Below are 144,179 nucleotides of genomic sequence, written 5' to 3' on the forward strand. Positions count from 1 at the left end.
TCAGAGAACGGTTGCATTACAGAAAAACCACTGAAATGTACACTACAATGGGAAAAGTACAAGATTGCTTTTCCCATGTATGTGTGTGCGTGTCCATAGTTCAGCTGAGACAGTGTCCTTCACCCTATCAGGCTAAGTAAACAGTCTGCTAGCCAACCCAGGTGGCCTTGCATGGGATGGGAAGAATAGTCATCACACAGTCCTTATCAGGGAGTTTTTGTTCGGCTCCAGCCTTGGGCCCGTGCAGCTGGTGCCGTGGTGTCCGCATGTTGATGTTGTTGATTTTTCTTTTATGTGAGCAGCTCAGGAGAATTTCAAAGCTGTTCTTTAACACTCCGACACTGGTCTCTCAATTTCCCATTGGAGAACCGCGAGCCTCCCCATGATGGTATCAAACTTCTGGTCCGTGGTGTTGTCATTCTTGTGATTCTGAGACCCCACAACTGCAGTGAGCCGTTCTGCGATGTGATCCAACTTTCGCTCAAGGGTCTCATTTTGAGCAGGCCTCTCTTTGATGTATCCCAGTATACGCTCAATGGTGTTATTTTGAGTCTTCATGGCAGCTGTAAGCGCTTCAATTCCAGCGGGCAGCCTTGGGGGGGTTTGAACAGCCGGTTCCGCTCTCTTAATTCTCCGATAAGCCAGGGCCAAGCCAACTCCGATCAGCAAGAACCCTGTTATCATGGTTCCGAATAGGTAGATATCTTCAGCGTCCTCGATCGACAGTCCCGCCAGGCACATGATCCTCCAGTTCTGCCACCCGTCCATCGTGTATCCGGCAGGGAAAGTCCCTCCAGGGCACTCGGGCTCTCCCGAACCCAGACTTCTCGTTGAAAAAAGGGTGTCAATAGCATTCAGAGACCAGTTGATCAAATCCATAATTCTCTTTCAGGTTTTAGAGAACGACAGTGAGAGACTGGTGTTAGCTGGTGTAAGCCATAATTCTAGATGCACCCCTCCATACTCCTCTCAAACCCAATGTTCAAATGTTCTTACAATGTGTTGTGTCATGCGTTTGTTGTGTGGTTTGGTTTTTCCCAGTTTGGGGTCATCACCCTCCTCACTGACCCGCACAGCATATACTGTGTTGTTAAGCTTGTATTAGGGTGCTTTATCCTTCAGATAAACCATATTTTTCCGAGGGTATCGCTCGGTCTGAAGTACAGTGGGATATTATGCTTGCTCTTGGAGTTTCCCTAGAAATCTTGAAGATAACTTTAGAGCTTCTGGGCTTTTTCTTATTATGTCTTCAAGGTCAGTTTTAGTTCTTGTACTTTTGCATTTTGTCTTTTTTAGTTGTTGATTCCTTGAGTTTCACTTTATCCGTGTGTTCCCTGAGTTTCCTGTTAAGCCTTCTCTCCGTGGTAGTTACTTCCTGTTTTATTTTGATAGTCTCTTATCTTGTGTGCCTTGTACTGAGTTAAATTTCCTTTGTTTCATTATCCCTGATTTATTCCTGCTGAGATTTTCAGCTGTTTTCCCAGAAATGGAGCTAGGATAATGGGGAGGTATTTAGCAACATTGCAGATTGCTGAGTTTATACTGCTGTCATAGTGGGACTCCTCTGTCAGTCTATGTAAGTCTATATATGCAGGGTGTATCATCTCCAGGGTACAGGCTCACTGACTGAGGATTTATTACTGAGTAGCATTTTCATATGAGAGGATGACAGGCAAGCATACAAATGTTAATGAGTTATTCAAGTATTTTTGGACCTGATTTCAGAATATTTGTATCACTCTTTTTAATTGTTGTACACGGTTACAAGGATATCGCTGTGTATTATCTCAAGCTCTCGACTTCCCTGATCTGGAGGCCTGAGAACCTATACAGCCATTATTACAGGACCTTCAAATACCTTTAACATACATAGATGTGAGAATATCATCCAACAGCCACAACAGTGAATGAATAGAATCAGGATATTTTAATAGTAAAGAGCATCATTTTATTATTGGCGTTGGACATTTTTATTGGGCACATCTGGCTAAAACCAGTGTTCTGTTTTAGTTGTGAATGTCTCAAGGAAGTGTTGATCTAATTTATCATTTTAGAGGCTGCAGTTTATATTGCAGTACCTAGAGAGATGTATTTTGTTGAACATGAATATAAATAGAGTGGGCTAAATAACAAACAGCATTCAGTATAACACTGTGGGACCCTCCTGCGACCACAAAATAAATAAAAAGAAGGAAATGGATGAATTTTGGAATTATTTATTATTCTGTTTTTCTGTCTTCTTGTTCCTCTCATCCCCCAACCAGTCGTGGAATATAACTGCCGTTACCTCAGTCTGGTTGTGTCAGAGATCTTTCTGTGGAAAAGGAGTTTTTCCTCCCCACTGTCACCAAGTTCACGGGAGCATCTGGGTTCACTGGGGTTTTCTCTGGGACAGTGTTGTTACTGTTATTTAATAATGCACATGAGCTTTTTTTGCACAAGAGCTGAAAACATCATCAAAGCAATGGTGTACTTCTTGACACTGTTAATTTCTCAAATGGAAAAATGACGTCAACATATCCCATTTTCTACAGATTCTTTTCAGTGTCTTGTGGATAGACAGGTGCTCTTTGAATGACTCATCACACTCATTGTTTTCCTCTTCAGCGGCACCAGTATGGACTGATGGTCCCACCAGCTGTTTATAGAGTTGTGCAACTGTTCATTAATTTCATTTACGGGGTAACGCTTAACAAGGTAAGTCATTAAAGTACTCAGGTTACTGTTTTGTTGTCATGGATAACACAATGTATTAAATTTGCTGCTCAATAATATTTAGTTACCTTTTCAAATAGTCATCATCAACATTTAGATTTTTTTAATGCAAGGTTACTCCAGGTTAATGCTGTAGTACTTTGAAATACTCTTAAATGGCATGATGGCTACCTGCAACATGTTATATAAAATGTTAATTTTGATGGTCATCATCAGACACTCAGTTTGGTTAAAATTTGTGTCCTATTTGGACTGAAGTGTGAGTTATGTAGGTCAGAATTTCAATGTAAAGCTCAGGGGGTCAGCTCGGTGACTGAGGATTAATAATGGAGTAGTATTTTTTGCAGTATCTCTTCATCTTTTTTCATATGAGGGGAAGGCAAGCAGTTACAGCACTTTTCTGGTGAGCATTCATAAACATTTTAATTTTTACATTTAAGGAAAAGTCTATTGGGCCCATGGTTCTGTAATACTAACTGTGTTCTCACAGTCCAGCACAGTTCCTGGGAGTTTGGCAACAACATGCAAGTCAAGTGACACAGGCACAGCATGGCATCCTTGGGATATTTTTGGTGACCTTGCTAATTGTACTAACAATATTCACACTACCAAGAATAACCGCCCAGCTGTGATTGTCACATCACATTTAGATTTTTCTCCCAGCTACATTTGCATTTGCACATGAATTCCATTCCATTTATCATCTGCACATATAGCACGGATCACATGCTGTTACCGGGTGCGGCCAGGGTCATTACATGAGGCAGATTTCATGGCTAGATTGCTGCGTTAAGCAGTCTAGCCATGAAGATGCAGTTTAGCATTAAACTTTAATTATAACCCTGTTTCAGCTGGTTCTTAACATGACTTATTTTACTTGTCAAGATCAAATATGATCTTCAGTCTAAGACACTGCAACTCGTCTGAATAAACGTTATCACTTTTGGGACAAGCAGAAAATTTTTCACTTTTGCCTCTGAATTATAAATGGAGGAACGTGCTGCAGATTTTATCTACATGTGAGGCATCCAAGTGTTAATTAATTAAACAGCCCTGTCTCTTTACTCGGCTCCTTAATTACAAGTGAATTAAACAATGCCCAATGTGAATTATGTCTAATCAGAGGAATAGATTTCACCAATTAAAGTGCCCTCCAGACTCGAGGTGAGAGTAAAAATATGTCGCAGACTTGCTCATAAATCCAAGTATTGATTTGAGTCAGAGTGATGCAATTATTATACAGCGGCCCTCCATCTCCATTGCAATGTCAATTTCCATACACAGAAAAAGACAATGATTGGGAATCGTTAAGCTGACCCTTATATAAATTGCTTTACAAGTCAAAGGATCTACTGTGTTTTGTGTGTGTGTCCTAGAGAGCCAGATTTGTGATGGGAGTCCTTGGAAAGCGTCCATACGTTTTGATTTCTTGCACAGGCTACACTGTGATATTGTTTTATTAGGAAAACTGTTTTTTTTTTCCAGAATACAATCCTCCTTTTTTTCCATTGTCTTTGGTCAGAAACTCAGCCAAAGTCAGAACAGTAATGAACCATGGAGGTAATTTATCACTCTCATTTCTTGTTTAATGATGTGGACATACTGAAAACCTGTTGAGACTATCTTTGTAATTAAAGGTTACAAGGGAAAAGAATATTATCTTTAAATTGTGTTTCAGCGCACTCTGTTTAAATAACCTTCAGTATGTGCAGAATTTACATGTGACTTCATTGTAAGTCATTTTTACAGTGATTTCATCTTTCTTAAACAGGCATACAGTGGGGGACATAATAATTTGATCCCCTGCCAAATTTGCAGGTTTGCTCACTTCCAAAGAAATTAAGTCTCTAATTGTAATGAACAGATATCAACACAAAAAACACATAAAATGTATAAATTGATTTGCATTTATTGAGTGAAATCCCCTCTCTGAATTGCTACCTTATTGTGATGGAGAGGTTTGTATATATTGGGGGGGGTGCCCCTGGTATGGTCTCCCCTGGTCCTGGGTGAGGGACCAGACAGAGAGCAATTCAAAAACCCATATGAGTACAGTTCACCTTGCCCGGGATAGGGCTGCCAAGGCCCCCCCTCTTCCAAGAGATTCTGTCCAAGGTCAGGGACGAGTATCTTCCTCAAGTGGAAGAGTATTTCGGGGTGTTGTTCGCGAGTGAGGGTGGAAGGGAGCGACAGGTCGCCAGACGGATTTGCGCTACGGCTGCAGTGATGCGGACGCTGTACTGGTCTGTCATGGTGAAGAAAGAGCTGAGCGTAAAAGCGAAGCTCTCGATTAACCAGTTGATCTATGTCACTATGCTTATCTATGGTCATGAGCTTTGGGTAGGTGTTCCGGGCATGCCCCACCAGGTGGAGGCCTCGGGGCAGATCCAGGACATGCTGGAGAGATTATATCTCTCAGCTGACAGCATACAATCAATCATTCACTCTGTCGATCACAGATACTCCTGATCTCACCTCATCATGTGTATAAAGCGCACCTGTCCACAGAATCAGTTTCTTTCATTCCAACCTCTTCACTATCATCAGCAAGACCAAAGAGCTGTCAAAGGACGTCAGGAACAAGACTGTATACCTGTTGAGTCTAGAATGGGCTACAAGACAGTCAGAAAGAAGCTTGGTGCTGTTGGTGCGATTATTTGGAAATGAGAGAAGGATAAATCACTCTCAGTCAGGAGCACCATAAAAAATCTTGCCTCAGGGGGTGAGAATTATCAATGGAAAGGTGATGGATCAGCTTAAAAATGAAAGGAGGAGCTTGTAATTGATCTGATGGCAGTCGGAAGTATCGTTACCAAGAACAGCATTGACACTGAGATTGGAATTCTGCCTGGTCTTCTTTGTCATATTTTGTATTTCATCAAATTCAGATGTTTTCGGTTGGAGAAAGGTCTGGACTGCAAAAAGACCAGTTCAGCACTTCTACCATAAAGCTATGCATATGTAACTGATGCAGGCATTTGGATGTGAGCGTATGTTGCTGTATAACCTATATATTCCTATCACCACAGTCTTTTCAGATGTGCAAGCTTCCAACTCCATAGGCATCAGAGCCGCAGATGTTTAAACTGAGCCCGATAACAAGCAGAATGGTCTCTCCCCTCTTTGGTCTGGAGAACACAGTAACCATGTTTTCCAGAAAGAATTAAAATTATAAATTGGTCTGGGCCCAGAACAGTTTCTAACTTTGCCTCAGTCCATTTCAAATGAGCTTTAGCCCATGGAAAATGGCATTTCTGGATCCTGTTCACACTTAGCTGCTTCTTTTTTCATGACAGAGCTTTAACCTGCATTTGAGGAAGGACATGGTGAGCGGTGTCCACAAACAGTACGTCCCTTTGTTCCTGAGAACATGCAACGATTTCCACGACAGAGCCATGTCTATTTTTGCATAGTGCTACATTAGGACCAAACCTAGATGATGAGATATTCAAAGTCTTCAGAATTTTACATGAGAAATCTGAATTTGCAATGATTCTGAATTTCACAAGTCAGTGACAGACTCTGCCTCTCGAAGATGGTCTTTTTATACCCAGTGACTTATTGTCTATTAAGCTAATTAGCTCTAAAATTAGCTCTCTTTTTAGTACCACTTACTTTTCCAGCCTTTTGTTAAACCTGTCCCAATTTTTTGAGATCTGTTGATGTCATCAAATTCAATCAATTAATTGTCTAAATTTACACCTTTGTGCCTTCTACTGTGAACATATAAAATATGTGTTTATAAGATTTCCAATATGGACAAATTTTTAAGTATTGACATACACGATCCAGCAAGATGCGGTTGAGCCGTACATTTCAGTTATCACAGTTATCCTGTGATAAGGTTTTAACTAAATACTTTATTTTATAAATTTATATTTCATATCTCTTTCAACAAAAGATTGACAGCATTTTGATTCAATGCTAATACAGATGCTTGCAAATAGCCACAGCTATGCATAATAGGAGTTTATAATGAGATCTGAAATAAGCCACATCAACACCTAAGTGAAAAACTGGAATGATGCACGTCTCATTCCCACAATGATTGAGATTTATAAAAATGCAGCCAAACATACCCATATCGTTATCTTTCTAAAGCTCATAAAAGAAAAGTGCCTGTGCTTATTTATCTCTTTGTGTAAACACAAATGTATTATGCATCTGCCTCCAGCAGTGTGCTGTCTGAGAATATCATTGCCCAAAAGTAGGTAAAATCACTGAGATATGGCGAGCTGCCAGTCAAATGTACAATGCATTTTAATACTTCAAAGTCCAGTCAAAGTGCAGTGAAGTAAGATTAAAATGGGGCTTCTCTTATCTTTGTGTGTATTTGTAGATGTTTAGCGAGGTAAAATGGTCAAGATGGACTACAGTCTAATTATTCAGGGAGTCCATAACAATGAAATCATTCTCTCTCAAAACAGCCTTTATACACACAAACAAAACCACTGTAATTAAAACAGTCTCTCTCTCTTTCTTCTCTCTCTCACTAGAAATGAGCACACAAGTCTCTTGGAGCAATGAATGCCTCTAATACAAAGCGCTGGAAACCATTTTTCTCCCATATTCACTGTTGCCGAAAGGGAGTTTTCAAAGCTAGGCTATCCTGTGATGTTATGATTATAAGCTCTGGACTAAACTAAAGACATCTTAGAAACGTGGACAGCAAAGGCTGAAAAATGACGACATGCCGATGCCTTCAAGAGGCAAGTGATGACCATCCAACCTTTTCATATCACTCACAGGGGTGAGTCTGAGAGCTGTCCCGTGTAATGAATCGAACGGCACTTTAAAGGTGGCAAAAGCAGCATAAGTACAGATATCGTCTTAATGGTCTGTGGACAGTCTGGGAGATTGAACAATGATTTCTTTTCTGTTTTCAAAGGGAGTAAGTACTTTTTCTATGTAAGACATCTAGCATGAAGTTTGTCAGTCCAGGTCTGAAGCATTTTAATGCTGAACTATACTGGTTACTTTTCCATTGTAGTCCAGGACTCAAAATGGGAACATCAATGATGTAAAACGCACATCTTTTCTTCATATCTAGTCTTGGCTGAAAAATATTTCCAAAATAAAAGTTGCACTGATTTTGGATGCATAACTTCAACATCTGTTGCCTGGATGTCCTTGTTGGACTTGGAACATACCATCATTGTTTTAGATTGAAATGAAATAAAGAAAACAGAATCATGATGAGTAAGAAAGGGAAGAAAAAAATCGATTTTTGATTTCTCAATCTGTATGCCATTTCTTATTTTACTGATCCATACACCGATTCAACTGCATCATTTGGTACCAAGAGGTTGTGTTTTTGGCATGCGTGCATGTCATCATTCTGTTTGCAATCACAGAATGATGCAACCATGCATCATGCAACCAATTATACGGATTTTATGCACGGCCGTTGTTTAAATAAAAACATGTATTGTACATGATAGTCGGATTGGACCACTGTCTGTACATCTACAGCGCGATTGCAATATCCCAACCAGTTTTAAGTGGTTTGAGCCATGTCTAAATGATACAAGGATGCCTTCAGCCATCTCCCTTGTTACACCAGGAAATTACAACTCTTTAAATTAATAATTTTGTTTGCTGGCCAAGGTAGGCAGCAACTCAATTAGCAATAGTTACACATCCTTATAACAAACCCACAAATTCACATTTTCAAGAAAACAAAAAGACAACATGTTTGTTTGAGTGGAGAGCGGTGTCAGTACACACTGCTTCTTCTTTCATACCATGTGACCTAAAGTAAGTGTGGAGTATATATCGGGAAAATAGCTGACCCAAGAATGGACCCATGGAGGAAACCACAGAGCTGACCTGAACTCTTCAACTGCATCAGATAAAGTTCTGTGCGGCAGATGGAAAGCAGCCTAAAGCAGTGGCACTGATGCACTGGCCCAGAGAGTAGGAGTGAATGATCGTCTGTGTCAAAACCTGCACCAAGATCTAGGGGAACTAAAACAGGATTTTCCACCTTAGTTACTAAAAGCAAGTCATTCATCACCTTGAGCGGAACTGCCTCGCTGCTATGAGGTACGAGGAAGGCAGATTGAAATTCCTATAGAGACTATTATTGCCAAAAGGGTAACTAATCAGTTGCTTTTTCCCCCAAGAACCTTGTTCAGAAATGGAGTAGGGAGCAGTCATGAATACTTAATTGGAGTGAGTGGATTCTAAAAATGAATGTAAAAATGTGTAGATTAAGTTTCAAGATTTATTTATTTTTGGGTGGGGCAGTTTGAGTTCTGCTTGTTAGGGCGGTCGACATATATTAAGCCATATATTAAGCCATATATAGTTTATTAGTTAAACTATTGCACATCTAAGCAGTGTAGCTGGAGCTTCTTGTACCTCAAAGAGCCAAATGCACCCATACACAGCACTACGCAGTATTTTAGGTTCTAACTTTGAAATATAAGGGATTATATAAGCTACACTACTCTAATTTAGTGCCAAGCGGTAGATAAAAGGTAAAAAAGATTTGCTTTTCTTCTCTCTGCTCTTTTACAGGGTTGTCAAGCTCCATTACAGCAGGAGACAACCTTCCAGCCTCACCTCTCGGAGCACTCGTGCTGCTCTACAGCACACCAGTCACCAGCCATGCTTTTGCTATCTAATGCATAATTTGGTGCCTAATTTGACAGTCTTCACTTCAGCCTGTTTTGCCTGTAGCTCCTCAGTCAGCAGAACAAGCGCCGGCTGTACCGCGTGCTATTTTTATCTGAGTGCACATCTCTTGTTGATAGGTAATTGTTGAAAACCCTTGTCTCATCAGAGTCTGGGAGCCTGGCATTGTGCGGTAAAATAAAACAAGGTCACAGCAATGGGCTTTATTTACTGTATTATGAGTTTGACTGTGGTAGGGAATGGTGTTTCAAGACATGGAGAAAATTGAAACAGAAGCGAGGCCGCACATCAAACCGTTACTCCCCATACTGGATTTCTGCACGTTATTTGGGAAGCCAGTCCAATTACTACACCCGAGGCCTTCACCAGCAACTCTTGCAGAAGTCATCCGATTATCCTTTTATAGTTATGAACCCAAATCCCCACCTCCAACCCCCCCTCCCTAAAATCCTATTTGTTGATAACCCTGGCTGTGCCGGCTTAAGAAATCTGAAATGAAACCTGGGGAATACTATCCAGTGAAGTTGCCGTTCTCTCAAGTAAACACAATGCCATTATATCTGCCTGTAATGAAATCGACCAGCACAGGCCACTCGGTCTCATCTGCAGTCATTGCTGGCACTCTGGAGATGGACTCCCTGTATGCATTCACTGTGTTGAGTGTTTTATCAGCAAACAATGATTCAATGCTTTGTGGTCTACCACAAGCTGTGCTTCTCACACATCAAGTGGAGTGCTATTAGGGAATACTTGGGGTGAGGTGCGGTGGGGGCTGGTGTCTAAGGACGAGGTCTCTTTGCACTGCAGGAATAATGCTGACTGAGCCATTCTGATAGACAGGCCACGTCTGTATGCAGAGCTCAGTGAGGTTCGGGAGTCCTGTGCGACAATAGCAGTATTTGCCAAAAGGGGGGAAAGCCATGACAAAATAAATGCTGATTGACTTTTGGGGAAAAGTCTGTTTCGGTTCAGTTTGCCAAAGTCCTCAGCTCGGTCTCAAAAAAACTGTAGATATGCTTTTTGGAAATGTATTGTTGTAAAGTAAACCTTATTTGGAATGTCTGCAGGCACAATTATTGACTTTTGACACTCCTAACATATAGGAGAAAACTAAGTGGTACCAAATCACTCAGACGGCAGTACAATATAGTTTGGAACAATCTTTTGTGTCTATTTTGCTTGACCTTTGAATTTCTTCAGTGAAAAAGGCAATTGATCAGCGAGTGTAAGAACACAAACTGTACCGCAGCTCAGTTCCCAATACTGACCTGCTGATGAACTGTTTACTTTCTCAGCAAGACGCTTCCACATTATGTTGTACTTTTTTAATAGTTACAAAAAAAATTGCATATGCCAGGAAGCAAGTTTCACACAGTGTTGTGCATGCTCTCTGTGGGGGTTTTATCAACTAACAGTTCAAAGAGAAAGGTAAGACTCTCATCCAGCATGAATATTATACAATACAAGTTTCTGCAACGTTTTCATGCTGAGATATTCAGAGTTCCTGTTGCGTTGAGCAAAGAAATGTGGCGATGATACTGCTGATTTTACCAGCACTTACTATGCAGATAAAAATCTGTTTGGCTTACACACTTTGAGAAGAAAAAATGCATTGGGGTTTTAGAATATTTTGGATAGCATTCAGATGCATACAGTACAGTGCAAATGTCTTGAGTCACCCCTCATTTCTTAATATTTTGCTGGGAAAATGGGAAATGGATGAATCGATTTCTAGAAATGTTGAAATATACGTGGAAATACAGTGTATAGATTAAAAGCAGAGCTTAACAGTCAATATGTGGTTTGACCCCCTTTATTCCTCAGCACCGCTTAAAGAAATTACAAGTTCAGAGTTGAATTCAGGCTTCTTCAGGATTATTTCGCAAGGCTTCTTAAAGGATATTCCAAAGCTCTTCTTTGGATGTTGGCTGCCCTTTGTTCTGTTCTCTGCCAACATGATCCCACACTGCTTCAATAATGTTGATGTCTGAGCTCTGGGGAGGCCGATCCATGACTGATAGTGTTCCACTGTGCGTTTTTCTATCCATGTGATCTTTTTCTGCAAAGCAGTACATTTGGGATCATTGCCACTCTGAAACATGAAGCCAGTGCCAATTAGATGCTTCCCAGATGGTATTGCACGGTGGAAAAAATGGGTATGCAACTTTCTTTGTTCATAACTCCATCAGTTTTGACAAAATCCTCAACACAGCTGCCTGAAATGCAGCCCCAAACCATTACAGAACCTCAGACACTTTTTTTTTTGCAGATTGTCATTGCTTGTGCTGATCATATTTATGACAATTTTAACTAAAAGTTTCATATTTGCATTCATTTCATCAGGCCTGATGTCACTGATTTTCAGTCCAGTTCACATGTTAACAAATCGCAGCCTTTTCTCCTCCCTGATGAGGCTTCAATGAACAGTAGTTGGATGAGCTGAAGGGCCACATGCATCTCTTTTTGCCATTTCTTAAGGATATGACTGTCACCTACACTTCATCTCCTATGGATTAGTTTTAAAGCCTGCTGCTTCTTCTTCTGTTCACCTCTTGTTGAGTGTCCTCATTTTTTAGGACACATTACACACTAAGTTTTTGGCGTGTAATGCGTTGCAGTTTTATGTCTGTCAAATTGTGTTATCTTTAGCTTTTTACATAGAGCCAGCTAAAGAAATTGGAACAAGTTATGTGTTTTTGTGTCAGGCTGCTAATACACTGATGTCAGACACCGTAATCCTGGCTCACAGTCTACGGACTAAATCATCCCAAAGGCGTGCAAGCAGGTTGAGGTCAGGACTCTGTGCAGGCCAGTCAAGTTCTTCCTCAGTAAACTCACCCATCCATGTCTTTATGGACCTTGCTTTGTGAACTGGTGCACAGTCATGTTGTAACAGGAAGGAGCCATCTCCAAACTGTTCCCACAAAGTTGGGAGGACGAAATTGTTCAAAGGCTTGGATGCAGCTGCTCACCCATGAAACCCATTCCCTGAAGATCTCTACGCACTGTTCTTAAATTAATCTGAAGGCCACAAGAGGTTTGGAAGCCTTCAACGACTGACTGCAGAAAGTTGGAAACCTCTGCACACTATGTGACTCATCATCTGCTGATCCCGCTCTGTGATTTTACATGGCCTAGCACTAACAGCCGACTGTGAAATACTTAGTAGTGAGGAAATTTCATGTCTGGTCACACAGGTGGCATCCTATCACGGTACCACTGAGCTCCTGAGGGCGACCCATTCTTTCACAAATGTTTGTAGAAGCAGTCTGCATGCCTAGGTGCAAGAAAGCTCCTTGGAAGCAAATATAAAGAAATGAGGGATGCTGCAAGACTTTTGCACAGTACTGTACACTGGTTTTAGGTGTTTACACTGCAAGCTTTGCATCATCATGGCATGTACTAGTAATGCTGTTTGATCGTATTTGCCTTCTAGGTGAAAATGTGCTTGGAAAAAATACTCAGCGGGACAGAATGTGAGGTAAAAGTTTTATTCTCTTGGGTTCATCATCAAACATATTCTGGCAATTCCTTTTTCTTTTTTTTTACTTACTGTACCAAAGCACACCAAAGCACTCACTGTTAAGCATCTTCTTTTTTTTTAAGGGTGAGCTTGGTTGAAAATTCACCGAGTTATGTTGTGAACAGACCTCCTGCCTCCTTAAATATGCATTCCAAGACACGGCCACCCCGTAACAATATGGCAGCTGCACTGAAGCACAAGATTCAGCAGCGAGGTAATGGAGCTAACAAAATGCAGTCTGGTTACAATCGTAAATATGTTTTGTTCTTTTGTGTGGTTGAAGTAAAGAACAATGTATCGCACATTATTTGTTTTAAGTTTGCAAAGTAAAAAAGTTGGGATGGTAGAAAGTGAGGCAAAAAGAAATATGGTTTAGCGTCTGTAATTTGCATGTAAGCTTCTGGTGGATGTTGAGATTTGTCATTTTATGGCTATATTTGCAATGATGCGTTGAGGAGGACAACACTTTTTTGTCTCTGGAAAAAAAAGGCGATATCTGGACCTCTTTGTCTTTGGTCTTCACTTGATTACACAGCTTCCATTTGGGGCACCAGAGAGAGGCAACTGCACTGCATTTGGCCCTCACTTGAATTAATTTGGGCACAACATTTAAATGTGTCAGCATTAACATTCACACACCTTGCCATGTTTTCAGTGTGGAATCGTGACATTGAGGAGTGAGGAGTGCTGTCTTTCACACTAGGAAAGTTACTTGCTACCTAAATGCTAATCAAGTCCCTAAGAACGGAGCTAGAATATGAAATGATTTTAGTGTAGTGGCTGTTGGGTGCTTTGGAACTTCCTTGCTCATCATGTGACTCACAGTGGACCATGCCAGAGCTGCCTGATTAAATTATTTTATCCCATTCATGGCCATGCAAAAGCCAGCAGGAGGTCAGCCAGCTAAAAGCCAGCTGGAGTGTGATTAATGATCTGCGTGCCCCAAAATGCAAAAGTGTGAGGAAGATTTTTGAGCATCCAACGAGCAACTTTCATCTCAGTGAATAGAAAGCAGTTTTCGGGCGCATTATCCAATTTTTCTGATACATTCATTGGCTGCTAAACACAACTTGAGACCCAGTCTGCTGATGTAGCTACAGCTGCCTTTCTCCATAAAATTATCTTGCATCCATACTGAATGAAAACATATAAACTGCAAAGCTTTTTAACACTTTTACACACTTCCTTCTTCCTGCCTTTCCTTTAGTTGGTGGAAATCTCAGCTTAAGTAATATAATTTATGATGACTAATTTTCAGTCTCAATCAGTCACCAGTGAATATTTTCGTGTCATATTTTGCTGCTTTTTGATGGTAATAAATGAACTTAAACAGCTTTTATGTTCTCCTTAGAGTTTCTTGCATATTCCCTAATAAAGACTGAAGTTTGGAAACACCTGCATCACAATTTTCTTACTACCACGAGTACCGTTCAAGTTGGTCATTAAGAATGCTGGTTATAAAGAGATATATGTGTACAAGTTTAGCTAAAACCGTACTCAGCATGCCTAGGAGATGTAGAGCTAGTCTACATTTAGCTCATGGTTCTAAAGTTTGCATATGCAGCTTTGACTGCATGAAGATAAAAATCCCTATAAGATCTATGCTTTATCATGGTAGTATTGTTAAATATATGTTTTATTGCATTGCATAATTAAGTCAGTATTTGTACCAGTGAGTCTCTATGGCACAAAACCCCCACAGAGGTTTAAAGTGTTCTGCACACTCAGCTTCATTCATTCTCTTTCTACTGTTGGATCTGTGTGATCTCAGTGATGGGATCTTCCTAAAATGTATAAGGGATCTTCCTGAGATGGTAGTCCCATGCACACAGATCTTTTTGTAAGCTCTCCTCCTCAACCACCAGAGCTGATCACACGCATTTAAGGAAATGCTGGCAATTCCAACAAATCCATTACAGCCCTTTTAGAAGTGCACCTGAAGAAGCTCTCTGCCCCATGTCACTTAATACAGCATCAGTCCTGTTTCCTATAGAAGCCGTCAAGCTCCGCATGGCTGGTAAGAAAGGCAGGAAGTCAAACATCAGAGTGAATCAGTCTACAGGGAGTGTAGACCCTCTGCAGACTACTCCCTCTGCCTCTGAACTGCTCCTGGTTTTGGTTTAACTTGAAGATATGAGAAGGATGGAACAAAACAACATCATAGGGTCACTCACCTGCTGTTTGAACCTGCTTACACTGAGCAGCCAATCAGAAGAAAGTTGGCTTAAGGGGAAAGAGGTCATAAAATGGAGGGAGCTAATTTGATGTAAAGTACATGAACCGATGGGCTGCACAAATCCCAGTGTGAGAATGACAAATCAGCAGAGCCCATATGTAAAAGCATGGAGCTGGAAAGGATTATACTGGGTTGGGTTTTCTTGTGCACCACAGAAAGTATTAAATGCATGTTTCAAATTGTCTTTTATTTGCCCTATTCTGTGGGTGCGAAATAAGCCATTTATATGTAGTTTACACACAGTTTTTAAATGCCAGGGCTCAAGGGACACCTGTGTTGTTGCTCCTCTGTCAAACCAAACTAGCTCACTAGCCAGACCTGTTGTGACAGCACATTGCTTGTATCCCCCCTCTGCTTTTGCTAAAGTCTTAATAATTCATCCGAGTTACATGTTTAAGGCTGGTGGGTGGCATCTGTGAGACTACTGCACAGATCACCCCGGAGCAAGAGAATCCTGTGTCGGTGTATCAGGAGCCGCAGCAATCACACTCTTCCTCGCTCACAGGGAAATCCACCTGAGATTCTGAGCACTCCCTCTGAATCGTGTGACCCTGTGCTGTAGTGGCAGTATATTTATAAGGCAGCGGACGGACTGACAGCAATTGAATACTCGGCAGTATTTATGAGTCGGGTGGAGGACCTCCAAGTAGTGGTGGATAATGAAAAATGATGCTGATGTTGTGTGAAAACACTGAGTGGAAGATATGTGAGTGATATTAAAGTAATGAAATTTTGTTGGAATCAAATGCATATAATGGTGTATAAAAGTAGGAAGTTTGGCTGGAAGTGATGCAGAGCTGTCAATTCAATAACGTGTCCATCCTGGTGCAGAAACTTATTCGATTGAGCAGAGGTTAAACCCGATGATATGACTACACAATTCTCCTGCAGGAAATTTATTGTGCCCGACACTAAGCAAATACTGCCTCGGAACAACACACAACAAAACAATGAGAGGATGATTGGAAAAAAGGAGATATGCATATTTGTAATGTTTGGGGGGGTTAAAAAGCTTCACTCCAACTTTTAAACTAACATGTAGCCAGTGTGAAAGCCAGCGTAAGAAAATCCACAGACTTTACAAATTCCAGTCAGCTTGCAATTGTTCACATAAAATTGTTGTTGCTCTGATTAGTGCAACAATATCCATTTTAATGCTGGAACATCCTGATCTGACATCTTGGAAAACACAGCATGCCCGGAATATAAAATCAATGGCAGCCTTCATTAGAGTCGAGCAAAGATCTCTATCGACACGTACAAATGTACTGAAAGTGAAATGGATATATTCAACAGTAACACATTCTGTGTGTGCTCCGAGGAGGAGGAGGAGGAGGATGAAGAAGAGGAGGGAGGGGGTAACCTTAGACAACATGCCAACAGTGGAGACTGCTCTTTCTAAGTAATAAGATTAGCCGCCAGCATGTGTGCAACAGGATAGTCTCAGTTGCAGCGCTGGTCAGATTTACTGTTGCAAGCTGCTTAAGGGTTCCCAGTATTGTAATACAGCATCCATTAACTTTCACATTATCTTTCAATTAACTTTCATTTCAATATATACAGTGGATCTATTTTATATCCGATAAGAGCAAACATCATCTTGGCCACAATTACTCACCGCCTCACTCAGCAGTTCCCGAGTGCAAGATGCTTCCTATAAGGTTTGTTTGTTTTCTATATGTTCTTACCAATACCTCCCAGCATCGAAATCTATCATATAACAGTTATTTGCAATGGTGGGTGGGTTGTGAGGGCCGGGGGCGGGGGAAGGGATGCAGTTGGCAACAGAGAGTGTGTGTGTGTGTGTGTGTGTGTGTGTGTGTGTGTGTGTGTGTGGGTATGTGAACTTGGCAGAGACATGAGATGAGAAAACACACTCACCAGTTCCATTGTCTCCTGGAGATTGTACATCACGGTTCAGCCTGGGTGGTGTTTTTCTAAGCTCTATGGTGCATTTACAGTCCAAAGGGAGGATTAGCACTGAACACGCAACAGGATTTGAGCTTTTCTCTCAAATGGCTCAATTTTCATATCTCCTTCAACAGAGGCTCAATTTAGGGTTCTGGGAATGGACAGAACCACGAGACTGCTGCTTTAATGGATTTTGAAATAAACTGAAACACATGATGTACACTGTTAAATAAGACTAGGCTACAGATACTGTACCATCAATTTCTGTGGTGAGTTTGTGAGATTGATGTTAAAATCTGGTGGAAGGAGCTGGGCTTCTCAACATCCACCAGGTCACCAGTGAAACATCTAAGAGTGGCATTAGTGTGGAGTTAGTATCCACCCCAACAGCCAAATAGAAAAGCGTTAAAACAAAATGCCAGGAAGAGTGTGTAGGCCTTCATTTGAAAGGCAATATGTTTTAGTTTCTGACAGTTTTCCATTTCAGCATGTGTCTTAAAGAAAACGCTGATGTGAGAGTTTGAGAGTTGCTCCAAGTATCAATAAGCTTCAAGTATGAAGACTTTAAGAAAAGTCACTGGGTTTAATTCCACTGTAAAAGAAAAGCTAACTCAAAATATGAGTTCGACCCACTTCTTAAATCCACGAACATGTGTAGATTGATTCATGTTTCCTCATTTTTTTCGATCTCGTCATTTGTGTTGAGTGCCCGGAAGCGTAACATGCTGACGATTTGTCACCTAGCGCAGCAGTCCCCAACCCCCGGGCCTCGGACCGGTACGGGTCCGTGAGTCGTTTGGTACCGGGCCGCGAGAGTTGAGGCTCAGGTGTGAAATGTATAGTTTTCAGGGTTTTTATTGGTTTTCAGCGTTATTTTGTTATCGTTTTTATTGTTAACTCGGTTTTCCTGGGTCTTTTCACGTGTGTTATGAATAAATCTTCTTTTTTTCGGTACCGGTACTGGTTTTATTTTGTTGTATTTATCCGCGACACCTTAAAGGCCAGTCCGTGAAAATATTGCCGGGCATAAACCGGTCCATGGCGCAACAAAGGTTGGGGATGGCTGACCTAGCGTACGCCTCGAGAGTGAGAACGTGTTGCGTTACAGTACTTGAGTCGCTCCTTATTTCTTTATGTTTTGCTAAGAAAATGGGAAAAAGGAGCAGATTTATTGAAACATGAAACAAGCAAAAACACAATTGTAATGAGCATTGAGGCAACTGTTGTTGTGATTTAGTGTTATATAAATTAAGCTGAATATGAGCAACTTGAATTGCCTTAACTGAAGCTCAATTATGACTATGATTGGGGATACTAGTCATCTGCTGTACTGGTTTTTAGGCCTGCCACATATTTTATGCTCCACTTGTTCAGTTTCCTCAGATTTTTTAAGGACACACTGCACACCATGCTAACATTTGCTGTGATTTCAGCCTGTAGCTCTTTGGGAATTAGCTGATTGGTTAAAAAAAAAAGCTAATTTTTGCTAGGCAAACTGTGTTATGTTGGCTTTTTTCATACATCCAATTAATTTATAAAAACAAATAAAATAATGAATAATAATAATAAATATGTGTTATACCTGATGAAGTTCAGTTAGAGAAAACACGGTGACTGAGTAAAATAGGATTAAGCAAGAAGTTACAAAGTGTGTGGAGACTTCACATTTTCTTCTTCTTTCTCATATGTACCTGTCATTCATTCAGGTGTGCAGAGATTTTGAACCAATGGATACAACTAATAAAATTATGCAAGTTTTGCAACAGGCTGCAAAAGCAACTAAATATGCAGTTTGAAACAGCTTCTTTGTCAATTTATATGTTTGATTTTTGAGTCAGGTGAAGTTATGAAATGTTATGAAACATTCGTGTACGTAGCTAAAAAACAACAACATTTTTCTGAAAATGCTCAGGTGCAAGGACAGAAGTGAAAATGAGTGAAAAAGCAGCCAACGTCCAAAGAAGAACTTTGAAAGGTTTTCAGAAAACCTGGATAATTGTTGCTCTAGACCACTTTAAAATTGTAAACATTTTTGGCTCCTTGGAAGCAAAACATCTAGAAGTACATGGTGGCTCAAGACTTCTGCACAGTACTCTTTATAGATTCCTGTTAGAAAATGGCCCTCAGCTCTGCTGGGTTGTGACCTGAGCAAACCATTCATGGTCTTAGTCAATAGTTTCAGTCTTACTGAATACAATATGATGGTAATTCTGGTAAGTCTAGTCTCATGATTCAGTCAGAAAGACCCATTTATATACTTACGTTGACAGGACAGTAGCATACAGTATGAGCTACTGTGCCACTGATTTTCTCAGTCAGGTCTGCCTTGTCACATCCAGCTTCAAAACTACAAGACGCCGATGGTGAAAACGTTCAGTTCGAGGCTTCAGTAGCACTTCACTAACGAGTGGATTACATCTTTTATATGTAGTCCATGATTGCCTGCTTACATATTTCTATTGCAAATAAGACATAAATAAACATAAATAAAAACATAGAATCTATTAAAAAATGCATAGGAGGTGGTGTTGGCGGGGGGGATTTAAAATGCACTCGTACCTATTGTGTATGTGTGTGTGCGATATTTCTGGGGTCTCTGCAGCGAAACCTTTGGGAGAAGGATTAATAGGAGTGGGGGTCTGCTGATGCATGCTCTTGCTCCTTTGGGTCTCCATAATTCACATTGTCAGCTGAAGAGCCGGTGCAAAGCACCAACCGGAGCTGTCTCTCATCATCACACACAGTCAAGAGCCTGTCAGAACAGATGAAGCCACCGGCTCAGCACTGTCGAGGAACATTGAGCCGTAATTCACATTCTCCTGCCCCGACAGGCCTCACTAAATCCAGGTCCTGCCACGAAGCACTCGCATCTGATCAAGGAAGCCCCGCAGAGGAGCCCCCTTGTGATGAACTAGATTAGCTATGATCGACTCACCCTTGCCTCCCCGTCGCATGATATCGGCACCAATAATTGGTATGTTGCTTTCCACAGCGGCTCAGTATGTGCCTGCGCATGAATTCTCACAATGTGCAAAAGAAAATTAAGACATATCTTTTCAGTTCATGCTTTATTTAGGATGCATTAGATGTGTGGGACACATATAATAACCTCTTTTCTTCTTCTTCTTTTTTTTTTTTTTTTGCACAAATTATATTTCAGCTGGGGATTAGATTAGTGTAATGATACGCAACATCACACTGCGGCGTCCTTTTGCCACAACCTAGAGACGTGAGAGATCATCAGACCCGGTGTAGCTGAATCTCACAATTATCAGCTGCAGCAGCCTTCTATTTGTTCTGATATACACGTTTTGGCAGATGCATACAAAAGGGACAAAGCCGCCGTGTCCCTCTTACAGCGAAATAATTCCTCTGAGTATATTTAACAGAGCATTTTCACAGCATCAGCCCACAGAGCCCACATCTGTGTTTGAGTGTCTTAATTAAGCTGTAATGAAGAAGTGTGTATGAGCTACACGGAGCTCAGGCATTTTTGGTGCCCAGTGTCAGACCTCATTTATACCATCAGGCTCTGTGATTGACATCCCGCTCTTTAGCAAACCAGAGGGCAGTATGAACGCCGGAAACACACTGAAGATATTATCTGCAACACCACTCCAAGTTATAGACAAAATCATGAGACACTGGAGACTGAGATCCAGTGACCTAAAACAAGACTATTGCACTAAGACGTGGGAGTTTCCCTGGAAGATATTTATTATCATGATCATTCAAGAGTATCTAAATGAAGCTGATTCAACATAACACTAGTTTAGGAATGGTAATCCCCACACCATCCATTGCTTTAGCGTTCCGCAGATACAAATGTATAATTCAAATAATTCAAATACATATTTAATTTGCTCCGGGCTTGTGTGCAAGAGAACAAATGACAAAGCAGAAAAACAACTGACATATTAACATATGTCATCTGCCAAATTCTGCTTTTATGCTAGCTGCTCAATTAAATGCCTTTTCACATTTTCCGTGCGCATTTCTGAGAGCTGACATCCACATACGTTATACAGTAACAGGCTGTGCAAAGGGCTTCCTATGATGCATGCAGCATCATAGCGCCACACTGTATGTGCTGCATAAATTCATGAACACGCATGAACACGTGTTGCGCTGACTCATAATTCATATTCCCGCATATTTGCCGAGCTGATCCATCAGCAGTGAATATGAGTCATTAGTGACAGGAGAGCATTCTGAACTATTTTTCTTCAACATGTTTTATTATTATTATCATTATTATTTTTCAATGAGGACATCACTCACTTCATCACAGAGAGCAATGCTCTAATGTCAGACATCACTTCTCGGTGATGTTGCGGTCTTGCTGTTCCAATGCCTGAATCCAGATACAGTGATAGTGAAGTGTGTCTGTTTGGCTTATTGTCACAGTGACATGATGGAGATGCAGGTTTATTTGTTTATTTATTTCGATTTTACGAGGGTTTGGATGATAAGTGATCTGCAAATACAGAAGTTACCGATGTTGAGGATCAGTTATTTTAAAGCACACCCGGAGCACTGAAAATTCAGTCAGTGCATCAGAATATGTATAAATATAAATAAACAAGTCACATTTCTTATTAATGAATCAACGTTCTTGTTTTTGTCTTGTGTACATTGTGAGGCATTTAATAGTGCCGCAAACTAGCATGTACTCACTGTAATCTGCTGTTTTACTGCAGCTCCTCAAGAATGTAATAGCATGTGAAGACTGCTCTCTACAACGTTAGCAGTGATAACAGACAGTGACAGAAGAAGAAAGGCATTGTTAATCTAATCATGTACACATGATCACTTCAGCTGTCAGTTATTGCCATTCGCTCACAGTTCCACAGCGTGTACGAATATTACAGCTGTAACCACTGTGTAAATGTTTGACTCTCATGATCTACATCAGATCTATGTAGATACAGGTCACATTTCAGTGTCTTTTAGCTTCTTGGTTTTTGTTTAGCTTCTTTACTTTCCTTCGCTTTTACATAATTGATGATTCTCATTGCTTTTCTTTGATTTTTGATTTCTTTAAATGTAGCTGAGGCTGTAAATGTGGCCACAGGCACCAAATGTTATATCCTTCTGGAGTTATTAATTGGACAAATTGTGCAGCCAAATTTTGACCATTTCAGTTATTATTATTATTATTTTCTAGTTTGACCACCATCTTTATCTTTTTATTAAAAAATTTAAATCCCAGGATACGTTTAAGAGGTTTTACTTTAGTCTTAAATACTTTTGGTCATTCATTTATAACAAAAAACCTCAAAACAACTGCATCGAAACATAGTGTGTGTTTCATGTGCACCAAAGGCCTGATGACAATTCCAGCTGAATAGTGGTTGAGAGACTATCCTTTTACAGCACTATGATACATATACCAAGGTTCAAACATGTAACATTCATGCACAGTCATATTTCTTCCAGTTCAATTAAATTAATTTCAGGTGCTTGGTGTATTTAATGAATTTGATGCAATGATTACTCTCTCAGATTCACCACTCTGTTATTTGTTAAACTTGTTAACTGAGTTTGTAAAGTTAGTTAGCGTTCTCTGTGTTCCGCCCTCTCTCAGTTCAGTGCAATGAGAAACAGACTCTAATTTACATAGCACCTCTTTTATTCTTGCCTAGCACTGATAGTACTTCTTATCCGGCAAGCTGCATCCACAGATATATTTTTAAAAATGTATGCACATTTGCAAATTCCAGATGGGAGCATCAGGGGTATTTGTGGTTCAGTATCTTGCTAAGAAGACTTCAGCATAGGAACGCAAGTGCTGGGGATGAAACCACTTCTGAATAATAGGCATGCTATTCTAAGATTGTATTGTTGTATTATATATATATATAAAAAGATTCTTCATTCTCAGTAAGCACAAAGCAATAATTTTGAATAAAATGCAGCTGAAATATATGAGATTGCCAAAAGTATTCACTCATCCATCCAAATCTTTGATTTCAGGTGTTCCAGTCACTTCCACACTCGCAGATGTATAAAATCAAACAGCTGGGCATGTAGACTTCTACAAACATTTGTGAAAGAATGGATCGCTCTCAGGAGGTCGGTGAATTTCAGCCTAGTATGGTGGTAAGATGCCACCTGTGCAACAAGTCCAGGTGTTAAATTTACTCACTACTAAATATTCCACTGTTAGCTGTTAGTGGTATTATAACAACTGAAAGTGATTCTGGACAACAGAAACTCAGATGTGGCCTTCAGATTACAGAGCTTCATAGAATTGGTTTCCATGGCCAACCAGCTGCATCGAAGCCTTATATCACCAAGTGCAACGCAAAGTGTCAACGCTGTAAAGCACACTACCTCTCGACTCTAGAGCAGTGGAGATGTGCTCTCTGGCAACCCGATGGATGAGTCTGGTTTGATGGTTGCCAGGAGAACAGCACTTTTCTAACTGCAGTTTGCAAAGTTTAAAGTTTGGTGGAGAGGGGCTTATGTATGGGGTTGTTTTTGAGGAGTTCAACCCCTTAGTTCCAGTGCGAGAAACTATTAATGCTTCAGCATTTTGCGGGAACAGTTTGGGAATGTCCTCTCCTGTTCTAACATGACTACACACCAGTGCAAAACAAAGTCGATAAAGACATGGTTGAGCGAGTTTGATGTGAAAGAACTTACACTACCCTGCACAGAATTGTGACCTCAACCTTAGAACACCTTTGGGATTTCATGGGTTTTTTGAGTGTAAGGAATCCATAGAAGAGACGTGACTAAAGCAAAATGTAGATATTTTTTAAATGACATGTTTTCCTGCACCCCACAACCCCCCTTTGCAAATTATTAAACAAAATGAAAAAAAAAAAAGTACTTTCAGACTGAACGTGTATTATTTAACACTAAGATCATTCAGCATGGTAACTACTACTTCATCTTTACTCTATGTGAAGAAACTCTATTTTGTTGCCTTTGTCTACAGCCATGTGAAAATGGCTACCACCTTGAGTTTTCAAATGACTAATGGGCTTCATCAGAAAAGTCATTATAGAAAGGTATTTGTGCCAATTTTATACTTGTATCCACCTGTAAATGAGATATAACAGTTACAGTACATTTCCAACAGTAAGCAGATTGAAAGCTCAAAAGCAGATCAAAGCTTTTAGACTAATTATACATTTCCAAGCACTAAGCAGCAGACAAGGACTGTCACCTGCCACCTTACCTAATTTATAATTCTAGATGAGGTGTTACTGTTATTATCACTTGCAAAAGAAAAAAGGAAGCTAAACCTAGAGGATGTGGCTTTGCAAGTTTTCTTCAAATAAAACACCAGTAATCCCTTTAGGACAGACATGACGAAAGTGAAAAGTTGCTTATAACGTTTTCTGCTGAAGATTGTGCAGAGGAGCTGCTATTCCAACATATTCTAATACATCACAATACATCAATTTAAAAATGATTGTGAAAAGTACTTTCTTTGTAAAAGGGTAGGGCAGTAATGTAGGATGGATGTTATATTCAAGTGGAAAAGAGAAATTTGTATACATTTGTCCTGCTTTCGTGTAATAAACTTACATGTTTGCTTTGGAAATTCCACTTAAATATACAGAAAAAAGCATAACGTGTCTTCTGTATGTCAAGTCTATTTGTAATTTAGTTTCAGGATCCAGAGGAAGATCTCTAATTAAGGTTTATTATTTGAACTTTGACATAGTCCTTTCTTTAAAAGCTGTTTTAGCAGGAAATAATTCACGCTACCGGAAAAAAATTATAAAGCATGAAAAAAAATCATCTATCACTGTCTTGATCACCAAGGTGTGCGCACTGGTAATAATTTGTTGCCATGCAGTGCGCTGCAATAAAGCCGGCAGTGGAAACAATAATGAAAAAAGATTTACCAAGATGTCATTAAACAAGTTCAGAAATAAAAGCCGTGGGTATATATTTAATAAATATCCAATACTTTAGTTCAAACCTTTCCTTTTTTCAGATGCACACATTTACTTCTACACTGATATTATGTTCAAAAGACTGAAGTTTCCCACAGAAGAGCAAAAAGTGTTTTCCCACTAACCTATAACATATAATCTGAGAGAATCCAGGCATATGGCTGCTTGTTACATATTAAATATCATGTTTAATTAAGCTGTTTGAACAGTCATTAATGACAGCTGCCTCTGTTCATCCACTGCAGGCTAATGATGAATCCAGGCTCAACACATACGGCAGCTATGGCTGATTACTTATAAGTTTCCTCAGGTAGCTACTGATTGGAAATACTTGGAAACAATGAACTCTGATGAAACACATTAAATTACAGACAGGCCCAGTGTATATCCTGGATATTATTTGTGATATTTATTTCACAGATAGTGTTTGGTTTTCACGTTATATCCCAAATTGCAGATTTACCTCTTAAGCGCCAATGCAAAAGACGGCGTCCCCATCCATGGATGCCCAGTCACAGGAAACACCTTTAAACAGCAAAAGATAAAAAGGAGCAAGAGAAGGCTGGTCTATGTACAGACAGAGACAAATGACACAAAGGAGAACCAATGTAATAAACTAAGAAATAATGCATATTAACAACATGAAACAGATATGTCTTAGTTACACACACGCTTCCTCAAAGCAAACCTGAAAATCCAACAGACTGCAAATGAAAGGAAAGACTTGACACCATCGCAGCGAGAAAGGACAAGGATGCCATTCAAACAGACGCAGAGGAGACAAGAGATGAAGAGATGTTCGCTCAGGATGAAGCAGGTAATTGCAGACAAGTCGTGATGTGAGAACAGTTTCGAACAAAGGCAGGACAAGGACTGTTTACATTTCCTGACAAGGATCTCTTGTGGGTGTGCAAGTAGCGTGAAGCTGTTATAGACTGCAAAAGCTCTGAAAGAAGAGGCTGGAGAGTGATTAGGTTGAATTCTTGGGCCTTAAAGACCACAGTTTGCATCATGTCTCACACTGTGCAAAACTCTTCTAATTTAAATCTTTCTATATTTCTGAGTCAAGTTCAAAAAAAGAAAAAGGTTTGTGAACCCTTTAGAATTACCAGAATATCTCATACACTGTTGCTGAGCTTCATCTTAGTCATTACAAACACAATCTGACTAAGAAAACAGAACCGTTGTACTTGACTACGCATGAGCAAGCTGAGCAATCAGACTACAAAAAGCCCACCATGTTAACTCTTCCCCAGAAGTTAAAATTAGGGAAATGAGACTGCAAGTGTGGTTTGTAGAGGTGCCCTCTGTAAGTAAAGGCATACAAAGTGTGTGGTTAGTGTTAAAGTTTGCTTTTCTCCCAAAGACTGATTGGGGGTGAACCCATACCTCACAACAACTTTCGTAGGACCTTGAGGAGAAGGACTTTAGAGATGCATGAAGCTGGTAATGGCAACAGAAGCATTTCCAAAGGTATTTATTGATTCTCTCATTTGTTTTGTTGACAGAATGTCCACAAGCTGATCAAACTCAGAACTACTGCTGCTTGCCCTAGGAGTGGGTGTCCTGCAGAAATCGCACAAAAAAGCACACCTCAGTCGGAAAGAGAAAGAAGAACCCAAGGGTAACTCCCTGGACTTTGATTATATCTGTCCACACTACTAGCAGAAAACTGATGGTGTTAATGGAACAAAACAACAAATTACACCATTGCTCTCCTAAAAAAGAGAATGAACACCTGGATGTTCTGCAGAAAAAAATTAATTAATTAGAAAAACAAACAAACCTCCACAAGTAATGCAAAACTCTATCCAAACCTCAGGAGGTGAGTTATTATCCACTCCATAATCTGAACTGGATAAAGTCTGGCTAAACCAAACTGATGTAAACTGAAAGGCACATCTTAAAAATATAAAAATTGTGTTGGGTCGACACATAACAGATAGAAAATGTATGTTTGGGTGCTTTCCAGCTAGGAGCCTGCCACAAATACACATCATTGCTCCCATTTCTTTGGCTGAATCTACTAAAGACACGTGAACAAATTTCTCTAGCTAAAAGATAACAGTTTGATAAAATAGTATTTTATATCAATAAGGTAATTCCCAAACAACTAAACTGCATATCCCTGCATGGTGTACAGCATGTCTTTGAAACTTTTGAGGAAACTGGACAAGTGCAGTGAGATGAAACAATGGCCTTTCTGCATCTGGCAGAAAAGGTTTCAATAGAAGGTCTTCTATCAAACTGTTCTTATAGGAGCACACCAAGAAGAAAAGGCCGAGGTGTGCTAAATTATAGATGTTTTTTAAATGGACTGAAAATCAGTGGCAACAGGTCTGATCAGGTGATGTTTTCAAATTTAAAATGTAATCCAACAATTTAAAATGTTTGTTTCAAATTGTTGTCAGTATGTATAGAGGAGGTAAGAAAAGAGGTACAACAGTCACAGGTCGGCCTTCCCAGAGTCTGGACCTCAACATTAATGAAACAGTCTAAGATCTTGACTGCACAGAACAAAAGACAGTGAAAGTCTAACTGTTAGACTAATTAAACAAAATGACAAGAAAGCTTTCCCAGGACAGCACAGGCTGTGTTAAAGAACAAAGGTGGCCATACCAGACACTGACTGTCCAGCTCCTTAGAACTGTACAAACTCTGATTTGGCCTTATATGCTCTTTCCTTTTATATTTGCACATTTCAGTAAGTTGCTGCACCTTTCCCCCCCATTTTCCTTTTTGCACCAAATTGCCCAACATTTCTCCCCATTGCAATTCAATTCAATTCTATTCAAGTCTTATTTATACAGCGCATTATCACAACAGCAGTCGCCTCAAGGCGCTTTATATTGTAAGGTAGACCCTACAATAATACATACACGAATGATCTTCACTAATACAAGAAGAAAGTGCTAGAAACTTCTTTGAATCAAATCGTTTCCACTTTGCACTGCAAGTGGTTATTGAATGAGACATGCAATTTTTTAAAGGTTGAAGTTTTTCACTTTACAAAACGAGTCAGGACATGTTGCACTACTTTATTATCTTTGCATGAAAATATGTTTTTTTAAGACCCACAAGTCCCAATGATTTAAAATGTACGATCGGCACATTTCATTTCGATAAAGCTGTTGGACAACTTCACTTGAAGTAAACTGTTGACAACTGTATGGTTAGATTGCCATTGTTGACTACTATTTCCAGCTCAAGTATCAGCTTTTCTCTCACAAGACCTGCTTCACAAAAAGTTGAATTATGCTCTAAAATGAAAGTAGAGGTTAAATGTCAGATTCTCTATCTGATTTTGAATTCTCTTGATATTGCTATTCCTTTAGAAATTCATTATAGAAGATTAAAGGGACTGTTTTTTTTTTTTCATCTTTTGAAAGTCCAAGTCCTTGCTCAGTCCCATTTTGAGCTTATAAAAACCCATCTAGGGTGATCTAGGTCACCCTTTGAAAACAGAACGTGGTTAGCATTCAGAGGCATCTGCTAACCTTGTTTTCTAATTTGTTGTACCTTATCTATGGAGAGAGGCTACATGCCCACTCATTCGACAGCTTTCACAGCTGGGAGCAGCCCGGCATAGTCACAGTCCTCTGCTGTTGGCCACAGGGCTGCATCACAGGGACAAACTGGGGTTAAGTGTCTATGTAAAGGCCAGTTTGAGGGTAGTCACTGGGGGAGGGAGGAAAAACATCCACTTTCCCTGCTAAGATTGTTCCTGTTGGTCAGGGGTTTGGAATGGAAGCCTTCCAGCTAGAAATCTGCTTGTCCAATCTGACCTTGAAAAATCAGAAATACCAGTGTTGGCCCGTTCCACAGCTCAACTATAAAATATAAAAATGTTTTTTAAAAAAAGATTTGTCACAGTTTTTGCTACACAGCCCTAAGATTAGTGCTGTAAAACCTTCGTGCTAACATAATAACCAGTGACCTATTTGGCCCTGTGAGCATCATGCAGGACTTGCCAGTGCTGATGACTGTATCCACAGACACCTCCAAAACACAACCACTGTCTCCTGGTTTTGCTGGCTGCTTCCTGGAAGGAGGCTTGACTTTATCCTCTGAGTAAAATCTGGGAGCTGGTCAAGGCGGTTTGGCTGAAGCCCACTCTGAGTCATCGTTCCCATGTTGGGTTCGCTTGACCTCACTGGAAGGGGACTGTGTTCCACTTTTTCCTTTTCCCCCCTATTTGGAACATTTTCCATTACTAGTAATCTGCAGCTAAGCTGCTTTTAAGAACTTAAATACAATCCAAAACTTTAAATTTGCATTTATACCATCTTTCTTCCCTAATGGCTTTATTTTTTTTAAAGTGGTCACACTGGTTTTAGTGCTGTCACCGTCCTTCTATCCTTTCTGAATTGTGGAATTACACACTGAGCTAATTCAGTGGCTTTTAAATCCCAGGAGGATAATCAAACTTACCAAAATGCTGATGTTGACCAATAATAATTAGAGTGGGAATTTACAGTTGGCACACATGCCTGACTGGGATGAATTTAAGTGTAATTCTAAATCATCGTGCATCACCTATAAAAATCCACAACAACTGGGACTTATGTTTAAGTCACATTATACTGCAGTGTGCAGAAAAACCATGTATCGTGAAGGATACTCATAGAATGCTTTCTTGCTCTAACTGAGTACTCAAAACACTCTACAAGCATCATTCACCCATTCACACACGTATAAGCACTCTTTCTATACCTTCGTGTAAGGTTTGCTTGTACTCTGATGGATGCATCAAAGGCAACTCAGGGTTCAGTATCAACGGCCCAAGGATATTTTGAAATGCTGACTGGAGAAGCTTGGGAACAAATCACTGACATGCTGATTTGTAGACAGCCCACTCTACCGCTTGAGCAACAGTCCCCCTGACAGTAGCAAAATTTCTATTGCCCATCCCTTCAATTGTTTCTTTCTCTAAATTGCAGTAATTTACACAACCTTCTCTTAGAAAAACACCTGAAAATAAAGTGCAGTGCTATTGGAAAGAGCTACAAACAATGAAATAGAAGTGAGATCTGTGCACGCACCTTTAGCTGAAACTTTTTACCTTGTTAAACAAAAGCAGGCGGAACAGATCCATATAGCAAAACAAATGTCAGGCACCTTCATCATTTTCCAGTATGTTTATAAATTCAACAGATAACTGAATAATAACCCTGCTGAAAACCTTCCATTGGGTGTTCCTGTCATGGTCCTGGGCCATGTGGGCCCAGTATTCTTAGTTTTCATGTATTTTTGTATTTTGTTCTTTATTTAGGCCATGCTTCCTGGGTTGATCTGTTACGTTGTTCCTTATGTGTTTTCCCTTCGTGACTCTGACCCCCTGTGTGCCCCTCTGTGTATTTATGAGCCCTCGTCTCTCTTTGTGTTTTATTCTATGTTTTCCCCAGCCCGTTATGTCTGCGTTCTCCCCGTGCTCTCTCTCCTCCTGTTTGAACCTCTGTGTACTTCCTGTTTTACTTTGCCCATCTCCCATCAGTGTTACGTTCACTCCTGCCGTGTCTTGTTATGATTATCAGTGTCACCTGTGTTCCCCGTGTGCATCCACTTCCCCTGATCATCCCTCATGTGTATTTAGTCTCTGTGTTTCATACAGTCTGTGTCGCGTCGTCTGTGTTCCCACCCCCTGTGTTCCGTATTTCCAGCCATAGCCTTTCCTTAGTTTGTCCAGTTTAGGTTTCTGTTGAGCTACTACTCATATGCTGCCTTCACTCTGTTTTGTTCCTTTCATCAGCCATAATAAAAGGCTCGCTTTTGTTTAAATCCACTCCTGCATCCTCGCTTGTGTTCGCACCTGGGTCCACCATACACATTCCCGCACGGCAGACCGTGACAGTTCCTGGTCGATCGGTGAATCTCTCCTTAATTTGCTAGTCGAAGTAAAGCAGCGCCATCAAATTTGTAGGAAGCGGTGATGAAAAGCCGGAGCTTTCAAACAGAAACAATAGCAAATGTTAATATTGGATCAGGTCCAGCTAATATGCTATTTCAGTTAATGATTTTCCTTTCTTCACTTGTGCCCGCATTAAAGATTGCCTCTGAAAGCCTCTGAAAGCTTTACTCTGCTGGTGGCTTCCACGCACTTCCCAGAGTGATGGATGGAGCTAGCCTCTGATCGCTCCTTTTCATATTGTTCTTGGGCCACACAGGGCCGATACCCCCTCATTAATAAACCTCAATGATTAATTTCCAAACCTCCCTCTTGTGTCCCTTCCCTTGTCGTCTGTAAAGAAAGGCGCCCTCCTAATTAGTGAACACTGATGGAGCGTCTATAATGACCAGGGACAAAGCAGTGCTGGTGCTAAAAAGAAATCCATAAATACTCACTGTGGCTGAAGTCTTTATCTGCAAATGCATGGGATCATTTTAGAATCTTTTATGCTAATAGCCATTTAGCCTTAACAATGTCCGCTGTGTTAATTGCCATAAGAAAAACATATATATGATTAGCACTTCCCTCAAAAACCTGTTTGATGAATATGTGATCAAGTTGACATTTCGCTTTGTTTAATTAATAAGATACCCATTGGCACTCACAGCCTTGAATACGTGGCAGGTATGGATGGATAGATCTATCTGTCTGTCTCTCTATGAAACGAATCTCATTTAGCAACTTTTGTCTCCTGTCAAAAAAAGGACGCCTGAGACTCTTTGCAGCTTGCGTCAAAGCGCAGTTGTTTTATTTTTATTTTTAACCAATCAGTCGCTCTGATTCTTTGAAATAAAGCAGAGGTCACGTGGGAGGAAGGTCGGACTCATTTTTGGGGAAGAGAAGAGATAACATACCACTGAAAATTGCTGTCTTTCTGTCACTTGAAAGCACAGTTATATTGAATTTTGTAATCATTTGCCATGAATAACACATGAGTGATTCTGTGTGAAAGACCAGAGCACTTTAATTATAAAATCCCGATGCACACACACTGAATCGGGGATAGATTTGAAAGTATGAAGTGACCTTAAGTTATTCATAAACATCTCAGCTCGAATAAATGCGTTCTGCCAAAACTAACAATGCTTATAGTGCAATGGTGTTACTGCTGGGGCTAATTTAGGAAAAAAGTTAAGCGAACTTTAATTTTGTTTTAAAAACCCTTTGCTTTAATAATATTTTTTATGAATCTGAAACAGCCCTCTGGTTGATGCTGTGTCACGTGTACAAAAAACAGAAAGAAAGAAATTTGGAGGAAATAGTAAAGGGAGCCATGAGAGCGCGAGCGGTGTTGCTCTAAAGAAGCATTCATATATATCTCATTACAACTGGATTTTCAGTGGCGATCATTTATATGCATAATAATTTGCAGTTCCTCATAAATAGTGTAAAACTCAAACATGGAGGTCAACAAAGGGTGAAAGCAAATGAGGCACCTTTTCTGAAGAAAAAGCACGAGTTCAAATCCCACAGCTTGTCTATTACTTAGAGACAACCCCAGGTCAAAAATAAAGGAACTTCTATTCTTCACAGATACTGTGCCTGTGCCGGGCTAATGATGGGGAAAATGCACAGCGGAGAAGGCAGTGCAAAGCTGGGCTTTGATGAATCGGGTGATTATGTTCTGAAACACTCCTTTGCTCTACAAACTGCTGTAGCACAAAGTAATCCTGTTTAGATCTCACTGACTAAAAAGACCTGCTTGCCAGCGATGTGTGAATCCCAAAAGTAGAAGCTCTCTCCTCGTCTTGCTTTGGATTATGTAAGGAGTTTTTTTTAGTTTAATCAAGCACTACTATGATGTTGCCATTTATGTAAAGTTAAAACGCCTTATTACTCGTTACATTGTGCTTGATATTTTCAAAGTCCCTCTGTGAATTATCAACAGCAGCATCTATGTGTTTTTTTGTGCTACAAATGTAGGGCCTGGGATTAAAACTGGGTCATAAAATTTTATTTTATGACTAGAAAGATTCCTAATGTGTAACTCTCTTTAATTTCCTTGCATTTAATAACATATCTTTAGTTTTAGAGTAAATTTAGTTGGAGTTCTTGTGTTTTAGAAAGTGAACCATTTTTTCATTGTATTTCCAAATGTCTGTTTTGCATGGCACTAAATCATTAGCCTTTTAGCTGAAATGCTGTTATCAAGGATTCATTTGCCATATTGTGATAAGTATTGATTAGGGCCGACCCCTGTAAGTCAAAGTCTTGACGCCTCAATCGAACGCCTCGGATTCTTCATGGCGAGCTTGTCGCTTTGTCTCGACAAGTCTTCAACTAAGTGATCATATTAGCCATTCAGTCTGAACTGACCCATGGAAGAGTTCCTGAAACAACTTATACGAGTCTGACGCCAGAGATGCACTCCATCACACGACAGTGAGAAGTCGATTAACTTCAGAATGTGACTGTAGCTCATAATAACAGCTTTGACCTATGGGAGAGTGCAGGCTTGTTTATGGATATCACAACTGATGATTGAAGAGTAAAGCTCAAATGTGGTTTGTTCTGACAGCCTGTTCTTGTTATCAGCTGACCCTTTCCCCCTAAGGAACCTGCGTGATGTAGGTCCAGTGTTGTAGCAACCTGAGCATATAAGAACATTACAAGCAGCTGAAGGCAATGTGAAGTGCACGGTGATAGCAATGATCAAGCTACTTTAATCAGCTATAAAGCATCTGGACACAATTTAGTTTCAGTGTAACAGGTGTCCAAACGTGTACGGTTTGCTGGAAGGAAAAAAAAGAAAAACTTTACCACACACCACTTATCAGTACGCACTTGGGCTGAACAGTAAAACTTACCATCGGCAAAATAAATGCTTTAGCAACCAAAAAGAAATATAACTACAAACTGTCAGCACAAACTACAGAATGTTTTACAAACAGCAAATATCGCTATAACATTAGAAACTGCCAAGTCTCGCTCAGATGAGGTGCGAGTTATTTCATAACTGCTGTAAATTTAATCTTTTTCTTTAATATGCACACACTGTTTAAAGTGAAGCTAAATGAGTTTGATTTGAACAGCCAACGGCAACACACGTGCTCCCTGGCTCATTAATCCAACAAAGCTTTACGGCAGCCTGACATTATATGTGGCCTCCTTCAATTCTACTGACAAAATCCCAATTCTGTGGGGAGGCCTATTTTTGATATAGAAAAATATCCCTTTTTCCACAGTTAAAAGGATTTCTTACATATCATTTAACCTAGCTGGATTAACCTGGTAGGATGCTTGGGGCAAATATTTGCACAGTGGTCCCCGTTGACCCCCTTCTGCGCTTCCTTTTTTTGCAGTGTTTACAGCACCCTGTTGTGCAAAATTCCACATTGCACATAGTGACAACTGCAACTGCATAATTTGCCCTGAGATTCAGAAACTAAGCAATATCCCAGCTGGAATAAACACATCCCGGCTCCATGCAGGTTTTATTGGTGTTAGTCAGTTTGTGGTAATTCTGTTAAAACTTAATTTAGCTGAGAACAATTTAAACAACAATAATAACACTCAGGAATAGCTCAGCTAATAACATAGACCTTTTAGTTGTTATTGTACTTTGTTGTAGCAAATTCTCATACAAATATGCAATCAATCAAATTACCAAACATTCACTAGCACTTTAGGGCTCGGGGGCCCCCTGGGGTCCTTGTTTTGGATTCCAAATTAAAGAAAGCTCCTTGTATGTTAGTAACTGGCTAAAAGCAAGAGAAAACACCAGCAGCTGGAATAAACATTTTTATTAACTTATAGTTTTAGAAAAAAACTCAACACAAATTCACAAACAATGATTAACATGCACAATTTTAGTATACAAGACAGTACAGTTACTTTTCAATATGAAAATGCCATTCTACATGTCAGTATCTCACAGAGATCAATGATTAATACACCAGTATTAAGGTCAGAGAACACACTATAGAAAAGCAGTAAGGTTGTCTTTGATGGCCATATTTAAAAAAGAAATATATGCAAGCTATATACACTGGACCTGGTGCACTTCTAGCAACAACCACATAAAACCAAACTGACTGAAATGACTGAATGGATATAAATAGATACGTTGTTGCTCTGTGTTCAATACATTTCAGCCACTCCAATAATCCCTTTATTTCTTCAGATTGTACTTTGTAGTATTTTTTATAGCACAAGGTCAGAAACAATACTTTAATTTTCTTATGTGAACATGAGCAGACGTTACACATTAGGCTCAACTACGTCTATGTAAATAAAAGGCAGTTTGAGAAACTGCCACATAATTACGTACTGTAAATTAATAACCTTTTAGCCTGCAATCTGGCGATGAGGTTACCTTATTTGGATATTAATGGAAATATTAACACCACTCAGAAACACGCAAGCTGCTTTGAGGCCCGGTCACACCAGAAAACTGCACACCAAATTCATAAAACAGGCATCACAGCTTGACTGGCCAGTTTGTGAATTACTGGACATACTGTGGAGTTAGGACCACGCTCGAGCTAGGGCTCTTAAATCCTTCTGCTTTCTGTCTACTGGGTTATTTATTCCACGCTGTTATCTTGTTCCGAGGATTCACTCAGTGAAGACTTACCAAATGGTAGAAAAGGTTTGGCACTAGATTGGCTCCAGAGGGAGACATATATGATTAAAGACTTGCCTGACAATCAAAGCAGACTAGTGAAGAGCTATGAAAAAAAAGGTCAGCACCTCAAAAGTAAAAATCATGTGATATACATGTAAAGTTTATGCAGCAAAATGCATAATATGCAAAAACACGAAATGTGCAAAGGAAAATGCCACGACTCTCACTTTCTTCTTGTACGTGAACTATAATTTCAGATACTTTGGTCCAACTCATTTTCATAGGAGAATATTTTAAATTTTACTTTAGTACATAGCTGCAAACTGTCCATCATATTTAAGTATTGGAATACAGATAGATGTATCTGTATACTGTACAGCACTTATAGATTAAACAGTATAGATTAAACAGGCATGTGCACCCACCTTGCCTTGGTGGGTGCACATGCCTGCTGAATCCATTTATGCTTTAAATCAGATAAAATCACAAACGTATTTAGCTGGCTCATCCAATTTAGCTCCAACCCGGGGAAAAAAATAGCTAGCTAGATTGCAAACTGCCAGGTCATTAGTACTGTCATAATGGGACATTAAGGACACACAGTTTATGCAAGAGAGAGGATTCGCACCACTGAAGCTCACAGAAACAGATCTTTTGTTGAGCAGGATACACTTAAACATACTGCAGTTAAATAAAAGTTGATAGTGCAGCAGAGTAAATTAGCCAGGCTAGCTCCCCCTATTTGGATTCTTATGCTGTAAGCAATGTCAGCGCCACCAAAAATTCACCCGTGTTTAACTCAGGGCAAGAAAAGTGACTGCACTGATCAAAGCAAGCCTGAACTGCTCTGGAACTGAAATTTCACCGTTTTAAATGCTGGTGTGACCGGGCCTTTCTGCTCTTGGAAAGAAAGATACAGTAGTACTGCTGCTGGAGCACGACAGGGTTTGTTTTGATGTGCAACTCAAAAGAATAAACCAGCTAATCAATTTCAGGTCACTGCTCCAATTCAAAGTCACAATCTACAAGTACACTACAAGCGGAGCAAATACAGTGATTTCTAGTCAAACCAAAAACACAACAACAACAGAAAATAAAAAGAATGTCTTTGAAGTCTTCCGATAGGGAGAAAAGTAGTGGAGGACATCTGAAACATCACTGACTGTAACACAACAAGTGTAATAAGAACACGGCCATCAGTCAATCAAGCAGCTGAATTGTGACAGCTGTAATAATGGGGCAGGAAAATCAATATCCCATTGACTGGTCTGCAGCAGTCTAATCAACAAGCGCGGCGCTTTATGAAACCAGTCAAGGAGCGGATAGGACAGCCTGATTATGTCGGACTTTTTTTACGAGGCCGCTGGGGTCCGCACACCTGCTCAGACATTTAAGTGAGGACATCCAGTCACCTTGCATCAATTCCTTGTGCTTTCATTCGACTTTGAGGTGGGGACTTTAGGGAGGGAGGGGGAGTAAAGAGTGCAAAATGCAGACGATGACAGTCTCTAGCTAATAACCGTACGCAGCCCCGTGTTCGGCAAAGGCACAGTAATGTGTAGCAGTTGGGTTGACTGTATCCTTCCACGTGAACATTGTCAGGACCCCAGCAATCACACCTCTGCTTTTACTTGGGTGGCTTTTGACAGACTCATCCACATGATAAAAAGGCGTGAAAAGTAGCTCCCTCAGCAGAGCAGCAATGTTCCTTTGTTAATGTTCAGCTTGGTATGTGTCCAACTGACAGCGATGAGGTGGGGGTAAAATGACAGCCATGCCTTTTGCTCCATTTCCAGTCAGGGCTCTTTCACCACGGTATTCGCATCAATTATTCTGATACCTTAATAGCCCATAAATTATGCTACGGATGGAGTCATACATTTATTATACCACAGACCATAAATACTGAGACCAGAATTTCCGTCATATATCTCAATCCATTGCGGCTTTCCTAAAGCTTCCAATCCCCTTTTGTCGTAGGTGCTCCGGTGTGTCAATGAAAATTTAATCAACATACCATTTCCGATAATGGGTTCTTCTACATGCCGAGGTTCCTATCCTTTCTAACTAATTTCTGCAGAAAAGAAAAGCAAACAATACCTCTGCTGCAACACGAATCTCTCTTCTAAGCTCGCTCTCTGAAGAGGAAAGAAAGAGGAAAAAAAAATTAATATACCTCTACCGAAGGCACTGTTATCCCAAAGTCCACTGTGCACCGGGCCAGCTGGTCATCTGGGGTGTAGATGGTACATGTTCTCGATACGATGAACTGATCTAGTATACAGGTCGTCTAAATGTAGAGGAGGAACAGTACACATGGGATCTGCTCGACATTGAAATACCAAACGTTTCTATTCTCTGGAATCTGGGCTTTTTTTTTCTGCTAGGCTGAAAATGTGGATAGGTATTTATTATTTAGAGGAGCATGAAACACAGCAAAATGCCACGATCTATCAGAGTACTGGGAGGGGGAACTTAGCTCAGGAGCCTATGGCTCTTGAACAGTCTTAAGTTTATTTGAGTGCACAGGTTAAGTGGGATTTGGACACAGTTGATCAGTTGGCTATTCATCTTTCACACATTTGACAAAACCTTGTAGAACTTTAAGCCTGCAATGGATGTTTTTGTTCGAAAAGGCTGCACAAATACTGGATAAGTGTGGTTTTAATGACTTGTGAGATGATCAAGTATGGATGCAATCTATCGTTATATTATATCAATTTGCTGAGACAATAACTTATTTTTTTCTTATAGGGTAAAACAAGCAGCCTCTGTTACCTACTTTGGTATGGACTATATATGTAAAGTCGGTTTTAAGGCATTAGTATCTCCAAAGATACTAAGATAAGTCATGTAGACATCAGAACTTCTAAAATGAAACCTAAAGCACGGTGGCACTTATGACACTGGAAAAAATACCAAAAGATTTCATGCACGCAAATCATCACATCTCTATCTGATGGTCCTTTAAGAAGAAGTGGCACGGTCTCTTTAAGAGTTTGGCGCAGTCCGGTCTTTTCCAGCCTTCCCCAGTCCAGCCGCTGAAACCCGGGCCTTGTGCCAGTCCAGTGGAGGGTTAACATAGGACAGGCTGACTGAAGGGATGGAGGGGGAGAGAGGGAGAGCACTCCATCGGCTGTGATTAAAGATCACCAGATGGAGCAGAGCAACGATGAGGACTGCAGAGTGACACAGCGGGCTGAGGTGACTCGCGCCCGAGCCCCGCGCTCCCATACCTGCAACCAAAAACCCACAGAGCAGCTCGTTAAGAACCAGAACTACCTCTCAACTCAAAGGAAGAAAACCCGCACTCTGCTGTGCTATCCTCTAAATTTCTGACAAGTCATCGTAAATCAAAAACCGAGCGTGACACTTTCCTATATCTACATTATTAGTGCCTTTCAACAGGAGAGGCTATCTAAGTATCCCGAGAAGATAAAATTGGTATCATATCAAAAGAGGAGAGCGCCAAATCGAGCTGCCTCACAATTTTGCACAGCAGCGGGATGGGAGCACAGAACTGCTTTATATGCTGCTGCGCTGAGCAGCCAGTCAACAAGGAATAATAACCCAATGGCAGAGATGGATGACACCGTGCACGCATTTCTAAAAAGGTCGCTTTTCTCGCACTGTCTATTACACCTGGTTGGAAAAGGATGCAATGAAGAAAAATTTAATGCTCTCTCTAAATTATGAATTCACCTGTAAGATTTATCAGTGGTTAAAAAAAGGAAAAAACAAGAAACTCACTTAATTTATGGATGTGGATAGGCTCACTTCCCACACCTTCGCCGCCCTCGCTCACGGCTTTGATCTGGATGAGATAGTTGTCGTTGGCTGAGAGGCTGAGCTCAGCAGTGGTTCGGTTGGTCAACACAGTAAGGATGTCATTGTAGCGATGTCTCTTCAGCATCACCTGAGGCAAGGGGGAGTGACTCCGGAAAATGAGCTAATGCAAACACCAACATTATTGTTTCTGGAGATAAATCACAGCTTTGCAAAATAGTGGGACTTACCAAATACCCAGTGACCTTTGACTCTGTCTCCATGGCTACTACAGGGTTCCAGTGCAGTGTAAGTGTGGAGCCAATCATGTTCCATTGTATGTTGAGCGGAGGCCGATCTGGAGCTACAAAAGAAATCAGAAGTAAGTATACAGAGGATATGCTGGTTGCCTTTTTTTTAAAAGCATCTTTCTGGAGAAACATTCAAATTCTTGGTTTTTGTTGAATTTCCAACAAAGTCAATAAACTGCACTGTAGACAACACTTAGTGATAATATGAGAAAACTGTTGGTGTCCCAAAACTAATGCTAGTGGAAGGCCAGACTGTACCTATCTCAGAGGCAGTGAGTCATTGAGCTGGAGTCAGGTTAGCCCTAACAAAGGAGAAAATGTTGTTGGAAACTCCTACTGGCAAGCTCTACCTCATCCTGACTGTTCATCCCGTTTTATTTTATCTTTTTCTTTTTTCTTTTTTTTTCTCAGACACTCTGGGGATTCCTCACATGAGACACAAGGACCGTGTCACAAACTTAACAGAGATTTCGCTGGGTTTAAGTTTAATGCCATTATTTCAAATATTTCTTGGTGCTCAACAGCTTAGCTAGCTGGCTAATAACCCGAGCCATGCAGTAGCAGGACCCTGAGAGAAGTGAGCGTTGTCATAATGTGATATGGCACAGTCGTATCAGGGGCCCAAAGATAAAGTAAAAAGAATATTGGACACACTGCACTTCTTTTACTGACATAAATGTTCCTTATATATTACATTTATCTTTATATTTGAACTGACTTTTCAATTGACTATGAATCGCTGACTCGGGATCCAAGTTTGAATACCACGAGTTAGTTTCATATCCATGGTAGTGGCTAACAATCCTCTCGACTTGCTTGAGGGTAAAAAGAATAAAACAAAATTGCCCAACCCATCAGAAAGTGATTCTTAAAGGAAATCTGCTTGATTTTTTCAAATTTGATGTCCTAATGCAAACTGGAAAACTACTCTTTTGTATACTGCTCATCTGATGAGGAGAATACAAATTTCTTTTCTGTTATTTTTATCCCCATGTTATCGATATTTGTGTACTGAATAGAGTTTTTCCTGCTCTTTCCATTCTGAGATTTCCAAAATACATTCACATATTTTTATATATATTGTTATAATGCCAGTTCATCTCAGAGGAGCTTATTTATAATAGAAGAGAACCCCAAAGATCAGACAAAGATCTCCTATAAGCAAGCTCTTGGCGAGAGTGGGGACTCCCTACTGTCCACAAGCAGAGACCACCAGCAGAGCCAAGCTCAGAGGGGGACAGCTTTTGGCTATGACCAGTTTCAGAGGTGTAAGGAAAAAACATAAGAGCATACAAAGATAGGAAAAAATAAGCACAAATGTGGTCTAAACCTGCAGGGGCTGTTTAAACAGATTTGCCAAACTAAAGACGACTTCCTGGATTTGTTGCAGGCGTGACGCAGTTAGGGCTACTTCTGTTTGGAAAAAGGAACAGCCTGAGCACTAACAGTAAAGCTGAACAAATGCAACACCCAGCATGGTGAGGACAGTCCAATGCCAAACTGAAGGTTACCATGTAAAGATACTTTCAATGTGCGTCTGGGGATGGACTCACGTGGTTTCTTTGTGGTGCTGTTGATGGGCACGGACTGTGGCCCAGGGCCAGCCGTATTGAAAGCAGCCACAGACAGGTAGTACGCCGTATTTGCTTTCAGCCCTGTGATATTAACCAGCGTGTAGTTTCCAGATAAGCGCACTTTGCCAATAGTGTCAGGCTTGGTGTCATCTTCCCAGTACATGACCTGGTAGGAGAAGAAGGGTAAAAAAAATGTCAGGCTCCCAGGTGCAAAGATTCAAGTGGTGCATTTCATTGCATTATTAAAATTCATAATCCATCGTGAAATCTGAAATGCTGTTTGTATTACAGAAAGGGAGGGGGAGGAGGTGGTGAATAATACATTTTTCACTAGTTGAGTCTCAGCCGCCCTACTTATATACAGAGGGCACTAGAGAGCCATATGATCACTGACCCAGGATCAAAAATTCTGCCTTAAGTCTTTCTAAGTCTAAGGAAAGTGGATCTTAAAGAAAAGAGGTTATGGATAAATCTTGAGAATATTGTTTTTAAAAGAATACTTTAGTTTAGCAAAGCATCAGGTCTGTAAAACTAGATGCTGAGCTAACTTTCCCTCAGGCTTTTAGCCAACACTTAGAGGTGCAGGTGACGCGATATTTGATAAAGCAAACTTGCCGCTTGCTGTGGGTCATCTTTAATGACCCTCATTTAATTGAAATGTGAAGCCTGTCCTACGGGATACCCCTGTTTTTCAATTGCCCATAAATTGTTGTATTTCCAATTTGTTTAATAAAGATCAGAAATCAAATCTTTTCAGCAGGATTATTAAATCTGAACGTCGACTGAATTTACAAGCCCAACAACATCTCCTTAAAAGCTGAGTGCCTCACACGTGTAGTCCTTGCTTTCCATACTGTTGGTGGCCTATTGAGATTCAGCAGCCCAAATCCACTTCAGAACCACATTTGGAGAATTGAGCTCTGTTCTGAAAGCACAATGTGGCCAGCACTATGGCAACTGCAGAGCTTTGTGCAAGGGGCCAGAGGTGACAGATACTGAAAGAGCACAGGAGGAGGGAGACTAAAAACAGCAAAGCCTTCTTTGCATTCTTGAAGCGATGAGGGATTTTTATTTTCCTCTCATGGGTTCAGTGTTGGGGTGCCAAAGTATTGCGATCACTTTGTGATGGTAACGCATTAAACAAAATCTCTTCTGAGATATATGCAAAGATACCGGAGAATATCATAAGCTAAAGAGAGAGACTCATTTAAAAAAAAAAAACAAATAATGGATAAGACGGATAAACAAGGCACCGGGAAAGACCCACTTATCATGTTATTTGAAAGGGAAATAAAAAAAGAGAGAAAAGAATATGATTTTGTAGCAGTTCGTACCTCATATCCAAGCACTCTTTCAGGGATGGTGGGAAGAGCTTCCCAGCTCACTTCAATTTGTGCTGCAGACACACTTCTAGCCCTAACCCTCTTAGGAGCCACACTGGGGACTGCAGAAATAGAGCAGAAATGTGGTAAGAATCCCACAGACTCATCCAACACCATCACACACACTAATAGCAATAAGAGGTAAGGCACAATATAGACCTGTAGTTTCACTGAAAAGCTATTTCCCCCGCTCTCTTTTAATGGGATCTGTGACTGACATAAGGGAAGACTATCTGCCCGGCAAATTCAATTAACAGGATACCTCCCTGACAGTGCGGTGTGGTAAGAGTCTGCTAGGATTTCCTGTAATCTACCAGCACGATAACTAATATCAAGTTGGCATTCCCAGCTTGAGAGTGGAAGGAAATAACAGCACTGGAAAAAAAGCAGCTCATTTCATGATTACTATTCAAGGTCATGGTTATAAGGAGGGAGATTATAGCTTATTTAAGCGTCACTCTCTGCCGCCAGGCTGAGAAGTCTGTACCCTACCTTCCTCTGCCGAGTACACGACGGCGATCGAGCTGAAGGGCCCCTCGCCTCGGTTGTTGTATGCCCCCACTTTGACGTCAAAAGGCGAGAAGGGTGGGATGGTGTCATTTCGGAAGACGTAACGCGCCGCGGGTGTGGAGATAACCGCTCGCGTCCACGTGACCGTGCCCACAGGCCTGAAGGCGATGATGTAGCCGAAGCCCTCTCCGTTCTGCAGTTCCTCGGGCACAGGCTGGGAGCAAAACACAAAACTATAGTGATATTAAAACGCATACAGACAAAAAAACAGACAGGCCCGTCTCTGCACTGTGCCTCGACTAAGGGATATTGTGAACAGACACAGCCCCTTTCTCAGCTGCCACCACCTAGAAGCCTCCACAAATGCCTTTTACCTTATCTTTTCTTTTCATATGTGATTGTGGCTAAAGAGCACAGTTCTTTCTAAAGAAAGTGTCCCCATCCCTGCTTTTGGAGGAATAAATGGCACTTGGGGGCTGAGCCAGATGAATGGTGTCTCCTTCTAATGGGGGTCATAAAATTGCTCCTTTCAATTCTGCACAATTAAGCAAAACCATTACCCGGCAATGGAGAGAACAGTAAAATGTGACAGATGACTTACCTCCCATGTTATCACTAATTCAGACTTTGTGCCGCCTCCACCTCCAACATCAGTGGGAGCTGTATCGGGAACTGAGAGGTAAAGCCCAAAGGGGAGCAATTAGAACACAGTTTACAAAGCTCAACGACAAGCCTCGACTTGTAACCTTATGACGAGTATGCCAGCTGCAGATACTTCGCCTTCCATTTTACACCCCACAAATCCCCCACTTTGTGCAAACACAAGCATTGCAGAGAATAGTGACTTACAGACTTTGCCCAAATGTCAGCGTGCATACACCACAAGCCAAGATTTGTAATATTTTGCAAATGACATTTGACTCAACCCACTCCTTTTCAATTCCCACTAGGCTGTTTGTGCACTGCAGCGTGCTGGAAAAAACGACAGTGTAGGTGGAGGAGCACTCAAGCACGTCCTCATAGTATCCTTTCGTAAGTGGAGCCCTGATTTAGTAAGCAGCGTTTGTGTTTGAAGCCCAGGAGTGGTTGAATGCTTGGAATTGAGATTCCTTTTTTTTCCTACCCAGACTTGATATCCTTCTTTTTTTTGCCATACCTACAACTTTAACTACAATAAAACAATCATTATATATAAACAAAGTTATATGAAAAATATAACTGAAAAATATAAAATGTTATGATTTAGAAAATATTTGAGAGTTTCTGTAACACTTTAAGGCTTTGCATGCTGCTCTACTGAAGCAGAAGATGCATGTTTTAAGCTACGTACGCCAGGTCTGCAAAGGGGCTAAAAAGGGGCTATTTTCAAGAGACGGGGCAACATAGGATAGAGTAAAATGACAGGCTCATCAAAGAAGCCTTAAAATTGTTAAAGCGTACCCGTTATGCTTATTTGATGCTCTATATTCTTTGACTCTACTAGAGTAGCTTTCCATGATTCCCAGTTCAGACTAGTCCTCCGTTCTTGGTGCCTCAGTTCATCCTCTGTCTGAAATAAGCTGTTTTAGTTCCTTCTACAAAGTGAACTTCTAAAGCGAGTGATTTAGCCTACACTGTAAAACCCAATAAGTTAATTTTACTCAAAACTTTTGGTGAAACTGATTACATAAAATATTTTAAGTAACTAAAACTTAAAAATAAAAGTTAAATAAACACACTTTATTTACTAGCGTTAGATAAATATTTTTAAGTACCATTGATAAATGTTTTTATGTTATATCCACATTTTTGGTTTAGTACTCTCTACTTGATATTTTGAGTTTCAAGTACAAATCTAGCTCAAGTAACTTTAAGGAATTAATTTTTAGTTTCAAAATGTTAACCATTTTAAGCTAATACAACTCAAAATTTTTAAATACAAATGCTTGTAATATCCAAATCTACTGTGTTTTGAATTTGATATAAAAAAAAAAAGTGCCCAAAATAATTACACTTGTAAAAACATAAGACAGAAAATATAAATTCAAGTTACAAATTTATTGAGTTACTTTGACACATAGCCTTTCTAACAAAAAGCCCAAAGACATAAATCCACCACATTTTATAGGGAATAATGTCAGAAATTTTGGCACAAGGTTACAATATTAGAAATAAAGAATTTCACAACATGTTTTAAGACTATTCAAATTTGATTAACACATGAGTATGGCCTTTTTTGTCACGGATTGCCGGGGCAAGCCGTGTGGAATGTAGGAAGGACCCAAAAGGCAGCAGCTCTGGTGCAGGTGAGTGTTTATTAACAGGGGTGGGTAAGTACAAACAGCGGTGGCGACAAAACATGAAACTGGAAACCTAAACTGGGTAAACTAATAAGACAAACCAGAACGAGGATGCAGGGAGGTCCGGAGAAATACATATGGGAAGACGCAGGGAGACCAAGGGGAAACAACACAGATGAACCAGCAATTACTAAGACAGAAAATACAACTTAAATACACTCAGAGAACACAGGGAGATTACACACAGGTGGGAAACACAGCTGGGAGTGATTAACATAACGAGACTAGGGAGGCAAACTGAAAACACTCACATAAGACGCAGACCTTCACAATAAAACAGGAACACACGGGCAGAACAGAGTAAACACTAAACAAAGGAAGAACAGAACCAAAATCGAAGAGAAAACACAAAATGCTGGGTCAAAAGGACCCAGGATCATGACATTTTTATTAAAAAACAAACAAAAGGAAAATAAAATCCTTCATTATTAGGTGGGAAAACCGAATGAAAGTAATAGTATAGTATAGTGCAGCTAATACACTGAAATATAATTGGTAACCTTTTTAATATGCCAATACTGCAGTTATGCAAAATGCACATTTGTAGAGTGCAATCACAGTCTCAACAACAAAGCAATAAAACTTTAAATAGAAAAATACTTCTTTAGAGACATAAACAAAGTGTTATAAACCTCCTTAGCGCCTTATGTCAGTTATGAGTAGTTCAGGAGGAACGTTCCTTAAGTCAAGATCCCACCTAAAAGCCAGAAATGTAGTGAGATTGTCCTTCATTTTCTCTATAGATTTACAGTTATCTGACTAAAAACACAATCAAAATCAACTAAAACACAAGTGATGATGGGGGAAAAAAATTAATAAATAAAATAAAATCACCCCTTTTACTTTGGATGTGGCTTTTAGATAATGAAGTATGAAACAGAGTCTGCAAAGATTTCTTTATTCTATTCTCTCTTTTTATAAAAAACTTATCCAGACTTGGAAACATGATAAACTGAATTACTTGCTTTAACAGGCACTTGAGGGCTGTGTAGGAATCCTGGACATTATTCTGCTGCCAAAAGATCATTTTTAAGACTCAGCACTTTGGGCTTCAACTTCCCACCCTCCAGACCCATCAAAACTTTCTGAATAAAGTCAAAAATGTTGGCCAAACATTTTGGGTAGCTTAGGTGCAGGATGTCGGTCAGTCCAAATATTACTAGAAATGCATCAGCCAGGGTGGTGAAAACAATGATCATGTTACCCTCGACCAAAACTGCAGTCTTCTCAGGGCAGAAGAATGTTGCATCGCTGGAATTGGCTCTGATCAGGAGGAGTCCAAGTGGCACTTCACTAATATCTGGTCTATCAGAATGCATCATCTACAGAAAACAAAATTACTACATGTTAGTGCATTCCTATTTCTCTTAGTTTCATCTATACAAGTCACATTTCTGGATTATTACTAGCTCAGAAATCAATTGTTTGAACAACAAAAAAGCCACAACACACCAAAGATTTGAGAAAACAAACTGACAAAAATAGTACTTTTAGTAAAGCAAAGTCATACCTCTTCGTAGCAATAACAACAGAAAGTCAATAGGAGTTATATATTTTTTTCATTTGTACAGTGATGTATGGTTGGGCTAGGAACATTATGGAAGGTCTACACACATTAAAAACATGTAGTGTTTCCATTATGTGACATGGACACTGTTGTAGACAGATCCAAGCATGGAGATGCTTCTCAAACTCTCAAAGTGTCATAATGTTTTGAGAAATCTAAACAAGGATGCTACTAAGATATTGTTCACAACTTTGTCCAAAACTTACATCCCATGTTTTGATGAAGGTAGAGGTGTCTTCGTACAAATAGGCAGAGAGGGCATGAAGCACACCAGCACTTTGGGCATGGATATCAGCTTGTTCCTACATCACAAGAAAATTTTTATTTAAAATTATTGGCTAACCTAGTCAAGAATGGTAATTAAAATTGAAAAATTGATCAAATTAATTAAAGCTCAAAAAACAAGACAAAAACCCACTAACCTGGAGATTATAGCTTCTGAAGAGCTGAGACAGGACATCAGACACGTTCCCTGTGCAAACAGCTTTCTTTCTGAATAAGCTCTGGAGCCGGGGAGCATGTTGGTCCAACAGCATAAAAGTGGTTCTTCAGGTGGACGTTTGTAATCCTGTGGAATTCTGCACAGATCTGAACACACAGGATACATTTGTGTTTACAAGTTTCAATTAGTCTATAAATCTTTGCAAAATACATCAAAATCCTTACACTCCAAAGGCATAATTTGTTCAGACAGGCCAGATAACAGGAGTTGATATAAAATACATCTTGTTAGATCCATCTATATACATTCTTACCTGGGACTGGGATTTCAGAGTAGGCCAGCAATCCAGGATCTGACCTACTGGTAGGTCATCATTGATGATCTCTTTGCATTGCAAGGCCAAAGTTGTGTGCATCAGCTTTGTAATCAGGATTCTTTTCACTTTTCTCGACTTCATCTACAATCTGTAGTCTTAGCTGGTCAAGGTAAACAGCATCTTCACCCCTGAAAATTTACTTCTGCCCTGGCATGGACATAACAGTAAAACACAGAAGACAAGACAGACTACACAGAGAACAGAAAAGACACACAACCAAGGAGACACAGATGAAACATAACTAGCCCAGAACTCAACTAAACCTTAACTAATAATAACAACAATACAAGAACTTCACCTCATTTCAATATAACATAAAGCAAAAATACAAAATAAACTCAAAATGCTGGGTCACAGACCCAGCCCCTGACAGAAAAAAAACAAACTAAGTCTTTCACTAATGAACACTGGGCATCAGAATAAAATAAAACGAAAAAATAACTGTTTGGTAAATATATTATTGATGGATTCACCCTTAAGCTAACCTAAAATAGACCAGGCACAACAATTTTACAGTTCAGAAGATTCTACGTTTTAATATGTACAACTCCAGAGAACTAAACGTAAGTTTCAAGTTCCACCAGTTAGCAAATGGGCTAGCCAATATCAATATCCACGTATGCGCCAAGTGTGAAGCAGCGCAGCAGTGCATATTGATTCAACAATTTAACCACAAGGCAGTTTATAATCTGCAAATCCAGAAATGCCTTCTAAAGACTTCTTTTAAAATAGTAAGAGATTAGAAAAGTTATTAACACATTATTAGTCCCAGCCTCTGCTCGGACTAATGTATTATACTAAATATGAGCTTATTAGCATAATTCATGCAAAACACTTTGGGGCCAAGCCGACATGGATAAAACGACGCATGCATGTAATTCTTAAATGCCTGCTAGAGTTGTACATTTATGACGATAAAAACCCATATTACAACGGAGAACTATAGTTTCAGAAAAAATAAAACTTACCACAAAAGCGCTCCTGAAGATGCTGCAAAGGCGGTAAATGCAGCTAGCCAAGTGCAGAGCGTTAGCTGTTCCAGTTCAAAAGTCCGTAACATACCATAGCATGCCCTCCTTTATCCAGCGTCAAAGGCAATGCCGCAAAAAACCCTTGACAAATGTTTTTATTTCTGTTCGGATATTAACGTTCCACAAGTTTATTTCGGAGTAATGAGCGGGCATTCGCACTCGAAGCGAGGAATCCAAGATGGTTGCCAGCACTTCATAAAGAAACAGGTGGCGCACGTAGGTACGTACGTAGGCACGTAAGTGACGTCAGTGTTAAAACTCAAATTATTTGAGGGCAATGCCAGAAACTAATCAATATATTCAAGTACTGATAACTTGAAAAAACAAACTTGTTCAATCTACTCAAAAAAATAAAGGTGTATGAACTTATAACAGGTTTTTAAGTAGTTGGAACTCATTTCATTTATCAAACTATTACTATTCGGTCTTACAGTGTATAAATGCTTCATTTTTAGTAAAGTGACAGAGCAAGAGTGTGAAGGATCCGTTTCCAGTTGACACAAAATCTAAGGTCCATAGCCAGATAGTTCTTCTCTATTCTGACCAGGGGCAAACACACAGGACAAGGTCAGACTTTACTCCAATCAGTAGCAAAAATGCAAAATAATATTTAGAAAAAGTATAAACCTTACAGTTTACCCCATAATAACGAAGTGATAATGTGCTTGAAATTCTTGCAATTTTTTTTAAAATAAAAGCCCAAACTATAACATGTACATAAGTATTCACAGCCTTTAACACATAAAACTGAGCTCAAGAATTGTCTGCAGACCTCCAAGACAGGACTGCACTGAGGCACAGAAACAGTTCTGCAGCACTTTAGGTCCCAATGAGCACAGTGGTCTCCATCATCTGTAAACAGAAAAAGTTTTGAACTAACAGGAGTCTTCCCTGAGTTATCAGGGAGAATGGCCTCAGTCAGGGAGATGACCAAGAACCTGATAAAGTTCCAGCGTTGTACTGTGGAGAGAAGAGAAGCTTCCAGAAGGCCACCTATTTCTGCAGCATTCCACCGATCAGGCCTGTATGGTAGAGTTGCCAGATAGAAGCAACTCCTCGGCAAAGGGCACATCACAGCCTGCCTGGAGTTTGCCAAAAAGCACCTGAAGGACAAAATCCTCTGGTCTGATGAAATGAAGATTGAACTGCTGGTCTGAATGTCAAGCCTCCATGTCTGGGGAAACCAGGGACTGCTCATCACCAGGCCAATGCCAACCCTACAGTGAAGCATGGTGGTGGCAGCATTACTGTGGTCATGTTTTTTTATTATGGGGTATTTTGTGTGGATTTAACCAGTGTTGGAATAAGGCGATAACACAACAAAATGTGGAACCACTATAAATACTTGTAAATCGCAAACCTTATGTTCATTTTTACTTGTGTATCTCTCTAAATTTCAAAACATTTCAAATGGAAACACCATGGAGTTTCTTGGTTTTTCAAGCTACTTCATTATTTACACCCTGCTAGTACTGGTTTGGAACCCTTTCTGCCTTCAGAACTGCCTTAAGTCTTTGCCTTAATTCATTTGTCAGAGATTTTGGTTCATGTTGACACGATAGCATCACATAGTTGCTCCGGATTTGCTGGCAGCACATTCATGAATGTGAATCTCCTGTTTCACCACATCCCAAAGTATTGGATTGAGATCTGATGACATTTGAGTACTGTGAACTTCCTGTCATGTTCAAGAAATCAGTTTGAGGTAAACAAGGACATGGTCAACAAAAAAACTGATGCTGAAACGATGCTCAGTTGTTACTAGATCAGGATCTGCCAGAACAACTGTCCCACACCCTATTTTACCAACATCGCCTACACCATTGATGCAAGGAGGGCTGGCTGTTATTTACACCAAACTGACCATACCACTGGAATGCTGCAGCTGAAACTCGGACTCCTCAGACCAGGTAACGCGTTTCCAAACTCCTGTCCAGTTTGGTGGGCCGACAAATTTACAGACGAGCGAATACTATTGGTAGTATTACCTATTTGCTTATCTGTTGGTATCATCATTCGCAATAAATTCCCACAAATGAAAATGTAAAAAGTAAAGAAGAGGGGGGTTGAAACACAGTTCATTCTTACTACATACTTTGTCCACTAGAGGGCATTCTGCAACGTCCCTGTTGGCAACACAGCTTTGAAGTGCCACAAAAACATTAACCAGCTGATCCGAGCACTGCAGGGTAATGAGTAAATATATGACTAACCATAACCAATTAGAGCAGGGCGATATGACCAAAAATATTTATCACGATATACATTTGAAAATTTGCGATAACGATATAACTGACGATATAATTGATACTAGACAAAATACTTTAAAACTCCACAACTTTATTAGTGCAAAAAAAAAAAACATCAATGTATTTTCACTTAAACAAGCAGCTGTTTTTTATGTGCATTAAAGTTATATAAAAATGTAACAGTGCAAATGCAAATTCCTTGCTGACAGTTTAACCAAAAGTGTTTAAGTGTGCCGTATTTTCCAAAAAACACGGTAATAACAACGGCCCGCTAGCATGCTCTACCAAAAATAGTGCTTTGTTGTGTATCTGACGGACGAAAGCTAAACCAGTTCCACACCACTGAAGTTGCAGCATTTTTACAAACCAATTCTGGCACATCCGTTTCATTCAACGATCCGCTTTCACCCTTCTCATTCTCCGTCACCGACATGCTTTTTCCGCCATGTCTGTATGAAAACAAAGGCACTGCGCATATTCTATCGCGATATTTCATTTTCTTATCGTTGCCCAACCTTAACGGTATGATATGACCCAGCCCTATAACCAATGCTGGTGAAATCTGTTATATATCGAATATATTGGAATATCAGATTTTTTAAATGACCAAATATCGGTATTGATATCCTAAAAAAAAACAAAACCCTATATTGGTTGGGATCTACTACAGATGGATGTGTGGGGAAACCCAGCAGATCAGCAGTTTCACCTTTCTTCTCCATCCTGATACTTGGGTTAATCTTCAGCAGGTAATCTTTACCATATCTAAAATGCTATAATGCACTGAGTTGCTACTATGTGATTGGGTGATTTGAAGTTTAATTATCAAGCAATTTATCGTTTCTACCTAATGAAGTATGTGGTATTCATTCCTGTGAAATCATCTGTAGCATAGCAGTCACTTTCTTGGACATATTAACTTTAGCTCACTATCACACCATTGCAAGTGTTTTTGTAAAAAAAAAAAAAGCGCTCCGCCGTCAAGCAAACTGGCAATAACATCAAAAACCGCCAACACAAATAAAATAAGCGTCACTTTTAGAATTGATTTTCCACAGTTCTGTGGTTGTGCTATAATCTCAACTCATTTTTTGCCAAGGAAGACATAGAGTCCCAGAAAGTGAACATTTTAAAGTAAAGCTGATCCATCGGTGCTTATATCTGTTAATGTGTGTAGCTTTAATTTTTTTGATGTACATACTTGCATCCTCCGTCCTGGTCTTGGCTGAGGCTGGGCTAGGCTCGCCAAGCCCTACAGCATTGCGTGCCACCACCCTGAACTCGTGCTCCACCCACGCATTCAGACCCACCACCGTGGCTGTCAGCATGTTACCATTGACCACCTCTGGCACTGCAAAGTGGAAATTCAGTTCTTTAATAGAAAAATAATTGAACGCTAAACAACTGGACTCCAACTGAATGATGAGCAAATAAATATCCAGGCAAAATAAATACTACAGAAGCCTCTTTTCAGCGTACCTGTGTCTACAGCCTGCCAGCCCACGGTAAAAGGAGTTCGAGCCTGGATGATGTAGCCGGTGATGGGGCTGCCGTTGTCCCTTCCGGGAGTCCAGGATAACTGTGCTGTACTGTCTGTGATTTCCTCCACTGATACCTTGTCCGGAGGACCTGGGGGACCTGCATCAATCAGGCAGTGACGAGGGTGAACCCAAGGTGAGCACCCATTTAAAAAAGCCTCCTCTCATCAAGCTCATAAAGACTTGTACACATTGTTACATATCAAGGCCATCACACTCGCTTTAATTAAGGGCTGCGCCCTTGGTGTGTACACGCTTTATGTGTGTGTATGTGTGCGAGTGTGGGATTCTTAAGTGATGAGTTCACCGGCTGTGGAAAGATAAAGTGAATGGGATCGTTTATTAGAAAAGGAAATAGGTGCTTCATGAGGAGGAGACATCAGTAAGTAGAAAAAGGAAAGAATAGAAAAGCGAGTGTTTGCGACTACAACATGCTCAGTCTTTACCATGTTATAGCCGTTTGCTTTGCTGCTCCATTATTCAAATGCTTTCCATGATATTTTGCTGGTGTGTAAATGAGCCAATTACAGTCATTTTCTGTGATAAACATTGCCTTCTCAAAGCACCTGGGACAGCTATTAGAGTTTGTTTAGGGCAGGAATACCAATGTAAATCACCAGAGATATGCTTGTACACGGAGCCAGATACACCAGGCACATATCAACAAAGCTACTTCAGCTACCTCAGAGCGAGCGTGTACACCATTACTGCATTTCAGTAACAAGTGCAGTATATATTGTAAACAGGAGCTGACGTTACAGACTGAGACAGACATTTTTGCTTCCCCATCGTGCATCTTTAGCGAGAGCCTCGGGGACGTTTCGCACCCTTCTGTCAAACTTTTTTTGCTTTGAATACTTTTACACACGCTCTGTGGTAGCCGTGCTACGGCGCTCACACAAAAGCAACCGAAATCTGGCCCTTCTCTTACCTTTGACGACCAAAATGGCAGAGGTGGACAGGTTTTCCACATCAGTGTCAATAACACAGACATATTTCCCACCGTGGTTCAGCTGGATGTTACGAATCATCAGATCCCCTGATATGCTCTGAAAGAGAGAAATAAGGTTAAGTAAGAGATGTAGCGTTAATTAATCTTCCAGCCTGTGGCTCTGGGATGCTTTTACATTTCATAACATCCAATACAATCACAGCGACTCCGGGCCGCTGATTTTTGCATCTTTCAAACACAAACAACTGACATGGCAGATGTACTCAGAGCAAATAACCCTATTGGCCGTCCTTCAGGCACTATCTAACCAACCGGCCTCCAAACCCCCTGTAAACAACTACCCGCTACACACAGGACACACAAAACAAACACAGTCGAGCTAATTGGCAAAGCAATCCTAATTATTCTCTAATTACACAAGCTCAAGCAAGATATGAGTCTAACTCCCAGTGTAAAGAGTAAATATTATTTTACATGGGCTGCATGCATGTGATGGCCGTGAGGAACATGCAGCGAAACACAGCAGCAAATGTTAATTTTCTTATCTGGAAAAGGGGAGTTACTGTGTGTGGCTACATAAAGCAGAATTACCTTAAAAATGAGGTTGTAATTCTGCATTTTTCTTTGTTTTCAAAAAGAATGAAAATCATTCTTTATTCCTAACATCTTCTAGTGCTTTCGACTACAAAGACACCTCTCCTAAAAACAGCTAGCAAGTACGGTGCATAGCTCATTTCTCTGTACTGACAGAATATGTTAGCGATCAGAATAGTTTTTTTTCCAGCATCCGTGAAAGTATTTGTTCATTTTAAAATTCATGTGGGAAAACGCGGCACAAAATTACTCATCAGTCGTACGCGGCGAATCTAAACTGTGCAGCTGATTTAGCTCTTCATAGCTCGCTTAAATATTCTTTCAGTGCATTCCAATTAGCCGAGCATTCATCACATCGCAATGAAACAACCTAACCTAAAAGCTATCATGCTACACTTCAGCATGTCTGCGTCATTCAATCATCTTGTAAAGCGAGATTATTAGAGCCCTCTTGCACAGCGTGACACGCACTTGCTACTGTACGGCATCAGATGGGTCTTTGGGGGGGATCAACTGATTGATTGTTTGGGGGTTTTCTGATGGGTGCTCAAAGGCAATAAGAAAAGTATTGAAAGTCAGCAGACTTAATACGCTTTATCCAGGCAACATTACTGCGCTCTCATTTGGACTGCCGATGGGAGTCGGGCCTTTTGAAAGTCACCTCTTGAAGTGGCCTGTCACAAAGCATGTCAGCCAGAGAAAAAGAGTGTGCTGCTTTAGAAACTAGTCACCTGGGGGAGAGCCAGGTAAGACTCACTGCAGTCACAGTAGATCTCATCACCTCCAAAGGCTAGTGATCATAGTTCCACTGTGCCGCGACTGGGCATGAACACCCATGGATCTTCACCTCTCTAAGGCAACTGACAAAGCAGAGCTGAGCCGAATGGCACTTCTATGCGCCCAAGGGATAAAGTGACTATCTTTCTTGCTCTTTTTTTCTCTTTTACCCTTCCTTTCATCTTCTCTCCTCTTCCCTGACAGTTTTGAAGCGCCATGCCTGATTCTCCTTCCAATGTCAGCCGCCACCTGGCCGACCCGAGAGCTTGCGATGCGTCGCGGGCTTCCTGCCTTGGCAGGAAGGAAGTGATGAGGCAGATTTGCTTTAATTATGTTAATTAATTCATCAGAAGCTGTTGAGCAGGGGGTTGGTAATCTCTCTGGACAGGGGAAACAGACTCTGTGAAAACTATCTCTCATTAAATGCCTATGCACAGTTCAATGTCATTAGTAATTGCCATTTGCTTTCATGAAGAAACGAGTGCGCTGTGTCCACAAAACCGTGAGCGTATTGAGATACGATGTCAACTATTACCACATGAATGGCAGTGATCAGACTCTAAAACCTCGGATGATAAGCGGCGGTATGTGAAGCAAAAAGAGTGTGCATAGCAATTTGAAACTGACAAGCTTTGAACAATTAACTTTGCCCTTCATCAAAAGGAACAAATATTCAACAAAAAAAATAATAAAAAGGCGTCACTTATCAATATTTCAAGGCATATGGATTTCAAATGAACATTTACTGGTGCCAGGCCTGCCCTTGGTGAATGCCAGCCAGCTCATTACTTAATTATTTCGGGACTCTAGATTCATAAATAGGTATGCAAATTCAATTACAGCGCAGGGAGATGATAAGAAAATGTTCTCCCTTGAGGTACAGGAATTAGAAGTTGAAGGGATGAAAAGTATAAAGACTTTATTAACGAGGGCCCTCTGTAAGACTAAAATGGCATTTCACTGATATATTTTTAGAGGTGTAACACATGGCAGCTCGCACAGGCAATTCAAAAGGTAAGGATCCCAATTACAGAGCTGATACCGCCATTCAGGTATCTGTAACTGATATCGCTACCTTTTTGAAATTCTGTCCACAACTGACCACAGAGAAACCTTCAAATCTTCGCCTAAATCTCTTCGTTTGAGTATTATTAGGGTTTATGAAGCCCTCAGCCGGGCTGTGGAGCATACCCTTGCGTGTTACACACTGTGTCCCAATTAATCCCAAAGTAGCCAGAAAGTATCTGAGTTTAATGCTCGACATGACTCACCCCACCCACTCTTTCAAAATGATCGCTGTCTCGCTGGAAGTCGATGAGCTGGCCGTTGAATGCCCACGAGAAAGAGACATCCAGAGCTGGATCGGAGGCAATCTGGCAGGGTAACACGATGCTCTCGCCAACAATAATCTCCATGTTAGTAGGCCTCATGGTGATTCTGGTGGGCTCTGGCCAGACAACAGATGACAGCACAAGCATGATAATATCTCTGCCACTGAAACCTCTAACACCACCATGACCCCTGCAACTGCCATTTCACTCCAATTCGCAGCTAAACCGAGCAACAGTCATTAAATTACCCATGAATGTGGCTTTTTTTCTGATTTTAATAAGCACTTATATTCCAAGCTTGTCCATTAGTAACATTTAATGACTTTGCGGGTTCACATTTTATCTCCCTAGATCAATTTGGACGAAAAAAAAAAAGTTGTTTGAAACAGGATTACTGAGATGGGAGCACATTCTTACTGGTGACTGTGGTGGATTGGGGGCCTCAGAATATGTTGACAAAAGGTCAGAGTAATTAAATTTCATGACATTAAATGGTTCAGCTGTCAGCGTATGAGAAGAATAGAAAGTAATGAGAAAAAAAAAGTTGCACACACAACAGATTAAAAATAGGGGACTACATGAACGTTTTATGTCATTGCACTCATAAATAATGACCTTTAACTAAATCAATGATAAGCATTTGTTGCTTACTTAACTGTTATTTTAGCTGCTATTTACCAGGCCCATTAATTTTACAATATCCTTGCTTGATAACACACGCAATAAGCTGAAAGAAACAAATACATAAAAATAAGGACAAGAAAAAGCTGACTTTTATTTTGGAAATACTTCAAGGAAAGTCTTATCAACTATACGCTATTTGAAGTTACTTTAACATAAACAATCAAATCAAATTTAGCATATAAGAGCAGAAAACTCGCCATAGTACAGGATAACATCAGCCCTGGATTCTGCCCTGCCTGGTTTTGTTGTGGTCTTACCAAACTCACTGATTCACCATTCAGTCCTTCTCTGAATAGAAATCTTGACAATGCCTGCTGCCTTAAAAATATTAATGAGTGCATATTTCATAGAATTTCAGTTAGAAGAGCTGAAAGACGAGACTGATCGTCACAACTTCTGCCAGCAGTTACAGGATTTTTTGGCTCAGCACTTCATGGCATGTGTTTGAGTACACGTGTGTGGCAAGATCATGACCCATCAAAATCCAACAGTTAAAGTTTTTAGCCATGTTCTTGGTCCAAACAAGTGTCCAGATGGTTGCTGTAACTCAATCTTTCCTAGCACAATGCTGCAATGCAGCATTGTTGTGGCTGGTAAAGGACAACTGTATTTGTCATCTAATTTTGGATGTTTGCAGCGATTTAAACATGGCCACCAGCATGCTCAATAACCACCATAATCATATTCAGCACTTGTTAAAGTGAAACAGCATGAGCTTTATTATTAGTGTACACACATATGACTGATAATAGCCTCTTATCTTATTTAACTCTCACCAAGAAAGCTTGTATTTCCTAAGGTTTCAGAGTTTGTCTTGTTCCTTTATTCCATTTAAAAACCGAGAGTTAATTTTCCGAGTTAAAATCTTTAACAGGAATGAATGAAATGCTGTTTTTTTACGGGGTTTTTTTGGTTTCTTTTCTTCTCTTTGAAATCAAGAACCCATTTTTTGCAAAAATTAGCACAAGCCTTGAGAGGCAAATCAAAGTTCTTGAATGGGAAGCGTGTCAGGTGTGATGACAAAGAAGGGATGGAGCAGACAGTGAAAAGGTTAATTAACTGAGAGCGATTCGACTTTTAGGCCAGACTTACCAGTGACAATCAGTCTTCCTGTTGTGCTTGCCGTCCCAAACCGATTCTTAGCGATACACGTGTAGCTAGCTGCATCCCGTTTGGTTACATTGGCAATCTTTAATGTTCCATCTGGAAGCAAAGCAATCCTGAGAAGAGAGCGGCTTTTTACTGTATTTGGTAAGATAGCGATTGTAAAGTAGGACTACAGTGTTCAGCTCTGTTTTGGATTTGTATATAGTAATGACGTTTCCATCTATCGCCATGTATATAATAAAATTCTCAAAGATTTGTCAAATAACTCAGATTTAAAGACTTTAAATCGATGAGGTCAGTGTGAAACCCCTATCATGCTGAAAGGTCACCGACTGGCTAGATATTAAAAAAATAACATGCAAAGCCCCCCACTTTAAACAGTTTTATTATATTATTTCCACTAGCTGGGTCATTAGAAATCTGTAGTTATTTAGAAGATGTCTATCTCCAAACATGTATAAATCAAGGCATGAGCTAAACATAAGCTTATATAGAAATCAGATGGTTGTAACAATTTTTCAACTGATGTGGTATTCAGTGAGAAAATGTGTGCAAAATTCATTTTCTAAACACTGCTCCAATTTACAGCGTGACTGCATATGTGAGTAAACATTTCCCTTCCAGTGTCTGCATACATCCAGTCTTGAAAGAGTACGTGGGCTTCACATATGCTAAATGTCAGTCAGCTTGGGAATTCTACCAATTTTCCGCCGCTATAGATGCAGCTTCCCATCTGGAGCCGACTAAAGAGGCTCTGTGCTGTTTTGACAAGACGCCTTGCTCGTATTGTTCTTTTTCAGACCTCCTCTTCAATAGGCAGCATGGGAGCGATTCAAACGGCATTTCTTTCCTGTACTGGGATGCCTGCGTTTGACTTTGTATTGAGTTTGTATTCAGTCTGTCTGTTGTGTGTGAGCGTGTGTTCCAAAGTCTTGATGTACGTACGATAACTTACAGGAGGTTTTAGAAACTATCTGAGCTTTTTGATTCTTTTGCCTATCGAGATGACAAAAAGCCTGAAACGTGACATGCTTTTGGAATTCTCTACCTTTAAATGCTTCTTTATTGTGAAACGTTCCGGTTTATCCAATAAAAAATCCAACAGAGAAGGGCACCAAACTAAATGAAGCACCACTTTATACCACTGAAAGCGACACTTGATGTTGGCTCATTGTCTTTGTGCCTGTGTTCTGAGTTATTTCTTGTCTATTGAGACTGCTCTCCGATCTGCATCAAAGCTTTCGTCTCTGCTGTTTGGTGATTGCATCAATCAAGCCCTTGTAACTCTTTGTCTGTCATGATAAAACAGATAATTACAGGTGCAGTAGCTTCATTCTTACTTTAGAGTTCCTTCCTCAGTTTACAAGATGAGCGGGAACTCCATTTACTACTCTTTTATCTTCTTAAATATTTAACACAGTGTTGATATGACCACCTAGCATCTTCAGTCTTCACACCGAGCTATTTGCACACAAGGGGGCACGCAGTATATGAGCTATCTGCAATTTTCCTGGTGGGTGCCCTCTCGTTCTTCTCATTAGCCTTTCCTTCTATGCATCTCCGCAAATGCCAAATGCACTATTGAAACAAGTCAGCTTGCAGTGAATGCGAATGAAAGCTGCCAGTAATATACACTTGGATTTTTATCCTACCTTTCAGTTCTCTGCAGGATTTCATTCCCTTTCTTCCACAAGCTAATTGCTGGGGGTGAGGCCTGAGGCTTGCATTCAAGAGTGACTTCGCTGCCTGAGCGAGCTTTTAGCAAGGCCCTTAGCGGACTTTTGGAGAAAGTAGGAGGTGAAGCTGCATGTAGGGGAACAGAGAAAGGTGTGAGATTAAAAAATATATATATGGGCAACCTGAACCTTTGCAGATCAACCGTGCTGTACTGAGATAAACTCTCCTTCAGCTTTCAGAGAAAGCAGCCTGAAATCTCAGCACAAAAGCCTACTGGTCTCAAAGCTCGCCATAGTCATCCCACCCTTCAGCTGCACATCCTTGAATACACCATTCACCTCAAGCATGTCATAAACTATTGTCTGCACTCATCAGTTTTTTGTTAGCCATTGTTAGGACACTCAAGTGTCATCACATGTATCAAGAGAGTTGAATTTCTTATTGAGCCAGTCAGATGGAAGTCATCAAAGCTTTGCAAATAAATCAATACCCTGTCTACATGAGAAGGCATGCACAATGCCACAAAACAATGCATTTGTAGTATCCAAATCAATACGTGAAATGACTGAAAGTAAAACGAGACACTCTATCAGATTCACATTTTTGCTGGCAAAGCCCATGGTGACATCAAATGCGTGCACAGACTGATTGCAGAGGTACGTTATAGCAGGCTGCTGGTTTTTATCTTAGGAGATGATCAAACGCATAGACAGATAAGCAGGATAAAAGCAGGAGGAGGGAGGCGATCTTACCTAACACCATTAGCTGGGCACTGGAATAAATAATTCCATGTTTGTTTTCAGCCACACACTGATACATCCCAGAATCGGAACGGTTTAACGAAGATATAGAAAGGGCCCCGTTTTCAATTTGTCCACGGCCCTGTGGAGGAAAGAGAAAGAGTCCTGCATATCCATCGCAAGGCCAGCCTATTATATCCAAAGGCACAACAGCAATTACTGCAACTCTGCATTTTATTAATCCTTTATTTATCCAGGTAAAAAATCTCATTGAGATTAAAAATATCATTTCCAAGAGAGACCTGGCACCTGCATATGGTAAGCTTGACATAGATGAGGAAGTGCAGTGGTGAAAACTATTTATCTGCTTCTTAAACACACCGAACAGAAAAATTGTTAACATAACTTATATTTCATGACCTTTCAGGATGATCATGATGATGATGACAGATCACATCATTTTTAACAGATAAAGTTGTCTCGGTGCTGCGTGGGGAGGGGATCGATGCTTTCTAAAGCATAGTCTGGCTTTAGAATAGCTAACGTCTGCATTAGCATACATTAGCTAACGTACCCATTAGCATACATTACTTATATACACACAGCATATTAACATTATTGCATTTACAATTTCTGGTACAGACCAGCTCAATTTTTTGTTATTAATTGGAAACTATTTAGAAACTAAGAAATTTTAGCCAGAAAGGAAAGAAATGTAACATATCTCCATACATCAGCCATCACTTGCTCCCCATTCTTCAGCCAGCTGTAGGATGGTTTAGGCTTTCCATTGGCCTTACATTCCCAGAAGAGGTTTCCCTCTATGGAAAGAGCTGTGTCCGCCATCGTCTGGAGCCAGTGAGGTTTAGCTTGGAATAAATGAAAAGGTTACCTATTCAAACATGCGTTTTAATTATAGAAGCACTGGATTAGTAAAGAATTGCATCAGGAATCATACAACCATAAAAGCAGCCTGGCATTAAAGCGTAAATTTAAATCAAATTTTAAACTTTACAAGTGGATTACCAGCATAATGAGAAACACGGGATGGTAAACAGATCTGAATATTAACTGGAAATGAATTTAAAGCCCCTGGAATAATAGCCATTTGTCATTTCTACCCTTAGCTTGTTCTGAAATTTCAACAACATTAAGCCTCAAACGTCCGCAGAAAAAGGTTTTATGTCGAGCAAATGGGATTCAAGCTGCTGGCCATCTGCATGTTTTCTGGACAACTGTGGATATATATGTTCCATTTGTCCCTCCACCTCACTGTCATTCGATTTGAAACGGCTCACTTACCGTGGAATGAAATACGGCCCCGTGCAGCATTTTTGCCTCTGCGATTCTCCGCCATGCACTCGTACGTCCCCGCATCCTCCTGCTGGAAATTAGGGATTTCCAGGACGGCATTTGAATTCTTCATTTTGACTTTGCTGGGGAAAGGGACGCCGCTCGTTCTCCTCCAGCTTATTTCTGGGACGGGGCTGTAAAAGAGAAACAAGAAGTTCCCAGGATTGTAACTGTCACTCGCTCTGATCAAAGTGTGATTAAGGACAGAAGGAAAAGTAGTTGTTAGAAAAAGTAAAAGCTTTGTGAATTCTCGTTCCCTGCAAATCAATCCGTGATTGCCAAGCTGTCGGATGCTCTTAAAAGAACTCTTACTTCTGCTCCCTTGTCTTTTTCATACGTTCATACGTATGGATTGATGAATCTGAGGATGAGTAATGCTAACGCTTGTGCATTCTTAAATCGTCTTGAGTAGCTGTAATTCATGCATGAATGTGTGTACCGTTTGTGTCCCAGGCATACAGTGACTTACTTTCCCAAAGCGAAGCATTCCAGTTTCACCGCTGATTCTTTCGCTGCTGGAACTGAATCGGGAAAATGGACTTCTATTTTGGGTTCATATTCACCCATTACTCCTACAAAAGGGAGACAATAGATGACAAGCTTTTTACATCAGTGATTAACAGCAGACTCACACGCACCGTGAATCAGGCAGAGAGAGAGCAATAACACAGCGGGGCAGCTAATGCAAAAGTTATGCATATGAATACAAAGTGACCAGTGAAGGCATTGTAAAAGAGGGGGGAGGGGGGGGGATTAAGAGGGGGGCTATAAAAGGACTTATTTAGCAGAGATTGATAACATTTGGCTATGTGACTTCATTCAGGAGTTTATTTACATTCACATCACCGGGACAGGTCAGTGACTTCCTTGCAGAGAGAGTAGCCTGCCCTTTATTATTAGCAATCACAACCTGGCAGTCTCTAAGTAAAAGCTGATTTGGGGTCCTCTTCATGTTTTCAGATTAAAAGTCAGAAAAGACTGTGATAAAGCTGACACACTCTCAGGAAAACATGCAAAATACGCAACTGCATCTTCCTCTGTACTTAGAATATATTTGTGGCATTTTGATAATAACACAACCTAAGAAGCCAGCTCATAAAAGCTTTGTGCTGCAGCTGGAATACAAAATGAAATTAGTGGCTTTTATGTAACTCTGTGCCACATTGTAAAAAGACAAGCTTTGGAATTCGTGTCTTTACTAATGGTTAACAACTCATCTGTTGCTGTCTTACGGCTCAGTTTTAGGCTGGTAATAATCCCGTTTGCTGTCCTTTCGATTTTTCTTGTTTGTAATAATGCACTTGTAATTGTTTGACAGTCACAGCTTTCTCATTTTATGTCATCAAAGCTTGTAAACAAATATTAATAGCATTAATAATTCATAAATGTTCCACATTCTTCAGCTGGAGGAGGATAAACACCAGCCAAATGGACTTTTCACAACCCAGCTATTATCTGTTGAGTGCGAAGCAGGTCCTACCACCTTGCTGGAGTACGATCAATTACCTGCTTTTATAATGAAATTAAAATGTGGAACTTAAATTATAACCTAGATCTTAACGAGCTGAAATCATGATGAATCCGGGAATGCAGCCTACAGGCAGAGAAGTCTGACAACAGATTAAAGCTGCATGGCATATGAGCATAAAGATGAAAGCCTGATTTTAGTGTTTACCATCGCTTCTGAGGACCAGTGGTGTGGGAGAGCTGAGGATCTTCTCCCTTGTGACAGTGTTGTTAACCACACAGGTGTAGTTGCCCACATCTGAGCGCTCCACTTTGGCGATGTACAGGCTTCCTGTCTCTTGAGAGATGAATCTCCGACTGTCTTGTTGGACAAAGTGAGGGTATTCATTGAAGATCCACGCAAATGTCAGCTCTAGAAGAGAAAGGAAGACAGTTGAACTATGCAGCAGCGGTCCACTTTCACACCTCGGCTGATTTCACACGTGTTAGTCGCATTGGCCCCCGCTGGAACAGCTGTATCAAAAGAACTCGGCTACGGCCTTAAAATGTGAGCGTATCATGTCATTTTCCTTCACTTATCTCAGTTTCCTTGGGAGGAGATACCAAGACTGGGTGACTGTAGCAGCTATCAGTGCAGAAAAAAAAAAGGAGAGCTAAGGAAAGGGAGCGAAACAAAATGGATTACAGCGCGTCAGTGACCCTCCCCTGGCACATGGCCTCCATTCCCTGGGTCCCTGAGCGCCTTAGTTCAGGGGTGGCACAGGCAAGTCAATGGTTGGATTGAGGGATGGATGGATTGGCACAAATATATGTTGTCATGCCCCTTTTCAAATGGTAGGTCTACCATAAGAAAGGAGAGACTTTCTGTGATGAATTACTGTGGCATTTTCTCAAAGAAAACACTGCAAAGACTTTCAAGAGTTAGGAGATGCTCTGTGTAATCAGCCACTTCAAAGGTAGTGGGCTCAGAGTCAAAAGGTGTACACAATGACTGTCAATCGCCCTGAGGGGGGAGCCCATAGATGGGATTGAGCGTCCGAGCTGGGTGCAGCGATGCAGATACAAAGCTGCCTCTGATTAGGCAAAAGCGGCAGCATAGTCAGCATAACCTGGAGCTGAACTATGTGTCTATAACGGGCAGTAATATCATTTTGCCAAGCAATTCTTTGTTAAGCGACAAAGAAAATACAACACAAGTGGTTTTACAGTACATGGAAGATAAAAGTGCCAAAAAAAAGCCCTTGGAGTAAACAAATGTCTAAGGTGGAGTACAATAACATCTGCTTGCAATGGTACTGTATTTAATTTTTCATAAATGGGTGTTGGGATAATGCATACGGAGGGGGAGGAAAAAGCTTGTGCAGAATTCAAAGCCAATGAAGTGTAATGAAAACTAAAGGGAATGCCTCTTACTGTAGGCATCAGATAAAGTTCAAGGTTATGTGGCACATCATCGCTTTCAAATTTTAAAAAGGAAAAGAGGGTGGAGAGAGGGGACAGCAGCGAGAGAGGGAGCCAGGAAGAGAGCAAAAGGGGAAAGAGGTAAGGAAGAAAAACAGGGACAACAGCCTTGCGCAGCTTTACTTTCATTCACTTCGGAAAATGCAGGAAAACACAGCTGTGATACGGTTACAACAGCCAACTGCATATAAACCTGTGTCAAAGAGAAAAGCTGTCAAACTGTATTTCACAGAGTACTTTGACCCATTATCCCAAAGACCAGCTGTACAATGCTGTGCTACAAACTGCTCGCTTGTGAAGGAAATTGGTTGTTCCACTGTGCAAGCTATTGTATCAAGAGGGTGACAAGCTAGGCAGCAGCCATTGTGTTTTGTTTTTTTTTAGTTTTCCGCAGACACTCAGAGCAGTCGGGCTGAGCAGCCCGTGTCTTTATCTCGTCTATTTGTAGCCTCTGCTTTATCAAATGCAATTTTAGACTCTCACTTGAACAATTAAAGCATCTTTTTTCTTGAATGTGTGGAGGTGCTTGAATATAAGGCTAACAGCCAACAGTGCTATGTTCGTTATTTTAGCCTAAATACTGTAAATAGTGTGAAGACAGAAGCCTGGCTCTGTGCGAAAACAAAACAAAGCAAACACCTCTTAGCTCCTCTGAAGCTCGCTAATTAGCATATTTATTTCTGTAAAGCTCAAGTGCAAAAAAAAAAAAAAAGAGAAATTGTGGTTTTATGAAGGTTATCATTCTGGCACCCTACCTCCTTTATAACCACAACATTTTATACAGACTAAGCAAATCATTATACTGTGGTAATGAGCTGCTTCAGAGGTGCCGTGGCCCAAATATTGTCATTTTTAGCCATCACCAAGCTAATTTCTTTCCTGTTTCCAGCTTTGTTTGAAGCTAGGCTAGCTAATTGCTGGCTTTAGCCTCACACAAGCAAGAAAAAGTATATTTATTTCCTAATTTAACTCTCAATGAAAGTAAATAAATATCTTTCTAATTTGAGAAACATGGCTTTAATTAAAAAAAAGAATCTGAATGAAGTGGAAAGAAAAGCACCCAAGTGCGGATGGCTTATAGGTGTTCTCAATAAACAACATTAAGATGATTACTAAGAGCATGTGCACACATTAATGGGTGTAAAACTGGATTACGTTTAAGAAAAGGCAGTAATTATTCATCAATGTTTGCAGTTTGCACTCAGTGGAGGTAATTCTTATGAGCTGTGTTTAAATAACAACAACATAGCAAACTTACCTCCAGAATGTGGCGGTGGTCCACATAAAAGAACCACTCCTTGGCCTTCACGCACATTGACAGCACTCCTCACTGATTGAGTTTTGAAGTTATCCAGGTCTGATGAGACAGAAAACATTGAAACAGAAGTGGGTGGCGGTTTAAAAGAATACGACTGACAGTCAGATTGACCAAAAAGTGTGATTCAAAGATTTTCTATATCCATGAGGGTTACTTTTAAAGAGATAGTTTTGAAAACGGGGGGCATAATTCTCCCCAAACTCCCTTCACAGAATCACTGAGCCATGTTTTTGATGCTACATTTTGAAGATTGGGACTTTATAGGGCATCATTGATTGCCCTGGGACACCTCATGACAGCCTCCAATACTTTCAAAGGCATCTGGTGTGCTGATGAAATAGACGGACCTGACTCTGTGACGTTTACCCTGCAACGCTGCACTTTAGGAAGAGATTAGGCTGAAATAAGATAAAACGAGCAGGGGAAAGAAGAAAATACTGTGCACAGACTGAACAAACACTGGTGAGCGCGCATGACAAATGACAGTTTGCAGTGCCAGCAGCAATAAGTAACATCATTATTAAATGTGGTGTAATCTTGCACTTAAAAGCATTAGCTTCCCCATCAATACTCTCAGCACAATCTATCCCCTTGCAAATGAATGAGCAGTTGCTGGCAGACAAAAACTAAACCTGGGATGATAAACCACCCCTGGCTTCATGACTGATGGAGGGAAGCTGCTGCAGTCCGCTCTGTACTCTGTCTGCACCCTCTGGCTAACAGCCTGGAGTAAGCCTTCCAAACACAAACAAAAGAAAGTCAGTGTGACCGATAAGGGAAATTAGGAGAAGGAAGATTATGGAGAGAAGTGGGACAGAGTGTTGGTAAGATTAATGAGCGGCTCTCTGATGACCGCAGTGAAATCAAACAGAGCCAAGTCACGGCAGGACACTTAGAAGGCCACAGGAGGAGATGGCTGACTTGAAATACAGACAGAGGCATCCTGATCTCACTAGGTTGTCTTTAGAAGAAATGTCAATAAGAGAGTCGATCTTCAAATGACATTTAGGATTCTCAGGAACCGTGTTGGAGCAAGAAACGTACAGTGGTACGTACTGATCAAATCTTTGGTAGATGTGCACTAAAACATTTATATAATGAATACGGACCTAGACTGTTTAATTCAACAAACGCATGGATTTTTTTTTCCCACAGTTGTGGCCAATTTCTGGATTATTTCTTCACAAATTAAGCAGGTAAAAGGACTAGAGCTGATTCCGAATGTGGCAATTACATTTGGAAGCTTTTTCTGTGAAACCGCATGTGGTCAAAGGAGCATGCAATTGGAAAAAAAAGGACCATCCTCAGGCTTTACAAACAAAGTGAATACATCAGAGAGATAGTGGGAACATTAGGGGGAGGCCAAATTAACAGTTTGGGACATTCCGAGAGAAAAGAATGAGTTCATCAACATAAAAAGGCCTGGATGTCTGCTGAAAACAACCGCAGGATCCTTTCCATGGCGAAAAGCCCCTTCACTATTCAGCTCAGGAGGTTGGTGTTTCTCTTCCAATTCAATCATAAAACCAAGACTTTGTGAGAGAAAACACAAAAGTGATGAGTAAAATACTGATCGGTCTCAAAAATAGAAAGGCCTGATTGGATCTTACCAAATCAGCTGAAACTAAGATCAGCCTTTATCAAAATAAGGTAGGTAAAAACTGTGAAGACCATCCCGAGCACACAACATCCTGTGTAAAACACAGCGAGGGCAGTGTGATGCAAAGACACTGTTCTCACTGACAGAAGACAGAAGCAGCTGGATTCATTCTGAAGTGAACAGTTCTGCTCTTACGGCTCAGATTCACATAAATGCAGCAAAATATTTAGAGACTCAAAACCAACTCAGGAGTGTCTGAAGCCAAATAAGTGCAGTTATGCAATGTCTGAGCCAATCACCTGTCCCCAGTCTTATTGAGTTGCTTATCACTTGCTGAAGATGAAATTTTAAGTTAGACCCACAAAGTAGCATCTGAAGATGTGTGAAAAAAGTGAAAAGCATTAATCAGAAATTCATTCTTCCTTAGCTACTGGTGAGAGGCACGTACCCTGCCTCTTACCAGTAGCAAAGTATTACAAATGAGCATCAACTACAACTACATTAGACACCTGAAAATATGCACATATTGGAAAGTGCAACTGTAACCACTAAACAAAAAGAACAAAAATTGTGGCAAGGTTCAGACATTTATGGATGCAACTGCTCAACAAGCCTGGCAACAGCTGTTTATAATAATAATGGCAGGACCTTTAGAAGCAGGGGAAGGTGAATCAGAGGTTTACTAATAATTACTTAGTGAAAGAGAAACAGATGGCGCCTCTTCTTAAAAAACTGCACAGAGACGGGTGAAGATGAAGCTGGACTCGGTGCTGGAGGGGATGTGCTTCTTTCTTTGCTGGGAAAAAGAATAATGGGCTTCACTGGAGTGAACTGACCACACACTGTAACTCTGAAAGCTAAAGGCCAAACTCACTGTAGCTTCAGTGATTCCTTTGTAAGCAGAATCAGTCTTTGCCATACGAGAATGGCTTGCCTAGAGATTACAGAGTGACCATTACAGCTCGACGATGATTGGTCTGGGCAACGGCGGCGCCATAGAGACATTCCCTGTTATATATTGTGTCCTACTGAGCTCTTGAGTAAGCTCCTTTACCTGCTACTCAGGCACTACAGCACTGGTCTCTAAGCATATGACGTACTATTTTTCCAAAGCTTCTGGTAAAATTGTACCCAGTGACACAATTTCTATCTCTGTCTGCACCAGCATTGCTTTAAAAAACGTCTGACAAGGAAAGAAACATGACAATGTGACAAGTTGTAAAGAAGCCAGCAGTTTATTCTGACTGTTTAAATAATAGGAACAGCTGTGTCACATTCTGACTGTCAGGAGAGAATCAAGCAATGGTCAGTGAGTCTTGTATGCCAATTTTCACAGCGTGACTCTTTCTTAGCCCCTGTGAATGTATGTAATGCGTAAAAAATCAACTCTGCAGAAAAATAAAATCTATCCTATCATCAAACGTAAGGAGCTTGTATTATTTTTTAAGCCACAGCTCTTCCAAAGACTGAAACAGGAAAATAACTGCTGCAGATCCCCTTCTGCTAATATGTAATTCATGAAATACAGATATAAAGAGACAATGGTAATTCAAACCACTGGGTTTGAGACCTGTGTGATCATATAAGTGGCCTTTTTTTTCTGAATTCCCAGATCTCATAAATGAGTTTGACCTTGGTTGTATGAAAGCAGACTTTTTAAATCACAGTATTTTAAATTAATTTGGAACATTTTTTTACATTGTAAAAATGAGCTGTGGGAGGATATGCTTACAGTGGTTGCAGCTGAATTGTGAAGGCTAAGCAAAGCAAAAGAAAGCACGACATTTCTATCTTAGGGCAGTAGCCTCATTACATGGAAAAACTGAATATCAGCCTTGCTGATCTTCTAGACCTCCCTCACTGTGCATTAGGCAAGACAATAAATGTCAAGCAGTTCTCCTCTTCACCCAGTCCCCACGAGTGAGATTCATTACTGAGCTGTAGGGATAATGGCAGTCCATCTCCTGAGAGGAAGTGAAAGGCTCTCTATCCTTGGGACATGATCAATAGTCAGGAGGCCTGATCAAGAGAGGAGAGGTGCCTCTACACTGCCTGTCTGGAAGGTGGGACCACAACCAACAGCATCACTTCTCAGCCCCTTTTGTCTTCGCAGGCTGCTATAGCAGCAGTCCTGCTACTGTCTGATCCACTTACAGTCTTCTGCGCATATTACACATAAAGAAGTAGCTGGTGATTGCATAGACACAAAGACCTCTTAAGCGTTAGTTGTGTTTGTCCGCTTTAAAGTCTGTATCACAGAGGCTTGCACTTGGTGAAATATGAGGCAGTTTGGATGGAGCATAGATGCTGTCAGAGCTGGAACCGCTAATGAGAATCAATGGAGTTCAGAAGCAGTCAGAAGCTTCCTCACCCACTGTGTTTGTTGTATCTGACATTTCATTCGATTACCATTTCCCCTCTTGAAAATCTATTCCCAGGCAATCTAAATGAGAAATCGTAATAGTAAATGAAAAAAAAAGAAGGAAGGCCTGGGCTGCAAGCATATTACCCTCATGTCAGGCTGTCAGACAGCAGATACAAAGAGATGCTAGAATGTCATAAGTGTGTCAGAACCATGCCAGGAATGTGTTAGCAATTGTAGGATCACTTACATGCAAATTGAAGGCTGGCTCTGCGGCTGAGTATGGACCCCCACGTGTTGAAAGCTGTGCACTGGTACACCCCGGTGTCTTGGTCCTTGTCCAGGTTGCTAATGATCAGGCTGCCCCCAGACATGTGACGCCGGTAGTCATTCCCAAGATCAATGAGTGTTCCGTTTAGTGACCATCTGGAAAAACGCAAACACAATCAGTAGCTGAGCCCCCTGGAGATGAACACTCGCAGCGTTTATCGATTTGATCAGTCCGCCCACATCATGCTGCGAGGATAAAAGGTGAGCAATAAGACCAGGGCCCTGTATTATTAATGCAGAAATGCGAACAGCTTTTGCAGCGAGTTAGGAACAAAGAAAGCATTTCTTGTCACTTTAGACTTCAGTAGACTTCAGTTTGACTTCATTTAAGGATTCTGTTTTGCTGTTAATTTAGGCAAATTTCCAAAACCCAGCAAATCATCTGTGGTGAATATTGATTTTCTCCTAGTTGCATGAAGAAGTGGATTTTATTTCATCTCATTTTTAATTACCTCCACAGAGGAGGATTGGTACGCTTTAAAAGTCTGCGAGCCAGATGTCTGGAAAGAAAAAAGGTTTGCTTTTCTGATGTTTGCTTAAAATCTTATCTGGACATGTGAAAAAGGTGAACAAAACAAAAACAAACATACTGACGTCCTCACCTTGGCATGCAGTATAAAGTACTGGTCATGTGATATTTGGTCAAATCAGATTACCCTGACAAAGCACTGACATAAATACCTGCACTTAGACTGCGTTCCTTGTTTAAGATTTAGTTTCCATAATTTAAAGATGCAATGAAACATTATCAAGTAATCAATGGCAAAGTAACTGTAAAATAATATAATTAAATACTTTTCTCACATGTCATCTGGATTTACAGCTACTTTTTATGGTATTAAATGATCCTGATTACAGGTAAGTCATACCTTTCCCACTGTGAAGATATCTATGTATCTATACTGCTATATTTACTTCTGTTCAAAGTATATGCACAACTTCATAAAGCAGCCATCGTGGCTGTAGACATTGGAGTTTTTGTAGCGTAGATGTAAATGAAAAAGAAATACTATGACTGTATGCCTACAATGTGTGCAATCTGATGCAAATTGAAATATAAATGGAAAATAAAATGTGTAAACATTTTGTGGTTGGAGAATTACAAATGTAAAGGTCTGTGCGGCTCTGGCAGATTTATGCATTCTTTGAGTGCTTTCTAATTAGTTTTCTGTTTGTGCTTTTGTGTTTCTGACTTATTGCTTTCTGACACTTTCATATTGCATTGTCTACAGACCATTTCCTTCAAAGAAAGGTCACGAGACACTCTGTCATGCAAACAGAATTCAGGAAGTGACAGCTATTAATCACAGCTACCATCAGAGAGGAAACACTGAATAATGTTCACGCTGAATAATAAAAACACTTCATATGTATTTCACTGGATTTCAAGGAGATGCAAAACTCCTATACGGTACAGAGCATCACAGAGCGTTAACACTGATAAAAAAATCAGAGTTCCTCAAACTATTTTAGAAGTAAAGAAATATTTTAATGCCATGTGTAATGCTGCCTTTGCAACAGGACTGTAAAATGACAATTCCAGTGACATGGGGGGAAAAAAAATCAATATACATCTGTTCCTTCCTAGGCAAACTAGCAGGCAGTTAGGATGATGCCTCATATATTCCTAAAGCCATTCGTGGTTCTCCCCAGTTTCCTCCCTGACAGATTACAAAAGACGAAGCTGTCTTTCATCTCGTAGCCTGTATTATCATCTAACAGTCTGTGCCCGTCACTTAATCTGACTGATTTTGTCACTGTTCCAACAATATTACTTTTAAATGTCCTGAACTTGAAAAAGCTCAGGTTTCCAAGAATATATCTGACAGCACAGGCGTTCAAAATAAAACACTACCATTTCACTATTTGCTCATGATGTCCCTTTATGCCTCCATTTGAATTCTCCACTGTCCAATTCTTCCTCTGTTTGTGCCAAAGGGAGGATTATTGTATGTGCGAGAGGAGGTTAAATGGCAAAGGATGAGAAGCTAGTCAGACTTGCAGCAACCCAGCATGATTGAACTTAATGGGAAAGGAAGGTGGGTAGCCTGGACAGATCACACACCCATGGAGCAGACAGCGATGGTGCCTCTGCTCCACCAACACAATCAGTAGGCCACCCACCCACTTGTGCTGCACAAACATCTGAGACAAGCTTTGATATTAGCAGACCTGGGGAACCTTTTTTTTTGTATGGGATTCATAGATAAGGAAATATCAACAAGGGCAAAAGGGATGCTGACTTCTTGTAAGCACAGTCTTGTGTAACATGTGCTGTCCTTTAGTCATTGCAGGATGCAGCTATGCCAGTGTTTGCCATTACTGTCCAATTTTGAGCTAAATAATGAGCCCGCTCTTGCAACTTTTCCCATGGTGACAGTGTAAGCTCTGAAAACATATGAAAGAACATCCACATAACACGCTGTGCAAAACATCTCTATAGACCCAACCAGTCTGCACTGCTTTACATCAAAGGGACAAGAAAGTAGAAATGTACCTATCTCTTAATGGAGTGCTCTGTCACAGCTTTGTGGGCCTCGGATGTGCACATAGTGAGATTTTCCACTTTCACCTGTTAAATTTATTTTACAGTTTATTTGAATTTTATTTCATTTGAGAAAATGTGACAGACGTCTCAGTCTCACCTGCTTTCTGCAGAATTCCTGCATGTAGTACCTGATAATCAATGCGTGCATTTCCCTCATCACTTACTTATTTACATACATTCATTCAGTCACCATTCAAAATCAGTGATCACTCTATTTTATAGACAATTCAGATCATGCCCATCAAAAATGTGTCTGTATAATATACAATCATTTTTAGAAAGTCTGAATTTTATTAGTGATTAATAAATTTACTGATGCTTTGTATATTCGATATTTTTAACTACCGACTATTTAAATGTAGACTGTGTTACACTGCATTTTGTTATTGACAATGGCTTTTACAGATGTTTTTGTACTTTACCTTATTGAACTCTTCCAAATGATGACATCAAGTTGTCAGGAAAGATCAAAATTGCATCACTTACATAAATAAATGTTCTAATTTGTACATTAACAAATCTATAGTTTCTAACTTATAAAAGCATAAGAAAAATGAATGTTTCAGCTTTTTAAAATTAAAGGCAGTTAGTCTTTAACACATAAAAGTACACATAAACTAGGACCAAGAGTTTTTAATGTTATTAACTCAATAATGACAGTTAAATTATGAGTCTTACTTTCCATATGTGTGAATGAACCGTCATCACATGTATAATAAACGTGTCTGCAGTTTCCAATAATCAATCAGATTGACAATTTTAGATTATTAATAAAAGCTTTTACACATATTAGCTGTCATAAATGTAAGGTGTTTGTAAAAGCTCAACATTTTGCAAAGGTGTTGCGTTTTATCACAAAATGTATCCATTAATAAACGGTTTTAAATAAAAAAATACATCATTCATATGGATGTTATTAAGTATCAATATAAGAGATAATATAATATAAGTGAACTATGGGTTCATGCTGTCAAATAAACTGGGAGCAAAAGTTCTCTCAGAGTAAGTCACTGAAAAAGACAAAAAAATGTTCAAGTCTTCAGTTTCAAATTCTAGTAAGTGATTTGTTATGGGTTCTTACAGTAATCTGTATCTGTCAGTGATAATAGGTTGTTATAAATGGATTTAAAGGAGAAGATGAATTACAGAGAGTCATGCTGAAAGAGGGTTTTTTTTCTTCCCAACCTGGCAACTCAATAAAACACTTAAACTCTTTTACTGCATCAGTAAAAGAGTTTGGCAAGCCAGAGTTCTTAATGTTAGTGCGCTGAGTGAAACACACTGAATCCAACACCACATCAGGCAGAGAGGAGCTTACAGTAAGTCACAGAGAGAGAGTCCAGGAGAACAGTCCTATTTGCTGCGGTGTGCTGCAGGCACAGACTGAGCTGAGCATGCTCTGAATGAACTCCTCGTGACCTTGAGGTTCACATCAATTTTGCATGAGGTCTCCTCGTCAAATAGACCGGGGACGATACTGCACCACTGGCTCACCTGGCTTTCCTTGAGGCCAGACACCCACAGAGACAGCAGTGACCACCGAGACCACATGCAGTTCACACATACACAATTGCACGGGTTAGGAGCTGAGAATGGAAATTCAACTGCTGACCAGGGTACTCTCTGCTATTATATTTAGCAGGCTATTGCTGCTGCCTTTTAATAAAATGGTGTTCATTTTGCTGTCAAGCCAAACGTAAGAACGTAACACCACAGACAGACTTAAAATCGCCCTGTATCAGTGTCGCTTTGCTGTGCAAAATCCTGTGAGCTTAGCGATATATTAGTAGATACAGATAATATAGCATGAATACTCGTGCAGCGCGATCAAAGTCCACATATGCAGAATTAACCTGCGCCTAAGACCACATCGCTGCACTCTCTCTCAGTTCATCCATTTGTTTTTGAAATGATTTTGCAAGCCCGAGGCTCAGAGAATTTTCTCAGCCTATAAAAGAGCATGTAACTCTCTAAAAGATAAAAATCGATTCTATTTGTTACAGTTTCTCGATTCGGTGCCGTTATCTGTGACTGAATTCTAATCACACCCTCCTAGTTCTACGCGTGTCCCTGTTACCCCGTTCCAACTGGTAAACAAAGGTAGAGTCGTGCATCTGCCCGAAGTCGCATTACATGATAGCAGACCCCAACCTAAGCACTTTTTTTATTCCCCTTTTCCAATCACTACTGTGCCCTTGATTCTGTGTTACGGCAGATTCATAGTAAACACAGTGACAGGTGTATTCATAAAGCAGCGCCCTGAGCCCCGGAGTGTGCTCTGGCGCTACGCTGGACTATTTGTCAACTGAAAAACTGTCAGGGTTCCCGTTCATATATTCACCGTGTAGGCGAGGTGAAGGTGGAACGGCGCGCTGAAAACAAAATCAGGCGTTATGAAGCCAGCTAGCGACAATAACTCACTGGGATTATGAGCATAAACACAAATGACAACGAGGCATTCTCATTTTATCATATCTGCCACATATGTGTAAGTTCTATTTAAATCAACCACACAGATTTTTTTTTTCCAACTCATTCAGTCCTGTGTTAGAAGAATAATCCACCTCTACATGACTGCTAAATTTCACCAATCTGTCTGTTTTCAGTATATTACAGGAGAAAATATGTCAGGAAGTGTTTATTTTTAGATTTTGTCATCCTTGCCTTCCTCACTTAGTGGTTTCCTTCCATTTTCTGTAATGCCAGTCCGCATTCTGCTCTGCTGGGTCTTTTCTGTGATGGATTTTTCCATGTGTGACTGTTGAGCATCCGTGCAAACTGACAACAGCACGAAGGCTCAAAAGCACTTTCTCTCATGACTGACACTACAACACTGAGAGTTGCTGCTAATGATTTACCCCAAATTACAGGAGTGAGCCGGGTGACACCAAACATTTTCTTCTTTCTGTCAGTTTTGTGTGTTACGAGTATTTTGTGTCCATCCAACGACAGATGGATCTTATTCCTCCGTGCAGCAGAGCTCCTCTGTTGTCAGACATCTATTAAAAACGCATCAGTGACCCACATCGATGCACTGAGTGACACGTTCCTTTATGACTGGGAACATGGGTACTGCTGTTTACTTTGAATCGATCCACAATCCCGCTGCCATAAATGCACACGTGCTCGCCAAAGCTGTACTCATCCCCTGCTGAAAATGGTCTTGAACAAATGAGGTGTTTACTCTTGTTTAGTCAACCTTTCCGGTGCCCAGCTGTTTCGGGAAATTACTGAGCTATTCTTAAAAACCAGAACTGTAAATTTGAGAGCCTTTTTATTTAACATTTACAGACTCAGCAAGAGCCACTGGGCTTTGGTTGAGAGGTGCATAAGAAAGGAAAATCAGATTGTATTCAGAGATGGACAAACGGAGTGCTTGTTTTGGTCTCTTTAGAATTTCTAGACTCTGAAGAAAAAATACAAGTTCTTGTTCTAAGTTGCTGTGGCATACTGGTCTTTTACCAGCATAGTGCCTTATGTAAATATGGTCTACACCAGCGGTCCCCAACCCCTGGGACACTGGTCTGTGAGTCGTTTGGTACTGGGCCGCGAGAGTTGAGGCTCAGGTGTGACATTTATGGTTCTCGGGGTTTTTATCGGGTTTAACTCGGTTTCCCCCGTATTGTAGCTGTGTGTCTTATTTTGAAAGAAATATTTACGTGTTACCATAGCAACCAGAGAGCATTAAGGGGCAGAGAGGAGGATGTTACTCTCAATGTTGTTGGCGCATTTCAGGAGGACGCTGCTAATAAAGTTACACAGTTACACAGTGAATTCGCATTTATTATTATTATTATTATATTTACAGAATACCACAGTTTTTGTCTTGGTCGTATCATTTTATTTTGTTGTATTTATCCGCAACACCTTAAAGGCCGGTCTGTGAAAATATTGTCTGACATTAAACCGGTCTGTGGCGCAAAAAAGGTTGGGGACCGCTGGTCTACGCCACTGGTTCCAATATACTGTACTGAGCCACACAAGTGTCATCGGAGGTCAGTTGGGTGGGACCTTTTGACTATATTCTGTAATTGCAATATAAAACTGTAGAAAATATAATTTATTAATATCAACTTCAAGCAGTTATTGGAGGATGTGAAAAAAAAAAGTGACACATCAAAGGCCCCGACTAACTAACAGTGAGGAGGTTAATGAGGAGGAAATTGGAAACCACCAATAACCGCCAGTGAAGAGGACCCATGACCTAAAGAAACCAGGGGGGGAAGAAGTGTCAGTATGACACTCTGGTGAAAGCTGCCTGTCTTACGGGGTCAACAATAGCCCTCAGCCTGACTGTGTCATGTGTCAAGAGAAGTTGGCTAATGTTAAGATGGTGCCAAGTAAGTCCCTTCTAACAGAAACTTGGCCTATTTTAAGAGAGCGCTAGATCAGAAGAGAAGCAGAAAGAAGATTCGTCGGATTGTGTGAAAGTGTCTGATAAGGTGATGAAGGCGAGGTACATCCTTGCATAGAAACTGCAGGTGACACGCGAAGCTGCCAAAGGTGTCTCATCTGATAATACAATAAAGAAAACACAAACAACAACAGATGACATGTCAGATGACGCAGAGGCTACTTTTTGGCTTGGACTGTTCACTCTATATTAAACCTGCTATAGATTTCTACCACATTGTGCACATCTGGCCTCCGCGAATAAAGTGAAAGTGAAATTGATTCGGGTAATATCTGATTCATAATTGATCATTTTAAAAGCGCTAAATGTCCTCAGGTGTTTTCCAGTGCCATGCGAGATGCTGAAAAGCCGAAATACCTAATACTAATCGAAAAGACAAACTCACTGCTACAAACACATTCGAGGCTCGCTCATGAGGGTTAACAACATCATCATTTCTGGCAAATTCAATACTGTGTGGCCCAATTTTCTGTATGGATATTAGACCAAATTGATGGAATTTCCTTAATAGCTAGAGTAACTGAGGAAATTAAGTGCTCTGAATGTAATACCCTCTCTCGCTTGGCATATCTAATTATATAAATACTATTCATTGGCAGTGTGTAGGCTTGTGCATATAGTTTATGCCCAGTCTGCTGAAAGTCACAGCATGACCACTTCCTAAAGGCATTTCTTTCAGCTTACATTTAGGACGTTTTGAGCTTCTAATTTCAGTGTTGGTGAAATAAATTGCAAAGAATTTACGCTTTCTATTTTATCACCAGGACAAAAAGAAAAAAAAGTCCTCTCCTTGCCCGAAGGGAAACAAGTCAAGGACAATCAGTGTCACAAAAACTGATGCAACCCAAATAAAGCTCAAAAATGACTCTTTCTTCAAAGTAACATTAAGGGCAAAAATCTAGTGTCTTTAAAAGCATTATCAAAAATGTCAATCCACAGTGGTCAGAGTATGCTTACTCAAACATCAATTTTTCCTTTTAAACCTCGTTTCACATTATTTATTAATACGCGATGGCAGTGACTCCGAGAGCTACTGACCTAGATGAAATTGGACAACGTGAGATATCTGTGTTGTTTTTGTTCTACAAACAGAAGTGGAGTGGTTTGAAACACAGAAAAATTAGCGAACGACAGATACTGCAGAAAATGAGAAGCCACACAAGGCCTCGCCAGCGAGGTAGGGTAGAGTTAAGCAGGAAATGCATTTGAAATCAGAGAAATAATAAAAAAAAAAGGGCAATAAAAATGACTTTTTATCAGCAAAACTCCTGAACATGTGGGCGGTGTATATCTTCAATATCGTAGGGTGATATTACCCACCAAGCACCAACTGTCCACGGCTGTTGTTTTGTGGGCTTAAATTGATCAACCAGTCATAGCTGTATTGAGTCATAGTTCCTGAAAACTGGGCTGCCTTTCATGCAGTGTAATTTTGCCCAAATTAAGAACTACATTAAAAAGAACAGAACCCCATGTAATTTGGTTGAAAAGTGAAAGGGGGAAAAAAGAAGTTGTTTCAACTGCCTGAAAACAGAGCTTTGCACCTATCAATGTCTTTTCAGGGACTGTTCACCAAGATTTTGCTGGTGCAGGTAATAACTGATATTAGCATATTACAGACAGCAGTACAATTCATTAGTTACATCTTGCTGGTACTGGGACCCCTTTTTGCATTCAGAACTACCTTAATTCTTCATGGGATACATTGAACAAAGTGCTGGAAACTCTTCTTAGAGATTTTGCTTCATGCTGACAGGATACCATCACATAGTCGATGCAGATTTGTAGACTGCACAGCCATGTTGGACATGATGTCATCTTTGTGACATGACACGTTATTTCGTTGGAAGCAGCGTTCATAACATTGGTACACTGTGGTCATAAAAGGATCTATATGGTAAGCAACAGCACTCAGGTAAGCTGTGGTGTTTAAACAATACTCAGTTGATACTGAAGGGCTGGGGAAATATATCCCCATGTTATCACAAAACCACAACCAGCCTGAACCACTCATGCACAGCAGGAAGGCCATGCCTTCATCTTTTTTAAATCACAATTCCAACCCTGCCATCCAAATGTTGCAGCAGAAATCTAGACTCATCAGACCAGGCAATGTTTTTCCAGTCTTCTGTTGTTCAGCTGTGGCCTTAAATGTCCTGTTCTTAGCTGACAGCAGTGACATCCAATATGGTCTTCTCCTGCTGCAGCCCATCTGCTTCATGTTTCAATGTACTGTGCTCTTATGCATACCTTGTAACAAGTGGTGATCAACTCATCCCTTCCTATCAACTCACAGCAGATCTGAGTAGTTTCTTCTGACCTCTGGCATCAACAAGGTATTTTTTCACAGAGAACTGCCGCTCACTATATATTTTCTCTTTATTGGACCATTCTCTGTAAATCCTAGATATGGCTGTGTGGAAAAACCCCACTAGTGCAGCAGTTTATGAAATACTTAGACCTGCCCATCCGGCACCAACAACCATGCCACGTTCAAAGTCACTTAAATCACCTTCCTTGCCCATTCTCATGTTTAGATTGAACTTCAGTGTGTCTACCTGCCTGAGCACATGTTGTTGCTATGTGATTGGGTAGTTAGATACTTGCATTAAGAAACAGTTAAAGTAAGCAGTGAGTGTTTGCTCTTCAGTATTTGCTGATAGGAAAACTTACATAACAAAAATGTTGCTTGGAGTAATTAAGACATTGTGTCATCACATTGTCTGCACTACGCTCTGTACTCTCGCCACTTCTGAGAAGGCGGTTCATTTGCTTAGTAGTTTGTTAAATACTTTCCTTCAAAGTTTATAACCAAAGATGCCATAACTTTCCCTTTTCAGTATACTAAAATACTAATCCTGTACAAGTTTTTATTTTTTTTAGAAATATATAAAGAATGTTGACATACTGATATTACAATTGATATTACCCATAAAAAATCAGTATTAGAAAACACACCTGTATCAATCAGGCTTAAACATTATGAATGACCACTGTATCACAGACACACACACAGTTACTTCATAAACACTGTTACTACCCGTTTGGCCCAGTTGGGTCAGAACAACCTAAAAGTTACATGAATAACAAAATATTACCTTGCGACAAAGCTATCGCTAACCTGTTAGCAAACTTGCCACACTAGCAGCTACATTAGCATTCTTTTGTAGTTGTATTACTATGATTCCCGAGAAATTAAACTCCTAACCCTGTTTTAGTCCTCTTAGCCTTTGTTTTATATCTATGACAAATAGATCTGGCATGTTGCTAAATGTTAAAGGCTATGTCCATTGACTGTGGTGCTAGCTAGTAGCGTAAACCTAAGTTGTGGGTGTCTGCCACTACAAATGAGTCCTTTCACATAACACACTGTCATATGAGCCACTGTTCACTTAAAATATTGATTAGAGCAGCTTTAAAATGAGGATACACTCTTGCAGTGAGAATCTGTGTATATCCACTCCTCTAATATTACATGATACCTCTGCTTGCTCAGCTAGAGAACAAACTGCGGATCATCCTGACAACAATGGCATTTCCTACTGCTGCAAAGAGCCCCAAAGAGAAAACCTCTCAAACAACACAAGTGAATGTCAGAAAGGCTTTAAGTTGCGGGTGAGATAATGCAAGTGATGGTTTTGCCTTCATCCCAGCTCAGGTTGCACAACATGTACAGTGATACCCCCCCGCTGCTCTGCCTGAACCATGTTTTCAGTGCACGCACATTATAGGAAATGTAAGCGTTTAACAGAATGTCACTCACAAGGTTACTGCCTCTATCCTCTGCTTGCTGTGCATCTACATGGTGCTGACCAAGCTCTGAAACACAATCTACCACAAAAAAAACAACACAGCCAGCTGCCATTTTCAAGCCGGGCTCCCTGCACCGCCAGGGAATAGCCACAGAGATATCAAAGGATCTGCAGTGCAAATGAGTCGCTCAAATCTCCTTTTCTCTCCTAATGATTTCTTAAGCCGTGCACCATATTATAAATCGCCAGCTTCATTTCGCACCATGCCTTAAATCTTATCATTAATAAGGTTAACCTCACTCGTATCTTAGGTGTTAGCATATTCATCAACCACAGTGGCGGCTCCATGACTCCAACTCCACATCATAGCTCAGGCCAAAAACAGATAAGCTTTTTTTTTTCAATTAGAAACAGATGCTCAATTAAGCAGTTGCTCTTTGAAGCTTGTCTCCTTGTTGGATGGCACCTTATCTCTCTCTCGAGCATTTATGTCCAGAAAACGTTGTTCTCTAACAAATCGATAGCATCCAACACTATTGGGACTGTCTTTGATTTCTGTGGAAGCAGCAATGAAGGTTCACAAGCAATTAAGCCGGATTGGATTTTCAGCACGCGACGCAGACGTGGAGCACGGAGCAGGTAGACAGCTGAGGCTTGTGGGGAATGGCACTTTGATGTGGTAATTTACCTGTACTGTGGAGGAGGGCTCCCCTCTGCCTCACACGTAATGGTAGCCTGGTGGTCTGGGGAGTTGATTGGTAAAATGAGGTCACTTGGCTCCGTCCTCCATCTTGGCCCTTGAAATATGACATCCTCTGTACAGGCTGTAGAAAGGGGAGAAAGTCTATGGTTGTACAAGCTAGAAAATTTGTCTCTTTGACCTTAAGAGAAAATACTGGAAGAAGCACAATCTCTGTGAGGGCAAATAGTTAATCTTGCAGAAATACAGGAACCTTCTGACACTCAGTGTATATTACTTTTTCAATATACTCTATGCAGTATATTACCTCCTATTCTCTGAGCAGTACCTCACTTTACAAAGAAGAATGCATTAGGACACTCCTCGTGATGTGTTGTGTACATTATTTGCTTATCTTGCTGCAAGGAGAGTAAATCCTACTTACCCATGTTAGGCATTAACAGCTAATGCTGACATATTTGTTATCTGTTCCTCTGTGTGCTACTGCATTTTTCAGATGAGTGTGACACTTGGAATAATGAGGAAAAGAGCAATGGCCGAGGCACTTATGCGAATTCACTCAAGTTCTACACACTAGGCCAGTTTTCCATAAGGCCCTGCTTCATTCTGTCATTTTATCTTTGTGACAAATCATTATATTGTAGCCGGATGTGATTATGCGAGTAAATAAAAATCCTGGAAAATATGTCACCTACTGCTTTGATTGCAATATTTAGCTGGCTAAGAGATTTGTGAGTTCTAGCGAGTCAAACAGAGCTCGCTGACTGATATAACTAAAGTGAGGTGGTTGTTAATTACTTGCCAGGAACAGCTGAATACAGTGCAGGGACTTAAGTTAAGCGCCTAAGTCAACAACAGTTAATGCAGAGAGCCCGTTTTCACATATTCCCCCAGTAATTAACGATGGCTTGGGTATGACTGGGTTGATAAATAAAGCGAGGCGTTGTATTTTCGGAACATCTACGCCATGTTACTCATGCATGTTAATTGAGGCCATAAGGATGCGCTCATCTGCCAGCAGCCAAAAATGAAAGGATGTTGAACACAATCTGGTGCTAAAGCAGAGTCAACAGACGGCCAGTGTAGGCCTAATTAATATCCTACTGGTAACAGATTGTGGCACGTGGCTAGCAGTTCTACATGTGGTTTTAATCGGCGAAAATGTGTCAAGGAATCAAAACAGGTTGAGTAACGAGGCAGGGCGGTGAGTCACGGCTGCTCTCGGCAGTGCTTTGGGAACACAGGGAAGAAGGACTTGGAGAAATCCGGAGGTGAAATTAGGGATGAAAAGCATCACGTTTCAAAACAATTGCTGCCGAATGATCTATCAACAAATGATGGTAGCGTGAGCGAATGCAGGAGTGAATTCATTCATCCCACAGGCTAACAACACAGGTGTGAGTTTATTCCGTGTGGCTGCTTCATTGTCCCAGAACGGAGAACCAAGACAGCACCTCGCTTCACATGTCATTAATGATTGTTATCGGCCGCAGCGACTGCCGAGACGCTCCCGGTGCGTGATGACAACACCGAATAAGAACTAGCACCTACAGGCCCTGTTAAAAAAACTCGTCCGCTAGCAAGGTGAGGCTGCTTGGATTTCGCTCCTTTGGGTGCAGGGCTGTGAATTACCCATGAGCCAATTTGAATAACATTCATTGGGATTTACAATGTCATTTGAACAAGGGTTGACATTCTGAGTCTCTGTGCTTCTGCTGTAGAATCCCAGGTGGCTGCACAAGGGCAGAATGAGGCGCGGTGGCAAGTAGATTGTGCTAAAATGTGAGTCTGGATTCACTGTATTGGATCCTGATAATGATCGGGACAGGCCATAAACAGGAATAGGATTGGACTCCCAGATGTCCCTGACGGGGTAGTGAAAACGTGCAGTGGGCACACCGCTCTAGGGAATGGTGAAGGACATCATGCTGGAACACTGTACATATAATGACTGTGGTTTAATTAGTGTAACCTTTTTTTGGTCAGAAGATTTTTCTAAGGTTACTTGCAAATGCTCAGCTATTTCCTCTTAGTGAGACTAAAGTATATCCACATTTTATTTTAAAAAAAAACACTGCTGTGAGAATGTAAAAAAAAAAAAAAAAAATGCAAAAAGAACATAAGAAGACTGTACTTTAATGCACACACATTAAAAATGAGTCTTTCTCAGGAGAGGTTTTGTGGTGACATAAACCATAACAACATGTGCAGTGAGACTCAGATACAATACGTGTAAAATACCTTACCTGCAAGGCATCCGGTGATTGATAGCAGAACAATTTGTTTCCATGGTAGCATCATCTTTAGTTGCCGAGGGCTAAGTAGACTCTCATCCAATTGCTTGTGAATGGAATGCTCTCGCTTGAATACAAGAGTTTTAATCTGAAGGGAAAGTAATAATGGATGTGATTAAAATATGACATTTTGATCCAAATACGACAAGCATTCAACAGCAAAAAAACCAAAAAACCAAAAAGAAAACACGATTACATCACTGCTAACTTCCATAATTGGTTCCTATTATTTTTGAGTTACTCACTGTAAAGTGAATGTTGAGGAAGTGAGGAAATGCAGCAGCAGACAAAAACCTGAGGATACAACCCAGCTGTGAGAGGGTTTTTTTTTCTCTCTCAGGTGGCGCAGAAGAAGAAGAGGAAGAAGAAGAGAAACAGCTGCTAAATGGGCATGTTTTCTTTTACTGTGCGTGTTTCTCATCCCGCCTAACAAGCTCAATTCTGCTGCTTTAAAGAGAAGTGAGGAAGGAAATGATTGACCTCAAAAGACACATCTCTCTCCCAATTTGACTATTAATAGGAGCTGGCAGACTGTGTACCAGCACTCCACAAAATGCTATTTCGTACTTTAACAAAGACTTTGGTGGCCGACTGAATGTAAGCAAAGTGACTGTTTTCATTTCTGTATACATAAATCAAATTTCCTTCGATCAACAAGAAAAACATGAGAAATACATGAGTGCCACACACTGAAACTGTGAAAACAAGACTGACAGTAGAGGACAGACGTGTGCCATCCTATTGCCTTACCCTAACTAGATGCTTAATAATTGATAAGTCTGTGAAGGTTCTCAGTCATCCAGGTCATCGTAGTCAAAGGAGCTTGCAAAGAAAAGCGTCTGGACTTCTTTAAGTTGCTTGAAGACGTTTCACCTCTCATCTGAGAAGCTTCTTCAGTTCTAAGGTCAAATGGTGGAGAGTCCCAGATATAAACCTAGTGGGAGTAACCCCCCACAGAGGGACAACAGGACCCCCTGATGATCCTCTAATCGCCTGAGCCAAGGTGCGAAACTGGGTGTGGGTCCCAATCAGCCAGAGTTTCGAGTGTGTTCATTGTGAAACCTGGCCCCACCTTATCATGCGAATTCCTGAGGTCAGATGGCCCAGGATGTGAGTGGGCGTTAAGGCGTCTGGGAAGGGATCTCAAAACTGGATTATAGATGGCAGACAGTTGGTGTCGTAAACCACCGCCTCTGTTCAAAGATGGTCGCTCACAGTGGACATAAATGGCTTCTTTCACTCCTCTTTCAAACCATCTGTCCAAAATGTGAACATTGGCATCCTCGAAAGAGTGTCCTTTATCCTTAAGATGCAGATGGACTGCTGAGTCTTGTCCTGTGGAGGTGGCTCTTCTGTGTTGTGCCATGCGCTTGTGAAGTGGCTGTTTGGTCTCTCTAATGTAGAGGTCTGGGCACTCCTCGCTGCACTGTACAGCATACACCACATTGTTAAGTTTGTGTTTTGGCGTTTTGTCTTTCGGGTGAACCAGTTTTTGTCTGAGCGTGTTGCTGGGTCTGAAATGCACTGGGATGTCATGCTTGGAGAAAACTCTCCTGAGTTTCTCTGATACACCGGCTACATAGGGGATGACAATGTTGTTGCGTCTGTCCTTCTTATCCTCCCTCGCTGGTGTCTGGTCTTCTTTTCTGTGCCTCTTTGCTGACTTTAAGAACGCCCATTTAGGATAGCCGCACGTTTTGAGTGCTTCCTTTACATGTGTGTGTTCCTTCTTTTTTCCTTCAGGCTTAGAGGGAACATGTTCTGCCCGGTGGTGTAGGGTCCTAATTACTCCAACTCAGCAGTCCATCTGCATCTTAAGGATAAAGGACACTCTTTCGAGGATGCCAATGTTCACATTTTGGACAGAGAGGACAGATGGTTTGAAAGAGGAGTGAAAGAAGCCATCTATGCCCACTGTGAGCGACCATCTTTGAACAGAGGCGGGGGTTTACGACACCAACTGTCTGCCATCTAAAATCCAGTTTTGAGATCCCTTCCCAGACGCCTTAACGCCCACTCACATCCTGGGCCATCTGACCTCAGGAATTCGCATGATAAGGTGGGGCCAGGTTTCACAATGAACACACTCGAAACTCTGGCTGATTGGGACCCACACCCAGTTTCACACCTTGGCTCAGGCGATTAGAGGATCATCAGGGGGTCCTTTTGTCCCTCTGTGGGGGGTTACTCCCACTAGGTTTATATCTGGGACTCTCCACCATTTGACCTTAGAACTGAAGAAGCTTCTCGGATGAGAGGTGAAACGTCTTCAAGCAACTTAAAGAAGTCCAGACGCTTTTCTTTGCAAGCTCCTTTGAATAATTGATAAGCCAACATTTTGTCTTGTAGATGTGTGATGTCTGGAGTTACTATGGAATAGCAATTAATAACATTAGTTAGTTAGGTAGACTTAATTAGTTAGTCAGTAAGGCTTGTTCATTTCTTGGGCTTGTATTGATTTTTAATGGTATTCACACTTCGGTTTACCTTTTAGTTGCCTGCTTAGCAACTCTACTTGTGATGTTCAGTTTTTAGGGGCTTAAAAAAATCTATGGGCAGGACATAATGATATTAAACTCAGTAAGGTACACTTCTCTCTACAGCGAGTGAGCTTTTTGTCACAGCTATGTGCTGTTTAGATGAGAGGAGAGAAACACCCTTCAACCATGTTATTTGTTGATGTTGTGTAATTTGTCCACCAGAGGGCAGTCTGCAACTTCCATATTGGCAACTTGCTTGTTTGTTGAAAATGCTCATAAAAAATAAATAAATACAAAAAGAGCAATCGGTGACTTCTTGTAACAATAAAATAAGTTGTTTTTTTATAACCCTCAAATAGCTACACATATTAAATGTTAAATAAATCTGTTCAGGTTCTGTGCCCCTGAGCAAAAAAAAGTTATCAGCCAATTTTTCAGATTTTTACTTTTATATCACCAATATCTGTAGCAATATCTGTCTTTAGAATCCTGTATGGTAGGGCTCAAGAAATCACAGCAGAGGCATTTTATTAAACTTGTTTGTGTTCTGATTTTGTTAACGTTACAATTCTCTATAATCCAGTGACGATCTCAGCCCTGAAATCAAAGCTTTTAATAACTGCTGTAATAAAAATGTGGAGCCCCTCAAAAAGGCATTAAGGACAGTCCTTGTGTATTTTAAGGAGTAACAGGCACAAGGAAATTATTCACAAAAAAAAAAAAAGTTTAAAGAGAGCCTGATGCTTGTTTGGTGTTAAAAGTGTGTATTTTTCTCCATTATGGGGAATGCAGGATCCTTCTGGAGAGTGACCCATACGAGGGACTAAAATATCTCAGCCTCTCATGCACCAGTTGTGACCATTCTTTTTTAAAACCTTCCCCTTCCGAGACCGCCAACTTTGTGGAAGCATGAAACAGATTTACTAAGCAGGGCAAATTAGCGTGAGGCCACAGTTGGAAAAAAACTGCCCACGGGAGCGGAAAGCTCTGCAGGTGATCTACTAACAATGCGTCCTTTTATGGATACACGCGTAGCCCGTTCTTTACAATAATGCAATCTAGAGCAAAGGGCCCGCAAACAAGCAGAGCGGAGGTGGGTGTGAGCAAACTAGTAACTACACAGGCCCAGCTTGTTACTTGTAATCTGAAAACATAATATAGGGTTTGCGTTTTTCCCCAGAAAAAAGCAAGACAGTGAAGCAGTGGGAGGTTGGAGGTGTTGTTGAAGAAATGAAAGAATTTCACTAAAATGCTTCACTCTGCATTGTCCAGCTTGGTTGCAAAAAGGACTGGAAATGGCATTGGGGGCGAGGAAAAGGACGCACGGGGAAAGACGTGTTCAACTGCAAAAGTACATGGAAGGACCTCGCTAAATCTTGATTATCAGGGGGTCTTTTTTCCAGAAGCAACATGATTGATCTGGGAGAAACATCCTGCTCCGTCCATGGTGCTGAAGTGTGAAAAATACAGTCTGAATGTGACTAAGTTGAGGATTTTGCATTTTTACAGTGTGTGGCATGACATTAAAAGCTCAACACTTAGGAGAAACTAAGACTTCACTGCCTGACTTTTTCTAAAGAAGATTTGACGCAGTGGGTACAGCACAACTTCTTCTAGCTGGAGGTTCCAGGTCATCTTTGATTTACTCCAGCAGATGAATAATAACGTGCCCTACTGGAATCGATATGCTCCGATAACACCTCTTCTGGCGTTCAGCTTTGTTTTCAGTGGCTTTCAGTTTCCTCCAAGCATAATGCAGATATGTCCAGCACAAAATGAGGCAAGACATGGGATTTTTTTTCAGTGTGAGATAATGCAGCAATTAGCAATAAACTTCAAACTCCAACAAATAGACAGAAAATAAGGACAGAAAAAAAATGAAAAGGCTGCTTTTTTCCATTTATTGCCCTCTTTTATTAACTCTCCATGGTTGTTTTTTGTAATGCCAGAAGAGAGCTTTCACTGGAACAAACAGTATATCTGGCCCTTTATTGCTTATTTCCCCTTCTTAATATCGCTGGATGGATTAGGTCATTGCTGGTAACTCACTCAGTGGGACTGCTTTATGGACTTTTCATCAGATTCACATTTAACTCTCTTAATTAGCCAAAAGTGGACATTCCAGTCTTTATATCACAGCATCTACCGTGATAAGAAGCCGTTCTGTGGTGGAACATTTTATTCGCCTCCTTTGCTTTACGTGGTGCTGAAGTGACGTTCTGCCTTATCTAGTAATCGATGATGTTAGGGGCCATTAAAACTTTTCATATGTGCTGGTGGAATGGAGAGCTGTAATTGTAGTATCAGTGACACGGGAGGGGCTTTGCTCAAGCGCTGACCTACATCACAGTGAGAGGAAAGTGATACGCCTCTCAGGATTAAGAATTCAACCCAACCCCTCTTCCTTATAACACAACCCTGTTGTGTGGATTAACCCTACACTGTAAAAAAGAAAAAGTTGAGAAAACTTAAAATTTCAAGGCAACATGATGCAAGAGATTTTTGAGTTTTCTCAACTTCTGCCAACTGTAGTTGACTTAACTAATATTTTCATGTTCTGCCAACTTGGATCTACTTGTTCACCTAATTAGGATAATCCTGTAAGTCTAACAAAGAAATTCTGGTTTCAATGCCATGTATTTCTGCCTTCACCAAACAAAGATATTCCTGTTGAATTAACATACAATTATTCCCTCCAAGGCCATGTATTCCTAAATTCACCAAACGCAGATATTCTTGTTGAATAATCATACAATTCTTACTCCAGTGAGTTTAAAATTTACCAATATAAATAAAGAAAAATGTATGCTGTTATCGTACTTGAAAAAACACTCAAACAGATATAGAATAAAACAAAGCACAACTGAATGTTATGTAAAAACGTATTTATTTTTTTCAACAGTGCTTTCAGTATATTTCAGAAGGTCATGGGCAGTGGGGTGAATTTCTGTAAAAAAGCAAACAAACAGAAAGAAACGTGTTGCCAGTTTCTTTAGGGTGCTTTGAGCACCCCAGCAGAGACATTAAAATTCCAGAGTCCAGAAAAAAAGAAAAGTGTCCAGCAGCTTAGTCATTCACGTTCACACCCTGACTGTCCTGTAAAAGCTTAACTTAACTATTGCACACTAAATAGGGTAGTGCAACAAACAATTGCCTATGTACCCAGACATCGACATTTTACATGGGCTTACTATGATGAACTACAGAAGTCAAAAGTTATTAGAAATGTTACCATCAATGAACAGCGAACTATCAGGTAAAATACCAGTTCCATACTTCAGGTGGAGTGAAAAACACTATAACAAATCTTTTAAAATCCTACAAGACAAAATTTCACCATAGATTCTCAATAATACAGATTCATCTGACTAATATTTACATTTCAAATAATCCCTTATCCACTTCAACTTCATATTGACCGACCAGGTCAAAATGAACCATTCTGTTTTGACTGTTCCTTCTTTTCTCCCTTCTTCCTTTCCTCCCTCTTTCCTTCACTTATTCCTAATTAATTTTAACAGTTCAAACACTAATATGCAACTCTTTGTAACAGGTGAACGATTATATAGAGGGAAAGGGGTTGAACTACTGGTTTTTTTTTTTACATGACTCTACAATGCACTTGAACATGTTTAAGAACAAGTTAAACTCATGCCTGGCTTCCCCATTAACAGTCACAGCAAAAGCTTTGTTTTTAGAGACCTTATGCGCTGTGAGCATCGAGAGCCACCGAGTTCAAAAAGGATGCCCTGAATTGCTTCAAAGGTATAACTCATCTGCTTTGGATAATCAATGTTGAGGGCATACAGAAGGCCAAAGAGGTATGCCAAGGCAGTAGAGAGGTCTGGAATGTTATGTAGCACGATGTCCCCTTCCAACACAACAGCATGTTCTCGCACAGACGTATCGGCATCGTCATCTTGCAGGATGGTGAGGATGGCAACTGATGCACCGTTCAACACTGGTTCCAAAATGTCAGTGTCCTGAAGAGAAGAAAAGTAAAATATGAATTATTGAAAGCTAAGAAAAATTAAAGACAAAATACATTTCTAAAGATCTTAACTTTAACCTCTATACCATGATGCTCATTTGACTCATGGAGGTTTTAAAAAGAAAAAGCTTATTTTCCTTTAATTAACAGCACAATATCTTTCACCAACCAACCTTGTGATGAGTTTTGTACAAAAATATTTTCTGCTGTTGAACACCCACTAACAATGCCCAGGTGCTCCTCAGCAGAAAAAAAAGCAGCGAGAGTTATGACAACTGCAATCCTCACCATAAAATTATCTGGACTGCACTGAGGAAGTGGACATTTCCATTTTGGATTAAATCATCTTTTAAAAACATCTCATAGCAATTAGTTTTGCTTGCATTACTTTTTTGTACTTACTAAGCACTTCAGGAAAACCTGTGTTGCATCCTCTCCGAGGAAAATGGGCAGGCCTCTCAGTGCTGCTGTCTTTCGGTGGGACACAATGTCAGATGTCTAAAGAGCATTCAGTGGAAAACAAGCATTTAAATTAGTATAGTAACGTGGTGTACCTACACACAATGCAAAATCAGAACTCTTATAGTAATGAAAATAAAATACAGATCAGGCCCAGCAACATCTAAAACTTAAAAAAACAAAACACCATTTTAACGATTTTACTTTCTTTTTACAAATTAAATAAAATACCGCCAAATAAAAACAAAGTAATGACTGATTACATTCATTTCCATTGATGTGTTTTGGCTGAAGCCAACATTTTTTTCTGTTATGACAAAGGTATACTCTCTTCTAAAAATGTCAGGTAAAGGAGCACTTACCTGTTCATCAAGTTTATCCAAGAGGTCTTCCATGTCCTCACCAAGAGCTCCCTTCTTAGACCGGTATAGTTTCAGCAGGCCAGGCACAAATTTGTTGAGGGATGCATTGAACGTCCCTAGGAGGTCTTTGCTTGTGATCCGATGAAATTCTTCAGATATCTAAACAAGACAATAACCAAAATATTGCCATTTATTCAGCACAGAAAATTTCTGGGTAGCTGCCTTGTACAGTCTGCACCATGTTATATGCCTGACTGTGTTATCAACCACAAAACCTACTTCAAAAATCTCTCATGAATACACATTTTGCACAGGAATAGAAACACCCTCCACAAAAAACAGTATCAATATGCAAATACATATTATGTTCTACGTTGCACCAAAATCTGTGACGAATCAGATTATGTGACCTGCCTTAGTATTCTTTCCCTAAAAATCTCAGTCTATAGAAGTCCTATTTCCAGCACTAAAATAAAAAAAAACATACATGCTAAGTCAAAAATTATGTGATTGACTTTCTGTTTCACAGGAAGAACAATTTTGATTTAGCATGGGGACTCTTTTCTTGTACTGGCAGAAATGTTCAGGGTAAGAATATTATGACAGGTCAAATAATCTAATGGGTCACAGATTTCAATGTGGACTGGTTGCACAAGGTATAATAAAGTTGGCCAATGCATTACACCAGCAAATACTGTACTACTTCAATAATAGTCCATCTAGTATAAGTCATGCCCAATTTGAATAATAATTAAATTATAAATAAATTTGGACACTCTTACCTCCTCAGAGGAAAACAGCCCAGGCCATCTCTCCTGGACCTCAGATACCATAGGTTGACACTCCACAACCTCTCTCCGCCTGAGAGAAAATGTCAGCGCCATCTTCTGCTGTATGACTTTCAAGTTCTTTTGTTTCTTCTTCATTTCACTGACCAGAGCAACTCTTTCCTCTTCAAGAGTAGAATCATCATGGTGCTGTGGATAATCTGGGACATGATTGACCTCTCCACGTTTGGGCTTTTTAAGGGTGAAAGGACTGCTGGCTTCATCTTCTCCTTTCCTTTTCCTGTTTACATTTACTTCGTTGCAGCCTGCCCGACGAAGCTTTGATCTGTAGTTTCCAAGTTTGTGCTTGATACTTGCTTTCCATCCCTCGTAGCCTGTGATGCTACCTGGCTCCTTCAGGCATGGATATTTGAGAACCAGTGCAGAAGCCACTGACTCAACCTCATCTTTCTCAGGGTAGGCTTTAATTTCAAACACTGCCTCTGCAATTTTATCCAAAATCTCCATCTTCATGTCTCTTGTTACTGCAAGGCCCTTCTTAGATTTTTCATATGTCACATTAGCCTTACACAATTTCAGTTCAACATCATGTGAAAACTTGGGAATAGAAAATGGAGAGGGCCACTCTGACACATGTCTTAAGTTCATCTGGATAGTATCGGTCCAGCTAGGCCTGAAATCATCAGAGTGCACACTTATTGTGTCCTGGGAAGAGACTGAAGCAGAGGACACTGAAGCAATGGATTGGTTAAGTGTAGATGAATCACAGTTCCACATTATATGCAGGACTGCACGCTCAGCTGGTAATTCAGATATTGCTGTAAGATTGCATATTGCATTTCCGAAATCTGGATCCTCAAACTGTAGTGAGAAGTCACCTGCAAGTTCAAGTCTTTCTTTAAGTATATCAATCAATTGTCCCACAGATGCTGGTACTTCAGGAAGCTGGACTCGCCGGGCTTCTCTGGAGGAAAGAACTACCCGAAGTAACAAAGTCTGAAAAGAGGAGAAAAAAAAGTTGGCAGAAAATCAATAGCCAAACACAATTAGAAGACAGTTGACACCTATACCATACAGCTGCCTTTTTCCAGATGAATCTGCTGACTACATTTGATTTGCAAATGATTTAGTCTACAAATGTAAAAAACACACACACAAAATTTTTTTAAATAAAGCTCAAGTCTATATCCAAGTTTTCATTTTCTTCAGCCACTGTACTCAACTGGCCTACACTTGGGAAAACCTTCAATTCATTCAGCACAAAACTAATGCTTAATGAGGAGAAAACAAAGGAGAGAGAGATAATTTGGTGAGGATAGCAGAGTGATAGAAGAAAGAAGTGTGTGGAGAAGAAAAGAAAAAGCAAGGGGAAATGAGTTTTGAAGTAGAGGACAATAGAGAAAAAGGGTGGGTGAGAGGGGAGATCAGAATAGGAGACAGGGTGGAGGGGAGAGAACATACCATTATAAAGTTGCTTTAATAGAGAAGGTACGTCCTTGGGGTCACCATCAGCTTTCCACCAACTGTGTATGCTGTTAGAGGGTGATAATCCGTCAGCACATCTGGATCCAGCACAAGAAGGTCTGCACAGGTGTGTTCAACAAGCTCATAGGACCTGAAATGTTCAATGTACCAGGAACTCAGTCTTTTACAAATGAATGTCACCTCCTCTGCATTGACAAGAATGGTCACAATCTTGTGGAATTCTGGGAGGCCACTGCATTGCCCAGCAGATAAAATCATGCCCGCCACATACTGTGTCCCAAAAAGATGAACGGTTTTAGACAGAGACACACTGTCTAGATGAGGGTACCTCTTTTGTATTTCACACTTGATTGATGGATCCAATTCTGAAACCCTGACCACTTTCACATTGTCAACATAGAGCTTTGGTTTTAAAAGGTTCCCACTATTCAGATGGTATGCCATCATTTGCTGGTGTTTCAAGGAAAGAGTTAGCAGCACATTTTTCCAGTTGTGAGTGTCATGGACCACCTTTTTAAAGAAGCTATGTTTTGCTTCAAATCTCATCGTCCACAATTCCACTAACGGCCCATAGCAGCGTATAAGATGTGGGTAGTGGTCAATGAAGTGGTGTTTTGGCCTTAGTCTGAAGTCCGGAAAGGTACTGGTAAGCAACAAGCGATGATCCAGTAGTTTGCAAGATAAATAACACAATGCTTCCTCAGTGAGTCTGTTTGAGACAACAATGTCAACAATTTCCTTGAGGTCCATTAAAATCTCCCAAGCTGGCTCCTGTTCTGGTATCTTACATCCAATTATAAAAGGAAGTAAGCGCAGCAGTGTCCAATTTTCATGTCCATTACCAAAAACTGTTCCTTTCTCAAAGCTTGTTTTTGGAATTTTTTGAGGCTTGTTTACTTTGTCCGAATATTTGTAGGGAAATGATTTTATGAAGTTGTTTAATGTATCAAATGTAATGAACCCTTTTGAGATCAGCTTTTTTAAACATAAGGACAACTCCAAAGGAATGACGCCTTCAAAAAGGTCATGCAAAATATCTGGAGGAAATCCGGTTATTGGGTGAAAGAATAGTAAATGTTTGCTCAGTACACATTCCCTTTTTACCCCATTAACACTTTGGAGGTTGTCAGTTTGCCTAAGCTCTTCCAGAAATGAATTGTGTTGATCAACACCCCTCAATTGGAAGTCATTAACTTCAGTCGTTGCAATTTTGTCCCGACTTATCAAACAAAAGCGACAGAACTTGTCAACAGTAAAACTTTCATAAAAGCCTGCCAGACCATGTGCACCAAGGTTATCTGCGCTCACACAATATACAGTGCCCTTAATAAACTGGCTTACAACTTCCACAAAATTTCCCTCTTCTTCTAGACACCTTATATCTTTAATCAGTGGCTCAAAAAACTTTTCATAACCATATTGTTTGACATCCACACTTTTACCTAAGAGAGCAAGCTGAATTGAACAAAGATTAGATCGAAATCTGGGTGGTAAATTAAGAACTACCCAATATACTGCAGTAATCTTGTGACGTTTTCTAGAGGTGCCCAGTGGGTTACAAACTTCAAAATCATCAATATACAACCCCAAACTGATACATAAGTTTTGTTGTCCCAGTAACTTATTGCCCTTGTAGTACTTGCCGTCTTGAAATGACTTAAAGTGTCCAGATAAAGCTTCTTGATTAAATACAATTTGGTCCAAAAAATCTGCCCGTCCCAGTAAAGTCTCAAGTATCTTAGTGACAGATATATAAACAAAAGAGTTTTTATGAGCTGTGTTGTACAGATACTCTGTGGGTTCTACAACAGAAAACTGCTCTTTGAAATATACATTCCTTCTGTGATCTGTAGATAGGGAACCTTTCTCCGATGTTGTTAAAAGCAGTGGATTAGTTTGAACTAGGGCATTAGAAATGTCTTGCAAAACACAATCATTTACTTCTATTTCATGCTTTGAAAGGATCTCTTTTACACTGGTGAGAGTATGAATGTTAGAGAAAGAGAGCAGGTTATGGAAATCCTCTACAATCTTTTGTGTTGCAGCTCGAGAAACATGCAACACTGTTTGCATACACAGAAAGAGAGATGCCAGTTTGTGTTCAAGTGTCTCACTATCCACATCCTTTACAATCTTGTCAAGCTCATCTGGTCTCACAAAATTATAAGCTGATGTTCCTGTTTCACAATCAGATTGCTCACTTTCAATTATCTCATCTTCAGAAACAGTTCTTGCAATTGTTCGAAAATCCTCAAGTGTACAATTTTTATGGTTTCGACTTCTGTGAGAACTGAAGGTTGGGCGAATGTTTGTTTTAAAATTACACCTTAAAAAGGGACATTGTACGGTTTCTCGGTTCTTTAAATGATGTCCAAGATGGTTCCAAAAGGTTTTCTCACTGCAAATCTCCTTAAAGTCACACAATTCACACTGAAATGTGGAATTTTTGTGGATTTTTACTATTGAGTGTGACCTTGAGAGGTGTGATCGTAATGCTCCAGGTGTTTTAAATACACATACACAGTCTGTGTGAATGCATGGCCAATGTGCACCTTGTCCGTGATGAAGGCGGAAATGTTTCAAAAGAGTCTCTTGACTGGAGCTTGTGAATTTGCAAAATCGGCACTGCATGAAATCCACCCCTGAAACACAAGAGACATAGTCAATTTTGCCAAAAGCACTTTTGCAATGGGATAAAACATCCATATCTAACACACAGAAGGAATCCATAGATGCAGGAGCTGAATACATCAACAAGCCAAAACCAGAGACATCATGAAAAAAATATGTAAGGAATCATATTAACTTACATATGACCACTTGTCTACTATATCAAGTATATGATTGATAACATACATGACATGTAACATAAATGCAAGCTTGAATTCAAACATTTTTTTGTTACTATGATAAAAAAAATGCAATAACTATAGAAAAAAATAATACTATCTGTAACACAATATACATCAACAACACACAATCATTCCTTAAATATTGTCTCCTTCCCCATTATGTAAAAAGCTCTGAAAATGTAGCAATCTTATAATACAGAGCATGAAGTACAACTTTAATTTGCGTGTGACATTAACTTACAGTACATTAGGCAATCTTACACCAGCTGACAAACTGTCAAGTCAGCTTTAAACATTACTTTAAAGTAACAGTGCTGCACCGGATAAACGGTGACTATTGAAAAAGTGAAAAAACAATATTAGACAATATGCAAGTTACTTATATCACTGTCATATAATTGGCGCACATATCCTACACCGACCCATGAAAGCGTCTCCATGACAACGCGTGCTTGGCCCAGTTTGTTGTCAAGGTTAACATAACGTTTTCATGCAAAGATAACATTGAAACTGGTTACAAAACGGGTAATAAGCTAATAAGTTTTACCATGGCAGAAGTGCTGTAAAAAGCCAGTGTGAGATACCGTCATTTAGTGATGTCTGTCTAAATATCAGAGTGTTTAACATTAAACATTACTTTTTGCGCTGGCCACTACTCTGAGCTAAAGCCTTCAGAGGCTGCTTGTAGCCCGATTACGACACAGCGGCGCGACGAAGGCTGCCCAAATTCATAGTGGACTCCTCTAAATTTGTCCGAGAAATACGTCCTCCTTATAATAAGCATCTCTTAAAATGTTTGCAATATTGAAACATTTCAATATAATGTAGAAAAAAAACGAGAGAAAAAAAAGTTACGGATCGGACTCCCCGATCCTTATTGCGCATGTGCAAATTCTACCTGTGGAATTAGTTTTAATATTACTCTTTCTGGGTCACAAAATAAACTTTTAAGATATTTTCAGGCGTTAATGTAGCTGTGTAAATTGCTAATATCTGTTCAGTTTATTAAGACAACATATACTTGCAAGAGTGCGCCGACGCTTTCGGAGACGTCTGTTACCCACCAGCTCGATAGCTAGCCGGGGGGGGGGGGGGGGGGGGGGTGGCAATTAAGTCACTTAGATAACTTAAAAATGCTATTGTTGGCCTTTTTCAGTGTTTTACTAGTTCCATTCTCCCGGGTCCTCAGGAGGATGCAGCCTAGGCGCTTGTAGAAAATCTTAATAACACATGTAGTTAGCTTACCTGCTAGGGTAAATGGTCGGCAGCTCCAGCACCTGTCCAAAAGAATTATACACTCCAACTGCAGAAGTGAAAATCCTCAATGGTCGAAAAATTGCAATTTGCATCCAAATCCAGCCACGATGGTTCAAATTTTCTTAGGAGGTTTTTGGTCTAGAACACATGGTAAACAACTATCACACAGCTCAGGTCTGCTCAGGCTCAGTTGAAAGTCCGTTTGGTTTAGTTCAAACTTGTTCAGACCACATGTGCCAGTCATCTACGGGGTTTCCCACTGGTTCCCAACTTGACTCAGAAACTCTGCTCAAAAGTTGATAATCTTTGTTATGCTGTCTAGAAAATCTTAGTTAGGACAACAATGAAAGAAATTTGTTGGGTAGACAAGCTTTTTTAGGTTGTAAATAGAAAGTTTTATTTCTAAGTCAGTTTAATTTAAAAACTTTAGTGAAATCAACAATTGCTAGTTATCGTTTTTACAGTGTAGGCTATCTTTGGAAATTTTTTGAAACAGACCTAAATACTAACCGCTCACTTGATCTATCAGCTACAGGCTTGTGGCTGGGGTTTGATGTGAAAGGCATGGCAACATAATCTTATAGAGGAGTGTGCTGCACAGTCAAATTTACAGACAGGACAAAATAATGCCATTTGCCTGATCACAACTTTATGTCCAGAGCTGGCTTAGCTCGACTGTGCCGGTGCCAGTAATTGTTCGCGGTTTGCTGTAATTGCAAGCGCAGCCAGATCCAGAGTGGATTTCCTTGGTGTCTTTCAAAATTTAAGGGGGCGTTTTGCCACTCTAAAACCCCATCACATTGGATTATACGCTTCGAGATTCTACTGGAGCAAAAAAAAAAAAGAAAAGAAAAGAAAGTGTGTGCTGCATTTTTCAGTTCGAATGTAGTATTAGCAGCCAGTTGAGGATTCAAGCTCATCATCCCAGCAAACTTCAACATCCTGAGAGAAAAATCTCCCAGTAAAGATGTTCTGGTTTGTGATCAGCACATGGCAGAGTGTCTGCTCAAGTACAGGATAGCTGTCCTTGAGCGGCTTCATTCTGAAACCTTTATAAACCTGCAATAACATTCTCATCCTGGAGTATTTTGTGAATTTGATTCACAAAAACTTTTAAAAAAAATGTAAAACAGCAAACAGAAGCATGTGTTTCCACAATACCCAGTTTTTCAGTGGCTCTCAGTGCAAAGCTTAAGTGTCTCCCGATGCTCCAATCCTTTGAGTCCTACTAGATTAAAATTGCATAATACCATCCAACGGTTTTCTTATATAAAGGCGATTTTTTAACTCTTTTGACCTTCAGAAAGCGGCACCTGTGTCATTCCTTGCAGAGCTGAATAGCATCTAAAGCTTTAGTAAATCTAGGAGAGAAAGAACACAATAGCGAGGATGCCAAGCAAAGTAAAAATGACTTCTTTGCTTTTGTGGCGGCGAGGTGGCATTTTCTTTCTTCAGCTTTCTCAGCCGAAATGATGGCCAAACGATTGCTCTGCCAAATGTAATGAGGCATCACACTTTCACCTCCACAGAAGCTAAACCTAATGGAAGTCATTGGCTAAACGCATTCCAGAGTAAATGAGATGACTTCTTGGTTAGTGGGGCTGTTGTTTGGCGCATAATTGATAGGAGAGGTGGTTAAAGGCATCCATTTCCCCCCCTGAGGGCAGCATAATTGCAAAAGAATCTAATAAGGGAGGGAAGAAAGGAGAGTTTCTATCACAGCTCAAGGTCTGCATTTAGATCACATGCGATACACAGGAAACGCACAGCAGAGCTATATCAGAACATGCAAAACACCAGCAGCGCAGTGGGGATAGATTCACTACATTATATGATCTATTCATTGTAGTTCTTGTCTTCAGGGCTATCTGCTGCCATCTCCATTAAATCCACTCAGCAGAAGAACCCGGGAAACAAGGATGTGCCACCGGGGGCAGACTCAATCTAAATCCACAGCTGCTCGCCTCTTTTTGCCAGTGAATGAAGAATTCACAATCGACTCTGAATTTACTCTGACTGACTGAGGACCCGAGTAGGCTGAGGGTGGTTTTCTTTTAGAAATTATAGTTCCTCAAAACAAAGAAAAACGAGATGATGTAGAAATAAAAGCAAAGCACAATATCTGCATTTCACAACTTTGCAGCCTGCAGTGAAATACTTGGAAGAAAAATGAAAGAAAACAGAAGCAAAGAAGGGGTAATTGTTTGGTATTGATTGCGCCATAACTCAGCATTAGGCTCTTGGGTGAGTGAGCAGTGCTTCCCATAGCAAATTATGCATTAAAGGTTTCAAATAAAAAGGCATTTTGTGTAATTGCCCCCCCCCCCCCAAACCCAAGCCTCAAAAGCTACATTAGCATTCATGAAAGAAGCCCCCCCCACACACACACCCCTCCCGCTCCTCCATACACACACGCTCAGATGTTTCCTTGCAGGATAGAAAGAAAAAGCAGCAGCTTCACACATGTGATTGACATGTCACACTGCGAGCGTGTGAATAAAACGCAGCGGTTAGAACTGTGGCTAAGGTCAGGGTTGAATGCTGGAGGACAGCAAAGAGCAAAGCTGGAGGCAGCAGGAGTTCTACTCACGAAAGATCACTTAAGTGAAAAGCAGAGGCATGAAAGCACTTCACATTCAGTGTTGACTTTTTCACACACAAAAAACAACAAAAAAATTCACATTCAGGTATGACCTCCCCTGACTTTTTCTGTCCTTTACGTGTTTACATATTTGTTAAAATACACATCTGGACAGGATATTTTACAGCTGTGTATTTCCAAGTGAAAAATCACTATCCCCCCCCCCACACACACACACACACACACACACACACACACACATCCCCTCCAATGTTAAACACGGCTGCATGCCTCAGCTGCTGCCTAACACACGGTTGGGGGGGGGGGGGGTGTAAGAGAGTAAGTGCACTTAGAAGAAAGGGGAGCGGCGATCCATTTCTCAGCCAGGCACATCCCCAGACCCTCATCCTAGATACAGCAGCAACCCCCCCCCCCCCCCCCTTAAAAAAAAAAAGCAAAGAAAAAAAAACCTGACTGGAGGTCAAGGAAGAGGAGCAGGAGACACTCAAGTAGGCTCTTTACATTTTTTCTTATACTATTCAACTCGTTTCACAGCCTTTCCAGAGGTAAAGGAACTGGCTGTAGAATGTAATTGCCACTCTGGTTCAATCAAAAGGGTTTTTGAAAGCAAACGGTGCTACAGCACAAGCTCATCTTTGCACTGCTATCCTGCTATGTGTTATAGAACAATTCGCTGCATGCCTTTCAAAGACACGTCTCACCTCTCATTTGCCTTCTGCTTGTTATTCTCAAAGTTATGCGAAAAGCAGCCATAAATAAACATGAATAGAGGGGAGAACGATTCCAATCCCTGCTGAATGGTAGGATACTTTGAAGATGCAGAGCCGGCTGCATTTTCTGTTCACTGTTCTGTCCGAGTGGGAAGAAAGGGAATACTTGTGTGCAGACCACCGATGGGCAAATATTTGGATTTGCATGAAAAAAAGAAGAAAACAAGATTAAAAGAGAGAGGATGGAGTCGCGTTATTAAAGATCATTTCTCTAATAACTATCCCCCGTGTGGCACAACTATCATGAGTATGCAAAATTTTAGAGAAAAGGGTAAAAATCATCGAAATGTTATAATTTAAGAGGGCATGGAGGCACAACTCAGCAGCACAGAAAAATAAAAAAGCAACTATTTTAAATAATAGGTCAATGCTCTTTCCCCCCTTCCTCCGCCTGGAGATGGATATCATCGCCTTTAACAAGTTCGAAAGAGGCTTTTCTCCAGGCGGACGGTCCTGATGCTGTTTCTCTCTGTGTGACTGAGCAGAGCGGCACCATATGGACTTTGTCTAAAGATGAGGGAAATGAGCCCCAGCGGTACAAATCCCAGTAGGACCATCCAACCCATTTGAGGCTCATCTAGAAACGCAATCATCAGCATCGTGCACGTGTGCCTACTATCAGCACGCACACATTTGGCGTCTGTGCCCTTTGCACAAATTTAGACAACGGCATCTCGCCAGAGGAAAGAGAGCTTTTAAGCTCTATCCTTCCAACTTATGTTTGTTTCTATTTTTGTCATGTTTGCAAAACCAAAACTTAGCAGAACACAGTTCACGGTATGTGCATGCACATAAATTTAGGGCGACAACACGCACGTATGCAGTGATGCTCTCCAAGGATCACTTACTTGTCCTAGGATGCAGATTTTTTCCTCTTCATTAAACTGCTGTGATTGTAATCCCACTATCCGTCAGACGCGCTGTTTCACACACGTTATTTCATTTTCTTTATTTTCCTTTTTTTCACAGTAACTCCTGTCCTCTTAAAAAGCAAGAACAAAAAAGAGAGGATGCCCTCTGCTCCAGCAGTGTTTGCGCTCTGCACTTAATTCTGCTCGCTTGGAAGGGACTAACAGTAAGCTGTGCTCTCGGTAAATTCCCACAATCATAAGTACATTTGCCGGCCGAGGACGATACGCGCCGAGCCGAGAGTGTTCCGCGACCTCCTCCAACTGCACTTCCACAAGATGCTGCCAAGAAGCACAGAGGACAGCGCTGCCTCTGAGCGGAGACTCTCACATTGTGCGCATACACGGCTTCTGCTCTCTTTGTGCGCAGGAAGAAGCGCCCACTGGTGACGCGTGAAAACACCCATCGATGCACGGTAATGCGCCACCAACCTATGGGCAGCTGACATAAATGCACGTTTTATATGTTTATTGTTCAAATTAAGGTAATTTAAGTGCAAAAATAAAATAAATACATTGAAAAAAGAAAAAGATCGAAACCACAGGGTTGGTCGGTTTTAAAAAGAAGAAGCACTCAGAAACAAACGCCGCGTAAAACATCTAAATATGTTTTTAGTAACGTAATGTCTAGAATGTAGCGTGCAAAAAACTTTTATGATAAACCCATGCCTGGGCTTGAAGGCGGGTAAATGTGATCTTCTGATTAACGGAAAGTAGGAAAGAATCGATGTGTTTCTGGTCACTGAACTCACCACCAGAAACCTCGATGTGTTTACGAGGAAAATGCATCAAGTAAAAAATACACTTTTTGTGCGTTTGTTTTTTGTGCCCATGTATCACCATAAAACCTTATAAAGATTCTAGCTCACTGTACTGAGAAGCACAGCAACAACAAACGTGTGTGTGTGTGTGTTTGTGTGTGTATGCAGGACCACACACACAGGTGCTTTAGAGGCTCTTGGTTTATAAATATGATGTTGCCTACTTTGTGTTTCATTGTTTTCATGATGCAACCATCCGAAATCACTGTGTTTTTGGTGGAGTTTTATTTCCCACAGCTCTTTTTAAAGTGTTTGCAGAAAAAATTCAATCACATGCTCGTTATAAACACACGGGCTAATAATAAAGGCTCATTTTCCCCACTTACGTCTGCGCCTGGCGTATGAACACAGTTAGGTCATCAGTCTGAAAGCTGCACTAATCACTATGTAAAAGCCATCCAATTGCTGTGCGCATGTAAGGGAACCAATGTAGTCACAATAAAAAAAAAACATAAATAAATACAAATTAAAAATTAATTATAACCCAGAAGTGTAGGTGCTTTGGTATTGTTCAGCATTTTTGTCCTCTACGCATTTGTCCTGTCTATTTTCAGCCAAAATATTAGGATAAATCTGCCGTCCACTTCTTGTCCAGCAGCAGGAAGTGGACATTAGCTGATGAGCATAAGAGAAAGAGTGCTAATGGGCAACTGTTTGCAAATATGTGCAGCTTTATAAGACGATTACATACCAGTGCTGTGTCTGTGTTGCTATTATATCTTTGTGCTGGGTCCAGAAAACTGTTTTAAGCAATATTTGGAGGTTAAGTGCAAATAAATAGCAGTAGGATGTCTTGAAAAATTATCACTTATGTTAATCGTTTAATCTATAATGCATATACTTTAAATGGTCCTTTTAATGGGACTAGCTGTTATTAAATATAATGCCACATACTGCATAGACTCTGTAGCACAGACATGTAGGTAGCGTTCACAGGAGTATGCTGAAAGTAGAGGTTAACTACTTGGGTTTACCTGTTGCACAGGATCTGTGGTTGACAAGTTACAAAGATTGTTGGCAATATTTCTCTTGCAATGCCAACTCCTGGATTTGATGTGACTCCAAACACGTTTCAGATTACTTCAGTTGCTTCCCAGCCACACTGTTTTGTTTTGGCATCATTTTTAATGTACCCGAGCTTCTTGGGCCTGTGTTCTCTTCGGGAATGATAACCTCAAAAATACACTCAGGTCACTTCATTAGTTACACAGTGTTACCAGGTTTACTCCCCTTTTTTGTTCAGAATTGCCTTAATTCTTTGTAGAATATATACTAATAGCCCAAAAGGCCACCAGCAAGCATGACACAATCACCAGCAACCTGAACCACTAATATCTCTGGCTCTCTTCCACAGCATGTCTTTTATCCTGTCTTCCTTCTCTCTCTCCAACTGGTCACAGCAGATGGCCCCGCCCCTCCCTGAGCCTAGTTCTGCCGGAGGTTTCTTCCTGTTAAAAGGGAGTTTTTCCTTCCCACTATCACCAAAGTGCTTGATCATAGGGGGTCGTGTGATTGTTGGGTTTTTCTTTGTATGTATTAATGTAGGGTCTACCTCACAATATAAAGTGCCTTGAGGTCACTGTTGTTGTGATTTGGGGTGTATAAATAAAACTGAATTGAATTGAATATACAACAGGAGGGATCCATTCATCCGTTCTCTTCCTCTTCCTTATCAGGGTCGTGGGGGGCTGAAGCTCATCCCAGCTACCGCTGGGTAGGGTACGCCCTGGACAAGTCTTCAGTCTGACACAGGACTATAACAGAGAGACAGACAACCATTTGCACTCAGCTTAACCTAACCCCACTAACTGCATGTCTTTGGACATTGGGAAGAAGCCAGTGTACCCAGAGAGAACCCACACAAACACGGAGAAAACATGCAAACTCATCAGACCAGGCAATGCTTGCTTCTGCCGTCCAGTTCTGATGAGCCATGCAAATCATAGCCTGAGTTTCCTGTTCTTAGCTGACAGGACTGGCACCTGGTATGTTCTTCTGCTACTGTAGCTCATGTGCTTCAAGGTACCTTGGCATCTTGGTTGTAACAAGTAGTTATATGAGTTACTGCTGCATTTCTATTAGCTCAAAGCAGTCTGACCTTTTCTCCCCCCTTACATCAACAAAGCATTTCCACCCATGCAACTGCAGCTCACTGGATATCTTCTTGTTGTTGAACGATTTTCTGTAAATTCTAAAGATGATCGTGTGGAGAAATTCCAGTAGATCAGCAGTTTCTGAAATAAACCATCATACGGAATGAAAGTGACTAGCAGATTAGATATTTGCGCTCACAAGCTGTACTTGTGACAGCTGCACCTAAATAAGTGGCTGCTGAGTATATACATGGGTTACATAGGTTTGTGTGAGGTTGGTTAATGAGATTATAACTGGAAACTGCTTAGATCTGCCACCATCTTTAAATTATGGATTAGGAGAGAAGGCATTTACATTCTACTTTTCAATTTCGCGCTAGGCTGCAATATACTCCAACATCAAGCCTTAAGTGAGGCTGTTTTTCCACCAACCAGAATGTGTTTTAGTGCTGCTGAGCTGGGATCTGCCAACAGGACGTCATAGGGAGTCAGATGGTGATGGCCTTTGCACACCTGGATACCTCCATTTGCTTACATATCTCCTCCTCCTATAGTCAGTATTTCCAGAGCAAGAAACCTTGTTCCAGGCTGCTATGGTGGCCCCTCCCTTGCTGCACTCAGTCCACAGTGTCCTTGTCCTTGAGTGGAGGCTTTGACTGCTTGGTTGCCTCTCCAAGTACTTGGCATGAGGGACAGCTTAAGTAAAATCAGATCACTTGCTTCTGTTAGCTTCAGCTCTAGTCTTACTCAGGCAAATTTGAACTCCACTGAGAGTTAAAATTTGGAAGTGTGTATCTTTTGAACTTAGGTGCCTGACCAGCAAACACTTCTTTAATATGAACCAATTAGTCTCTCGGTTTTCATCTGTGAAATCAGAGCTTCACAATGCTCGTGATGGTTTAGTGGCCACGAGGTCACTTGTGTTGCAAATTACAAACAATAGAGCCTCATCTTGCCAGGGTTACTGCTCGTGTTTTTTTAACCAATGCACTAATTTCAAACTGAAGTTCTTCACGGGCTTCTCAGACAGTACGAATTATGTTGTTGTCGGTGTCAGAGTACAAGTGCACACAAATTAGCAGTCTGCCACTGATTTCTGCTTACACTGAGACACTGACTGAAAATGAAGCATTACAGCAGCGATTCAGGCTTTTAATGCAACAGGGCTGAAAACAGTCAGTGAAATTAAAAATGCAAGCCTCATCATTGTGCAATATCGATAAACTTTAATCGTATAAGCCACTTTAACCAATAGATTTTATAAGTCTTTCATCAGCAGCTGTGGAATGGATATCTCATTTACTTTATAAGCTGTGCTAGTGATTCACTTTTAAGTGAAGGATGCCTTGAAGATGCAGTTGCTTAAAATAAATAAAAATAGGTAAAAACCTGCAGACATTCAGCTTCATGTTTTATCAACTGTCACTCACACTAAATACATTTTCCTGTCCCTGCATGGGTAATTGCTGTTAGTTTTATCTGATGCAAACCATTTGATTGACTTAAATATTAAAATGATGGAGATATGAATTTTTAATGTTTATGGTCATAGGAGAAATCCAGGGGCTTCGGGGAGACTAATGGAAAAAACAGAGGTAGGGAGATTCCATTAATTAAGGTCATTTGGGGTCTGATTGGTTGAGGAGAGGTGTACCGTAGTGGGGGTTTGTGTTTGGGAAAATGACAGATCAAGGTCTGCAGAGATATGAGGCTATCACATACACTCCATCCACCTTCATCTACAAGTAAGTGAGGTGGCAAAATGAGTGATGACACCATTCTGTATTCTGCATGCACAAGCATCTGTTTCAGAGAGCACAAGTCCTGCTCGATTGCCTGTAGACCAACCATGGCTGGAGACCCTTTGAAGCTTCGCATCTCCAACCATCTCTTGAAAGAAGTCAAAAGAAATTTTTGGTGGCACTTCATGATATAGGCTGAAAATTAAAGTGCAATTTCACAACTTTTATCGTGAAATTTTCTAAAACTAGGCCAAAATTTTCAGTATCTACCCCGACATTCAGTAGAACAAAGGAGAAACAGATGCAAGTTTGAATAATAAGAACAAAAAAATTCTACTCTCAGTAATTTTAGTTGATGAGTAAATTTTGGGTAGTTTAGAGAAAATAACTTCTGCTCTATGTAATGTTGTAAGTGCACAGTAATTTTAAGAGTGTGCTCTGTGCACACATTGTTATTACAAATTATTTTGGTGCACATGGTAAAATATACACTGTTCAACGGCATTCATATTTTGGTTTACAAGAAAAAAAATACTATCAAAAATTGATGGAACCAAGTCAAATTTTTCCTGTTTAGATGAAGACAAAAGCAGGAATAAGGAAGGAAGAGGAAGATTCTTCTCCCTTCAATTTTCTGCTTTTGCAGTAATTTCTTTAAAAAATTGATGTGAGTTTCCAAATACAGTTATTATTGCATCTTTCTGCAAGATTAGATATAGAGAGTTATTTAAAACAAAGAGCCAAGCATCAAAGTTTGCAGTGTTGCTGTGCTGTATAAGCAGTGCTTTTTACTTGATAAAGAATGTTGACTGCGATGAGCTTGTGGTTAGAATGGGTCAAAACTGGGAGTTGGTTTAAAAAATACAGATAAGTAGAAAATCATACTACTTCTTCTTCTTCTTCTTCTTCTTCTTCTTCTTCTTCTTTTTTAGCAAATTCAAATATTATAAATTTAAAAGTACAACAATATTAGGTTGATCATGCATGTTGTCTGAACATGTGGGAAACTACAAACTCTTGAAGGTAAAAGGCAAAGCCAGTTTGCCGACTCTAAAGCAAGAGTGCAACCTTAACATACCTCAAAGGTTTTATTTGTATGGCATTGAGAATGACAATGGATTGGGAAAACTGGTCAGGTAGCTCAGGAGTACGACTCTGGGAGGGAAGAGTCGAGGATTAGTCCATGGCAGAAACTGATTGTTTGAAGAGCAAGTGTTGTTACTTGATGAGAATGAGATGAACAGCAGGAGGAGCCAACGGTCAGGTACCCCTGGAGAGTTGGTACTATTGGCGAGTGGACAGACAGGAGTGACTAACAAACAGGAGTTCTCTCAGGAGTTAGCATAGCAAAAACGCAGGAAAATACAGGTGGCAAGAAGGAATTTGATTACTGCTTTACTACTGATGACAATCCAGTCCAGACCGGATGTTGGAGCTGGTGCTTAAATTTAGATGGGTGACAACTCTGATGAGAAACAGATGCGATGACTGAAGAGCGGGAACAGAAGAATGCATGTGAAACTAAATTAAAAAAACAAAACAATATATTTCTCATAATGTATTTAGCAACATAATTGTTAGAAGATTTATGCCAACTACAGCCATATAAATTAATCATAGATTAATCCTCTTCTTCAGTCGCCATAGTGCCTCCAACTCACCCTATTCCCAGCATCTTCCTCCACCAAAAGTCTGCATGTCCTCCATCACCACATCCGTGGATCTTCTCTGTGGTCTTCTTCTTTTCCTCCTGACTGGCAGCTCTGTATTCAACATCCTCTGTCAAGTATATCCATTATCCCTCCTCTACACATGTCTCAACCATCGGTGTCTTACCTCTCTAACTTGGTCTGCAAACTGTTCAACCTCATGTTTAATCCTGTCATTTCTGGTCACTCCCAATAAAAGTTTTTGTATCTTCAGCTCTGCCACTTCCAGCTTGGCCATCTGTCTTTTTTTCACTCTTGCTGCTATCCTTCTCCCACAAATCACCCATGGCACTTGTCTCCACCCACTCCACCGAGCCTGCTCTTTCTTCTCTTGTGCATTGTCTGTTGCATTGAATGGTTAATCCCAGGTACTCTCTCATTCACACACATGTATTTTGTGTTGCTTGTTCTCTCCAAAGCCCCCCCACTCTCTTCTGCCTGCCCCCCACTCTTGCTACAGATCACAATGTCGTCTGTAAACATCACAGTCCATGGAGACTCTTGCCTGACCTCATCTGCCAGCCTGTCACTACTGCAAACAAGGACCTCGGATCGATCCTTGATGTAATCCCACCCTCTCCTTCAACCCATCTGTCTCTCCTACTGCACACCTCACCACTGTCTCGCTGTCCTGCACCACCCTCACATACTTTTCAGACACTCCTGACTTCATCATGCAGTACCAAAGTTCCTCTCTTGGCTTTCTAAGGATCCATGAAGGCACAGTGAAGTTTTGTTGAGCTTTTCTGTATATTTCCATCAGCACTCTCAAAGCAAGCATCTGCAGTACCATACTGCTACTCACTGCTCATCACCTCTCTTCTGTGTGTGGTTCATAAACTTGATCCCCATGTAGTCACCATAGCTCTACACATCACCCTTGTTGTTGAAAGTTGATACCAGTAAACTTCTTCTCGTTCCTCAGACATTGTCACGGACTGTAGTAGGACTCAGGCGCAGAGCAGAGTGCAAGGAGTGCAATGCAAGGAACAACGTTTATTTACAAAGTCACCAGGTGCAGATATATACAGTGGGGGAATAGCGGGGGCTCATAAAGGAAAGTCCGGGGAGGGAATCACATTCACTCTCGCTACTCTCTTCACAAAGGTTCAAACATCGGGTCGGTCACGGGTGGGTTACGCTAATGCAGAAATCACAGGGAAAATTCACAGAGCTAGAGATACACAAAGCTGAGGTTCACTAACGTGTCTCGCACAATCATTCACTTCAAGGTCTTTCAAGGTCCCTTTTCAAGCTTTTCCAGCACCCCCCCCCCCCCCCCCCGCCAAAAAAAAGAAAAAGAAAAAGGAATGCATGTTTTAATTCGCATCACCTCAGTAAGACCATGTGAAAATTAAAACAAACCATCCTAGGTGAACTTAAACACCTTTGTTCCCCTTTTGTTAAGACATAGAAAAACGAACCACACAAAAATACTGCAAAAGGAAACGATTGCCTTATATACATAGTGTATAAACTCAAAGTGCACATTTCACTTAAAAATTAAGATGTGACAATGTGAACAAATCAACTTGTTAGAGATATTCTTCTCCTGTTGAAAAACAAACAAACAAAAAAAAAAAGAAATGTCTTCTCATCAGAAATTGATGCTTTTTTCCTGTGTGACAAAAAATAGGAGACAGATGTTTGTTTGTTTTTTAAGTTAATTCCCAATAAAACTGTTTTATTGCTAACTACATTGCTGTCTGTATTATTGCTGAAGTCTTAAATGATCACTTTTAAAGTGTTTGTGCTAATAACATCATGTACAGTCAGACTGCAGAACAGCACTGACTGGGAGGCTTTGAACAGATCACATAGTTCAATTCAACATATAGGACTAAGAATGCACAAGCATCTACTTAAAATCTATTGAATTTATCATCTGTGATATTATTATGTACAAATCCAATGTATTTTGTTTATCTCCCTTAAATAAACGGGCAGCCTTAAAGTGTGAAATATTCATATACAAATACACATATAAATGTGTGTACTGCTCCACAGGCCTCAGTGTGAGCTTGAAGACATTTATAATGTTTAAGTAGTTTAATTTGCAGGTGCTGACGATAAACACATTTTGAATGAAAGCCAGGGAGCTTTGGTAGCACTTTGGTAGCACAGAAACAAGTGGCTATTCTTTGTGACCAAAGCCTTTTCCTTTGCCATCTCTCTCTTTGCAGTACACCTAGTTCCTGGTACCCGTCTTTACTCTTCATCTCCCCGACTAGTCCCCATTTTCTTTGCCGACCTCTTCCTTTGAATGCTTCCTCATTCCACAATCAAGTCTCCTTGTCCTCTTTCCTCAGTCCAGAGGATACACCAAACCCCTTCTTGGCAGTTTCCCTGCCACTTTAGCTGTACTTTCCCAGTCATCTTCTCACCTAGATCCCGTTTAAACTCCTTCCTGAACTCTGCGCAGCATTCTTCCTTCTTCAACTTCCACCTTTAATTCTTGCCTTCGTTTCCTTCCTGCAGACTACCATACGATGCTCTCTAGCTACAACCTTGCAGTCTTGTATCTCTTTCAGTCTGCACCTTCTACACCTGCATGCACCTTTCTCTTATACATCCCCCTATGTTCCTCTCTCTTGCTTATGTAGGTGTTAACCACAGCCATTTCCATATATTGATTTCCATATATTTTTTCCTTAAATCCACAAACATATACCTTATTCTCTCTTTAAGTCCATACCTAACAACCTCACCTCCCTTCCCTTCCCCTACAGTCCATTGAAGTCTACTCCAATCACCACGCTCTCCCCTCTCGGGAATCTTTTTACCACTTCATCCAAATCTTTCTCTTCTAACTGACAACAACCTGTGGGACACACTCACTGACAACATTCATCATCAGCCCTTCAATTTCAAGCTTCAAACTCACATCCCTGTCTGACGCCGTCTCCATCTCCACAACACTGTTCACATACTCATCCTTCAAAAACATTGCTGTTGTTGTGAGTGTTCAAGATAAAACAAACAAAAATACCCCAAACAAAAACAACTTGTCAAATAAATGAAGCCGTAGTCCAAATTTATTTTCATTTCTTGATGGATTAAGGGATTATTTCATGCTCCTGCTGTTCTTTTTTGTTATAACGCTAATTAGCGAAGATATTTTGTTAAAGCAGTTATTTGTCAAGAAATCCACACAGCCGTGTCTGTTTAAAGTTTTTTTCTTTTAATTAAAGGTAACTGAAAACAAACCATCTTGCTTCCATTACTGTAAAACCATATTGGCTTGTGCTCTGTAATGTCACCTTACAAAGGAGGAAAAGGAGAACAGCATTTGTCTTTTTTATATAAGAGTGCAGTTGAACAGTGGATATTCTGCCACGCACACCAAAATAATGTGTAATTACAACATGAAATGGGAGGTGATACAGCCTTTGCCCCTAAAATCACTATAATTACAAAGTGAGATGGGGAAACATTGTGCATTCTTCTAAAATAGCCTGAGGCTGCTCACTACTTAAAATTACTTACAATATAATTAGTGTCGTTGCTCATTTTAAAAGTCTGAAGTTACTGACTACTTGAAAATAACCTTGTCTTTCTTTTAAAACCTCCAGTTATTTCCCAACCCTGACACCCCGATGTGCTGTATTTTTGAACCTAAGAAAGAAATGGTGTCAGGAAATATTAAGAAATAGTATTTTATTCTAGAATTTATCATTTTAGAAATGTATAGAAATGTTTTGCTTATTCCTGGTTATATGGTTTGCACTTCTTTTATATATGTGCTCTTAACATTGTTAGGTGTCTCTCTCTTATTTTATTTTATTTTTTACAGAAAATGTACAACCATGAAGTTTCTAAAAAAGATTTCATTCATTGGACAATAGAATTATACATAAAATATGACTCAGTGAGAATATCACATTTTCACATTCAGTTGAAAGCACATTGCATAACTGTACTGTTTGGAGTGTGATTAAAGCAATTACCAAGTTACATTTGAAATCTTTTTAATACCTTGTGAAATGTCATTTAAATCCTGATGGTGTGATGCAAAAACTACAGTCTGCAGTTATTTTTTATTATGCCTTTTCAGTTCCTGACATCCCTCCCACTGTCTCCAAGGGAGTTTTGGCCTCTGCTCACTGATAAGGCAGGTTGTCAGTTAATGCTGTACGCCTGCGCCTTTGCCAGGTAACGTTCAGTTTTTGGTTAGGATAGTTCAGTCAGCTCCGAGTATGGTCAGCCTGAGTTAGGCATGTGCACGAGTAGAGAAAGACGGCCATCATCAGTAGAGCGCTGATACTCTGATTCGCCATGGCAACAGGTAAATAAAGAGAAGAGCCTTCATTTTGGACTGAGGAATATGCATATATGTCATCATGGACCATGATATTTATCTTAAAATATTAAAAGAAAGAAGATATTTATTATTGTTCAAGTAGAGCCATTCTGTCATCATCAAATACAGGGTAAAAAAAATCAATACTTAAAAAAATGTTTTTATTGCTACAGTTTTTTATTTTGTTTGTTTCAGTAATTGTTCAGTAAAAATGTAATCTATTTATGTAGAAACATGACTGTTTCACAGAGAATTTAATTATTTGTCATTACTAGACAAATTATTTTTAATGAGATTCACATGCTTAATAATATTTAAAAAAACAAAACAAACAGGGACCTTTTCAAAGTCTTTAACGAATATAAAGTTTTATTAGCAAAAGCAAACATGTCATAACAAATATCTGGGATTTTGTATATTTTTTTAAATGTTTCAATAAAGCTTTTGGGGGATAGGCCATTTGAAATAAGGAAAACAGATTGTGTTGGAAAAAATAACTACAAAGAGATCCAAACTGATCCAGACAGGAGTTGGGACATGACCAGAGTTGAATTTGATCTGTTTTTTATTTAGTTTAGTTTAGTTTTTTTATTGAATGAATGCCAGGGCAGTAACTGAATAAGATTCAGACCAGTCCAACATATATAAACCTATTGCTACTGTGCATTGCCTAAACTGCCACAGTTCATTCTCGGTTTTATAGTTCACTTTGAAGTTTCTGTTGCAGTGTGATGATGCAGGTATTTGACACATAGTCAGATGCGGGTAACTAACAGGAGTTATCCTAAAAATATAGACCTTCAGAACCCCAAACAGCATCACCTGACACAACATTATTATCTTTATTTATTACACAAAATTTACATTGTTAGTTAAGTAACATTACTAGCTGCATTTTTATATAGATTTCAGTGTCTTCTTTTAATTTGTGAAAATAAGAACGAACTAAAACACAAAAGCTGACAGCATGCTGTTACAGTATGCTGCACACTACAGAGACAGACTGGGGCTTTGGTATGCTCTACAGTTTTCATTTCGGCATTTTGTAAAAGTCTTTATAGAAAAATGTAGGGGGAGCAGAAAGTACTGGTTAATGCTCCACTCACTGCAAAAACTAACTCCGCTGTTGCCTTGTGTCTTTTAATGAATAACTCTTCTCAATCATCCCTCCAATGCTCCAAATTGAGTTCCGGCATGTAATTTTAAAGCACACTATTAGTAATAACAAAAAAAAAAAACAACTTTCCAAAAAAAAAGAGATAACCAAGGAAATATCTCTTCTATCAGGCTTTCTGCTTTCACCACCTAACAGTGACTACTGCAGCCATGCCAGGCCCCAAAATGGCGATTAACATGGGCTTTTTCATATGTAAACTTTGAACCTTTGAACCAGTGAGCCTTCACAGTTTTTCATTTGAATTGTCACTATTCTATATTAGCTTTTGTGTGACAGACATAATGTTTATTAATTCAGAATGTTGGACCATGTTCTGATGAATCTGCAGGCGCTGCTGCTAGTAAGGAGAAATGCTGCATGTCACACAGTACACACGTCACTAGCATATAATATCTGTGTGCACTATAGGCAAGTCCAAAAAATAACTGAAGGTTACACTACGGGAAAATAAATGTTTTAAATTACTCCAATTGAGGATTCTTCTAAAAACTGGGGTCGACTGGGGCTGATGCACTAAATTAGGGATTCTCCAAGAAGCCATATGTTGGTATAAATATATGCAAATTAGTGTTATAAAATTCTTAAAAAGAGGTCAGAAGGCTGGGAATCATCAAGCAGCTCCTCTATGAACATAACATTGAGTCTAATGCTGCTGTGCTCCCCTGACCCCCGAGCAGGGAGTGCACATGGAAAGAAAATGTATAATTTTGAAGGTCTCCTGGTGCTTTGCACATTCTCGCTGTTTTGATACTTAACAATGACCTTCTGAATGGGCACCACGAGGAAAGAAACTGGAAAGATAAAAAACAAGGGAAAAGTTATGAGAAAGATGAAAATTACCTGAAGGTGTCCACTTCTTCCCAGAGACATATACAGCTTTGACTGAGAGAAGGCTTTTTTTTCTTTCAAGCTCCAGGCTTGGCAGCATAGAGTATACTGCTCCCATTGTTGTTTCTGCCAGTTCTCTAAAGTTGGAGGTATAACAACATCCACTGGCGAGAATAACACTTTGTTTCATTGGTGCACTTTGGATCTGTGCTGTGAAGAAAAAAAAAACACTAAGAGATGTGGGCAACACCTCAGCGTGAAAATGTCAAAGGTGGTCTAAGTGGAAAAAAGTAGGAAAATCAAAAAACACAAAGTAAAAAGAAATCAGCGTTGTTACGTAATGTACAGTCCAGTGGGTAAGCATTTGGACAGTTACACAGTTTTTGTTCTCCAGGCTCTGAGTTTCAGAAAATTCAGTTTAAAATAAAATGTAAGCTGCTCAAGGAACATTTAGCAGATGAACATCCATTACTGCAAATGCTTTGCAAACTGTTGCATAAAAGTTTACTGTAAATTTATATTACAATACTATCTATCGATTCTTTAAATGAAAGTATAGGAATTGTGGTAATGAACAGTATGGATTCAGCTTCATGCTGGAAGCAGTTATTATGAACATTGGCTATGTTTGAAAATTGTTTGAAAATTATTCCTTATCAATGGCAGCCAAATCGGTAAGGTAACACCTTCTAAGTAAGTAAAACTGCAATTTGAGTATATTCTAAAGGACAGTGAGTATGTTAAGATCCAGCAATAAAAATAAATATAAAGTTTAAAAAGGGCACAAAAATTAGGCAATGGTATTAGGGGGAGGTAATGAGGTGCATATTAGAGATGGACCGATCAGATATTACGTATTGGTATCGGTCCGATACTGACCTAAATTACTAGATCGGATATTGGAGAGAAATAAAAAATGTAATCCGATCCATTAAATATCAAACAAGCACCTCACAAAACTTGCGACAGGGCCTAACTCGGCTCATAACCGAGCAGTATGCACCACGTGATAGAGCGGCTGTGGTGTGTGAGACCTGTCAGTGGTCTGGTTGAGTATTTGTAGCCTCGCAACCAAACCGGCATTTCATCTCCGAGGAAGTGATCCCAGAGAGAAGTAAAGCAAGTGTGTAAGTTCATCTCTGAATGTTTGTAAAGCGTTCCCGCGTTAAGCTTAACAACCGATATATGGAGCGACTGCCTCTTCTCTCTCCCTCCCTCTCCTGTTGCTACTTCAGTCATGAAACTGCTCAATGATCAGCTGATCGCCTTTTCTGTCGCGAGTCCGTCTCTCTTGTTTGTTTATTGCCCACTTCACGCCAGAAAGAGGAAACCAGCGGCTGAACAACAGCAGCACGTTTAAGCTTGATAAGCTGTTGTTAGAATTTATTTGATATTACTTTCTACACCAGGATCCTTTTCTACGTAGCTGACGGCTGGTAACTGTGCAGGGGCGGATCTAGCAAGTTTAGCCAGGGGGGCCGATAGGGCATTAACAGGGAAAAGGGGGGCACAAAGATATACTTTTCTTTCTTATTCTCATTTAAAATATAAGATAAGATAAGATAAGATAACCTTTATTAGTCCCACACGTGGGAAATTTGTTTTGTCACAGCAGGAAGTGGACAGTGCAAAAGTTATGACGCAAAAATTAGAATACAATAAGAATAAATACAGTACACAGCTGTACAGAATAGAATAAAATAATATACTATATACAGTAGAATAAAATAGAATAAAAATATACAATAAGATAAAAATAGAATACGAATGCTATATACAACTGAGTAAAAATACAACGATGCCAGAAAAGATTATTGCACTTAGTGTTATTGCACATGTGTGGATGTGTGTGTTTGTTCAGTTAAAGTCTTTATTATGGAGTCTGACAGCAGTGGGGAGGAAAGACCTGCGAAATCTCTCCGTCCCACACCGTGGGTGCCGCAGTCTCCCACTGAAGGAGCTGCTCAGTGCTGTCACAGTCTGCTGCATGGGGTGGGAGACGTTGTCCAACAGGGATGACAGCTTAGCCGCCATTCTCCTGTCACTCACCACCTCCACTGGGTCCAGAGGGCATCCTAGAACAGAGCTGGCCCTTCGGATCACCCTGTTCAGTCTCTTCCTGTCCCCAGCAGAGATGCTGCCGCCCCAGCAGACCACACCATAAAAGATAGCAGAAGCCACCACAGAGTCATAGAAGGTCTTCAGGAGTGGGCCCTCCACCCCAAACGACCTGAGTCTCCGCAGCAGGTACAGCCTGCTCTGCCCTTTCCTGTAGAGGGCGTCTGAGTTATGATCTAATAAATAATAAATTAATAAATAATTATCTGAATCTTGCACCCAAAGTTTTAATCTGATGTAAAATGTATAGAAGTCCATTACTGTATATAGTAACTGTTAAGTCTAATATACCCTAGTAAGCTATAGTACTTTTTCCTTTGGGAAGATACCATCTGTGCAGTTCTGTTGAAAAAAGATGTTGAATCTTTTTAATTATTCTTGAAAAAGAATTGATTTCTGTGCATTTTTTTTTCACACTACATCAAATTAAAGTTGATTACATCGATTAAGCATCATGAGGTGGGGGGTGGTTCCCTTTTTTTTTTTTTTTTTTGCTGGGAATTTGCAACCCTATTAGTTAGGTTGCTTAATATTTCTGCTAAGTACTCTGTAAAATACCAGAATAGGGAGGATGGAGTAGGTTTAAGTTTATTAGATTGATCAGTTTTGCTGAACTATGAAATATTTTGGGTGCAGTGTATTTTTTGCATACAGGTATAACAGAATAGCTTTAGTGTTTTGTTTTGTTTTTTAAACTTGAGTATGAACTTATACAAAATGCAGCAAGATATTTAAAAAACAGTTTTATTGATTAAAAACACACTATAGATTCATATCGGTATCGGCCGATATCCAAATTTATGATATCGGTATCGGACATAAAAAAGTGGTATCATGCCATCTCTAGTGCATATTTTAAATAATATTTTATTTGGTAGAATAAACCCTGTTTACAAATCATATCAAGGCTACAATGAACATACTTGTAAGCATTCGTGTCACTTTAGCTTTCCTGCAGCACCTCTGCAGTCACATGGTGCTGCTGTAACTTCCTGCTCAGCAGGCATACAGTCATGCCTTCAAGTTTTCTTGGTGTTCCAGATTTCGTTTCAACTTCCATAAATCCCCTAAACTGCCATTTCTTAATGACGGGTTAGTCAGTGGAAATTGCAAGCTGGAAGCTTTGATTTCTTTTTATAGACTTCCTCTGCTTTGCAGGCTTCAATTAGCTTTCATATCCAGTCAGCTGCCGTAAAGAGCCCTTAGTTGCTGAGTATCACCACAAAGTTTGAAGAGTAAAAGCATTCATCAGCTCACGAGTTGTCATCAGTTTAACAATTTCAATGAGCGACTTAATCAACCTCATATTTCATCAAGGCCCAAACAACAAGAACAACAACAACGATAAGAAAAAGAAGACTGATTTTAGTAACATTTTTTAATGAAAAAAATATTATTTTAAGAACTTGTATTTAGTATTTAGTAAGTCAACAAAATGCATAATTTGTACAAACTGTTGTATACAACCTGTACATAGCTGTACATAAAGAAACAAAGTAAATAAAGGCAGCTGATGTTCTGTCTAAGATCAGTTTTTATACACCGTATATAAAGCCTTGATGACTTTATAGACTTGATTCACCTAAACAAATTATTAAATGCTTCATTTTCTGAATCCAAGTGAGAAAAAGAAGGAAAACTTCTACAATACCAAATTTTTTGGAAAGTTGCTTTGATGCTATAGAGTTACTAGTCACATGGAAGTGCTTTTTGTGTTACCTAATGTAACAAACATGGCCACCATGACAACATCCAGAGGTTTTTGTGCTGTCATTTGAAATCACTGACTAAAACTTTAAACACATCTAAATGTGGCCATATTTAGATTGTGGGTGGAGTGCTAAGCTCAGTAACACTGATAAGTGTGGTTACCAAGGTGCACCCATATGGAAAAGAAATAGTAAAAACATATATGATTTACTCATGAAAGTGGCCACTTTCTCATTACTTTCATATATTTTTTTAGTAAGTATACAAAACATACAAATTTCATTATATAATTTTTCAAGGGATCTTATATCTGTTTTCACTCTTGTATGCTTTTCATACAAGTTTAACACAAGACAGATACAAACTTTATAAGATTTATATATATCTTTTCCATATGGGCATGCACAGATACAGTATTAATATTGTGTTAAATTGTATAAGCACTGGCGCACAACTGAAGCACAGTTATTGCAGTTGTATTTCGTAATCAGCTTTTAAAAATGTGATTGTGTTAAATTAAAGTACATTTGCTGATTTCCACTGAATTTTTGACTGGAAATACTTCATTTTAGCTTAGTTTTTATGAGTTTCACAGTCAGTTTGCAGAATACAGGTATTTTCCAGTCTTAAAAAGTTTAGAAATATTTAAAAATACTAACACAGCACTTTGACTCACATTCATTAGCTGCTTTTGGAGCTAGCCTCAAGTTAACACAGTTTTTTTTTTTTTAACTTTCCATGTTTTTAATGATGAGACTGTTTGTATTTGAATTCAAATAAATGACTTTTACTTTAATGCTAACAGTTTTAAAATGTGTTCTAGTTTTTATTATTATTATTATTTTTAGTGTGAAAAAATCAGGACAACGAGACAAGAAGACATATACAGGACATTCTACGTCCTTCTCAAGTAATCATTTCAAGAACTGCTGCCATTGGCTATTCCACACTGGCTGTTTTAGTATGGAGGTTGCTGCTTGCTCAGTGGTGTATTTCTCATGACATTGGTTGTAACTAGAGGCAATATTAGGCCTTCTAAAAGAAAATCTCACCACAAGCCATAAGATTATTTTCAGTGGGTATGTAGAATATAAATTAAATACAAGAGTAAAACTGATTAAACTTACTTTTCTTAAGAAAAGTTTCTTTCATGGTCTTGGGTTTTTATCTCGTTTTGGTTTTATATTCAGTTAACATAGCAAAGTGTGAGTGTGTCTTTCTGAGGTTTATTGTTTAGATTTTTGTGTCAGCACATTCCTGTTCTGTTATTGTACAGTGAGCTATAGTATGGAGGACGTTCAATATAGCCAGGCTTTCTTTGCAACAAAACCTAAAATCCCAGTCAGAGGTTACAAGTATCAAGACAGTGTTTATCAAATTTGCCTCAAAGCCTCAGGTTTTATTTGCATTCACATAAAAAGGGGGATTTCACACATCATTTGACTCTTCTTCTGCATAAAAGGATCCCTGTGAGTGCCACCTACTTCAATCAGATGATGAAAAGATAAATAGTGTTTAAAAATAATAATAATTCATGATTAAGATAGTTAACTTTAGGTTTTTCCTCACAGATCAGAAGAATACATTTTTCATTTGCGTTAATTATGTTAAAACTGTTGTTTATTTCTTAAGTGATGGCTTCACGTTAGGCTGCTGACAGTTCACATCTTATATGTTTGAACATTAAAGATTTTGTCCTATAGGCAGTTAAAGGAGACGTATGTATGTCATACATACCGCTCTTTAATGTTGTCAATACTGTGCTCTTCTCATGACCATTGTATTATTATTAATCATGGAAACCACTCCATTAACAGGTGCTACTTAAGAGGCTAAATACATTTAGCAATTAGCATTTAACTATAGTAAAACCGTAAGTTTAAAAGAAGAAGGGAATGCCATTTCATTGACACTGAAATAATCCAATCTCAGCTCAAAATGTGTGGAATTATAAGTAGACTCTGGTGTCCTGCCATCTGTATCATGCCCTACTCTTAATGTGTTAGCATGCTGTTCTGAGAAATATATGAGTACAAAGCTCAGCCAGCTCAGACTCATAGTAGGAAATTCCAGTAGAAAGTTTGCCAGGAATTAGTAAATGCCAAGTCATGGTTCCTGCACATATACAAGACTGCTTGTGTTATTTTCAGGGTACTACAACTTGTTTTTTGCTTCACTACTCAGGTTTTTTTTTGTCTCGTTTGTTGTTAGACATGCATTTTCATGAATAAAACTGAGTGCATTTAAACTTAATTGTTAAGCATTTCCTTTGCTGTACTGAAGTGGTGTTGTAAATACAGGATACAAGAGCAAAATACAGAGCTGGGCCTGTTTTGAGAGATACTAGTGTTTTAACTGGCACAGTCTGGAAAAGAACAGCATCTCAAAGGTCTTCTTGAGGATTAAACCACATCTGAATTTTGTCGACTAAAAATAATTCCTTAAAATTATTTTGATCCATTTTTGTTTTGTAATTTTGTGGGTATCTGATCATATGTACATTTCTTTTTTCTTTTTTTTCTTTTTTTTTTTCTTTTCTTTTTTTTTTTTTGGCCTGTCCCGTTTGGCTCTTTTGCCATCAGAATTGTTGTCTAAAGGCAAAGAAAGATGCCCAACGGATTTACTTTACCAAATTGACCATCCCAGCCTTGCCGTAATGGTCCATTTGATTCACCTTTTATTGTTTATTTTATTTTCACTTACTGAATACGGGACAGACTTGACTGGGGGAAAGAAGGGGAGAAAGAAAGAGGGAAAGAGAAACAGCTGAGAAGAGGGACGGGGAGAAGGGCAAAAGACAAAAACCAACAGAATGGGCAGGAAAAAAAAATGCATATATCAATCACCTGGATCACCTGCTGAGAAAGAAAAAAGAAAACAAGCAGAAGAGAACAAGAGTAATAGAATAAACCACATCACAATGATATATGGGAATATGACAGTAAATACTAAATATTAAACATTATTGTGCAGCACATAAGATCAACAGAACACAGTGTGCTTTGAGGTAGGAGCCAAAAAGGGTGTAGTTTGTGGGTGTGATCACCCGTGTGTACACCTGTGAGCATGGACCTTTTTTTTAAAAGGTTCCTTCATGTAATGATCTGCTAGAGGGTGTGGGGGGGGCCACAGCCCCGTCCTCCAGGGCATGAAGCAGGTATGGAGGAGATCAAAACTCCAGACATCCAGAGGCCCCCAGAACACAAGAGACCAAGGAAGACCAACAGAGGGGCAGCCGCGCCACTGTCCCAGAAAGAGCTGAGGAGAGTCCCAGATGAGGGCTCACTCGGAGCAGAAGCCAGGGGGGGTTGCAGTGACGCGCCCGTGAGCTCCGCCGGCAGCCAGCCGAGCCTGAGTGACCGAGCCCCAGGCCGAGAGGCCGAGTGGACCCCACCTCCGAAGTGGCCCGAGCGAGCCCCAGGCTCCAGGCCCCGATAAGCGGCCACCAAGGAGTGAGCCGGTGTGTACCTGGACGCCCATCCCCGGACACAAAGAACCACCAACGCACCGATGTCTGAGGGAGTCCGCCACTGGCAGGGGAAGTGGTGGTAGGGGGAGATAGGCCTCCAAACCTTGGAGGGCCTGAGATGTCCCCAGAGAGGTGGCGCCTGACACCCAACCTGACATATAGACACAGACATACAGGCACACACAGATACAAACATCCATTCCCACCCTCATGCTCTCATCATATGTACATTTCTATTCCTGAGCTGGAGAGGAAAAGCCAGTGTTTGGTTTCTAAATCAGGAGGTTCTCGAGCCTCACAGCACATATTAATCCTTGTTGGAAAGGTGTTGTTGTAGCATAATGAGTTATGGTCAACACCAGCAATTATCTTCACTTCACCTGTCCTCTGTTTCACCGTGACACACAATGAACAGAGCAGAGGACACACACACACACACACACACACACACACACACACACACACACACACACACACACAAGCAGAACCAGTTTTCAGCCTGGGAGTTTTATATTTGAGGCCAGCCGTTTTTCGTTGGTGAAAATAAGATAAAAGAAGCAACACTTCAGTTCTTACTATCCTGTATTATATTTATTGTTGATGTTTTTTGTCAGTCTCCTCAGCAACACTATCCTCTGTTTGTTACTCAGGAATCTTCTGCTAGGCTGCTGTATCACAGCTTATTGTCTGTGTCACTTTCCTTTTCCCCTTCTCGCAACATCAGACTCATCTGTACTGAATCACATTAGGAAAGTCACAAGGCCACAGGAGCTGCAATTTAATCCTCAGACAGTCAGTTGCCCATCAATTTTAAGTTAAATGTTAAGTTATTATCCATTCATTCGATTCAGTTTGTTATTTTTTATATGTACCACACAAATATATTCATCATTCACATCCTGACCTGCTTGTTATATGTTTTCTTCTGGTAACTCTACATCTTACTATAATGATTGTAGTGTAAGTATGTTTGCTCCCTCACTTCTCCTAGATGCATTAACCAATCTGGATGAAACTTTCAATATAAAAAGCCTGTGGTACCAGGATTATTAACATCTATACCTTATATCGTTTGGGATTTTTATAACACTCACTTAGCTGACAATATGTACACATTATGCATACATTGTTTGTTGCATGTGTACATTTTAATATCTTTGGGGGAACAGGTATGTGTTTTTATACACATATCTATAAATGACTTTTCATTTGGCAGTAATAGAGCCTATCATGGATTATTGTGTCCTATTTAATGAAGGAAAAAACAAAAGGACACAAAATTTATATTTTTTCAGTCATTTGTTTGGTGTTTTGAGCAGCAATTTTTGCAAATATGTAAAGTGATACAATGAAGATAAAAAGAATAAAATGATGAATTAACATGTCTGTGTTTTTATGCAACAGCAAGGTGAACAAGTGTCACAGGCTTAAAAAACACCCACAGGGTGGCATTTGCTAGTTTTCCTAAGCTGAAGTAGTGAGGTGAGGACCAAATGCAGAATGAAGGAGGCAGAATGTTCAGACAGAAATCGATTGTTAAAGGAAACAAAAAAAAGTCCAATACAAACAAAGCAAGAAAGATGGAACACGGAACCGAAAACACAAGAACACACGGGAATCCAGAAAGATAAACATCAGGAGCCGAAAGTGAACAGGGCAGCACGAGAGAGAACATGAAAACACAACTTGACAAAGAGGAACACACAGGTGAAGACAAGTAGGTCAAGACTGACAATCACAAAGGAAGGAGAAACAGTAAGGAAACTAGAAGCAGATACACACCAGAAAACAAACCTTCAATGGAAACAGGAAGTGCCCAAAAAACAAATACTGAACACAGAGCCAAGAAGACTCAGAGAACAGGGCAAAAGAACGACCACACTGAGGGAGGAACAGACAGGAAATCATTGAGTCTGAAGATTCAAACACACAAAAATAAAAATAAAGAACAGAAAGCGAAACTCCAAATCCAAAACTCAAAGTATCCCAATGCTTGGGACTATGGTTCATATAGAATTCATTTACCCCCTGCGCTCCTTCTGGTTTGCTTTTTTTGTAGTAAACTGCCTTAATTTCATATTTTATAAGTTGTACTTCAATACATATGTACTGCATATGACTTATATGTATTTTCTCACATTGTATTTTCCTCTGAACTATATGGCCAGCTGTGTTGGTGAATTTCTAATCTTTATACACTGTCAAGTAAAAACTGAAGACCCTAATGAAAAAATACATGATGCAATACCTACATGATGCATGTGCTGCTCTTTTTAGTATAGTGACTATTCCACAGTATGCAGCTGCTGATTGCGAGCACAGCTGCAGCTGCTCTCCCTGCTGTGACGGGGAAGCTGTGGCGGGATTTGTGGTTATTTTTCTGACTTCTCCTTCTGATCTGGATGCGGTTCACTCTATGATACTATGGATATGTTCAGCTGTGTTAAGCCTCGTACTTTTGGAAATGATGCCGGTTCTGTGACGATGTGTTGCAAACATACAGTAGCTACAGGGCAATGCTCAGTCAGCAAAAGCATCACAGCAACAACCACTGCATGTAGACAGCGTTATAACCATGAGCAGCAACCATGTCACAGCCATATTTTTAACAACCAAAGCCACCAACACTGACAGCTGTGCCACTCCAGTGTCTGCAGTCGTAATGCCAGATTCTCTTTCTTGGCAGCAGTAAGTGAGACAGGACGTGACGCTTGCGTTTTTCATTCGTGAAGTACATCTGCAACACATCACAAATTTAATCAAATTTTCCTTCTTGAAAGAACAGGAGAAACCACAAACAAAGTAATTTGTTTGATTTATTAAAAAAAAAAAGACATACACCAAATAACGCTTTTACTTCTTGCATTTTTATTTATGTTTTAAATGCTTTCAACTCTATAAACAGAAGCAGCAATTTTACGTCTATGCTAAATTGATGTTGACAGGTTAAATGAGCTGCTGATGCTGTAGCTGTGTGGCAGTGGTTCTCTCATCGTGAGATATAGTATAAGCAGATGTTATACATTTATCTGATCTTACAGCATTTTTTTTTTTACTGATGATTGGTTTGTTTTAATTACACTGAAAAACATGTAGCAGCATTAGAATTAAATATAACTACAGTGGAGGAAATAATTATTTAGTCCTGGCTAAATTTGTAAGTTTGCTCACTTACAAATAAATGAACAGTTTATATTTTTTTTTATGGTAGTTTCATTTTAATTTTAATTTCCATCTCACTGAGTGAAATAAGTATTTGATCCCTTAGCAAACATGTTTAATAGAGGAGAACTCGTTGATGGCTTGCACAGCGGTAAGATGTCTTAAAGTTAGATTTGCACACATCTCAGGATGGATTTTGGACAACTCCACTTTACAAAAACTCTCTAAATTGGCAACTCCAAGCTTCAGCTCCTCCACAGATTTTCTATAGGACTGAGGTCTGGAGCCTGACTCTATAACCTTAATGTGCTTCTTCTTTACCCACTCCTTTGATGCCAGGGTAGTATGCTTTGGATGTTGCTGGAAGACACATCCATGACCCATCTTCAGTGCTGTAGTTGAGGGAAGCAGGTTCTTGTCCAAGATTTTACTCTACATCCCACATAGCAAAATTGGTATGGCCCACACAATGTGCTTACACATGGCCGACATACCGCAAAGAATGACGGCCCTTTGGTGGCCCAGATCTGGTTTGCCAGAGGTGGCTCGCACATGGGCTCGCACAAGGCCAGTTGCAGACACACTGTTGGTCCTGTGCTGGCCCATGTGTGGATTACCTCTGGCAAACCTGATCTGGGCCACCAAAGGGCCGTCATTCTTTGCGGTATGTGGGCCATGTGTAAGTTGTATGCAACCACGGGCTGCAAGCCATGTAATAACAACATGTGCCGGAACATAATAGTGCAAAACTGCTTTTCTATGGTCCCAGATTACTCAATGTGCATTATATAATGTGCCAAATTCACCCAATCACAGACTTTCTCTAAACTGAGTGCTTCCTAATTACATTCATACACATTCACACTCTTGACATGCAGACTGGAGGAGCCAGGGATCAAACCTCTAACCTTCCGATCAGTAGGTGACCTGCGCTACCACCTGAGCTACAGCCACCCACTGGCAAAGACGAGTAAACCGTCACCAGGTTTTGGATAAAGTGTACACACACAAACCTGAAACACTGGCTACCATAGCAGTATAGTATTGCAACATGGCATTTGGGTCTTCTAACTAAAATAGTAAAATAGGAACATAAATAGTGCCATCATTGCCAGACCTGGCGCACACCCTGCCATGACACCAGTCAGTCAGAAGTGACAGCTTGATGCCAGATCCAGGCCAGGCCTGTTTTCTATGAGCCTGGGCCACATAACCCAAACCACAATCGAGCCAGATATGGCATGCCATCACATGGACAGTGCCATCTATGCCAGACCTGGCCCATATCTGGGTGACATACATCTTATCATGCCAGAAGTCAGCCAGCAGTGCCGGCTTGATGCCAGATCTGGGCCAGACCTGCTTGCTATGTGGCATAGTCCCCCCAATGTGGTGAAGTTGTCCTGTACCGTTGACAGAAAAACAGCCCCAAAGTATAATGTTTCCACCTCCATGCTTGAATGTAGGGATGGTGTTCTTTGGGTCATACTGAGCATTTCGCTTCCTCCAAAGATCTGACCACTGAACTTTCTCCCAAGCCTACTCTGAATCATTCAGATGCTCACTGGCAGACTTAAGATTGCCTTCTTGAGGTTTGCAGGGCCTGCAAAATTTTAATTGATTACATCATAGAATGGTGTTCTTTGTGACTGTGGTCCCAAATGCCTTCAGATCATTACCAATCTTTTTCAGTGATGTTTGGGCTGATCCACTATCCTTATTCTCACTTCATGAGGCAAGCTCTTGCATGGAGCTCCAGCCCAAGGGTGACTTGACAGTCATTTTATATTTCTTCTGTCTCTGAAATTTGGTACCAGCCACTGACACCTTCTCACAAAGTGTCTTGTTGTCCTTGTAGCTCATCCCAACAGCAAGATCACTCAAGCTTCAAAGATGTTGTCTCTCACTTCACCTGTGCTTACAGTGTTTATTCCCTGACTTTGTCACATTGGGGTTGCGCTTGTATTTCAGGTGGAAAAAGATCATGTTGTTCAAGTTTTTCAGTGTTGTAATTATTAAAATTCTTTTTATTCACTTATTTGTATCTAGATACAATTTACATTTCACGTGCTTCTTTTGTAGTTGCAAACACTTGCAAAATACTGGCAATGCTGAGTCCTGTGAGAGTTGGTGAACCACCGTGTCTTCTTTTCATTCTAATTTGCTTGAGCTCAAGCATGCAGTACTTTCACATGATTCTCATGTGAGTCATAACCAAGCTCAGAAATTCAATCTAAAAAGTGCAGCCAACCCAAAAGTTTCAGATTCACCTCAGAGTCGATAAACTGGACCTCTTGATCATGTCTGTGTTGTCCCAGAAGTTTTGATTAGTAAAATTCCAGTAATTTTTAGGGAGCTACTTATCGCTAATTAGCAGATATGTTTATCTCTTTGATGCACTGGGACTGTTTATAGATGCAGCCTTTTAATCAAGCTAGTGTTACCTGATGACTAAGCACACTCCCCTTTTTCCAAATATTGTTAATTGTTGTGCCGAAAAACACAACAGAGGCTTAAAAAGAAGAAAGTTAGCATTAGGCCTCAAAATGTAGATTTCAGGATCCAACATTGTTACATTGTTTTAGACAGTCTTGATGGATGCTCAATCATCCAGGTAAGTAAATCCCAAAAGGCTGATTCTGTAGCGTTTTCAGTGGGAGAAACGTTTCTTCACTCATCCAGGTGACTTCTTCATGCTCAGCTGACTGCAGGTTTTCCCCAACCTTATGGCCACTGATCAATGGTCTTTGATCAGTGGTTGTTAATCAATGGTCATGACAATTTGCATGATAATGATCAAGGAACTGACCGCACGGCCCATTGTTCATTCAGTGGGCTAGTTTCAGTCACTGTGCAAATGTACTGTTTATAAGGTTGGGGAAACCTGCCGTCAGCTGAGACTGAAGAAGTCACTTGTACGAGTGATGAAATGTTTCTCCCAATGAAAACGCTACGTCCAGATGAACACAATCAACCTTTTGGTTTTAGACTAAACATTCACATATAAACATGAAGCATATTGCATCTTCACTACTGTTGACATGAGATAAGGGAATGCGATTAAAAAAAACTTGTTGTTAAAAACACCAAAATGGTGCCTGACATGGTTGCATCCACACTTTAGGTTTAGCTATAAATATATATTTATACAGTAGTATATAGATACATATGCTGTAGTATCATAAATACTGTAGTTGATGGAGCATTCCATATTATTGCTGTTTAGTAGTAATAAAAACATTTATCTTTAGCATCGCATGATTCTAATGAACTATTTGTGTCATGTCATCAAATTCATTATATCCTTGGCAGAATCAAAAACAACAAAAAAAATGCTTAAAATATTGAACTAGTTGTTGTTGTTAGTGAAGCAGAGACTCTGGATTGCAAAACAACAATTTGACAGCTGTTTCGTCATGTTCTGCAATGCTTCTCATTGGGACATGCCCTTAGAAGAAAAGCCAGTCCCTGTTTACTCTAAGCTTGATGCTTGCACTGTGTTGTTTCCACATATCCCTGACCACCACTGATGATTAATATGCAGATTTCAGAATATGTGAATGTTTGTGTTGAATTATTTTGGTACACTGGCATTTAGAGCTTGAGGTAGTGCTCCACTTTCAGCAAATTCCCCCAGATACACATATCTTATACCTCTGTTAGAACTGTTAGTTTTCACAGCGGTGTAACGTGGATATTTGCTCTTGATAACAAGTGAGTCATTCCATCTTTCTATAAATTGCACCTTTTTTTTAAATTAATGAATGGAAAGCTTTATTTTTCATTGCCTTCTGATGAACCACAAATCTATTCTGGAGAAAGAGTATTGAGATTAATCAGTTTAAATGACGTGTGTAATTAATTGTTTGACCGTCTTTGGAATACTTTCCTCAGGCTTAATAAAAAGAAATGACAACAGTATGCAAGCATATACTGAAGATTGCATGCAGAAAACAGCTCGCAGCCACTTAATGTGCTGTATCTTGCCTGTTTTACCCATATGTTCAGTTAAAAGTAAGTTGTGGTTTAAACTGAGGATCTATATTTGAAATCGTGCAAATCACAACCTTTTTAAGTTGCAGTGTGCCACATTTATCTTATTGCTCAAAAGTTCTATCCCTACAGCTCTTTTAATAAGCAAGTGCCTAAAATCTCAATTTTCTGCTCTGTGTTTAGTAAACAATTTAGTGTCTATTACGGAGAAGTGAAAAAGTAAACATGAGAGAGATCTGGGGCACAGCCCTGGTGTCTTGCCTTGCAGTTACTAGTCAACAATAGTCATTTGAGGGATTCACATCAATCCTCGCCCAAGAAGTATTCCCCAAATATAAAATATATAAAACAAACTGAGCTACTTGTGTTTGAGCAAAATGGATTTACTGTATGTTTGTCCAAACATGAGTAAATCCAAACATCCTAAATGATGTATTAATAGAGTCATGTGACCTGTAGAGCAGAAGCAGCCAGGATACAATATCTGGGACACTATAGTCCTGTGATTATTGCCTCTTCATTGTTGTTTTGTTATGTTATGTCCCCTGTAACAAGGTAAGGAAAGGTGTGGTGAGGAACCTTGTCATCTTCTTTTAAAAACACACAACACAACACACAGTGATTTGAATTATTCATCCCTACTAAGCCCAAAATAAATGCTGGAACATGTTCCAGTCATGTAAAATTAATTTAGTAACACGTGTAATATTTTGTAGTCTCCTACCAAAGCTTAGTTAACAACTCCTAAAATTAGTTTCATTATTCTTAACAAAGACCAAGACAGTCTATGCAGCGAGATGCAATTACTGAAGAGGAAACATGCACATTTATTGACCAATTTACTCTCTATGTGGAGCTAAACAGCGCGCCCGTGGGCTGCTGACCACCTGTGGTTTATTAGTGATACTTTGTTCTGCACTAAAAAGGCAGCATTAACTAGGGCTGCTCGATTATGGCAAAAATGATAATCACGATTATTTTCACTGAAATTGAGATCACGATTATTTGACGATATTTATTTAACCCTTTAAGACCTACTATAGAACCAAGTCCGCCAGAGCTTATATTATTTTTTTTACATGTTGTAGTGCCATTTGTGGGAGCATTTCAAGTTGCTATACAACTGTTATAGCCCATATTTTAATAATATGTATGCATTAAGTCCATAGTAACTACATTAATTGCAAAAAAGTGCAATAAACTACAAAAAAATTGAAAATCGTTTTTGTTTTGTTTTTACATATATTTCTACTTGGAGAAATTTAAGAGGTTTATCCCTCAAAACTTTAAATACAAAAAAGTTGCAAAAAATAGTTTACAACAACAGGAAATTTATTTTGAGTGTCTTCATAGTTTTATTTTGGAGATATAGCAATTTTTATATACTGCAGGAAAAACAAAAAAACAATTCTATGATGCAAATTTGCAAAGAAAACAGCAGGTGCATCAAAATAAACTATTTCCAGCAGTGCAATTCGAGTTCTAAGCATCCCAGCAACTATTCAGAAAAGTCAAACATGACTTATAAAAACACCAGTATAGGCTTTTAAGGCCTACAAGTAAAAAACTACATTTTCCGCGAAAATGACATCACTTCCGGTTTCGGGCAGGAAATGGCGGACATGCGATAGTTCGCGCTGGCCAATGTGGGAAGTGTTACGAACAGCTGATCGGATCGGTAAAGCGTGTTTCTGGAATATTATGTTTTTGTTCCTGCAAGCGCTTTTTATGCAATTTTTGCAAAGCTTTATGTGGAACTAAACTGTGACCGAGGACAAGCTGATGGCATCAGATGTAAGTACAACTCCTCTGGTTTCATATGCAAAAAAAATTATTGCGCTAGCTTACATGGTTGCAGTGCTACCGGGATTTAAAAATAGTTACACAAAACGGTGCATGCTGCTCTGACCGGCTTTAAAGGGTTAACAATAACAATGTATTGAATAATGACTTTAAAAAATTATATAAAATAGTGCGCAAATACTGATAACAGTGCAAATGTTTGCAATATAAGAAAATAAATGAAAAATATATGTTTAGTGAACTTTGCAGTGTTGCTCTGTGGTGCAGCTATGACAACGTAGCAAAGTTTACACACTGTGTCTACTTGATCCACGTCTGACTCCGTGAACCCATAATGTTTCCACACCACTGAAGTTTGTTTTTTTTACCTCTCTTTTCAGCCAACGGCAGTCACTCTCCTCTCCAAATAATTCTGCTTAGCTTTCCCAGCTTCCCTCGGGTCCTCTTAATTGTTGTGACACGTGTTCGAAATGCCGAGAGGTGCGCTCGATTTGCCACACGGAGCAGCGCGAGAGTAAATCATGAGGGAGGGGCTAATAATCAGCTCAGTCATTTTTAATGATGATTAATTGAGCAGCCCTAGCATTAACTACTGAAGTCTATAAGTTAATGCATTTTTTAAATGCCATAATTTCTCTACTAAGTGCTTATCCCCTTAACAATCGAATTCACTACAAAGGAAAGTTTGCCCTTTGTGAAAAATTTAATTAATAAATAAAAAGCCTAAAAAATAATTTGTCAAGCTGCTAGCTTACCTTTGACACAGGTATAGTGCACTGATTGAACCAACTTGCATGCCATGCATAGATAGGATAGCTTATAGTAGGGCTGCTCAATTAATCGAATTTTAATCTCGATTACGATCTGGGCTTTCAACGATCATTAAAAATGACTGAGCCATTATTAGCCCCTCCCTCGTGCGCTACTCTCGCGCTGCTCCGTGTGGCAAATCGAGCGCACCTCTCTGCATTTCGAACACGTGTCACAACAATTAAGAGCAGCGGTCCCCAACCTTTTTTGCGCCACGGACCGGTTTATGCCCGACAATATTTTCATGGACTGGCCTTTAAGGTGTCGTGGATAAATACAACAAAATAAAACTAGTACCGGTACCGAAAAAAATCAAATTTATTCATAACACACGTGAAAAGACCCAGGAAAACCGAGTAAATGATAAAAACGATAACAAAATAACGCTGAAAACTGATAAAAACCCTGAAAACTATACATTTCACACCTGAGCCTCAGCTCTCGCGGCCCGGTACCAAATGACTCACGGACCGGTACTGGTCTGAGGCCCGGGGGTTGGGGACCGCTGATTAAGAGGACCCGAGGGAAGCTCGGAAAGCTAAGCAGAAGTTATTTGGAGAGGAGAGTGACTGCTGTTGGTTGAAAAGAGAGGTAAAAAAAACTTCAGTGGTGGGTTCGTTGAGTCAGACGTGGATCAAGTAGACATAGTGTGTAAACTTTGCTAAAGTGTCGTAGCTGCACCACAGAGCAACACTGCAAAGTTCACTAAACATAGATGTTTACATTTTTCATTTATTTTTTGTATTGCAAACATTTGCACTGTTATCAGTATTTGCACACTATTTTATATTATTTTTTGACAATCTTTAAAGTCATTATTCAATACATTGTTATTGTTAAATAAATATCGTCAAATAATCGAGATCTCAATTTCAGTGAAAATAATCGTGATTATCATTTTTGCCATAATCGAGCAGCCCTAGCTCATAGTGTTCTTGGGTCCTACCTGAGACCTTGGCTGTGCTGTAAGCTCTCACAGGCCCACGTTCTCATTTCCCTAATGACATCCAAGGAGATGGATGTCATCTCCTTGCATCTTAGTCCCTCCCACCACAGATGCTAATGGAGGAGACAAGGAAGAGAATCAAAGACAGAAGAGCGGAGAAACAAAATCAGACATCCCTGCCTTAGAGCCTGATTTTAAAGCAACGTAAATTAAACATGATGTTTGACATTAATGCATTATAAATAGCTCATTATATTAGCTCAACTACTGCTGATTCTTATGAAAAATATGAATAAAATATTGACTAAAAATACTGTAAAAATGTAAATAAAAGGGACAAGTCGCTTGTATAGTCCTCCCACCATGGTTTGTATGTTGTAGCTGCGTGCCACGCCTTGTCTGACACTTTCACACACCTGTGCATCCATGATCATAGTTTCTGCCTCCTTTCTTCTCTGTCCTCCAAATGCATTTTGGGAATTGAGACATCCTTCACCATGGTGTACTGAGTTTGATTACTGAATCACAGGCAGGAGGATGGAGGATGGAAGACACGTGAGTCACAAATTAGTGAAATGAGAAAAGCCCAGTGTTGCTGCCCTCTCCATACGGGGAACCCAATTTGCTGAAGGCATTTGCAGAGCAATTCATCGTTTCTGTCACTGCTGCAATTTAAAAGGATTTTCTTGTTTTCTTATCAGTGTTGGAATAAAATGACTGCACTTACCTGACATCTGCCAATATAAATATCAGTGTTATACAGAACTGTAAGCTATATAATTGCGTTCCCTTTTCTGTAAAGGTCTTTGTGTCATCAGTTGTAAAAGCTGATTGTGCTGTTGTGTGTTTGCTGCTCTTAAAGCCTGAAAAGCTCAAACATTAGTGAAAAAAAATCTTTAAAATCATATAAAAGCAAAAATATGATTTGACCTAAATCCGAGAACCAAACATAACATGCTGCAGCTCCTCCTGTCAGCTGTTTTATTCAGTTGCTTACCTTGAAGAGCTTTTTCTCCTGGAGGAGTACAGCAATCACACACAAACACACTGTCACTGGTCACACTGTGCATGTGTTAAGGGGAAGGAAGAAGGCCTTTTTGCACATGTGTAGAACAAAAGGGGGCCGTTACAGACAGCATTAAAGATGGACGTAGCCTCTGGGTCTGAAAAGTGAAGCTAACATAACACTGACGTGGAGTCTCTGAGCAGAACCTCTCTGCTGCGGTGACGTCTTTTGGAGCATTTCTGATGCGACTATCTCAGAAATATGGCTAGCTTTGTAATACAGACCATCCAAGAAGTTGGTGCTCTAGCTGAGTGAAATTAGACTGTAATATTTGACAGACTGGGCGATGTCACAGATGTCCAGTCTATAAACAGTTACACACACATAACAGAGTAAGATGATTTCATTTTTGTTAATTTAAAGTCTTAAAATGACAGATTTGTTCATACTAATTATTTTTTCCTTAAAAGTTAGAAATGTTCTTATTTTAAGCTTTAGGGTAAAATGTAGCCATGTTTGGCTCTATCTGACCTGTGGAGGAACTGCAGTAACATTTTATGACCACTAAAGTAATGAAGTTCTGTGGGGTAATGTAGATAAAGTGCATCCCTATTAAGTGCAAAAAGGGGGGGGGGGGGGGGACGCAGGAGGTTAGGGAGGTATAAAAATGGAGATAAAATGCAACCAAATGAGACTGGCTGGAAAACATTAGCCATTACACACCTCCAAGCAGCCTCCGATGAGCTGATTCACTGCAGGCACACACTGGAATTAGGGGAGAGTGACTGTAAAGACGGAATGCAGAGAAAAAATAAATTTCAGTGAAGTTTGTAAAAGAGCTTTCAGTCCAGAAAGTAGGAGATGTGAGCAGACTTTATGCAGGGCTGAGAAACTCTGAGACATAAAAAAAAAGAAGCATTTTTAAGTTACAGAAATGTGACAGCTGTCACATAATACATCGAACTATAAATCAGATACACGTCAAATTGGATGTAATCATTATGAGATGCGTGTCCGGCCTGACTTACTGACAGATTTCAGGGTATCTGGGTCAGCGGTGTCCCCTCACAGCCTTTCATCTCTCACTCTGCCTCGGGTTGTGCTCCTTTCACATGCTTGTGTGATATGTAGACACTGAATCTTGCCACCTGATGTTATTTTGATCAATAATTGTTTTCACTCGTGTTTTGGCTAATAAAGGCAGGTGAGAAACACACAGTTCTGATGGTTTACTGGTGTAAGTCTTCAAGGAGCATGAAGGTGGTGCAGGAAAACTAATGTTATTTTCTCCTCCACCAATTTAGTTGTTAATACAGGGCTGAAAGTTGCTTTTGGACAGCTTCCCTTTGGTGTGCATGTATGTGAAACCCTTTCAATCCTTTCTTTGTAAAAGTGCAGTTTTACATATCTGATGATGTCTGTTTTTATTCATGTTAAATGCTGACCTTTCTTTTTCGTTTGCACAGGCTGGATTTGAAGTTTTAATAAAACTGTATACATGAATGCGTCAAGTCACGACTTCAGCGAAGAAAAACTATGAATACTGTGAAAGGCATGTTTATATCTGTGAATGGTAAGCAAGAGCAAAGACCTCTTTAGGGTGATATAAATAGTGCATGAAGCTGAGAGCTTCTCAGTTAGCACACATGGCCTTTTCTGCAGATGTTGATATACTGATATTCAGAGATGTAAAGCGAGCGATTCAAATAGAGAACCAATGGCGGCATTCATCAGAACTTGCCAGGAAGGAAGGACATTAATTGGTGCGATTAAGCAGTGAGCACAATAAGCAGCTGTGTTTTCCCATCGGATCGAGAGCTCGATGAACGGCGACTGTGCACAGGCTTTTTTTCTTTACCTGCACGAGTTTGGAGGTTGAGCTGGAGCTATGAAGATGTTTCTGCTTCTCCGTCACATGTGGCCCTGCCAAGCAGGGGCCTTTGTTCTTTGGCAGCATGCCAGCCCGCAAACTACTGCCAGAAGAACTGTGTCATGTTCCTGTTCAGCTGGGTTTGTAGACGGGGAACACAGGGATAATCCATTCTATTTGATAGCTCTGTGGCAGGAATTGGAGTGGCTGTCACAGCAACTTTACAACAGATTTGCTGTCAAAACTGAAATATTATGTATATCACCACCCATCTATTAAAGCACATGCTCAGCCCCAGGGCCTTGGTGCTCTCTGTAAGCTGAGAATAGCTGTTTATCCACAATCTCGGCACACGTAACTTCAGTGAGAAACTTAGGAGAAAATTTAATTCATAGAGAAACTTGCGTCACTCTTGTGCAGAAATAGTCATGTTTCTAATTAGATGCTGAAAAAACTTTAGAATTCCAAGTACAATTTCCTCAGCTCAGAAGGAGAGAAATCTTATAATTCATTACATTTTCCTGTAGCAAACCTGAGTAATCTAGGGCAAAGGCACCTAAGACAATATTGCACAGCAGGACAAAAAGAAATCGAACTAATTAGTCCTTGTGCCACTGGGTATGTCAGTGTTGTGGAAGTGTACAAACTGCAAGTGCCTGGTGGAACAACACTAAGCTTCAGTTGAATTATACTTTACAACATGTGCTGCAAGTTTAGCAGCAATCTTAAGTGCTGTCAGCCAATAACAGTGGCACAGGTCTCTTTAACTTTAATCTAAGTCAGAGAGAGCAGGAAGTAAGATTTTAGTCAGGAAAAAACTGCAGTGGATCAATTGTGTATAAAAAAAACACACCGTTTGTGAAATAATAATTAAGTATGATGTATTTTTAAAAGATTTACTTGAACTTATACCTTTTACTAAACTAACCAGTTGCTCTAGGTGCCTAAATGTAACCAAACAGCAAGTACGTATTACACTGAAAAGCAGGAGGAAATGAGAAACTTCAGTAAAACCTCAGCTGTCTTCTGCTTCTTTTACACTGCATCAATCCTCGGGTGATCTTTGCTCGTCTTTTTATTTGTAAGAGTTTTTGTTTTAGAGAAACCAAGTGTGCTTCAAAGACTGAGAATGCAGTTTAGCAGCATGGGAGACTATTTTTAAGGCGACTGATTTTGTTTTCGAGAAAAAAAATGATGCTGTTGTTATATAATTGCATATAGTCTATATTTGGTGACAATTAGACAATTCCTTGAAAAGACATTCTTTAATGTAGACAAAAGTACAATTATGATCTTCTGCAATGAGTCTGTTTATAGTGAGGCCTTTCACAATAAATCAGCCAAAACAGCAGAGGCTCGTTGGAGGCTCTTGGAATTTTTCCAGACACAGAATAAATGAAAATGAGAACTATTTCATAGCATTTGTTCAGATATTCATAGAACACCAGATGTTTGACTTTAAAATAACGCAGGATGAAAATCGGTGTGTTATACAAACAAAAACTGGCACTTACATATTTATAGCAGCAACAGAGATTTTACTTACTTATATACTTATGGATTTATTTAATTCAGCACCCGCACACTGACAATGATCATTACTCATTATCAGCAGATAAATAATCAACAGACGTCTACAAAATTATTGGTTTACACACTGATGGTGGTTAAGTTGACTTAATATTTCTACATTTATCACAAAAACAGGCAAGTTTCTGTTCTTTCTTGGCATTGTGCCGCTATTTCTAAATACAAATTATCATGTACAAATTGATATTGTACATGATAATAAAGGGTTGTTAAAATATTACGTCGGTCAATAGTTTTAAAAAGCTGAAACTAAGTTACTTTAAGGGTCTTCTTAGGTTTTGGACTTACATTTTAGCATTTTAGCACTTGCACTGGCTTTATCCAAGACAGTGTGTGCTCCAGAGTTCATAATAGTCCAAATGTTTTTGATTACAACCGCAAGTGGTGAAAAAGCAGATTTACTGGATTTTCGTCCAAGCTGACATTTATGTATCCAGGTAAATAGATGGAGGGCTAATGTTTCTGATACTGCTTTCTGTGCCTAACTGAGATCACTTGCACATTTTTAATCAGATTATCTTACTTCTTATAAACTAATGGTTAGCTATACTTGCATATGTTTGGCTGGCTGTGCTGATATGTAGTGTTAGTATTTTAATTTCATAATGGTGACAAACATGGACAAGGCCAGTTTAAGCACTATTGTTATCCACCTCATCAAGAGGCATGATACTGCTCCTTATGGTGCACGAATGGCATGAGTAGCTGGCTGTGATGACAAGGAAAGTGAACGGTGGGGATGAGGTACATTAAGAATTACAAAAACACAACTTTTGGGCAATGCATGCTTTTAATTAGGAATTGATGCCATGAGCCAAATTTAAAATTGGAATTATAAAATAGAAAGTGGAAAACAGAACTGTCTCACAAAAAAGGGCAAGTAATAGGCCAAAAGAGGAGGTGCTTGAGGCCTGGGGTCTATCTGAGCATGTGTCTGGTTATAGCTGTGACAGATGATGTGTTAAAAAAAGACAAAGAGGAAAAATCTGTCAGAGAAAATGAGCTGGAGATGAACTGACTGACTCCAGCAAGCGGTTAGAACCACTGACCTCAGTGACTCGCCACCGGACATTTGACCAAACAGAAGTCGCCAAATGCTGTACCATCATGAAATGGTTAGAGGAGGATGAATCATAGTTTGAATGGTCCCAAATTATGTGAAAATGCAGAGTTTTACTTATTGTATTGTTGTCTGTACCTTAGCAACAAGTCCAAACAGAGTTTAATGTTTATAATTAGTTAATTTGTATCATTTAGTGAGAAAACCTATTAGTATTAGTATCTCTTCTCATGAATGGAAACACTTTCACTCAGGTTATGTTTTGCGCACACTGATTAAGGGAACTGAAAAGCAATTTATATATTTTAAATAATGTATTTCAGTATATACACCACCTGAACATCATATAGAAAAATAAACCTTAAAATATGAACATTAGATTTTAGATAAAGCAACATTTAAATTATTTCAAGGAGGAAACACACATTTAAAGACAATACCCACTGATTTGTGTTTCTTCCATCAGCAGTGAAAAACACCTCAGAAAATATGTATGGCCTAATTACTGTGCTGTGGCATTTTACCCTTAAAAATCTAAAAAGCATTTTTGTGCAACACATATGGTAGCTGCCCCTAAAGGGGACATATCACTGTGCAAATGATTACACTGTGGCATTGTGAGGCATTTTGATGTTGTTCGTGGGTGATAAGTGGGGTTTTTCAGACTGCTTTTGCCTTAAAGGTAGAGAAAAAAAGATTCATCTTTTCTTCTGTGAACCATCAATGGCATTAGTATATTTAATTATGTTCCATAAAGAGTTGGCCACAGCTTACATATACTGACTTTGAATGTGGTTGTTGGTGCCACACAGATTCGACTGAGTATTTCAGAAACTGCTGATCTACTGGGATTTTCACATACAACCTGGGGCTCTGAAAAAGAGAAAATATCCAGTCAGCGGCAGTTCTCTAGGCAAGGATGCCAGAGGTCACAGGAGATTGCCTTGTGCTGATCAGCTACAATAACTCAAATAACCACTCGTTACAAAGTATGCAGAAGAGCATCTTTAAACGAACAACACCACAGCAACAGAGGACTACACTAGGTACCCATCCTGTCTGCTAAGAACAGGAAACTGAGGCTGCAATTTGTTCAGGCTCACCAAAACATAATTTAGGAAAAATGTCGCCTGGTTCTGACGAGTCTCAATCTCTGCTGAAGCATTCACATGGTCGGGTCAGAATTTGGCATTAAACATGAAACTGTGGTTCCATCTTCAGCTCCAGGTGGTGTAATGCTGGGGGGCATATTTCATTGGTACACCCTGTACCCTTTATTAGTAATTGAACACTTAAATGGCAAAATCTGAGCATTATTGTTGCCTGTGGCCATCCTTTTAAAACCAATGTATCCACCTTCTCATGACTGCCTCCAGCAGGATAGCACACGATGTCACAGAGTTCAGATGAGCACAAACTGGTTTCGTGAACATGATGATTCACTGTACTCAAAAGGCCTCCACAGGACCTTATTGAATCTGTGCCACAAAGAATTGGGTGGTTCTGAAGGTAAAAGGAAGTCCGACCCTCCTTTGCTACCAAGATGTGACTAATGACGTGGTTGGTGGGTGTGTTGATACAGATGGATGCTTAGAAGTGTGAAGACTTGTTGATTAAGGACAAAATTCAGAAATGTTTACAGCTGTCATTGTGCTGGTGACAAAAGGAAAGTTTTTCAAAAGAATATTTTGTATTTTGTCTACCTTTGAGAAACGATAGTACACTTTGTGTACAGGTATAAAAAAAATGCGTTGAATAGTCTTAGTGAAATTTTCTGACAACATTTGAACATTTTAGAGTTGTTGATGGCGAAAATTCCCTTTCATGAATTCAAATTAATTTGTTACATTGTTAAAGTTACTTGAGTTCAAAGTTTGCAGCACGGGAACTTTTAAAACGCAACTTGTGTGTAGCTTTCTACAAATATCCACACAAAAATCATTGAGCTTCAATCAAGTGTTTAAAAAAAAGAAATGTGAGCAGGCAGGCGAGTCTGACAGATTAGCAGTGTTTGCCATTTATATGCTGTGTGGGGTAGAAGTTACAATAATACACACAAAGGTAAATTAAAAGTTTTCAATTTATTGCAATTTATTGCGTGCAGGGTGAAAGTAGCCTGTCATGCGTAGCTGATGATGATGTTAATAGCTTCTCAGCCACATTCACTGTATGACTGATGGCTCTAAACTCTGGAATCCAATGTTCAGCTTTTTAGATTTTTTTGTTTTACTTTCTGTGACGGCACTGCGGTGCAGCGGTTAGCGCTGCCACCTCACAGAAAGAAGGTCCTGGGTTAAAGTCCACTGGTTCTTCCATGTTCTCCACCTTTTTTTTTTATTTTACCTTTGAATAAATCAAAATTAACAAGAAAAATCAGCTTTATCAGGTATGTTTATCTGTGTATCAGCTGTCTTGTTGCCATGATCTTGAACTGGAGCTTGATATTGATGATACCTTTCACTAGTCACACACACACACACACACTTCACACAGGGCGAACGTAGTAAGGCTTGATTGAACTAACACTGATCAGCCACTCTAGCAATGGAAACTCAGCGCTTCCCATCTCAGCGTTAAAGAACAATCAGACTGTAAGACAGGAGGGAACACAGTTACAAACGAACACACAGGAGAACACAGTCAACCGCAGGTGGAAACAAGCATACGACCACTGAGGAGAAGAACCAAAGCAGGAGGTAAAATCAAAACAGGACGCATGAGAGAACTGATCTATCTGAGTGTGAGGGGGACACCAAAAATAGATAAACTAAAACCAAACAAGAACACACACACGCACAAAAACAGCACCATGACAGTTTTGTGGCTGTAACTTTGTGTAAGCTCATACTTTGCACTGTGCTTCTACTTGGATGAAGTGTGCAACCTAAACAAAGCTTTGCTCTCTTCTTTATGCTTTATTTAGGTTGCCTGATTTTCTTTAAGGTTTTCTGTACTAAACAACAGAAATGTTCTCCACTTTTTCCTACATTCACATTTTGAAATGCAGGTGGTTTTAGTTTTTGTTGTGCCTAAAGCGTTGGTAACAGCTGGACCTGAAGGTATTTGTGCTCAGGGTTTAACAAGATGAATTTGCTTTATGACCATACATAAAAAAGAAAAGTAGTAAACACTCTTTTTCAGCTGACAGGACTTTGTGTGTCTTTTGAGTGAGCTAAATCAGACTGCTATGAACCAACATAGTTGCAACTCGACCATCACGGTTTGCCACACAATCTCATCAGTTACAGATGCATATATGTCTGTTTTGTGGTTGTTTTTTAAAGCAGTATTGGAGTGCCAGTTCCACATTAAAATTACTGAGCGTGCTTTTAAAATGTGGGGGTGTGCAAGGAGCAGTCACAGAGACTGCATGGCCAGGTTGCAGCAATCAAAAATAGCCTACTGGTGATGTGGTGCAAGGCCTGTAGTATATTACAAAATGATAACCAGTACAAAAAAAAACTAATATGTGGAGGTGGTAAAACTGCAGAAAAAAACAAACAAAGACAGTGTGTTTTTGAGCCAACAGTGTGGTGTCAGCATTTTAAAGTTTATTAGCCAAAAGTATCATGAGTAATGGCATGAGGTGTGTTGTTTGGCTCTTTTGTGCCGTTTCATACACCAAAGATCTGAACACGACTGAATTACGTGGTTTGAAAAATTCACATCTGATTACCTCCCCATTTCTGCTAAACAGCTGTGCACAGCTGCTTCCCTCATCTTCTCATTTAGCTCTCTCCCACAGAGAAGGGCTAAGTATTTGTTTTAATGATTACAAAGTTGATGGTTAGTTGATGTTAGTTAGCAATCACAAGTGACAATATTCAGATTAAAGTGGAGTGGAGAGTGAGTGAAGATCTTGAAACTGCAAAGCACATTTTATGCACACACTGAAAAACCAGCGCTCTAAGAACACTTCAAATGACTAATTCAAATAAATATGTGATCACTGACATGCAGGCTAGAACATGTGATCACTGAATCAAAACTGAGTTCAGAGATTTCTAATTAGCCCAATTTTATGATTTTTTAAAAGGAGATTAAAAAAGTGACCAACTAAAACTTCAACTGAAGCAGTAATCAGGAGATACATAATGAGTCAAAGGAGTGGTTATCCTCCCAAAAGTCCACCGTGAAACGTGGGCTCTAAAACAGATGGAAAGGTACTTCACAGGCCCAGGTGATAGGAAATCAGTCTGAAGCACATAATCAACATCTATGGATGGTTTCCAAGAACAAAAATAAAACAAAAAACCTTTCTTGCTCCCATAATAATGGATTGGATTTATATAGCGCTTTTCAAGGCACCCAAAGCGCTTTACAATTCCACTATTCATTCACTCTCACATTCATACACTGGTGGAGGCAGCTACAGTTGTAGCCACAGCTGCCCTGGGGCAGACTGACAGAAGCGAGGCTGCCATATCGCGCCATCGGCCCCTCTGGCCAACACCAGTAGGCAAGTAGGGTAAAGTGTCTTGCCCAAGGACACAACGACCAGGACAGAGAGCCCAGGGATCGAACCGGCGACCTTCCGGTTACAGATGCGATTCCCAACCCCCTGAGCCACGATCACCATAACTGCAAGATGATCTTTTTCCAACGAATACAAAGGCAACCAATAAATATCAGATGTACGTATCTGTTCAGCTCGGATTGGTGTGAGCCTCACCCGGGCTGCCACAGTGCACCGAGCAGTTAGCAAAGCACAAAGGAACATTTACAGATAGCATCATGATTATCTGTGGATATATCAAAATACCGCCTGTCAAGATGTCTCCAACAGCCTTGAGGAAGAGAACGACACAATCATGATAATGATCGAGCTTACACTGCCAAAATAACACAAAAGTTAAAACTATGACATGGCCAAGTATGTCACCTAACCTGAATCCAACAGAACACCTTTGGGGGTATTTTAAAGAGAAATGTAGAGCATCACAAGCCCTCCAGGAAAGAGCAGCGGCAGCTGTTAACAAAGAAGAAGAAGAAGAGCCGAACGTCTTTCCAGAAATATGTGAACACTGGTATCCTTTTTTATGCTGAGAGGATTGAGCTTGTCATCAAAAATAAAAATAAACACTGAGTCATGAAAAACTAAAACCTCAGTGAGAAAATGTCTGGAGCACGTCTCTGTGGAGTTTGCATGTTCATCCTGTGCCTGTGGCTTTCATCCCACACATGTGCATTGGCTGTGAGAGTGTTATCCCTGTGGAAGGCTGCTGATTTGTCCAGGATGGTCCCTGCTTTTTGCCCTACGGCAGCACCTGAGAAAGTAAATGGATGATGAAAAGCAACTTTTGCTGAGTTTGTAATCTGTGTAAACTTACTGTAAGGGTATCCACAGTCCTGAATCATTTAATAGTAAAGCTATTGCAGGCAGTGTATTTGTGTTTACTGCACCTTTTTTTTGTTTGCTCAAATATACAGAGCCAATGAAAGGCACACAGCAAATGCATGTAATTGACCCTGAAAAAGCAGAAAAACACTTTCAGTTTACAGTACTGTAGGTATACTTGTATTGGCCTCAGTGGTTTTGAAAAGTTTAAATTGTTCAATAAGACCATGGCTGGAGTTAATATTTATACACATATATTGCAAGCCAATGTCAAAAAATATGCAACCCCCTTTTATTTAAAAACTCGGATCACACTGGCGAGTGGCCAGGAATGCAGTCCCTTCAGTCCCTTTCCTAATATATAAGCACTATAAACTCCTATTTACTGCCAATTTCCATTTTAAAATGCAGGAAAATAGATGGTGCAGTTGTCTCAACTGCTAGCCATACTTCCACAAATGAGTTGTTATAGATATATCAAAGTTCATACACTTTTTCTTTGTAATCATTGCTGTTGCAGTTCTTGAAATATGAACGCTACATCCTCCCACCATATGTCAAACGCCCATTGGGAAAACTAACTTTTAAGTTTATAATCTTACTTTTTCATTTTGAGACATATTTTTAGTAGGAGAACGTGTCTAAGTCTCAGCTTTGCTGCATTATATGACAACCAGCATT

The 144,179-nt window shown here is 40.0% G+C and overlaps 2 protein-coding genes across 3 annotated transcripts; both read right to left on the reverse strand.

The window, feature by feature from the left end:
* Positions 1 to 34,615: 34,615 nt before the first annotated feature.
* Positions 34,616 to 101,956, reverse strand: LOC113022950 (contactin-3-like). Its single transcript, XM_026168919.1, has 23 exons — positions 101,894 to 101,956; positions 83,952 to 84,087; positions 81,694 to 81,829; positions 70,212 to 70,387; positions 65,940 to 66,038; positions 63,429 to 63,632; positions 62,223 to 62,325; positions 61,703 to 61,887; positions 61,133 to 61,269; positions 60,413 to 60,542; positions 59,636 to 59,786; positions 57,969 to 58,096; positions 56,133 to 56,308; positions 53,470 to 53,587; positions 52,480 to 52,638; positions 52,202 to 52,351; positions 43,598 to 43,668; positions 42,979 to 43,210; positions 42,439 to 42,548; positions 41,084 to 41,270; positions 39,471 to 39,583; positions 39,205 to 39,370; positions 34,616 to 38,690 (listed from the first exon to the last, which is right to left on the reverse strand). Exons 2-23 carry the CDS (start codon positions 84,004 to 84,006, stop codon positions 38,446 to 38,448), a joined length of 3,231 nt encoding a protein of 1,076 aa, XP_026024704.1. The 5' UTR covers positions 84,007 to 84,087; positions 101,894 to 101,956; the 3' UTR covers positions 34,616 to 38,445.
* LOC113022951 (uncharacterized) lies at positions 89,348 to 95,641 on the reverse strand. 2 transcript variants are annotated; one of them, XR_003272473.1, is made up of 5 exons: positions 93,541 to 95,641; positions 92,074 to 93,075; positions 91,292 to 91,450; positions 90,873 to 90,968; positions 89,348 to 90,462 (listed from the first exon to the last, which is right to left on the reverse strand). XR_003272473.1 is itself a non-coding variant. In XM_026168920.1 (5 exons), the coding sequence occupies exons 1-5, from the start codon at positions 93,541 to 93,543 to the stop codon at positions 90,154 to 90,156; spliced, it is 1,569 nt and encodes a 522-aa protein (XP_026024705.1). In that variant the 5' UTR covers positions 93,544 to 93,604; the 3' UTR covers positions 89,348 to 90,153. The 2 variants fall into 2 exon arrangements, 1 of the variants encoding a protein (XP_026024705.1); XM_026168920.1 differs by having other exon boundaries at positions 93,541 to 93,604.
* Positions 101,957 to 144,179: the final 42,223 nt, after the last annotated feature.

This window comes from Astatotilapia calliptera, chromosome 5 (genome assembly GCF_900246225.1).
Source record: "Astatotilapia calliptera chromosome 5, fAstCal1.2, whole genome shotgun sequence".
Taxonomy (NCBI): Eukaryota; Metazoa; Chordata; class Actinopteri; order Cichliformes; family Cichlidae; genus Astatotilapia; species Astatotilapia calliptera.

Excerpts from the sequence above, each read along its gene's own strand:
- LOC113022950 (XM_026168919.1), bottom strand. The coding sequence starts at position 84,006 with ATGATGCTACCATGGAAACAAATTGTTCTGCTATCAATCACCGGATGC. Across the intron at positions 61,270-61,702 it reads GGGCCGTATTTCATTCCACG|CTAAACCTCACTGGCTCCAG; the intron begins GTAAGTGAGCCG and ends ATTTATTCCAAG. Across the intron at positions 39,371-39,470 it reads CAAAGGTCACTGGGTATTTG|GTGATGCTGAAGAGACATCG; the intron begins GTAAGTCCCACT and ends CCCTTGCCTCAG.
- LOC113022951 (XM_026168920.1), bottom strand. Across the intron at positions 91,451-92,073 it reads GGCTGTTTTCCTCTGAGGAG|ATATCTGAAGAATTTCATCG; the intron begins GTAAGAGTGTCC and ends TGTCTTGTTTAG. Across the intron at positions 90,463-90,872 it reads AGGTTTTCCTGAAGTGCTTA|GACACTGACATTTTGGAACC; the intron begins GTAAGTACAAAA and ends TCTTCTCTTCAG.